The sequence below is a fragment of the Eleutherodactylus coqui genome, chromosome 2 (genome assembly GCF_035609145.1).
Source record: "Eleutherodactylus coqui strain aEleCoq1 chromosome 2, aEleCoq1.hap1, whole genome shotgun sequence".
NCBI lineage: Eukaryota > Metazoa > Chordata > Amphibia > Anura > Eleutherodactylidae > Eleutherodactylus > Eleutherodactylus coqui.
This window is the reverse complement of record NC_089838.1, coordinates 43313378-43457556: the sequence shown is the minus strand read 5'-3', so window position 1 is coordinate 43457556 and position 144179 is coordinate 43313378. Positions and strand designations below refer to the sequence as shown.

Below are 144179 nucleotides of genomic sequence, written 5' to 3'. Positions count from 1 at the left end.
TACTTTCCAACCATCTGTTTAGAAGTCTGATTTCCTTTGTGACGTAACTTGTAAAGAGAACCCTAAGCCAATTACAACATTAGAAAAATATGTTTTGGCAAAAGAGAACGAAAAAGTTCAGACTGAAGGAAAACGGAGAGAATATGAGCAGATGTGGCTGACTGCACACATGATCCCCAGGACAGCCTGACAATGCCCAACACCCCCATCAGCTGAAGGATTTCACCAACTACATGAGTGAGTGACCCTGTGAAAGCAACCAGCTGCTCGTCTTTCCTGCCCAGAGTAAGTATGACAGCCATATACTATATACAGGCAGAGTTTGGAAGGGAAGGTGGGGGGCAGTCAGTACGGTATGATGGAATGAGCAGAATGCAGAGCTGTATGTGTATTAGTGGCACATTTTCTCAAACCAGATTTAGAAGACTATAAATATGCATTGCAAACGAACTCTTCTATGGGACTCTTTTTTCAATCCCTAAATTCAGTTTCCCCAGATCCCCAGGGACGTTAGAATGGGGTCCTCTGTTTGAATGGAGTTGTGGTCAGATGTTTGCACTACTGATCCATTAATTGTCTATGATAGCCTACTACAGAGGAGGAACAGAGAGGACACTATAAGTTTGAGGGGGCACTATAACTTTGTGGGGGGCACAGAGGATGCACTAGAACTATAGGGATACTGAAAGGTATATTAGGGGTACCAGCAGCATAGGAAAAGTGTGCAGAGGTGAGTCCTGGTTGGAACAAATCTTCATGTCAGTCTGGATCTAGATAGAGAAGAAAAACAAAAATGAACGCCACCAATCAGGAAAGATGTCACCTGAGATCGCTGGTGGTGGTAACTGCACTGTAATCACTATCACTGTGTAGAGCTGATATCTGACTATTATTTAGTTGCTGCCTTTATAGAGATATACGGTATTAGTGTATCTTGACGCCACCAGGAACTCCTGGTGGAGTCAAGTTTGACAGGGGGTTGACGCCCTGCACAGCATGGTGGAAAGCTAGGTCGTGGAAGGGCACTAAAAGCAGGGGGAAAGAACATGGAGGTGCCCCTGGTGCAAGCGCAAAACGTTGGCCAGCGACGCACAACACAGAATTTTCCTCATGCTGCTAGCACTGAGGGCAAAAGATCCTGTTGCCTGTTTTACGGCGCTCGACATTAGCCAACACCACTCCCAATAGCCAGGCCGACCCCCAGCTGCTGTAGGATACCGTGGGATGCAGGTAGCGGACAGGGTGAGTGATACTGTAAGGCTTCCCCCCACCCCGCTTGATGCGGCTTTCACTGCGGCGAAGCAGAAGCGCTCAGGTCGGCAGCTGTCAGCGGGGGAGCGGGAGCCACACAGTCCCTGCGGCGGTGAGGGCGGCAAATGTCCGTGCTGGAGCGTCGGGTACGGAGCAGACAGTCCCGGCGGTGGCCGGCAAATGTCAGTGGGGGAGCTGACAGGGGCTGCTGCGGAGACATAGGTATTACTGTATTTCCGTTTGCACCACGGCCCACTCCATGCTTTTCCCCTTGCTTTTAGTGCCGTTCCAGGACCTAGTTTTCTAGGCTGCTGTGCAGTCAATCAGCATCAGGGGGCGTCAATCCCCTGTCAAACTTGACTCTACCAGGAGTTCCTGGTGGCGTCAAGATACACTAATACCGAGATATTCTAGGGCTGAGCCACTGTATATAATCCTGCTATGTGATAGATATGCTGTGTGGTAGCTATGCTGAGGTCTGCAATAGGCTACTGCAGCCTGTGACACAGTGTCAGAGCAGAGATGGACTGCTGCAGGGAGAGGTGAATACATCATCATTTATTATTTCTATACATAGGGAGATGGAATTTTTGCCGGCCCTATTGAAAACAATGAGAGATGAGTTCAGAGGGAACGCCCAAACATAGAACATGCCGCTCATGTTCATATCCGTGTAAGATCTGTGCATCTCGCATCGCACAAACCTCGCTTGATTCTCTCGGCCATGTGAAAGCGGCCTTAGTGAAGGACAACCTCTGAGATCAACAGACTAATCTGTCTTTGTATGCCATCTCTTAGTTTCTTTTATGCATACAACAACCATACAATTATTGGACAGATTTATAAAGGGATTCTTTCCTTATTGCTCCAGAGACTTTCAGCATTTAGACTTGGCATCTAATGATGGAAAACGTCAGATTAAATCCCAGCAGGAAAATCCACAGTTTTTAATAACTGAACTCTTCTGGTGGAATAGAACATTAAAGGGGTATGCTGGTTGTAGGGCATTTTTTCACCCATCTACTGATGATAACTGATAGATAAGTGGGAATCTGAGCGCTGGGACCCCCACAATCATGCCCCCCCCCCTTATTTTACAGTTGTGTGAGCTCCCATTTCCGTAGAGGAGAATGGATTTGTGGGTCGCACATGCACGGCAGTGACTCCATTCCACACAATAGCAATGCGCTCGGCTATCTCTGTCTGCTCAATTCATTTTTATGTGGCAGGCAGAAATGGGCGAGAGCTGGGCTTAACTATTTCTGTCTACACAGCGCCATTTATTTCTATGGGGCAGACAGATATAGCCGAACACAACGCTCAGCTATGTGTTTGCGCCATTGTGAATAATGGAGCTACTACTGTGCATGTGCGACCAGCGTCTCCATTCCGCACCGAACTGTGGAAATGGGAGCATGTATCTTGAACTGTAAAATAGGAGGGACACTGTTCCCTCTTCTCAGGATCAGTGGGGGTCCCAGCAGTCGGACCCCTACCAATTTATCAGTTTTCACTAATTCAGTGGGGGGTTTTTTTTGGGGGGGGGATAATTAATTACTTTTTCTAGGGAAAGACTTTTGCCCTTTGGTTTTGCATATATTAGTTTTTGTGTAATTTTAATAAATGCTATTGGTTGTCTTGATTATGTTACATATCACTGTCTTTCTTTAAATGGTACTTTCCATGTGGATATTTTCATGCAAAATCGCGCTGTAAGCAGAAAGCTCGCCCAATACTTGTCTAGTGAATAAGCGGCTGCCAAAAGGCACTTAGCAAAAGTCAGTTTACATGAGTTGATTGTTGGGTGCCCCATAGCTGCACCATGGGCTCCGGCCTGACTATTACTCCTGTTTGGGGTCCTTTTACACGGGACAACCTATCAGGCGCAGATGGCCGACAGGCCGTTCCAGCAATGACTACTGCTGTGCTTTCACACAGATAGATGAACAATTGCCTGTTTATCTAATGACCTGGATTAGGATCACTACCGCACTTATATGGTCACTTCTGGTGTAAATGTGTTCATTTATTGGAAATGTTAAATTGTATGTTTTGTATTTACTTTCTGATTCTCTATTCACCACTGGGTCTCATTTCACTGACACCTCGCCCCATCCTCATTGGGTTCCCATCACTGTTTCTTCCGCAGGTTGCGTCTCTGCGAGAGGGGGAGACTGGCGGAGCATTCGTTGCTGCCGTAACTGACACCTGAACCCCTCCGCGGATCCACCGACCTGTCAGGGCGCCACACTTACATGTGCCTGATCGTTGTATTGTTTTTCTGCATGTATAAACTGAATGCGGTACGAGTTATCATTCGGTATATAATCTGCGCTGCAGGCATTTAGGATGAACGACAATCAGATTATTGCTGGATCGCAGGAATCCGAACAATTTGTCAACCTGTGTAAAAGGGCCCTGACACAGAAGCCATAATCCTGCAAGCGAATGAAGGCAGTAAGCTGGAGTCGGTGTAACATTGAGCAGCTACTGTTTATACTGGCCGATATTTGCTTATTTTTTAGTTATGCTAAAAAGCACAAAACTACCAGAACTGAGTGATTTCTCACTTATCACCCTGTTGAGCTGATGCTCAAAAATCACGGGAACAAAGACGCGATTTTGTCATGATTTTCTCGTGGAAAAAAATCGCGATTGTCCGTCTGAAGCTAGTCTTAGCATGCCAGTAAATGCAGCGGTTCTCCGGCTTTCAAACAATAGTTCTTTGTAAAGGGACACACATGCTTCTCTACTGTAGTTATACATCATCACTATATGAAGAACCAGATCTACCCGTCGCGCGTTGCTGTGCGTTGGTGGAGACAATGTACAATAGTACCCAGGCAGTCTACTTGTTCCAGGACTATCCATTGCTTATTAGCGTGGTAGTGTCAATCTAAAAGGTGCATTAGGACTACAGCTGAATGATAGAGTTTGAAATTTGGCAAACCTACCCCCCATTAGGCCTCCTTCCCACGAGCGTGACGGGCTCCGCCGCGTAATATTACGCAGTGAAGCCCGTCACGGCGCCCCCCAGAGCCCCTATACTTACCTGCGGGAGATAGCGTGAAAACGCTTCCCCGCCCACCGCCGTCGCGTCGTGTGACACGCCCACAGCGTCACGTGACGCGGCCGGCAGTGTCACGTGACGCGCCGGCCGCGTCAAATGACGCTGCGGCGGTAGGTGGGGAAGCGTTTTTTCACGCTATCTCCCGCTGGTTACAGTGGGAGATAGCGTGAACGGACGGCTTCCATTGACTGCAATGGAAGCCGTCAGTGCGTACAGCCCGTCCTCACCCGTAGCAAATAGAGCATGCTGCGGGTGAGGACGGGAGAAATCGCGGTGCGTAATTCCGCGGTGGAATTACGCATCGTGAGCATTGTGCTATTAGGTTCAATAGAACCTAATAGCAGGGGGCCACGCAGCGGATTTTTGCCGCGAATTTACGCAGCGTAAATCCGTTCGTGGGAAGGAGGCCTTAGTCTTAGGAAATGATAAAACTGATTCCTAGTCGTGGTCTCTGTCGTCCCCATACAAATCTGATCAAGGCTGATCGTAATCTGTCAAAGAATGATATAGGAGGTATAATAGGAACTGCCTGAAACATGTACAAAAACCTAGGTATTACATCCATTGTAAGGGTATTTATCTGTCCAAACCATGACCGGTCGTTCGTGGCATAACAGGAGAGGTCCTTTAATGTGCGCTCCAAGAGGGGCAGATAAATATAATAATAATCTTTATTTATATAGTGCCAACATATTCCGCAGTACTTACAAGACGGAGAATAAAAACAAGGCCACAGTTACATGAAGTAATCAATTGATGGAAACAGTACAGGTGAGGGTCCTGCTTCAACAAGCTTATATGCTTCAGATAATAGGGTGATACAGAAGGTAAAGGGGCTGGAGATGTGCACAGTATGGCGAGGTGGAGAGTGAGGGATGCTATACACATAGACAATGGTCAGACATTAAGCCGCATAGTGGCTGAATCGGTATGACTGTAGGTGCTTGTTGATTACAGCTAGTGGGAACTACAGTTGGTAGGACAGGGGGCATGTTATTATGAGGGGTTTGGTTTAGGGGATATGGTATGCCTCCCTGAAGAGGTGCGTTTTTAGAGCACGCCTGATGTTTAGTGTGTCAGTGATTGCCCGGATAGCTTTTGGTAGCACATTCCAGAGGACCGGTGCTGCTCTGGAGAAGTCTTGGAGGCGGAAATGAGAAGTTCGAATTAACGGGGCACTTAGTCTGACTTCGTTAGCAGAGCAGAGGGCGCGGGCTGGGTGGTATATTGAGATGAGAGAAGCAATGTAGGGTGGCGCGGTAATGTGGAGAGCTTTGTGGATGAGGGTAGTGAGTTTAAATTGTATTCTGTATTTGACAGGCAGCCAGTGTAGTGACTGGCACAGGGCAGAGGCATCCAAGTAGCAGCTGGACAGGAAGATAACATTCAGGATGGATTGGAGAGGGTAGAGTCTGGCGTGGGGGAGGCCAATCAGCAACGAGTTGCAATAATCGAGCTGAAAGTGGATGAGGGCAACAGTGAGCGTTTTTAGCGTATCCACGGTGAGAAAAGGGCGGATTATTGCGATGTTCTAGGAGGTGCAGCTGACAAGAGATTGGATGTAGGGGGTAAAGGAGAGATCTGGGTCGAATATAACCCCAAGGCAGTGGGCATGCTGTCTGGGAGTTATGGTGGTGCCACATAATAAGTTGGAGATGTCAGGATGAGGCCGGTTAGTAGAGGGCGGAAACAGGAGAAGGTCAGTTTTTAAGAGGTTCAGTTTTAGGTAGAGAGAGGACATCGTGTTAGAGACAGCGGACAGTCGGTGGCATTCTGGAGGAATGCTGGGAAAAGGTGTATAGCTGGGTGTCGTCAGCATAGAGATGGTACTGAAAGCCAAATCTCCTGATAGTCTGTCCAATGGGGGCTTTGTAGATGGAGAAGAGGCCAGAAAAAGATTGAATATAGTGGTGAGATGGAAGATGACACCGCGGAGAGGGACCTGGGGAGGTGTGAGGTAAGAGGGTCGCTAGCGCAGGTGGTGGGGTGAGCAGAGGAAAGCAATCTGGAGACTTCTTCCTCTGTCGTCAGTCTGAGTCAGGCATTCTAGTAGTTTGGAGATGAAGAGGAGGTTGGAGATGGATCGGTAGTTGGTAGCATCGGTCGAGTCAAGAGTCAGTTTCTTTAGCAGGGGGGATATAATAGCGTGTTTGAATGAGAAGGGGAAGATGCCAGAGGTCAGAGAAAGATTGACTATAGCGGTGAGATGGGAGATGACACCGGGGAGAGGGAGCGGAGGAGGTGTGAGGGAAGAGGGTCGCTAGCACAGGTGGTGGGGCGAGCAGAGGAAAGCAATCTAAAGACTTCTTCCTCTGTCGTCAGTCTGAGTACAGACAGTGAGCAGGAGCTAGATGCAGTACTGATGAGACTAGGGTCAGGGCTAGTCTGGGATTGGGAGGTTATTTCCTGCTGGATGTCGTCAATTTTCTTTTTGAAGTAAGCAGCCAGCTCTTTAGCACTGAGATCTGTCACTGGGGGCTGCAATTTTGGGCTGAGGAGGGAGTGGAAAGTGTCAAAGAGTTGTTTAGGGTTGTGAGATAGTAAGGCGGCGAAAGAGGTGAAGTAGATTTGTTTGGAATGGTGGAGGGCAAGGTTGTAGGTTCTGAGCATGAATTTGAAGTGGAGAAAGTCTGCAGAATTTGAGACTTCCTCCACAGCCGTTCAGCACACCTAGAGCACCGCCGGATGAAGCGCGTTTGCAGTGTAAGGCCTCCCTCACACAGGGCGTTTGCAGAAACGCAGCGTGTGTGAGGGCAGAGACCAGCAGCCGCGACCCGGACTGCAGTGGCTGGGTGAGTATTACTTTCTTTTTTTCCTCTAGCCTAGCTGGGACTGATTTTCGGGGTAGGGCTTCTATTGCAAGCCCTCACCCCGAAAATCGGCGAGCAGTTAACGCTGCCAAAAACGCGGCACTGAGTGTTGCCGCGTTTTCAGCAGTGCTAAAACCGCTGCCCATTCATTTCAATGGACGACGCAGGGCTGAAAACGCTCAAAAATAGAACATGCATCGCTGTCAAAGCGCAGCGTTGGAAGACGCTGCGTTTTCAGCCCTGTGTGAGCAGCCCCACTGAGATGAATGGGAGTGTTGTATAGCGTTTAGCGCTGGGCTGAAAAGGCAGCGCTAAACGCTGTACAAAACGCCCTGTGTGAGGGAGGCCTAAGTCAGGGCTGCCATGGTCTGCATTGGATGTCTAGGGTCACGGAGGGGGACAGAGAGGACTGTAGGGACTCAGCAAAGTTTTGGGTGTGATAGCCTGAAGGTTCCTGTACGGTAGGTAGTGTGAGAAGGTGACCGGCAAAGTGCTGGAGGGCCGTTATAATTCGCCTAGGATGCTCTCCTATGAGGCGTTGGGGAGCGCCTGGGCAGATACGTGCCACCGAGCAGCCTGGGCTCGGTGGAGGAAGCCGGCAGTATGGTGTCAGTAACATTAGGTTACTGAAACGTGGTAGTGAGTAGGTGGCTCCAAGCCACACAATCCGGGCCGGCTTTTCCTGGAGTGACCAAAGCGAAGGGTGGGATGGTCACTCCCACGTACCAGGCGGGGCTGGTACCAGGCCATATAAAGCCTGGGCCTACAGGGCCAGCAGGAGAGCTGAGACCTTTGCAGGTCTGAGAGTCCTGGCTGGCTGTGTGCAGGAGCTATTTGTTACCAGTGTGTAGACAGGGACGCTACGTGTATAGTAAGTGCTCAGACGAGCAGGATTTACTTTGTGTTTGCCTGATGTTAAGGCCTGTATTTTGTTTTTGTTTGCTTGGAAATAAACCCAGGCAAAGCCTGGACTAAAGACTTTATCCTATGTGTCACTGTCTCTGACTGCTTATGCCCAGGTTGCTACCGATCCTAAATGCTAATCCCTCACATATGGTGTTTGGATGCGGGCAGCGGTCTTAAAGAGACATACACCAATTAATGGACATTTTGCTGCAGCAGCTGGAGAACCGTTGCTAAGGGCAACTGCCCAAGAGAGAGTGACTGGAGAGTGCTGTAACCCCCATGTCCTGGGTGAAAGCTGCAACAGCACAGCCATCAGATACTGCCAAGATGGAGGAACTGATAAAGCAGCTGGTACAAATGAACGTGCAGCAACAGCAAGCATTGGCCCAGCAGCAAAAGATCCATGAGGAGGCCATGCGAGCTCAGGCCGAGACTAATGCTCTCCTGGCGCAAGGTGCGCAGAGGTCTTCTGGTTCGCTCCCCACCACCCGTACCGCGGTACAGACGGCCTTACAAAAGATGACGGCCACCGATGACATTGAGGCCTATCTTGCGGTCTTTGAGAGAGTGGCCGAGAGGGAGAAGTTACCGGCGCCTCAGTGGGCTGAGGTAGTAGCGCCTTTTCTGACGGGAGAACCCCAAAAGGCCTACTTCGACCTCGGTGAGCAGGGTGCCAAGGACTACAATAAGCTGAAAGGTGAGATCCTGGCACGCTTGGGCGTGGACACCCATGTGCGGGCCCGACGCGTACATGCCTGGACTTTTGCTGACCACCTGCCAGCTCGCTCCCAGATGTACGACCTGTTCCACCTGGTGAGAAAGTGGCTGCAGCCGGAGGAGTCGTCCCCGGCAGAGATCGTACACAAAGTGGTTCTGGATAAGTTTATCCGCTCGCTGCCCCCCGCAATCCAGCGCTGGGTGGGACAAGGAGGTCCCCAGGACGTGGACCGACTCGTGAGCCTCGTTGAGAGGTATAAAGCCACGGAGGACTTACTGCAAGCCGTGCCTCCTCGACGTTCCAACCCTGGGAACAGCAAGTCGGCCGGAGCACCGGGTAAGACTGTTCCGTATGTAAGGGGTGTCAAAAATGTCCCAAAGGGAGGCGGCTCAGAGGGGGATCAGGTGGGACAGAAGAGGAGTCCCAACTGGACAGTCCGGTCCCGGGTAGAACCCCAAGGGGACCGGGGCCCCATACTATGTTGGCGCTGTCGTGAGCCCGGGCATCTTGCTGCCAACTGTCCACTTACGGTGGAACCAATGGACTGTGACTCTGCCCGGCGGAGGTCGATGTTCGCACGGCCAGTGTGTTCTGCAGAGACTGCGTCAGAGACTGATCGACTATTATGTCACCTAAAGGTGAATGACTTTGCGGTGACAGCTCTACTGGACTCAGGGAGCTTGGTTACGCTGGTGCACTCCAGCCTGGTCGATCCCACAACCTTCACCAGCCGTCGCATGGGGGTTGTTTGTGTGCATGGGGACACCAAGGAGTATCCCTATCCTATTGCCCTTGTACGACTTGATACTCCGTGTGGACTTGCCACCCATGAGGTGGGCGTCGTAAAATCCTTAATGCACACCGTGATCCTCGGGAGAGACTTTCCCTCATTTTGGGACTTGTGGCGACACCGAGGGTTGTCTGCAAATAAGGTTCATGATAATGCAAATGTGTATGATGTGTGTCCAGAACCGTTTGACCCTGAGGGTACGGTTCCAGCAGTAGGGGTGACCCAAGAGAATGGGGATAACTTTCCCTTAACAGTACTAGCGGGTGAGACAGAGGTACAGGACGAAGTGGTTGCTATGCCTGACTTAGAGGTCTCACGTGCCAATTTCGGAACTGAGCAGCTCCGAGACCCCACCTTAGTAAAGGCCAGGGAAAATGTTAAAGTACTAAATGGGGAGCCTCAATTTCCAGGGGCTGATACTGTGTTTCCACACCTTGCAGTCAACCAAGAATTGTTGTATCAGGTTGACAAGGTCCGTGGGGAGGTTGTGGAACAGCTGGTGGTACCTCAGTCTTATCGCAGGATGGTCTTAGACCTGGCGCACAAGCATGTGCTGGGAGGTCATCTCGGGAGCGAAAAGACTAAGGAACGCATCCTTCAGCGTTTTTTCTGGCCGGGGGTACATGGTGATGTAAAACGTTACTGTGAGTCGTGCCCGGAGTGTCAGATAACAGCTCCTATGCCCCATTACCGGAGCCCCTTAGTGCCCTTGCCCATCATAGAGGTGCCGTTTGAGCGGATCGCTATGGACCTAGTTGGGCCCTTGGTAAAGTCTGCCCGGGGTCACCAACATATATTAGTGGTTGTAGACTATGCCACCCGTTACCCCGAAGCCGTTCCTTTACGCAATACGTCATCCAAGGGTATTGCAAAAGAACTACTTCACATGTTCTCCCGCACGGGCATACCAAAAGAGATCCTGACGGACCAAGGAACCCCCTTTATGTCAAAGGTCATGAAGGAATTGTGTAAGCTGCTGAATATTAAGCACTTACGGACGTCGGTGTACCACCCACAGACGGATGGTCTGGTTGAGAGATTTAATAAGACCCTAAAAAGCATGCTAAAAAAGGTAGTCAATAAGGATGGGAAGGACTGGGACTGTCTGCTGCCATATTTAATGTTCTCAATCCGTGAAGTCCCACAATCCTCCACTGGGTTCTCTCCCTTTGAATTAGTGTATGGTAGACGTCCCCGAGGGCTCCTTGATGTAGCTAAGGAGACCTGGGAGCACGAGTCCACCCCCTACAGGAGTGTGATTGAACACATCTCCCTCATGCAAGATCGAATTGCGGCGGTCATGCCCATTGTTAAAGAACATTTACAGCAGGCTCAAGAAGCCCAAAGCCGGGTATATAACAGGTCCGCCAAGGTGAGAACCTTCAACCCTGGGGATTGGGTACTAGTGTTGGTGCCCACCCTAGAAAGTAAATTCCTAGCAAAATGGCAAGGGCCCTATGAAATAATTGAGAAAGTCGGAGAGGTAAATTATAAGGTATACCAACCAGATAGGCGGAAACCAGAACAATTGTACCATGTAAACCTAATTAAGCCATGGAAGGACAGAGAAGCCCTGACTGCAGTGAGCACCCCCCATGGTGCGGTCCCAGAGGTGTGTGTATCAGGGTCCCTGTCCAAATCCCAACAATAAGAGTCGAGGGAATTTATACAGCGTAATTCAGATGTGTTCTCTGATATACCAGGGCGTACTGGTGTCATAAAACATGACATTATAACTGAACCAGGGGTAAAGGTTCAGTTGAAAGCGTACAGGGTTCCAGAAGCCCGCAGACGAGCCATCTCAGAGGAGGTCAAGAAAATGCTAGACCTCGGAGTAATTGAGGAGTCGAAAAGCGAATGGTCCAGCCCTATCGTGCTGATACCAAAACCTGATGGCTCTCTGCGCTTCTGTAACGACTTCCGGAAGCTAAATGACGTGTCAAAATTTGACGCATACCCAATGCCAAGAGTGGACGAGTTAATGAGAGACTGGGTCATGCCAGGTACTTTTCCACTCTCGACCTTACTAAAGGCTACTGGCAGGTTCCCCTTACAGAGAGCGCGAAAGAAAAGACTGCGTTTGCCACACCAGAAGGGTTGTTTCAGTACATCTGCCTACCCTTCGGTTTGCATGGAGCCCCAGCAACCTTCCAAAGATTGATGGATATCATACTCAAACCCCATCGTCAATATGCGTCAGCATATTTAGATGATATCATCATCTTTAGCGAAGACTGGGACAGCCATCTACCCAAGGTACAGGCAGTACTGAACTCCCTTAGAAAAGCAGGGCTCACAGCAAACCCAAAGAAGTGCGCCATAGGCCTCGAAGAAGCACAATACCTGGGGTCTGTAATAGGCAGGGGTATTATAAAACCCCAGGTCAATAAAGTTGAAGCCGTTCAGGATTGGCCACAACCCACTACTAAAAAGCAGGTGAGAGCTTTTTTAGGTATTGTAGGGTACTATAGGCGGTTCGTGCAAAACTTTGCTAGCATAGCAGCACCCCTAACAGACTTGACCAAGAACAGTAAGTCAGTCATGGTCAAGTGGAACCCTGATGCAGAAAAGGCGTTCCAAGAGTTAAAACTGGCCCTCTGTAGACGCCCAGTGTTAGTCACACCCAACTTCAAAAGAGAATTTATTGTCCAAACAGACGCATCCGATGTGGGACTGGGAGCAGTTCTGTCCCAGGAAGTAGAGGGAGAGGAACATCCCGTGATATATCTGAGCAGGAAGCTCACGCCACCTGAGAAAAATTACAGCATTGTTGAACGGGAGTGCCTAGCCATCAAATGGGCCCTTGAATCCCTAAAATACTACCTTCTAGGTCGGCACTTCAGGCTAGTCACAGACCACTCTCCCTTAACCTGGATGTCACAGGCAAAAGAGAGAAACGCCAGAGTCACCAGGTGGTTCCTGACACTTCAAAACTTCAGCTTCTCTGTTGAACACAGGGCAGGAAAGCTACAGGGCAATGCCGATGCCTTGTCAAGGACGCATTGCATGGCGGCTAAAGGTATCCGACCCCACAGGCGCGAACAGAGGGGGAGGGTATGTGAGAAGGTGACCGGCAAAGTGCTGGAGGGCTGTTATATTTCGCCTAGGATGCTCTCCTATGAGGCGTTGGGGAGCGCCTGGGCAGATACGTGCCACCGAGCAGCCTGGGCTCGGTGGAGGAAGCTGGCAGTATGGTGTCAGTAACATTAGGTTACTGACACGTGGTAGTGAGTAGGTGGCTCCAAGCCACACAATCCCGGCCGGCTTTTCCTGGAGTGACCAAAGCGAAGGGTGGGATGGTCACTCCCACGTACCAGGCGGGGCTGGTACCAGGCCATATAAAGCCTGGGCCTACAGGGCCAGCAGGAGAGCTGAGACCTTTGCAGGTCTGAGAGTCCTGGCTGGCTGTGTGCAGGAGCTATTTGTTACCAGTGTGTAGACAGGGACGCTACGTGTATAGTAAGTGCTCAGACGAGCAGGATTTACTTTGTGCTTGCCTGATGTTAAGGCCTGTATTTTGTTTTTGTTTGCTTGGAAATAAACCCAGGCAAAGCCTGGACTAAAGACTTTATCCTATGTGTCACTGTCTCTGACTGCTTATGCCCAGGTTGCTACCGATCCTAAACGCTAATCCCTCACAGTAGGTAGAAGGGGATGGGGAGATACTAGAAAGCTTGACAGAGAAAGAGAGGAGGTTATGATCTGAGAGCGGGAGCGGGGAGTTAGTCAAGTGGGAAGCAGAGCAGAGACGGAGGAATAAGGAGATGGGTAATTGGTGGGGATGTTAAAGTCTCCTAGGATGAAGGTTAGGATTTCGCAGGAAAGGAAGAAGGGGAGCCAGGCAGCAAGTGGTCCAGAAACAGGTGAGGAACACCTGGGGGGCAGTAGATAACTGCTACTCGCATGGACAGCAGATGGAAAAGTTATAGGGCAGGTACCTCGAATGATGGGAAAGTGAGTGAGGGTATCGGGTGGGAAGACCTGGAAGGTGCATTACGGGGAGAAAAGAGCACCTACTCCTCCCCCTCGCCTATCTTCCGGTCTTGGGGTATAGGAGAACTGCAGGCCATTGTAAGACAGTGCAGTAAGGGAGGCCGTGTCAGACTGCTGTATCCACGTTTCTGTTAGAGCTAGCAGGTTTAGGGATTTAGCAGTGAAAAAGACATAGATGGTGGGGAGTTTGTTGCATGCTGACTGGCAATTCCAGAGCGCACATTGAAAGGAAACAGGGGAGGGTATGAACAGAGTAGTGGCTGGGCTAGATGGGTGTTTTAGTGGGGTTAATAGTAAGGAGCACTAGAAGGTACCCAGGATTTGGGAGAAATGTCCCCTGCTGCTAGTAACAGCAGGATAGCGAGGGTGAGCAGGTGGGTATGGGATTTATGAAGGCGATAGTTATGTTTCATTGTGGCTTCAGGGGTATTGAGACGTTTTAGGCAAGTGAAGAGTGCATGTGAGCTGTGCATGGGTGAAGAAAGGAGAGAGGGGCTGATATGGATAGAATGCACCAGAGGTGGGCGTTGGACGTAGGTTTGATAGAAAACAGTAAAGATAAGTAGAAGTCGTGATTGGTCAGGAAGTGCAGGGTTTTAGGACAATTTATGCACATACCTGTTTCTTGCCGTGTTAAACTGCATAAAGGTTACACTTGATCCCAGTCCCACTTCATCACGGGGAACAGACACATGCGTGTCAGTGAATGGAAACTACTTTTAAAACCAAGCAACAGCCAACAGCTGAGAGGGAATAGTTTAATTAGATTCACTAAGCAACTGGCTAGTGACCCACCCAGAGGTTTTATGTCTCTCTTACATAAATAACACCTCCCCCCTTAAACTGGACATAGAAGTGGGGGATGATACTATATGGGGGGTGCATGACCAGTATTCAATCTAGGCAAGAGACACATACCATAGACATAATAGTGCGAGTATGCAAGAAGGTAGCAAGGGAAACTATTTAGAGTGGTCTGTTGGGATAAGTACTCCCAAGTATTTAAAAGCCTTCTGTTGCCACTTAAAAGGGGAATGTCCTGTGATGTTTTTCCTCTGCTGGTGTCAGTAATATGTTTAGAACTTCTGTTTCTGAATAATTTATTTTAAAGTTGGATAGATGGCCAAAACACTCAAACTCTTGTATCAGGGAAGGCAGGGTGATACGGAGTCGGTGATGTAGAGTAAAAGGTCACCGGTATATAGTGCTGTCTTATAATGGACTCTCCCTATTTGCAGGGCCTGGATATCTGGTTTATTCCTGATTGCAGTTGCAGGGTGTTCCATCAACAATACATAAAGTAATGGGGATAGGGGACAGCCCTGCCTGGTGCCGTTTTTAATAGGAATGAAGGATGACAATCTGCCATTCACTCTGATCCTAGCCGTAGGGCTGGGGTAGAGAGCAAGAATGCTAGCTAAAAATTTAGGACCCAGCCCTATTTGTTTAAGAGTCTCCGCCAGGAACCCCCAGAGGATTCTGTCAAAGGGTTTTTCAGCATCTACAGACAGCAAACACTTGGGTTCAGACTCAGGCCTCTTTCCCACGAGCGTATATCGGCCCGCTGTTTTCACGGTGGGACGATATACGCTGTGATCTGATGCACTGGATTCCAATGCATCAGATCACATGGCCATATTCCTGTGACGTAAAAACACCCAGCCGGCCAATATAGAGCTTTTACGTAAAATATATCTTTTGGGCCGGAATACGTCGGCTGTTACATGGGCTCCTATGGGAGCCAAAGATAGCGGCCGGAAAAGACAGGTGGGAGGGAGTTTAGCAGCGTGACTGCTAAATTTCCTCCCTCTTCTCTCCTCCCCTCTGGCTGATTGCTATTGGAAGGGGTGGGATGGGGGCAGAGCTAAGCATTGCCCCGTTGGGCTACTCCCATTGCTGGCTCTGGACAAAAGGTGGAATGGGGGCGGAGCTTAGTGCCACCCCATCCCTCCCCTTCCCATTGCAATCAGCTGGAGGGGAGGAGAGAGGTGGTGAGCCGGCGAGGGGAAGGGAAGGGGGAGGGGCAACGCCATGGCGGCCTCGGCGTATATGCCCGGGGCCCATGCCGTCTGAACGGGTGTACAAACGTTAGATTTCTGCGCCCATTCACGAGCTTTTACTGCTAAGATCGTAGCGTATATCAGCTGGCCGTGAAAACAGCGTGCAATATACGCACTTGGGAACAAAGCCCCAGTCTGAGCCTTGGATGTCAAAATTAGAATTTTTATAATATTATCCCTAGCCTCTCTGCCTTTGACAAAGCCCACCGGATCTGTGTGTATAATGGCTGGGAGAAACTGAGAAAATCTATTAACTAGCGTTTTAGAAAAAAGTTTTATATCTACATTTATGAAGGATATAGGTCTGTATTTAGTTGAGATTGTGGGAACTTTGCCAGGTATTGGTAATTATGACATATTATTACATCAAATTGAGGAAACAGTATATTATATGTCATATGGGAAAGGAGTAAATGAAGGCTATTTGCAAGGTTTCTTTATTTTCTATTTTAGGCCGCCTGCACACTGGCGTCCGCTTCTGGATTCTGCAGCAATTGCCACCCATAGCATACAATGGCAAAACTTGATTTCCTGCCCACGAGCAGAAATTGATTGCGATTTTTCACTTGTGGAGGAGAAATAGCAGCATGCTGCAATTCTGTGCTGCTTCTGTGCTGCCTTCATCATTACGGAAAGGTCGCAGGATCCGCATCATCGCCTAGTGACAGTGCCGCATTATCTGTACTGCGCATGTGCGCCACCTGGCACATCCGCAGCACAGATATGAAGATAGCGGAGAGGTACGCTGGGGTTACCCGCTAGGCACAGATGTGGAATCCGACCCAGCCGTGTGCAGGCGGCCTTAGGCCTCATGTCCACTGGACAAATAGAATTAGGAAATCCGCGCAGGTGTCCTGCACGCGTTTTCCGCGGCCATAGGGATGCATTGGACACCTGCAGGTAAGTAAATACCTGTGGATGCCTGCGATCCGCACGTCAGGGAAAACACCTGCAGCATGCTCCATTTTCTCCGGGTCTCCCGCAGGCTTCCATAGAAGCCTATGGAAGCCGTCCATATCCGCGGCACACCCGCAGCTGAATTTCTGCTCTCCGGCGTGGGAGCACGGGAGAGCAGGAGTTAAGAAAAAAAAAAAAGAGTGCACAGCGCATGCGCGCGGCACGCTTCCGGGGTGCTGAGCACATCTGCCAGGCCAAAGAAAGAAGATCCGCTGCGTCCGGACAGGTAAGAAAAATCAATTTTCAGGCCTCATATCCGCGGGAAAGGAGGGACCCGCTGCGGGATTCTGCATGGAGAATCCATGCGGGCCCGAATTTCCTAGTGGACATGAGGCCTTAATGTATCAGAATGAAGTGCTTCTGCATCTGTGTTGGTCATTAGGACTTGGGTAAGTCACTGTTTTGCAAAAAAACAGTTTCCTGATAGAATCCCTACCCAGAGTGCTGCAGAATAACACATATGAACATGTTGTGAATAGGATCTCCTGGAGTACACCCACACATAGTAGGACACAAGGACACGTGGTACCTCTGCTTTCAATTTACTGTCTTGAGCTCGGAGAGCGCATGTTTCCAGTTATGACCAGTCTACAAAGCTTAGGCAAGAATCTATGCAAACTACAACTCAGCCAAAGAATGTGGATGTTCAGGGAGTGCTGCTGTCTGTGAAATACATATTGTATGCCTAGTTTCCAGGACTGTATGTCATACCACCCATCTTAGTCTATGCTACTACACCAATGATGCCATATACCGGACTCGCTGGTGGCTAATGATTCTGCTCTGACTAAAGCAGTAGAACAATATATGTGAACTAACCCATCCATATGTAGTGGAACAGATCACAGGGAACTGATGGCAAGCTGCAAATGTTCTAATCTGCAGCGTGTCAATTCTGTCCTAGATTGTTACTGCATATTTCACTCTTTTGGCTTGAGGCTTTCCTGCCGGCACCTTTACCTGGTTAGCATTAGGGCACTATTAGAATATGTTCACTCTGAACTTTTTACCAGCTGACTTGACAAAGACAAGCAGAGATCGTGAAAACTGTGAGGAATTGATATGTTGGAAAACCGTATAAGTTTTCATCATACAACAAATAAGCCTATTTACTGGAACTAAAACATACCGTACCTGTGATTGATAGACAAGCTTTCTCCTACTAGGTTCACTTTAGGGCTAATGCCTACAGACAGATTTCTGCCTGCAAAAAGCAGTGGAAATCTGCAGCATTATCCCGCAGCTATTAGGTTCTATTGAACCCAATAGCTCAATGTTCACGCTGCGGGATTCTACCGCGGAATTCCGCAGCAGGGATGAAACCGCGAAATGTTCTAATTGCCGCGGAAAAACGTGCGGCCGGCTTCCATTGTAGTCAATGGATCCCGGCCGTCAGACGATACTTCCGCTGTGAGCACATCATGCACTGCACTGCGAATGCGCACCGTCTCGCCAGATGGGACTCGAGCGGTGATCCTGAGAGGTGAGTATGAGGTCTTTGGGGGGCGCCGTGATGGACTTCGCTGCGATATTTCGCTGGCGGAGTGCGTCACAGCCATGGGCATAAGGCCTTAAAGGGGTTATCCAGTTGTAAACTATTGATGGCCTACCCTTAGAATAGATGATCAATAATAGATCAGTGAGTGTTTGTCACCTGGGACCCCCACAGATCAGCTGTTCGCTGGGCAAGTAGGCTTGTAAACTAAGTTGATTTCTGCAAGAAGCAGACAGCTCCGTTCCCACAGCAGTGGTCAGGCTTGGTGCTACAGACAAAGTTCCTATTGAAGTAAATGAGAACTTTGACTGTAATACCAAACCTGGCCACTGCAGTGAGAACAGAGCAGTCTGCTTCCTGCAGAAATAAGCTCAGTGCTTGAGAACAAAGGACTGGCGAACAGCTGATCTTTGGGGATCCCAGATGGTGGACCTCCACTGATCTACTATTGATGACCTATCCCAAGGATAGGCCATTAATAGTTTACAACATCACAACACCTTAACCTTATTGTATTAAATTATGCATATAGAAGCATCCACATAATGTATTACCGTACTTGAAACATTTTCAGCCTTTTTCTCTACTGGACATATGATTAATATCTATTTTGGTGTCATCATTACACAGGGTTCAACATGATATCTCTTATGCTCCTGGTTTGGGCTGTTCAATGCTCAGCAGATAATCTTGTCAGCAGCACTGTTCATGGAGAGTCGCACTACCGGAAAGGCACCTCTCAGCTTTTCTGCAGTTTACCAGGACCAGCAGGACCACCAGGAGTACCAGGACATCCAGGATCAACTGGCACCATTGGAAGAATGGGGTTTATGGGAAAAGATGGGAGAGATGGAAAAGATGGGGAAAAGGGAGAAACTGGCGATGAAGGTAATCAATGTTTTGCTAAGCGGTGCATAAATATACAGTCAGTTCAGGGATTCTTTTCTCAAAGTTGTTTGCTATCTACCATCAAGCGGTACATTAGTGTATAACTTACCAGGCTAGCCAGATAGCCACATGCCACATACATTTATTCCCTTTGCTAGTTGCCAGCCATACATGGTGTCCACAGAAATAGCCATCTAGGGGCACAAGAGATCTTCATTAGGGTATATAAAAGTTGATTTATTTTAATACTGCCTATGTTTTTAGGATTTTTTCTACTAAATTGTGTTAGTTAAATGCTACATATCTCTCTAATTGCATCCACCACTAAGGTGAGCATTACAAATCAGTCATCAGTAGGCCTCCCCTAGTGGTAGCTGCAAGCAAGCAAATTTTTATTGTACAATTTACAAAAGCATTAAAGGGGTTTGCCGAGATGGCGTTCCCTGTTCATATGCGCTATAAGGACATGTGACCATCATGGAGTGGGGTGCCCCCACTTGGGACCCCCTCTATGCCCCAAAACAGAGAGCTGATCAATTAGAGTGGTTCCCCTTCTGGTGGAACTTTTGCACCATTCATGTGAAAGGCCATTTCAGGAGACGTTAGGCTGGCCGTAGCTTCCCCTGACAACATCAGCTGCTTGCCACGATGCCGAGAGCAGGACTTGGGATGATTAGTTGATTGCCCTGAACCCTGCATTCTTAGGGCGTTGAGCATCTTGCAAGGTACTGCAGAATATGTTGGCGCTATATAAATAATGGTGATTATTGAAGATTATTATTAGAAATAATGGTATTTACTAACGATAGTAATGAATGCATACACTATATGTCATCTTCCTTCCATAGGTACACCTGGTAGAGTTGGAAATCCAGGAAAACAAGGTGGCAAGGGCAAACAGGGTGCCATAGGAAGAGTTGGCCCAAGAGGACTCAAGGGTATCAGTGGAAATGTTGGAAAGCCAGGGGAAGGAGGGGTAAAGGGGCCAAAAGGAAAAAAAGGTGATACAGGGATGCCTGGACCATGCAGTTGTGGGCACAAAAAAGCAAAGTCAGCATTTTCTGTAGCCGTTACAAAGAGTTACCCAAAAGAACGTTTGCCCATTAAATTTGATAAAATCCTCATGAATGAAGGAGAACATTATAACACAACAAGTGGGAAATTCATATGCAGCATACCTGGGATTTATTTCTTTACGTATGACATCACTTTGGCCAACAAACACTTGGCCATCGGTCTGGTCCACAACGGTCAATACAAAATAAAGACTTTTGATGCAAACACTGGGAACCATGACATAGCCTCAGGCTCCACTATACTTCTACTAAAAGCCGGAGATGAAGTGTGGCTACAGATTTTTTACTCTGAACAGAATGGGCTTTTCTACGACCCATACTGGACGGACAGTTTATTCACAGGATTCCTTATTTACCCTGACCAAGAGTATGTAAATGAGATGAAGGAAAGTATCAAAGTCATGGGAGCAAAGGATGTGAGTTGAGATCGGTGCGCCTAAAAAATTATGATCAATTACTTTTTGTACAGAAGACTGGATCATTTTATAGCACCACTGATGGTCTATCTGCTGGGACCCCAAACCAAAGAACACTCTTTATTACTGTGGCTAAAAGTTAGAAAATTACCCTATCACTATGGCGGGGATTTACCTCTCAAGCATTGTGAACTTTCCTCTGGGGATGGGGACCAAGCACTCTAGTTTGCAGGATCAGTGGGTTCCCAGCTATTGGAAGTCTGTTAATCAACTTATCAGATATGCTCTTTGTTAACCTTCATTAGTGAACGTGTGTTAATACATTTACGGCGCAGTAATAAACAAAATCTACCAATTTTGCTTTCTACCATGATTTCTTACAACTATTTTCCATTAAAGGAGTTGTGCCAAGATTAAAAGTTATCTCCTATCCACAGGATAGGGGACGACTTGACTATCTGATTGGTAGGGTTTCAACCGCTGAGATTCCTGATGATCATGAGAACGGGGGTAATGCATCTCCATGTGTGAATGGAGCAGCGGCAGAGCATGCGTTCTTTCCATTGGGACTACTGGAGATATAAGTAGTAAGCACTTGCACTCCAGCAGTCCCATTAATTTGGGAAGCTTTGAAGTCTCCATTCTTGTGATCAGTGGGAATCTCAGTGGCCTGACCTGGATAGTTATTCCCTATTGTGTGAATAGGAGATAACTTTTCATAGAATGGTAGAGTTGGAAGGGTCCTCCAGGGTCATCGGGTCCAACCCCCTGTGGAGGGAAGTTTAATTCTATCCCTTCTATATTACATACAGTATTACTTTCTCTAATGTTTAGAATTGTGTTACGCTCTGTTAACCTCTTTATTAGTGGTGAGCGAGTATACTCGCTAAGGGCAATTGCTCGAGTGAGCATTGCCCTTAGCGAGTGCATGCCTGCTCGAGACAAAAGGTTCGGGTGCCGGCGGCAGGCAGGGAGCTGCGGGGAAGATTGGGGAGGAACGGAGGGGAGATCTCTCTCTTCCTCTCTCCCCCCCCCCCCCCGCTCCCCCCTGCTGACTGCCGCTATTCACCGCTCCTTCACGCCGGCACCCGAACCTTTTGTCTCAAGCGGGCTGGTACTCTCTAAGGGCAATGCTCGCTCGAGCAATTGTCCTTAGCGAGTATACTCGCTCATCTCTACTCTTTATGTTAATTCTCCTCCATCATTTTTAAAGAAAAAAGTAGGGAAATGTTTTTCCATTGAGCTCAACGGGATCTTCCTGTTGGCAATGCCATCAGTTGGCTCCTATCAGCCCCTGTTCCATTAGATTTGTAGTGGGCAGAATAGTATTTTCTGACACATACCCAGTAAAAAAAAAATGAAACCTCACAGTGAAGTTGAAGGGATCAGTTGTGCTGCATTTCCAAGGGATCTGTCCCATGCTGAACTGTGGTGCCTTGGATTTTCTTTAAGCTTTTCCTTGCCAAAGAGATATTCCATGCATTCTGGTAGAAATGAACTTCAGTAGCGAAGGATGAATAGGATACGCACTTGCTACTAAAAGCTCTATCGTACGCTAGATGACAGCTAGAGTTGTGATCCTGGTCTGGTATTAAAGCTGCAATGTAGCCTGAGATAGAGAAAGTTGAAGTACCCCTTTCTTCATGGAGGAGGAGAGACGGGACAACAGGGGACATGCTAACAGGCTGCAGGGAGCAAAGGAAGATCTGTGATCTTCCTCATGTCTCTATAATGGCCCTTTTACATGGGACGACAGTTAGCTAAATGACTGCATGGGCACTGACATCCCTAAGGTCATTAGCGTTTGTGCAAAGAATTTAGACAAATAGACTTCACCAGTGGATTGCTGGGTTCTTGCAGGCTTCTCGCTTAGCGCTTCACCTTGTATGCGAAGCGCTGAGCAGGGAGCATTTACACGGAACGAGAAGCCAGCGATCCAGCAATAGTTTTTATACTGATTGAAAGACAAGGATCATGACTTGTGAACGAATCGTGAGTGATTTTTTTTTTAGCATTTACACTGCATGATTATTGCTAAAAGTTTGTTTGTTTGAACGAATTTTGAGCGACAGTCATTACATGTAAACGGGCCATAAGGTTTTATATCACAGTGGATGGTTATAGGGTAACTCAGACTGCTGTTCATGTTATTACCCCCAGTAATCAGTGAATATATTTACTCCCTGATTGTCACATATGGGGGGTGGGTGGGCCCTTTTTTTTTATTTTAGAAAAGGTGTGAGAAGATAATCACATGCTCATCTAATTACCCCTTTGTGCCTTATTAGGAAATCTATTGATTGTGACCCAGATAAGTACCAACATCGACATTGTGGTGTCAAATATTTACCAGCAGTCACACCACATACACAAACATCAATAAAGGTTATACATTTTACACATATCTAATAAAAACTATGCTGACTGCTTCTCTAAGGATGTCTGTTATGTGCTACAGTCACGATAATGGCCATCAATAAAGAGGAATGTCCAATACATTTCTGACAGATAAAAAAGGTTTCGGACAGTCAAGAAAGACATTTCCCCCCATAAACTATCGCCCTAATCTGTAATTTGAAATGTAGTCCCACCCGGTGAATACGTCATTTGAAATGAGTTCCACGAAAGAAAATAATGTGCTTGGCCATTTTTTAGATGAGCGTAATATGGGTGCTATTACAGACGCAACACCCTGACGACCATCAGTTCAAACTTTGGGGAGTTTGGGTGTTGCATTCATAATAGAGGAGCAATAAAGGACACATTATGCTCCCCTGAAAACTACTTTAGTTAACACATTATATTAGTTTTAGGGTTTTGCAATTATTATTGAGAGTTAAGCCACTCTCACACAGGCTTAGTAAAAAATGCCGTGTTTTTTAACGCCACGTTTTACAGCGCTTTAGAATGGCATTTTTGACTGTGTTTGACAGCATTTTAACACACCCCATCATTGCAATGGGTGATGTGCTGCATCAAAAATGCGCTAAACGCACAAAAATAGAACATACAGCGATTGTTTTAGCGCACGTTAGAAATGCTTTGCTACAGCGCTCATCTGAGAAGCCCCATTGAAATGAATGGAGGCTCAATACAGCTAAGCGCTGTAAAAAAAACACCCGTGTGAGAGCGGCCTTAGGCCCCCTGCACATGTGCGGAAATTCCGCGGTGGGATTTCCCGTGGAATTTCTGCTGCTGGAAACCTGCATAGGATTGCGTTAACAAACGCAATCCTATGCAGACAGCCGCGATTTGGCCGCGCAAAATATCGCGCGGCAAACAAATCGTGACATGCTCTATTTCTGTGCGGGGCTCAGATCCCCGCACAGAAATGTCACTCGCCTGCCGCCGGCTCCGGTATGCGCATGCGCCAGCTGCGCGGCAAGCCGGCACATCAAAGAGCCAGAGCCGGCGGGCGTGGGTGAGTACGCGCTGATCCCTGCAGGCGCTTGGGTCAGGTCCCGCGGCAAGAATCCTCCCGCCGGATCGGACCCGCCCATCTGCAGGCGGCATTAGGCTAACTTAAACCCCGCCCCTTAGCGCACTCCCCACCATGAGAATTCCCCAGGGATGAGATGCATATTCATGCACCCTCCACTGTGGTGGCTGTCAGCCGCAGCAGGAGGATCACAGGGTTTCTCCCATTGAAAACAATTGGCGCTGCGATGCAAGATCACGCAGCAAGACAGAACATGCTGCGGTTTGCTTCTCGCATTGCATCACATTGCGGTACCATACAGGAAAACATCGCTCATGTGTATGACCCCATTCAAAAGTATGGAAGTCATATATGTGTGAGATTTGTGTGTCTCAAAACGCACAAATCGCGCGCAACTTTAGCGCCTGTGTAAAGGCATCCTTAGGGATGGAAATGATTTATCTGCAGTACATACTTCTCAATTTAAATTGCTTGCAAAAATTGTTTGGCGCAGACCTGTGGTTTTGCTGTTTCTTTTGATATTTGCTGCGTAACGCCAATCTCCATACACTATCTTGGCGTATATCCACGTGTAATATATGCCAAGATAGGATATGCCACAATTTTTTTTTGCTTGAGTGCTACGCACGTGAAAAATACGCAGGTGTGAGTGCCACAATAAAAATCAATGGGCTATTGGCAGCGTGCATTGCGAGCGTGAAAATTGCATGCATGACGTGCAATGACAATACACCCATGTTAGACTAGGCTTAATCAGTGGGGCTTGAGAAGTCAAAAAGATCCAACTGTACCATATGAGGAGTCCAGTTTTACAAATCATGCAGCATGCACAACCTAGCGGTGGCTACCAGCAGCCATAGCAGGATATTTTCTTGCTTCCATTTCAGGAGACTCCCAGGCCAATTTGAAAGCTCGGGTTTTAGGTTCCTTAAAACTGGAGGTCTATAGTCTAGTAAAATACTGGAGAGCAGCGATATACTGGTCAGTGACCGCTATGAAGTAGACAGCTGATATAGCATCCACTACTGATTACAGAAATTCCACTTCTCAGAATACAATAATGAAAAATATTGAACGTTCTCTAGTGTCTCAGCTTGTTTCACAGCAGACAAGTCACAAGTCAGACTGCATAGCCTCTTTTTTCCATTTAAACGGGAATTGTTCTTCTATATATTTTTCTTCTGCTAGTGGTAGTGAAATATTTAGGGCCTCTGACTTGGAGTAGTTGATTTTCAAATTGGATAAGTGGCCAAACTCCACCAAGTGGCCAAGTTGTTATCTTGGTGCTTCAGTGTGTGGGGTGTGCGGCCTTCATTCCCCATCTCCTGCTCTGTCTCCAGCAGCGCTGATGAGCGTTGCGGTCCCTCCTTGCTGTGCGCCTTCCTTGAGGCTTTCCAGCAGTGTCAGTCCTGTCGTGCTCTGGCTGTGAGCGGTGACAGCCCCATCATTTTCTGCTGGGGGTTCTTTTTCCTGCACGTCGTTACTCACAGCAGCCGCCGCCATGCTGTCTGTGGCCTGCTGCGTTCCCTCTTACTGTGAGCCCGCAAGGTACCTCCATATGCTCTGAGATGGCGGGGAAGCGGTCTGGGACGTAGTCCTTCTCCTCCTATTGTCCGTGTACACAGGATAAGGTTGCCTTTGACATGTATTTGACCTTCTCACTCTCTTGCTAGCAGGAGCAGCAGAGCTTAGCGACCGCTCTTCTCCATTGCCAAACTGCACCCCCACATTCTCATTTTATATACCAACCTTTCATGCAGTGCAGCCTCCTCTCTGATGCTTATCAGGCATCATCCTGTGAGGACAGTTTAGAGGAGTTATCTGGAGAGAGTATTGTGTAAACCGTAGCTCAGCCTGCAGTAAAAAAAAAAAAAAAAAAAAGACAGAATACATACTAGTCCTTCCTAGTTCCCCTGCATTCATGCCCAATGGAGAGGACATCAGAAGACGCCAGTATTATGCATTGAACTGTCACTTTATTAGAGACACCTGCACTTTTCATGCTTGGAGCTTCTCTGCATGGAAGTAAGACATGTGACCCCGGAGCGCAGCATAAAATCATGTGACAAGTTTCCCGTGAATCAGTTTCAGTGTGAATCCAAATTAGAACGGAAAAAAAAAACCTAGTGATCCGAGGAGCTTCAAATAAGGCCTGTATTTCAAAAACTGCCCACTTTTCATGTGTAATGGTGTCAAGAGTATACAGAGAATGATGTGATCAAGGTCCCGGAATTGGTGTTAGGGGGTCACCAGGCCAGAGTGTTATCTCTGCTATAGATTTCTCATACTTCCCATTCACGCATGAATCATCTTGAAGATTTTAGTCCTATGTTGAAAATCCAAATTAAGGACATCCAAGTCTATGCCTTGTCATGTGTGTGTGTGTGTGTATATATATATATATATATATATATATATATATATACATACATACATACATACACACACACACACATACACATATATATATATACACACACACATATATATACACACACACACACTTTGCTCTACTGGCTAATATGGTACCAAATCTTTTCCATTAAGAATAATTCTGACAATAAGACAAACAGGTGATGCAAAGTGCCGTTGAATACACCGCTGGTGCGCACATTTATGTGTCCAAATGCACAACTCGTTGTTCCTTTGCTCGGATAGGCTGTAACAGTCAATAGACAACAATCACACTGCAATGCGGTAACAGAAAGGCAAGAGTCCAAGGGGCAAAAACCGCACAAAAGTTGGATCACTGAACAATAGAAAAGCATCGCCTGGTCAGAAGAATCCAGGCTTCTGTTGCACCATGCTGATGGGAGAGTCAGAAATTGGCGCAAGCAGCATGAAAACGATGAATCCTTGTTGTCAGCTGTCCAGAGCATGTCAATACTTCCATGTAATTTGTGGTAACTACAAGAAGCTTCCTGTCCACATGGGCCGATATTCCTGCCAAACAGATTCAACGCCTAGTGGAATCTATGCTGCAACATATTGCAGTTCAGAAAGCCAAGAGGTTCAATGTTCTACTAGATGGGGGTCTCTAATAAATTGGTCATTAAGCGTCAATAGCAAATGATAGATCAGGAACCTGTTACAAATTATGCATTAGACCCAATGTCCACGTGCAAATTTGATTTGCGAAATTCACGCGGGAGATCCGGAAATCAAGCCACTCATAGAGATGCAAGGGCTCCACAAATGGACTAAAGCATGCGGATTTGATTTGCAGACCTTTTGGTTCGGAAAACAAATTGCAGCAGGCTCCATTTTTGTGGGGTTCCCGCATGGACGGCTTCCATTGCAGTCAGTGGAAGCCATCTGATCTGCGGCCCACCCGCAGATGACACTGCGGACGTTCTGTGGATCCGCGGGAAAGCAAGGGATTAAAAAAAAAATAAAATCTGTACTGCGCATGTCCGACGGCGAGCTGTGAGGACCATGCGTGGTACAGCAAACCTGGAAGCGGAGGGATCCGCGCGGACGCCGCTGCCGCGGAAATGCAGGTAAGCAGGGCTCACTGGCTGTGAGCAGGGCTGGATTCCCTGCACGTTCTCCATGCATGCCGTGGACATGAGGCCTCAGGGTTCAGGATCTACAAATACATATTTTGTCCTCTTATTTTTTCGTACCTTGTTTCATACCTAATTTAACAAATACATGAGTGAAGAAAATATAAAACTGTAAACAAGTTTATTGAAATGTAAGCACAAATCCCCAGAAAACAATGATACGCCAGACGAAACGAATCCCAACTTACATTACAATATCTATGATTACTTTGGAGAGAACAACAGGGGTGATAATCTGCAGGGAATGTTTTCTGCAGGGTCTCCACCGGTTCTGCAAAATAACACTGTGACCCTTTGTTTCCGCGCTGTAAGTGGATCTGTTGTCCTAAAACATTACTGTGTGTGATAAACTCCTAATACTTCTCCCTTTCTTCATTGCCATTAAAAGCTCAGAAAGTAAAGTCTGCTTGTCCTGGAGTCTGCAGCAGCAAAGAAGCAATATATTAAAGTGTGCAAAGGAAGCAACCAATGTGTATAATGAATCATGAGGCGCCGCCGCCATGCTGCTATATTCAATAGGAGTCACAAACATTCTCTGTTTTGGCAACACAACAAAATTCCATGTAATGTCAATGCTGCAGAAATGTGGTGCTCAAGAAGTCATTATACAGAACATCTGCGTTTCCCCCATCAGCAACGCTATCTTTTCTCCTTAGAGAGAGCACCTAGACGGTGAGTGAGGAGACTCAAAAGGCCATTCATGCTGCTTTGGGTAATATGTAAATAAGGGAGATAGAATAATACCTCCACAGTGCCATTTCTGACCCACGTCACAGTCCTCTCACTAGCAAAGCCAGACTCCTACTGTACACTGATGAGGGGCAAACACCCTGAAACAGCTGTCTGTGTATGGAGTCTGGCTTGGCTTTCAATTCACGGTCATTGTTACAAGGCTTGTATAAAGAGTCTAACTTTGACTTGAAGGAATGCTGCCTTCCAACAGGTGGCACTGCGGAGGTATTGTTCCATCTCCCTTATTCCCAATCAGCAATTGACCCCTAAAATCAGTCGCCAGGGACCAAATGGTGATGGCATGTACAAGTCAAAGACTTATTGCCCAACGGGGAATTCCCTTTTAAAGGTCTTTATTCTTAACAACTGCAATTTGTTCAGAAAGCAGTTAAAATTTGACAAAGTTAGTGTTCCTGAATCTATGTCAAAAATAGAAATTCAACAGAAATCTTCAAAATGCCAGACTGGTAATAGATAACCAATGGAATACTATATACAGACTGCATAGCGATGTCCAACAGCACCCATGAGGAATCCTCCTAACTCTCCTGCTTAGTAGTGTCCGTAGTGCCATCTGCTGGAGGTTCATCTTCTGTAGGCGAAGCTTCCTGAGGGAGGTTTCTAGCTTCAGCGATTAAACGTTTTACTCCCACCATCCACTGGCTGACTTCATTGACGTGATCAACCATAAGAGATCGATGAATTTCATCGGCCGAATCCCAATTCTTGTTCTGCAGTTCTAAAGTGTGAAGAAAACATTAACGGAACCAAATGTACTAAGATGTAGAATGTGAGAAGTTGTCGTGGTAACGGGTATTTCTGCACCTTATCAGAATCTGACAAATGATCGCTGCACGATCTCCCTTCATACATACTCAGATGGTGCAGGATGTAACTGCACCTCCTATAGCGTTAAAGGGTTACACATCTCAAACTCAAAAAATGCATAAGAGTAGTGATTATTTCTTTCCGATACTAATATTATAATTTGTATGCTTTTATGAACTTTAGTAAAGATGATTTACATTTACAACTATCGGTCATTGCATTTATGCCCTGGACTTACTCATATAACTATAGAAGGTTGTCTGCGTGTCTTTTCATGTTATTTAGTGGCTTATGTCAAACACAACTAAAGGAACAGAAAGTAAGTCGTTTAATCACTCATTTTTGTCATGATCAACTGGTCTGCTTTCCTTCCTCATGGCATGTCACAGAGAAGAACCTACGTAGAATAAAGGGAAACTGCAAGAAGCAGCAGAAGCAGTTACATGTAAGGCCTCATGTCCACGGGCGGATCGGATTTCACATGGTGGAGCCCGCAGCAGAATCCATCCCAGTCCATGGCTGAGGACACTGCGGGACTTCTACTTACCCATCCGGGTCCTCTCTTTTCTTCACTGTGGTTGTGTGGGGAAGCGCCGGCCGCCACCCCGCCATGCATGCGCAGTGGAATGCTTTTTCTTTTAAACTCATGGAATGGACTTCAATGGAAGCAGTTTGTGCAGGGTCCGCAGTGAAATGGAGCAAAAAGTCCACAAATCAAATCTGCATGCTTTATTTCACTTGCGAACGCCCATGTATACCTATGGGAGGCTTGATTCTGCAAATCAGATCTGCCTGTGGACATTTGGCCTAAATCAGATGACCACTTTGTCCTTCTGCTCAGCTTTATTCTAGAAGGACACTTGAGTCTGTGTCTTGAATATGAGTTCTAGTAAAGCGTCAGTGCAAAATAAAGCTGAGCTGAAGCAGGAAGAGGTTTTCGCATTATACAATTATGGATGCCCTCCTACTCCAGCGTTACTCTGTGCAGGCGCCTCTCAGACATGCCATGGATGAGGAAACCTTCAGTCTACATTATTTACTGGACGTGGGATGCTTGCCAGTAAAATAAGTGCTTAGCATATGCTCTTCTATCTCTTTCTACTATATTGTAGCCAAGCCTTTAAAGGGGAAGTCTAATCGAGGCAGAAGGCGGCTTCGGTTGGCGCCATGGAGACGGGGACGCCAACACCGGAGGGGGTAAGTATATAACTTCTGTATGGCCAATATTTAATGCACGATGTATATTACAAAGTGCATTTATATGGCCATACAGAAGTGTTTAACTTCAATTGCTTTTGCGGGACAACCCCTTTAAACTATTGATGGCCTATGCTCAGAACAGTCGTCAATAGAAGCTCAACTAAGAGTCCACCGCCAAGGACCCGTTCGCTCGGCTGGAGCACAGGGCTGATTTCTGCCAGAAGTAGACGGCACAGATCCCACTGTAGTGGCCGGCCTTGGCATTACAATTACAGTCCCTATTCACTTCAATGGAGCTTTGCCTGTAATGCCAAGCAGGGCCACTAGGGAACAGAGTATGGCAATCTAAACAGAGCTGTCTGCTTCTGACAGAAATCAGCTTCATGCACCTCCACTGGCCTGACCAATAGTTGATTGGCAGGGGTCCCAGGTTGCGAACCCATTGATCTACTATTGATGACCTATCCCTGAGATAACCCATCAGTAGTTTAAAGCTGTACAACCTCTTTAATATACAGCATACATAGCTGCAAGACGGGAATAAGAAAACAAAGAACTGACTGACATGACTTATAGATTTATCAGTGACAGGTGCAAAGTTGCAGATCCAGAGTCAGTGGATAAAATAAGTGATAAAACGACAAAAATCAGATTGCTATAAACCATGCTTACCTTTTACCAACAAGCTCATTCTTTTCTGTACAGATGTGGACAGTTTTCCACCGCTCCACATTTCCTTGAAGACAGCCAACCTCCGCCCAATCTCTGTAAAAACTTGTGTCTGGAAAAACCAAAAAAGCACATTTACCATTTTGGGCTCATGTCCACGAAGGGGTTTTAACCACAAATTATGTGCGCATTGCACGGCCGCGCGTGATGCGGTGAATGGAGGCAATGAAAGTCGATAGACTTTCATTGATCCATTTACACGTGCGTGTTGACACTGCATGTAGATACACAAGAGAAGTAAATAGCAGCATGTTCTATTTGAGTGTACCACGCGGCGTGAGCCCTATACCTTTTTATAGGGTGCGTATGATACGCTGTCCATACACAATACATTACGTATGGGCAGCGTTTTCATACGCATCTCCACTCTGAAACAGAGCGAGGAATACACATGCGCAGGGCACACGGTCTCTGCTGGCAGAGCACATGGTTGCAAAGTGGGTAAAGCACTTTGGGGAGACCCGCAGTGTCTTATGCATACGCCCTGTAGGCATGAGCATTTTTTTTACCGTTCTGGGTTTTCTGTGTGACAAAGCTTAAACTAACTTTTTTAATAACACAAAGAGGCCTTAAAATAAAATGTATATTTATCTCCAGGGTCATCTAATGTTCACTTTACTTTGACAACATGATCCAGTTAGAAGAATTGCATTGGGTCTAAGACTTTTGGACAAGTTGGTGGGGCATTAGTAGGTTTTTTAAAATATATTTTTATTGTTTATTTTAGAATTATTTAGGGTTTTTTGTTTTTCCGTTGATGCTTAGTTTCTCCCGAGGAAAGTCAGTGCGAACTTCACTGCCCTGATAAATGTAACTGTTGTCACAGTCAGGGCTGTGATACGCCGAGCAGCTCTGCAGATAACCATTGTCAAGGTAATTATGGGATCATTGGGGCGAAGAGAGACGGCAACACTATCCCGGCCAATCCATGTCTCCACCCATTCTTGAGGTGGAGACATATTGCACTAATACCCGGCAACACTGCCGTTGTATGAACAGCGCTCACTGACAGCTCTGCATACAGAAATAATCCAGTGGAAATGGTTAAAGAAAAACGATTGCCATAGGGTTTTGTTGGACTTTAACTTGTGCAGCCATCATAGGCTGCAGCGCAAGAATGTGGCCAATATATAGACCTATTCAAAAGGGGTAAAAAATTATCTTACTTGTTACAAACGTAGAAAAACGTATGTATATGAACTGTGTGATAACTGCTTTATTCACCTTAATTGAGTCTTTGCAGGCCTCCAGAGTTTGATTTAACGGAGCCAAAATGTCCTCTACGTCAACAGGAACCTCGTCTTGTGCTTCTCTGGAACACTGCTTGGAGTTATCTATTGTAAGCGGCGACCTCGCTTGTCCTAAGGGGGGAGGACCAGTGTTACTGATGGGAAGCGGGGGCGGCATCATTGGAGGGGTGGAAGATGGAAGGGATTGTGCAGGAGGAACTGAAATGAAAACAATGAAGACTTGTGAATTTCATATTCCATAATTAAATACATGTCAATTTCCAGAAATATGTCCCTAAATAAATCAAAAACATTAGTCCAAGATAGAATAATAAGCAAGGAGTACACAAAGTAGGGTTACCCGTCCCCCTTCCACCAGTATAAAAGTCACATTTGATGCCCAACCCAAACTCAACTTACATATAGCGGTAAGGCAACAGGACAAAAAGCGTAAAAGCTATGAGCCGACTGTACACGGGAGTGAGATCCCAGAAGCCATAGACCCACCCATCAGATAATGATGACATGCCTTAGTTATATGCCATCACTTTCTATGATGAAAAAACTTTGTTAAAGTGACCCTCCAGTGAAAGGCCGGCGGCACCAGATGAGTTGTATTCTGCATGCAGGAGCCACAGCAGAATCCGGATCCCACTGCTGCCGGCGACCGCACATACCTGCCTTTCTTCTGTATTGGAGATGGCCACGGTGGCTCGCCGTCGGTCATGCGCAGTACAGTATAGTTTATTTTTTAAAATTTTTTAAATCTGTGGTTTCCTCGCGCCGTCGCTAGGTGAGGACACGGGCACCCGTGACCTATCTGCAATGTCAATTGCGGATGGGCCGCAGGTCGGACAGCTTTCATTGACTTCAATGAAGCTGTCCGTGCGGAGCCTGCAAAAAGTAGAACATGCTGTGATTTTCCTTCGCTCAAAGAAATCGCAATTCACTTCCGCAAAAGTGTAGGCAAAAACGATTTGGCTTAGGATGTTCTGAATGGTATTTGTTGCGGATCCTCTGTGTGGATGACGACCATGGATTCCACAATGCAAAACCGCTTGTGTGCCACCAGCCAAAAGCAAATGTATAGTTACCATACCTTGTGCCATCCTTATCAACGATCCTGCCACTGTTCGTACGTACTGGTCTCCTGAAACCATCTGCATTAAATGGCTGCTGTAGTCTTAGAATTTTCTAGAAGTGGAGTTTGAGACCCCCCTCGATAGTCCTATGTGACGAAGCTGCAGTGGAAAACCCTTGAGGGGAAGACACAGGTGATGTCATCGGCGCTGGTCCATCAGAAGGGAGAACACGTCTCAGACTTCCTAAGAACATAATCTGAGACTATGGTAGTCATATTGTGAAGACGCAAACGGCGGACCAGAATGCATGAATGGCGTTCGGATCGTTTCATGAGGGGGCACCAAGTATGTATGCGATGTACAGTAAAATGTTGTCTTTAACGGACGGATCACTTTAAAGGGGAAATAAAGCTCTTTAGGACCCGGTTCACACATCGCTCAGTTATCACTTGGATACAGATAGATAAAACAAGACTTTGGCCCTTTTATGTACGGTTATGGAGTGCGCTAAAGCACAACCCGGCTGCCTGTACAGGCTATTAGCATGAGGGTGCATTCAGACGGGCGAGTATGATGTGTGTCTGAGAAACTCAGCTCAATATCGCACTTGCAAAAGAGTGACTTTTCATGCGAGTCTAATGGGTTTGCAGGAAGAGCTCATAGCATTGCTGCATGTGTTCTTCTCATGCGTGAAAATCATGTTTCAGTAGTAAAAATAGAAAAATTCAACAGCGATTTTTTTTTTTGCTGCCATAGGGAATAATAGGTAACTCTTAAACAGAATCACACAAAAGTCGGACATGCTGCGATATTTCTATCGCCTGTGTAATTTAATATATTTTTTCCAAGTGCAATTTCTGTGTATCTCGCAAGGCACAGAAATCCTGAGTGAAAACTGCCCATGTGAATACACCCTACAAAGGGCTTTCCTAGAAAGAACATTTATCACTTAGGCCAAGTGTTAAAAAGAAAAGAAAAACATTTATGTTGTGTCCGAATCTTTTCGTACATGTGCAGCTCCATGTAGCCTTTGTATTTGGTCCATATTCAGGCTGTGAGTTCATTTTTTTTTCTCTGTATGCCATGTATTTTTAATGTCCGCAAGAAAAGAAACTTTTGGCATCCGTGTGCGCTATTGTGTTTTATCTCCCCACGCTGAATTGGCAAGTCTCCTCCGTAAAATCAGAATAATGCGTGCAATGAGCTTTGTCACGCAGTTCGTGTCTGTCTGAGTAAACTCGGTAGCGTGTGTTGCACCGTAGAATAATACGGGTCTGTATGCGGTCTGTGTGTACTCCATTTTTTTTTTAAACGAACTACGCACGGAGGAGAAGAATGCTAGTGTGCTGCAGGCCTTATACTTAGGACTTAATAAACATTGTTTTTGCAAGGAACGATCCTCAGGACCCCAGTGAGCTGGGAGGAGAGGGAAAGAGCAAAACGCATCAGAGGAAGTCAAGACCCAGATGTTATGGATATAGGAGAACAGTAAAAACTACTTGAAGATTCATCTCTGACTGCAAAATCATTAATGCAGGGAGACGATTTACTTACTACTGCATGTGCGGAGCCCAGTAACATGATTGGGAACAAGGATGGGGCCGCATATACAGTTATATCAAGAAAGTGGAGACTCGTTCAGCAAACCACTCGCAGTGTGACGTCCTCTCTAACCAATAGAGGCTAAGAAGAATTCTGGCAATACTAAATTATTACAAAATTCTATAAGAAACAGTTCAAGAAAAGACCAGGAACCTGTATCAGGGCAGAGAAGGACTTGCCATTCCTCTTTAGCCCATCATAAAGGCCCTTTTAGACACAACGATTTTCGCTCAAAAATCGCTCAAAGCCATCTTTTGAGCGATAATCGTTGTGTCTACCTGTACTTACATCGTGCAGTTTTCGTTATCCCGTCGCTTATCGTTGTCTTTCAGCATTCAGTTATCAGGGATTCACAGCGGGATACAGCTGATACTATAATTTCAGCTGTATCCCACTCTCTGAAGACAGGGTGGCTATGAAGAACACAGCGGTCCAGCTCTGTTCTCCATAACCCGCTCGGCTGTATAACAGCCGAGTGCTCCAAGCAGAGAACAGCTGAATGCAGAAGACAAGCTGGGACACTCCGCTTGTCTTCTGCATCCTCCGCTTGGAGCGCCCGGCTGTATAACAGCTGAGTGCTCCGAGCAGAGAACAGCTGAATGCAGAAGACAAGCGGGGGACACCCCGCTTGTCTTCTGCATACTCCGCTCAGAGCGCAAGGTGATCCGCTCAACGTTTGAGCAATTACCTTGCGCTGTAAAAAGAACACAACGATTATTGCTCAAAAGATTTTTTGAGTGATAATCGTGTGTCTAAACTAGCCTTTAGTCAGGGTGTGTTCACAACTAGCTAAAATGCTGTGGATCGTGTTGCAGATTTTGGTGCAGATCTGCAGCAGATTTCACTTTAAAATCAATTGAAAGAGTGAAATCCTGTCCTATTAACATGTCTGGTCTGTTGCTGCACTAATAACTTTACTACAGGTTGAAGTTTTCAGCGTCAGTAAGCGGCGGCTCTGCTGTCCCCTACCTGTCGGACTGCCTTGTAGAGGAGCGGGAACTCTCTTGTTCAGAGGTGTGCGCTTCCCACCTCCTGCAGTCTGCAGTCCATAGGAGAGCTGCGGAGGGTCATTCCAGCCCCGCTCCTGGTTGCCTGGTAAAGAAATGGAAGAAGAGTAAAGTCAATCCATTTTTGGCAAGTAAAGACCGCTAAAACCCCTGTATTTGTCTAAATCTGCTATAAGCCAATTAAGCAGTGGAGGGCTGCCGCACTCACTGGGGGGGGAAGTGATGGGAGGCGAAGTCTACTGCGCCCACTGGGGGAAGTGGCAGGGGCAGCTGCAGTGGCTGTGGGGTCACAATAGAACCCCCATCATTTTGGTATTGTGTATTTTTTTTCTAAAGCCGTTTACCGTGTGGCAGAAATGTGATGTTTTAATAGTTTGGTCTTTTTCACACAATTTTTAAAAATTATTTAGACTTTATGTAAAAAATAAGAAACACGTGTTTTTAATCCGTATAGCAAACAATGTTGTAAGATACACGTCATCAATATATATACGGTGTGTGTGTGTATATATATATATATATATATATATATATATATACACACATACATACACACACAAACACAGTTTTATAATCGTGAGCGCAATTTAAATATTCAGAGCGCTTCACAGCGCATGAGCCGCTTCTGCTTATCTCCTCCCCTCGTAGGGTTAAGGACCCTTTCTATGCCATAATAGCTAAACGAGGTCAAATCCTGATCATGCACATTTAAACTAGGAAATTAAGGGGAAGAATCTCCGAACAAGCTGTGGATGAGAATAGTGCGGCAGATAGACACGTCTGGAGCAGCTAAATATTTTTTAAATGCCCATAATCAGGATTTGACCTCGTTTAGATATTATGGCATAGAAAGGGTCCTTAACCCTACGAGGGGAGGAGGTAAGCAGAAGCGGCTCATGCGCTGCAAAGCAATCTGAATATTTGAATTACGGCTTACAATATCCATTTGAATTAAATTATAAAACTGACTTAGTGTATGTATGTATATGTATATATATATATACACACACACTCTCTGGTAACGTTGTTTAGTCTCTGCTGGGCATTAACGCAGTTAGTACATCACATGACTGTTTTCGTGCTTCCTGATTGGTGGGGATTGCTTTTAATGTTTAAAATTCCATTGTTAGAATGCCATGAGAGAGCGGTTTCACATCCGCGTTGGAACCTGCAGTCAGATCCGGTTCAAAATAACGGAAGAAAAAGCTGTCTAAAAGCCGGGCAGCTGAGCAGAAACCAAACGGATCCCGTTATAGTCAAGGGAGTCCGTTCGGCGCTGTTCAGGTCCGGCCGTTCGGCCATGGAGATTCCTCTTTCCTGCTCCCTTAACGGAGAAGGAACATGGAGCCTGGGCGCAGATGTGAAACCACCCTAAGGCTGGGTTCACACGGGGCGTATTCCCGCCAGAAATCCTGCGGTTTGGTTGCAGCAAAAACCGCAAGATTTGCGCCGGGAGAACTGTCGCGGAAAAAACACGGCGGCTTTGAAGCGGCCCGGCCACTCGCTTTTCCGTTGCGGCCGGCGCTCCTATAGAGGAGAGCGCAGTCGCGACGGAAAGAAAAGATAAATAGACATGCTTCATACTCTGAAACCGCGCCTGCGGCGGCCGCAGCCGCGGTTCCAGCCTGACTTACCGCAACAGATTGGCCATCCCGTGTGGACGAGATTTCTGAGAAATCTCGTCCACATGGCTGGCTAATCCCGAGATTAGCGGCCATGGGCGGATTTGCCGCGGCGAAATTCCACGCGGCAAATCCGCCCTGTGTGAACCCAGCCTAAGGCCGGATACACACGGGCGAGTTCGACTGCCAACGAGCGTTTATTATGCAGATGCGAGGGGTTTCCCATGCAAAAATACCTCACACTGTAAAATTGCGATCCTCAGGCGCGTTTCACGCACGTTAGAGGATCACAAGCGTTTCCCATCGTGAGCGCCATGCGATGTCTTTTAAGGTTCCATTGCAAACAATAGGGGAGGAGTTCCGTGGGAGCGCCAAAGATAGAACATGCTGCGATTTCTTTTTCTCTTGCAGCATCGCTGTGAGGCTACCTACATATGTTATTATACATTAGAGCTTCTCGGCCCGATATCGCGCTCACCAGCAGTTTTCACACCGATGCAAGTTTTTCCGGCAAAAAAACCTCCCATCACTTCTGTGAAGTAGCGATTAGAGATGAGCGAGCGTACTTGCTAAGGCAAACTACTCGAGCGAGTAGTGCCTTATTCGAGTACCTGCCCGCTCGTCTCTAAAGATTCGGGTGCCGGTGGGGGAGAGCAGGAAAGAACGAGGGGGGGGGATCTCTCTCTCTCTCCATCTCTCGCCTGCTCACTCCCGCAACTCACCTCTCACCCGTGCCGGCAGCCGAATCTTTAGAGATGAGCGGGCAGGTACTCGAATAAGGCACTTCATGCTCGAGTAGTTTGCCTTAGTGAGTACGCTCGCTCATCTCTAGTACCGATCCTCCGCTGGCGGCTTTCATGTGCATTAGAGGATCACAAATGTTCCCCACTGTTCTCAGCGGGAAGCCTCGCATGCACAAGCCACGCCACAAGATGTGCTTTACTGTCCCGTTGTGAACAACGGGCGATGCATTCCAAGGGCCGCGAAAAGATAGGTCGGATGAGACTTGCGAGTTCCCCAATGCACAAATCTCATGCGAGTTTCTCAGCCTGTGATATCGGCCAGCAGGAGGGTGGGATTCTGCTGTGGGCGCCCGCATGTGGTGTCCGATCCACCTGTGGACATCGGGCCTTAGTCCTCATGTCCATGGGCACACGCGATTCCACCTGTGCCCGCAGCCATGGACATTTTCCCACCTGTCGGGCTGCGGTGCGGCTCTTCTCCATCCCGGTCGGATCTCACACTCATAAACCCGCAATTTTTCTGTGACTGAGAAAACTTTTGCTAGAAAAAACACATGGAGTAAATATACGGGCGATTTTCACGCCCTCGAGAGAAAAAAAGAAAAAAAAAGAAAAATAGACACGTTCTGATACTTCTATTGGAAAGAATGCATCACATTCTCTTGCTGATCGTATGGCGTGCAAGCGTGATGCGACTTTTTTTCACACACAACGATAGGAGATTCTCCAACAGAATCACCCAATAATAGGACAGCTGCGACCTCTCTATCTCGCACTACCGCTACGAGAGAAAAAAAAAAAAAAAAAAAAAAAAAAAAAAAAAATCGCTCGTGTGTATTACCTCGCTGAAAATAATGGGGTCTTTTCACGCGCAATTTTTTGGGGATGTCTAACACGCAGAAATTCACTGTGTAAATACGGCCTGAGGGCGCGTTTACAGAAAATGGCGCACGTTATTTGCAAGTGGAAACGATGCAGATTTTGGTCTGCGGTTTTTCGCTGCGACCGCAGTGCTCTAGCGAAAGGGAAGCTGTACGGAGACTGGTTGCTACGGGCAACAGTGGTTTACTTTCACACACACACTCCGTAAAGCGGTCCTGTAAGGCGCTGCGAGACGGTCAGCAACTTTACCAGGGTTGTATGTAAAGGTCAACGCAAACTAGAAAAAGGCTGGTGCTTGTAGTACTTCTCCTAAGTATAGGGGTCCACAGGGCACACTGGTGGGTGCGGACAGGGACAACAAGGAGGAGAGCCTACCCCCTGAGCCCCCCACAGTGCAGATAGTGCCCCCCGCAGCAGTCCTCTTACCCGGCTTCACATACAGATCAGCCATCTCTCCCTCCCTCTCAGGAAGTGCCCTGCTGTCACTGCTCTTTTTTTTTCTTTTTTTTTCCCATCAAAGCTTTATTTGTTCATTTCATTACAACACTCCGCTGGTTCCTGGCTGGTGTATGCCTTACAGCTGCAAATAGCAGAGCGATACGTCTCTGAGTAACCGTACAACAGGCCCTTCCCGACTGCAATGGGGAAATGGAGGAAAACGTACACAGTCCCTGGAGATCCGCTGCTTCCTGCACACGAGCGGAAATCAATTGCGATTTCCGTTCACGGAGGAAAAATCGCAGCATGCTCCATTTTCATGCGGGCTCTGCACTGACAATTTCCATTAAAGTCAATAGAAGCTGTCCGACCCGTAGCCTGCCCGCAAAGAACATTGCAAATAGGTAGCGGATTCCGTATCGTCGCTTAGCGACGGCACAAGAAAAGAAAAAAATCTGTACTGCACGTGTGCGACAGCTAACCTCTGCGTCCATTCGCAGTACAGAAAATACGGCGACAGAGCATGTATGTGTGGACGCCGCTGCTGCCAGACCCAAAATCTGCATGCGGAATCCGGCTTTTCCGTGTGCAGGAGGCCTAAGCGTGTTTCGCATGTGCAATTCGTAGAGAATAGAAACCATTGATTTCAGTGGATTCCTTCTCATTACTGTTTTTTGCTTGCGCAAATGGGAGGTGCCCTCAGTACACGCGCAAATAAAGAATATGTTGAGAAAGAACACGTTGAACCTCATTAGGCTAAGTAGCCTTTCAAACCAATGAAGAGGCGTGCTGCGCGCGTGTGAACTGGCCCTGAGTGCGCTAAAAGTACAGTATTATGCGCCAATACGCGTGCAATTCCACCTCGTCCAACCTCATTCACTGTGCAAATACGCTGCGCTGAGGCATGCACAATTGCGCATACACTCTTGAGGAGGAGCCCTTAGGCCTTCACAAGACCATATACGTTTTTACATTCGCCCGTACGCACCATACAGTCGCATGAATAAATTTTTGACCCGATCGAATCCTGAGTTTAATTGGCGTATTTTAAGCCATCCGCATGGGACGCCGCTGCGTGAATGTTCAAAAAGACACTGAACCCAACGATCGGCAGAAATGCTCGGAATGTCAATCAATGCTTAATTAGGGCGAGCTGTGCTCTTTCCCCAGCGGTGTACGCAGTGTACCCCCCCTCCCTTTTTTCCAGCTGCCATAGAAGTCTATAGGAGCTTCCAGCGTATGACGGTGAAAGATAGGGCGAGCCCTGTCATTTCACGCGGCGTATAACATATATGACCAAAAAAGGTCGAGTAGGTGCTACTTTTTCGTGTGAGAAAAAAACTCGTTCGTCTGAATGAAGCCATTGAAATCCAAAGCTTCGCATGGTCGCGTTTTATGTATGACTTTTTTAACGCGCTGAAATGCCCGCGCAAATGCAGACATCTGAATAAGCCCTTAGGGCTATAAATGAAGGCAGCCCTCTACTAACAGCTCTAGGGTGCATCCACACAGATACGCAGTCCCCTTGCACTGTCTACCTATCAGCTACCTAAATACGCCGTGTATTTACGAACGTCAAAAATGCACAAATTTGCATTGACTCCATACGTAAATGCGCAGCCAGTACACAGCTTCCCTGCGTATTTCATGCATATTTACGCACATTCATTGAGTTCAACGGGCTTCTACAGTGTGTATTGCGCACAAGATAGGACATGCCACGAATTTCTTCATGCGAGAAAAAATACGCTGCAATGAAAAAAACCTAATTGAAATAAATGGGTTCTATTCACTGCATATTGTGCGCGTACTATGCGGCGTATTTACCCTCGCAAGCCTGCATGCACATGCAGTGGTTGCAGTGCGGTTAAGACGACATCCAGGTTTTCATGCTGTTGTGCTTGTGGTTGTTCTGCCACCAGATTGAAAACAGCTGCAAGTCCACGCATTGTTTTTCAGGTGTGCTTTTTTTTGTCAACAAGGTTGACAAAACTGCCGAGCGCGGCTGAACTACACTATTTCTATCATTTACATGGAAATTACACAAATAGCGCAGCACACGTCAACGCTCCCTGTGAATACAATCTTAAAGTGGTTGTACCTGAATATCAAATAATCTCCCACCCACAGCATAAGGGATAACTTGTTGATCGTTGAGGGTCCGACCCCTACCGATCTTCAGAAGAGGGGTCCCGTGTCGCCTGTCCTCACTGCAGGGTTACTGCACCTCGCAGTGAGGAGGAGACTGAATGGAACATAAGTGTACTGGCACTGGATTCACTTTCAACGGGACTGCCGGGTATGTGAGCGGCGCACCCATTCAGGTATTTCCGTCACTCCCATTGAAATGAATGGAGCGCTGACTTCGCGCTCTATTCAGAGGGGGAGAAGTGGTTCCCACAGTGACAAGAGAGTGGAACACGAGTCCCACTATTCTTCAGATGGGAAGGGGGCTCAGCAGTGAGACCCCCCACTGATCAGCAAGTTATCCCCTATCCTGTGGATAGGAGATAAAGTGATATTCTGGTATAACCCCTTTAAAGGTGTAGTGGCCCAGAGTTAATGGGGCCCCTCCATAATGTTATGTGTTTGTCCTGTGCAATCATATTGTCAGTGTCTTCTATGTAGTGTGTATTTGATGTGTATTGCACTTCTGCAGCACTGAATGGGTTAACATCTGGGTTATGTCTGAGAAGTGTATCATGTTGTGTGTCATGTGATATATATGTGTGTGTGCAAGGTGGATGCAAAAGGGGAGTTGATAGAGTCAGCAAGAGGAGTTAGCAAAAGTCAGTCTGCTTCTAGTCAGTGAGTGAGCCGTACAGACACCCATCAGTGCGTGGGAAGAATGGGAGAAGTTGAGCGATTCCCTACTGCTTGGCCTGGAATTATTACACCCAGGTTGTGCCAGTGCTACCACTAAGCACTGAGTGAGGAAGGAATTGTTGCTTGGGGAAGGAAGGCTCAGGAAGTGTGAGTGTGTACGGGTAGAGAGTTGGAGAGAGAAAAGGAGAGTTGCCGGGAGTAGGATCTCACAGATAACTGTGACTGTGGATTGTCCGGATTGCCCCGAGTATCCTCCCTGTTACACCACCTTCTCTTGTTGCATCTGTGCCAAAATCTACTGTTGAACCGTTATCAAGTTACAGTAAATGGACATTACCGATCGTTGTCCAGAAAGTATCCCTGTGTATGGACAACAACGTGTTTCACCGCAGAGGGTGGAACAGTGGCATCATGAGTGGCAAGAAGATTCAAGGTAGTGCAGAGAAAAGGTGAGCCTTGTCCATCAACTATTGTGAATGTTGGATCCTGTGTTATCCACATATAAATGATATATTTCATTGTATTCCTGCCTGTGCTGATAATGAGATGACTGCTGAAAAGTTTTCTCTACAGGTGAAGAAGTGTCAGACTGTTATCAGACTTAGTGGTTGGCGTGATAACTATAGGATTTTAGGATTTTTAAAAAAAATATTTGTGATTCTGACATTAATAATTTCAAAAAATCAAATAATTCTTAAAAAAAAATATGTTACAGAGCTCTATACATCTAAAAACCTTTTAATGCCATGGTCACTATTAACTGCGGCATCTAAGGGGTGAAACTGCGCAGATCAGAAGTTTCTCTATTCCAGGCCAATGAAGTAGAAGCTTGACTGTTCTCGTGATTTCAGAAAGCTGAACTTCCTTTCCACCCAGCATAGGACTCCTTTGCTTGCCTAAATTTGCTGCACTATACAAAGGCATATGAGCAGGATTAGAGCCCGTTAGTGACGGCCATTAAATAACGTATTGCCAGTCATTAACAGGGTAATACATTTATGCCTTCAATGTATGCATTGTCTTCCTATAATAATACGTGGAGTATAGCCAAGCCGTATCCAGCAGTGGAGTAGAAGATCTTGGCTTCTGCTCGCCTATTGTGATAATAGGAATCTTGTTTTTGATGTAAGTCATTATCAGCATTTTTATTATGTGGACGGTCACATTCTCGTAATGTGTAAAGTAATGCGAACATTTCACAATATTCTACTCCACAGTAATTAAATTAAGTGCCCTTTGTGCTCTCCATTAAGCCGAACATTAATTTATCTGGTAAGCAGCCAGATTAAATAAACCGAGGGTTTTGCTAACATAGGCTGAATAAAGTGTCTTCACCTAATGGCTTTCACTAACCAGACAGCTTCAAGATCTGATGCTCCTCATCTGGAGAGAGACTTAGATGTAGAATGGAAATCTGTTCTCCCTCAGAGCTCAGCTGCTGCCCCGACGCTTACGCTTTTTCTGCTAATTGCTGGGCTGAACGCGGACTTGCTGTTGTTTCCTATTGCTAGTCAAGACCCAGCAATTAGCACAGGTAACTAAAACACGAGAGTTACCTGTGCAGCAGTAATATCTCTTTTAGGGCTCCTTCACACGGGCGAGCATGATATCGCCGCGAGAAAATCGCAGCAATATCGAATTTTTGTTCTTGAGCATCAGAAATGCTTTTTCCGGAAAATAATCTCGCATTGCATTGCTGCCGCTTGCGCTTCACTTGCGCGATAGGCGACAATATGAGTTGCTAATGGTAAAAAACGCATTGCACGAACATCGCAAGTTCATGCATTGCGATGCAATAAAGCCGAAGCTGCATAGGGAAACATGGGCGGGAAAAAAAATGGGAATACACAGACAGATAGGACATGCAGCGATTTCCAAATCTCGCAACATCACAAATCGGAATGAAGCCATTGAAAATCATGGGTTTTATATTTTGAGTTTTCTCGCACTCTCAAAAATCACACGATTTTCTCACTAGCGTGAAAGCATCCTTAGGCTCGTTACACATGGGCTATCCTGCTTTTGCTGTGAGAAAATTGCATCAAGAACGCATCTTTGTTCCCGCGATTATTGAGTGTCATCTGTGCTTTTTTTTTTTTAGAATGACCTCACACAGCATCGTTGCCGCCCGCAATAAAATCACGCAATTTTTTTATCGCAAAAGTCAATAGAATTTTCTAATGTTAAAATCGCAATGTGCTGCTGTTGCATTGCGATGCGATAAAAAGAAGCCTCCATAGGGAAACATGGGAGATTTAAAAAAAAAAAAAAAAATCGCAGAAAGATAGAGCATGTTGCGATTTTTTTTGTTCTCTCAACATCGCATCAGTGAAAACATGGCAGAAGGGAAGGAAACCACTGAAAATCATCGGTTTCATAATCTGCTTTTTTACTGAAGTATAGCATCAGACGAAAATTGCACGATTTTCTCGCCTGTGTGAAACCGCCCTAAGGGCTTATTCAGACGTGCATATATCGGCCAGGTTTTCACGCCCAGCTGATATATGCTGTCCCTCTCTGCAGGGGGAGAGGGCGGGCTGGGCCGGAAGCAGTGCACTTCGCTCCTGCCCCTCTCCACCCCTCTCCACTATTCGCAATGGGAGGAGCCGGGACGGGGAAGGGGGGGACATAGCTCTGCCCATCCCACCCTCTCATTGCAAACTGTGGCGAAGGATGGAGAGGGGGGAGGGAGCTCAGCGCATTGCTCCCGTCTTGTCCTGGCTCCTCCCCCTGCAGAGAGGGACAACGTATATTGGCTGGGCGTGAAAACCCGGCCAATATACGCACGTCTGAATAAGCCAAAAGGGTGGTTTCACATAGACAAGTGTGATATAGTGCTTGTAGAAATGTGATTCTGGATGCAAGTCAGATGCGTTTTTGCTCAAAAAACGCCTTGCGTATATGGACTTGTGGTTTATACACCTGTGAAAAAAACGTAAGTACTTCCGATAGTTTTCAATGGTAAAAATCCCACTGCACTCACATGCACATTACATTAGGGAACTAAGGGAACACAGTTTTACATGATAAATCTAAAATTCAATGATGTCCCTTACAGCAGCACAACTTATGGGGATGCAGGGAGTACAATGATCAGGTGTCAGGTTGGACACCTAGAAAGGAGATCAGCTTATTAATTTTGACAAAGGGAGAACACATTTGGGCTGAGCAGGGCTGCTTTAATCATAGGGTAAGCTGTGCATCTACATTGGGCCTCCTGGCAGCGGCATCACTTTCACCTGTGTGAGCGTCCTCAGCTTCAGTACCCATTGAAGCCAGTGATTGGCTGTAATGGAGAGGCGCTCAGACGGGCACATGACTGCTGGACTTGGAAGTGAACACAAAGACCTTGGGGAAGATGCACAGAAGAGTGCAGCCTACTGGATTAGGCCCAATGTCCACGGGCAGATTTTTGCTGCAGGGTCTAGAGCGAGCATTAAACTCCGGATTCCGCAGCAATAAGCCTCCATAGCATGGTATGGTAAAACAATCCTTCATGTCCACGAGCGGAAACCAATTGCGGTTTACGCTTGCAGATATAAAATCGCAGCATGCTCCATTTTGCTGCGGTTCCTGCACGGACGTCTTCCATTGACAGGCCGCGGATTCTGCAGGAAAGCAGGAGTTTGAAAAATAAAAAAGTACTGCACATGTGCACCAGCCGGCACTGCGGCACACATCCTTAGTACAGAAAAAAGAAGATCCGGACAGGTAAGCAGGGTCCTCGGTCGCGGGCAGTGTTGGATTCTGCTGCGGCCTTCCGCATGTGGATTCCGACCCGCCTGTGGACATGAAGTATTAATAGAATTTTATTTATTGTCTTTGCCAAAAAGGTTGGTGGTAGAAAGGGGCAGAAACAGAAGGGGGTTGAATGACCTGGGTGGAGGAGAGGACCCATGGTAATATCCGTGCACTGACCTCACTTGGTTATAAAAATGGGGCAGGGGCTGAATAATGATAGAAGCCTCAGCACATTTTACATGAGTAGCTTAGGTTAGTGACACTATTATAATGTCCATGGGAGGTCTAAAGACGTATAGCGCTAAATACTTATCGCCTCTGATGTTCTATGGCAGTGATTCTCAAGATATGTGGTGGGCCTCACATTGTTGGTGAGTTGTATCTGGGTAGCCTGTTTTGTCTCCCATACACTACACACACGAAGAAAAGAAGGTCCTGTTCTCCTATGACTGCATAGCACACACTCATGACCCACATCCTCGTGAATCCAGCGCTGAAGTGAGATAGAAAACCAGCCAGAAGCCAATGTCACCCATCTGTGTCTCTCTGCTACTTAAAATGACTCAGCTGTCATTCAATAGCTGAGAGCTGCCTCTGATTGGTCACAGTGCTCAGCCAATAAGAGGCAGCCCTTTCAGCAGGCGGGGATTTTAAATCCCCACCTGCTGAAAGCACTTCAGAGCAATGCTGAATGTGCCTGAGCCACAGCAGCTGAGGAGAGGTGAGTATATATATTTTTTTATTTTTTACACATTTTAGGCATGATTTTCAGGAATGGGCTTATATTTAAAGCCTTTCTCCGAAAATCACTGCAGGGCTTGCCGGCAGGCCGGCTCCATTGAATTCAATGGGAGAACATCGCGATCCTCTGCTACAGCTGTGGCAGAGAATTTCTTCATCTCCGCGGGGAGTCCCATTGTCACTGGACACTGTGAAAATGCTGTCACAGTGTTCAGTGATGAGGGGACTCCCAGCGGAGATGAAGAAATCCTCTGCCACAGCTGTAGCAGAGGATCGCGATGTTCTCTGTATGTCAATGTGACAGCATCCAGAGGTTTCACATCCAAGGAATCCCCTGCTGCAGCTATCACAGCCGCTGCAGGGGATAGCGGGCAGCGCACTTTATGTGTGCTAAAACGCGGCAGTTTTTTTGTGCGTGCCGCCCGCTTCGGTAATGCGAATCTTTGTGAATTTGCATTCTGTGCACAAAAAAATCACGCATTAAAACGCCCATGTGACTGAGCCCTTATGTAGTTTTTTTTTTGCTGTACTACTTTTATTTTTAAAGATATTAAATTTTTTAAAATTATTTTCCGCGCCATCTTCTGAGCGCAATTTTTATGTTTCTGTCAATATAGTTGTGAGAGGGCTTATTTTTTGCAAGATGACCTTTAGAGCTTATTTACACGTTTTCATGGCCGGCCAATATACGCTTCCATTTGAGCAGTCCCCGCTTCCCTCCCCTCACCGACTCTCGGTCCCTCTCCTCCCCTTTCGAGCAGTTTGCAATGGGAGTGGGAGGGAGGGGGCGGAGCTAAGCTCCCGCCCCTTGTCCACAGCCAACAATGGGAGTGGGCAGGGCAGAACGCCCTCTCCCATTGCAAACACTGGAGTGGAGGAGAGAGGCAGAGAGCCGGTGAGGGGGAGGGAAGAGTTGGAACTGCTCAGATGGAAGCGTATGTCGGCCGGCCGTGAAAACACCGGCCAATATACACTCGTGTACATAAGTCCTCAGTTTGTGTTGGTATTGTTTTGGAAAACATGTCTTTTTGATCCCTTTTTATTGCATTTTTTTCTTGAAGACAGGGTGACCAAAAAAGTGCATTTCTGATGTTCTTTTTTTTTCTGATGACGTTCACCGTGGGGGGTAAATAATGCATTACTTTGATTGGTCAGAGTTTTACGGACGCAGCGATACCAAATATGTATTTTTCTTTTATTATTTGGATTTTTTTATTATAAGTATGACAAAAGGGTTTTATTTAAAACTTTTATTACTTTTCTTATTTAATAATAATTAGTAAAACTTTATTGATCATATTTTTACATTTTTTTTAGTCCCCAGACAACAAGTTGTGATGCTTTGATTGCTCCTGCTGTATGATGTAATGCTATAGCATTACATTATACTGCGACTGGGCAGGCAGTCTGTCAAGCCACCCGGCTGCCATGACACTCGCACGGCTTCCTGCAATCTCATCGCGGGAGGCCGTACGGGAACCCCTAAAATCGGCTTATCAAAGCTGTTGCCTGTGGGTGGTAGCTGTAAGAAACAGCCGACGCCCACGTTGTATGGAGGGAGACCACCCCGCGATCTCCTTTCATACATACCCCCGATACTGCAGGACATAACTGTATGCCCTATAGCTGGAAGGGGTTATTGAATAGGAAAATGGTTGTGTCATTTTTTTCCTGCAAAAAGTACAGTAAAACACGTGCAAATTCGAGATAGACATTTTGCAAGAAAACGCAAAGATGTGCTGACGCTCTAGAGCTTTTTCACAGGAGTGTATATCGGCCGCCATTTTAACAGCCGACTGAAATACGCTACCATTTGAGCTGTCTTCCCCTTTCCCTCCCCCTCGCTGGCTCTCTTTCTCTTTCCTCCCTTCTGGCTGTTTGCAATGTAAGGGGGCAGAGCAGAGCTAAGATCCGCCCCCTCACCCTCTCCCATTGGTAGCTGGGGACGAGCGACGGGAGCTTAGCTCTGCCCCCACCCATTTCAAACAGCCAGAGGGGAGGAGAGAGGAAGAGAGTCCGCTAGGGGTGGGAAGGGGGAAGAAAGCTCAGATGGTAGCGTATATTGGACGGCCGTGAAAACGGCGGCCGATATACGCTCCTGTGAATAAGCCCTTAGCTAGATTTATTGACAAGACAGGCAGAGAACTGAGCAATGTTCGGCACAAAGAAAGTTATTTTCGGTCTTTTAGGCTATATGTATTCACACAGGCAAGTGTGATAACTGGCTGAGGAACTCGTCCCAATATTGCTCTTGGCACTGGATGCATGATATGCAGTGAATAGAGTCAATGAATGTCAATGTACTGTCATTGATCCATGCACATGTGCGTGTAGATACACATGAGAAATAGATTGCAGCATGCTCTATATGTCTGCTTACCACAGATTGTGAGCCCTATACATTTGTATGGGCAGGGCGCTATAACTTTTTTATTTTTTCAACATAGCTATGCTAGGGCTCATTTTGTGCGGAACGTCCTGTAGTTTCTGTTGGTACATAAGACTTTTTGATCCCTTTTTATTACATTTTTTCTTGGAGACAGTGGTGACCCAAAAACCATAATTCTGGCATTCTTTATTATTTTTTGGGTGCAATGTTCACCATGTGTGGTAAATAATGCGTTACTTTGGTAGATCTGACTTTTACAGGAAGAAACAGGAACTTGCGATGCTTTGATCGCTTTAGGATTCATAAATCCCACCTCCAGGAAACGATGGTTTTGACGGTTTCATCAAGTGCTGCATTGATTGGCTGAGCAGCGGTCGAAGAACCAATCATAGCCATCGCATTGTCTTAATTGGCTGAGCTGCGGCATTGATTGGCCAATTCATAAATCCCGCCTTCATAACGCGATGGCTGTGATTGGTTCTTCAACCGCTGCTCAGTCAATCAATGCAATCCTCGATAAAACAATTCCAGCCATCGCATTGGTTCATCGAGTGCTGCATTGATTGCCCCAGAACCAATCAGAGCTATCGCTTCCTGGAGCTGGGATTTATGAATCACGTAACCAGTAAGTGATCTTTTGAGGGCGGCTCAGGACTGCAAGAAGCACAATGGAGCTCCAGAGAGCAGCGGTAGGGACCATAACCGAGCCTGCTAGGTAATGTATTCCTTTTTTTTAAATGTAATGTAGGTAGGGCTTATTTCCGAAGTAGGGCTTATACAAAGGGGTGCTGATAAGTCTTTCACTCTGTGTTCTTTTTTTGTTTCTATGGTAACGAATGTTACATCACATGAAAGCCTTATGTGTCTTTGTGTTTGAAGCTTATGGCAACAGTGATCTAGGCACCCAGCAAAACAAAATGGTGGAGTCTAAGGCGATATTCACCGCAAATGAGAGCAGAAGAGTGATAAAATTTTTGTTTCTGCATGGTAATATGTCGCAGACATTGGGGGATCAATGCCCTTCATATTCTACAGTTAAGAACTGGGTTGCCAAATTTAAAGTGGTCCACTTCAGCACCAATGATGAGGAACGTCCTGGACGACCGAGAGAGGTTGTTGTTCCGGAGATTGTCGATGCTGTGCAAAACCTCATACTGGGGAATCGGCCAATTTCAGCTAATCGAATAGCAGACATCATGGGGATTTCTGGTGAACGTGTTTGTGTCATTATCCATGAACATTTGAACATGAAGAAACTATCTGCAAAGTGGGTCTCCAAATGTTTGACAACAGATCAGAAAAGCATGCGAGTAAAAACTTCCCAGTCCATTTGTCAGCGTTTCCGGACTGATAAGAACTTCCTGGATTGACGGGTCACTATGGATGAGACCTGGATTTATTTGTATGACCCTGAAACCAAGGAGCAGTCAAAAGAGTGGAGGCACAGTGGTTCTCCTCGCCCAAAGAAGTTCAGCCACTAAGGTGATGGCGTCTGAGTTCTGGGATCAATGCAAGGTATTGCATTGAACTTTTGGACCAATTGAAGGCAGCTCTGAAGGCCAAAAGGCGCAGCAAGCTGTCCAAAGGAATCTTGTTCCTGCAAGACAACGTCTTCGCTCACACTGCACAAGTGACCACGGCAAAACTGGTGGAGCTAGACTTCCAGCTGGTTGACCACCCACCTTATTCACCAGATCTAGCTCCCTCCGACTATCATCTGTTTTCAAACCTAAAGAAGCACCTCAAGGGTACCAAATTTCATACCATTTCTGATGCCATGGCTGCTATGGATGACTGGTTTGAGGCACAACCAAAATCCTTTTTGTAAGGCTTACAGAACTTGGAATACCGATGTAAGAAGTGTGTTGACATCAGTGGAGAGTATGTGGAATAAATGTAAAGTTTCATCTTCCTATCTCATTTCTTTCTGGGTAAAGCCAAAGACTTATCAGCAGCCCCTCGTATTTCAAGCTTCCCTGAAAATCCTGAAAAATCAGGGTAGGGACTATTTTTAGGGTAGGTCTATTTTTGGGGAAACAGCATATCTCTTGGTCATCTTACCTTACACCAAATACTACTCCAAAATGTTGGCGCAATTTGTCCCGTTAAAGCCCTTTTATGTTTTTCCTTTAAGCCACACTACATATTGAGGCAAGAAAAGTGTCTAAAACACATAAATCTAGCACACGGCATATACGCCAATTTTTAGGCACAAATTGAGTCCTAATTCTGATGGATTTAGCTTACTATGCCTCCCCAATTTTTAACTGCTCAGCAGGGTGTGTAAAAGGAACCCCCATTCAAGCTTTAAAGACGTCTTTAACAGGCAACCCTTGTTGTGGCCCCAAAGGTGATGCGGAATAAATAAATGCCACTTTGAAGTGTAAAAAGAAGAATCAACACAAACTTTTTTAATGCCCCAAAATTTATTAAGAACAAATCCACTGTGAATCTAGTGGTGCATTTATTTACAGTTAAAGCATATTTTACAGTGCACTTCTGTATTTTAGAGGGGTTGACGCACAAAAAATATCAATTGCCTATCCAGGGAACCAACTACTGGGATCCCCACTGATCACAAAAACAGGGTCCCGTACCTCCCATTTGACACAGCACTTGACGATCTCCATCAGTCCCATAGACTTTGAATGGAGCAGTAGTGGGGGAAAGGGTTCTCTTAATTGGTCTTGTGATCTTTTTGTGTGCCAACCCCTTAAACATTGTCAGTATAAACATTTTAGGGTCTATTTCACTATGTAGTTCCATTAACACAAGCTTACCTGACATCTGCTTTTTACACCAGGTATGGTTAACTTGCAGCTTGGCGGATGAGTGATGTCATTAGCCTCCGGTACAGCCAGCTTAGGACTTGTGACCAGAACTGAAGGTAACCATTTAGCATGCTTAACTCATATATTTATTAAATACCTTCCATCTGTTGATTACTGTAATCGAGGCACATTGGGGCACATTTACTAAGACTGTCTAAAAGACAGTGCAAACTAAGACAGTCTTAAAATTGGACAGATTTACCATACAGCATCAGTTGCTGTGATAAACGGTAGAAGTAAATACAAGCTTATTTTTATTATTATACAACTTATTATATAAGTTGGGCTTAGTTCATGCCAAAAATTGCACCAAAATTTTGGCCCAATTTAGGCCATGCCCCTTTTCACGAAACCACGCTCTTTTCAGACAAAAAAGTATCTGGAAGTGTCTAAAAAAATACATAATAATTGTGACACAAAGAAGGTAAAGACAGCTTTGTGTCATATTTGGATAAATCTGCCCCATTATGGTTACTACTTGCTTCACAAGATATTATAAGCCGACAACATGGCTGGTCTATCTATGTAGTGGTAACATGGTATCATCAAGTGACTGAGGAAAACATTACATAAACTTGACTAGGTGGTATTTTTACTATGATGGGGCACTTTTACTGTGTGGGGTGTACTAAAGGGGCAACTTTTACTGTTTTGGACCTGACTTAAGGGCCACTATTAATATGTATAGGGCGCCATGGGGTACTTTTACCCACTAATGGGGCATATTTATTACATGGCAACAGTAATGGCACTATTAGGGTACAGAGGCAGTAAAGGAGCATTACTACTATGAAGAGGCACTAAGGGGGCATTATTTCCTAGTTGCAGTCACTGTTACTGTGCAGGAGCACAAAGAAGGGCATTATTATTGTGTTTTGACACTAAGCGGAGCTATTACTCTGTGTGTGGGCACAAAGATGGGCACATTACTGTATGGGGGGGCTATTGTTGAGTGGTAACGGGGACGAGGGGCGTTGCCAGTTTCTCCTCCATCTGTCCTCGTGAATCTTCTCTCCAATATCAATTTGCAGATTCTCCTCCATACTCTTTCCATCACCAGATCTTTCCTCCCCCAACATGCTATTCTGTTTGTTTCTTTACATATATTAATCCTCAATGCTCTTGTGCTCTCCCGTGCCTGTCTCCTGAGTCCTTTCCACTCAGATGGTACAATGGCTGTCCTGGTATTCCTTGGAACCATGACACCATATGTAATAACTCATTTAAACCTGCATGCAACCAGTATATCAGTTTCACTAGCTGTTGGGTGCATATACATGCAGCATAGAAATCATGCAATACCTTACCACTGTCCCTATTTGCATAATCACACCCTTTATTTCCACTAATTTCACTTCCATAAATATGGCGTTACCCAGATAGCTCTGCCTCCGCTGCTTCAGACACTATAACGCTGGCAGTTTTATTTAGGATAACACCCCTGGTCATAGGTACAGTTAAATACAGTTGTTTATTGAGCAAGGTGGACAATCTGCCATAGACAATCAAACCTTCCAGAACACACTATTCTATGCTCTATATTAAAGGGTTACCAAAGTCATATGTATGTCAGTAATTTCCTCTAAAGTTGTATTAAGCAATATAAAACATTTGGGTTGCTAATATTGTGCAAAGGGCAGTGCGGAGCAGTCATTCTCAGCAACAGTTGGGAGACCTAAAGGTTTGTCCTCAAAGGCTGGTGACTTGTGTTGCTCATCGTCATCGGCCGGACAATAAAATCAGGCTGATTTTTAGCAAAAATTGACTGAAGATTGCTTAACCAATAAAAGCAGAATGAGCATGTGTCACAGTAGCTAGCATTCTTGCCTTTCACGGCTGGTTCAAATCCCATTAAGGATAACATCTGCAGGGACTTTAAAACAACTCATCCAGATGTTACCCATGGTCAAATTTGAGCCAACAACTCCAGCAGTGGAAACCAGTAGTGCTAACAACTGAGCCACCACACTTGGCTGTTCTGCTCCCGAAAATAATAGCAACAAGACGAATAAACACAAACAACTGACCCAGGCGTTGCCCTTCGTCATATTTGAACATATGACTCTAGCACTGTAAAGCAGCCGTCCTAACAATTGAGTCACCGCAATCATTCATTCTACTCTGCCCGAGAAGAACAACAACAATAAAACACAAAGAGAACATAAAAAACTCATCCAGATGTTGCCATTGGTCAGAGTTGATCCTAGAACTCCAACACTGCAAAGCAGCAGTGCTAACAACTGAGCCACCACACTTGGCTATTCTTCTCTGGATGAGGAGGACAACAGGAACAAAAACAAAGAGAACTTAAAACCCCCCTTTAGATGTTGCTCCTGGTCAGATTTAAACCTACAACTCCGGCTCTGAAGGGCAGCAGTCGCTACACCTATAGTTTTGCTCCAGATGAGAAGAACAGGAAGAATAAACACAAAGAGTAAATAAAACACCATCCAAATGTTTCCATTGGGCAGATTTGAATTCAGAACTCCAGCTAGACAAAAGTGCAAATAACTGAGCCACTATGTTTCTTCTCTATTCTACTTGTCCTCTCTTCTCCTTCCTCTTTCTTCTTCCTCCTCCATTGGAGAAGGAGAAAGAGAAGAAAGTGACAGAAAAAAAGAATAAGGAGTAGTAGGAGAAAAAGAAACATAAGAAGGAGCAGAAGGAAAAGTAAAAGGAGAAAAGAAGAAGGGTGAAAAGATCAACCTATGCTTCTCATTCTCCTTCTCCTCCGGAGGTGGAAAAAGGAAGAGTCTTGGTGGCTCAATGACTGTTGCTATTGCCTTGTAGTGCTGGGGTCTCAGGTTCCCTGCTGATTATTGACAATATCTGCAGGGAGTTTGTCTGTTCTCTTTGTCTATTATTCTTCTCCATCTTCTCCTCTGGAGAAGAAAGAACAAGTGTGGTGGCTCAATCATTTGCATTGTTGCTTTGCAGAGCTGGAGCTGTGGGTTCAAATCTGGCTATGGGCAATACCTGCATGAGTTTTTTTATGTTCTCTTTGTGTTTATTCTTGCTCTTCTTGTCTAGAGCAGAATGGACAGTTGTTGTGGCTACGTTGTTAGCACTGGAGTTGTAGGTTCAAATCTGACCAATGCAACATCTGGATGTATAATTTCTGTTTATTATTGTTGCTCTTTACACCCATAGTGGAATGGATAATTTCAATAGCTCAGTTGTTAGCTAGTGTTGGAGTTGTAGGTTCAAATCTGTCCAAGGGCAACATCTGGATGAGTTTTATGTTCTCTTTGTGTTTTTTCTTGTTATTGCTTTTTGCATACAAAACAGAATGGTGATTGTTTGCACTGCTCTGCTTAGCAGTGCTGGAATTTTAGGCTCAATCCTGACCAAGGGCAACATTTGGATGAGTTTTTCAAAGTCCATTCAGATGTTATCCTTGATGGAATCTAAACCTAGGATCCCAGCAGTGAAAGGCAGGAGTGCTAGCAACATACACACTATTGAAGCCATTTTTTTTTTATTCTCATTGATTTCAGTGGTGGTCAGAATTGGCCATCCCGATTCATGATAACTTTTTAGAAAGTGAAGTCGACTGTTCCAGGCCCAAATAATTCATTAATTACTCAACACTACTGATAACAGTACTGTGCCTAATTAATCTTTGCATTTTGAAGTGAATGTCCACCTTTTAACACCATATTTTTAGGGGGTGTAACATTTTATGCTGATTCATTTCTTAATACATCTTTGCATCTACTGGTACTCCATTTTCCTAATATAGTTTAACATCCTCTGCATAAGCAAATTGTTAAAGGGCTTGTCCCACCAAATGAAGTTATCTCCTGTCCCAGGATAGTGGATTACTAGCTGATCAATAGGGGTCTGACCTCTTGAACCCCACTGCTCTTAAGAACAGGGGTCCCAAATGCTCCCACATGAATGGAGCAGCGGCTGAGAATGCATACCACTCCTCCATTTTTCTTAACAGGACTGCTGGAGATACTGCTTGAACCTGATTTTGGTAGTCCCGCTAAAATGAACGGAACGATAGTGCAATTGTTCAACAACTGCACCATTCATGCGGGTACCTTTGGGATCAGTGGGGATCCCATGGGTCAGACCGCACCGATCAATTAGTCACCCTCTATCCTATGGATAGAGTATAACTTCAGTTGTTGGAATAACCCCTTTAAAATGATAAATTCTTTCTGCTGGGAGGCAACACTAGAGGGAGTTTAAAGCGGTTCTGTCTTTAGAAAAAAAAAATCAATACTTACATATTCCTCCCCAGGCAGTCTTCTTACTGCATCTTCTCCTCCCCGATCTTCTCCTGGCTCCTCCAGTCCCCTAGGTCACCTCACCTCCAGCTGGCCGGATCCTCTTCTTCCTGTTATGTAGCTTCCATTCTCGGCATTCTCCTTCTGGAAGGTCAGTGTACCCAGACACAAGTGATGTAGCGTTCACTGCCTAGCACGCATGTGCAGTCTTGGCAATGGCTCAGCATTCCCTGCTAGGCAGTGAACGCTACATCACTAGTGACTGGGTACACTGACCTGCAGGAAGGAGAATGCCGGCAATATACATAACGTCACAGGAAGAAGAGGATCCGGACGGCTGGAGGTGACGTGACCCGGGAAATTGCAGGAGTCAGGAGAAGATCCGGGAGGAAAAGATGCAGTAAGAAGACTGCCTGGGGAGGAATAGGTAAGTATTGATTTTTTTTTTTATAATGACAGAACCCCTTTAAGAGTCTATTGAAATAAATGATATATAGTACACTCATAAGCTTTCTCTAGTGGTGGCTTCAGGCAGCCAGAATTTTTTGTTTTAAAGGGGTTGTACCAGGATCACATGTTATCCGCTATTCACAGGATAGGGAATTACTTGCTGATCTGTAGCAGCCTCACTACTGAGACGCTCGCCATTATAGAAAACCGGGGTCCCATGTTGTCCCCCTCTGCCTTACACTGCAAAGTCGCTTCTCCCCCCACAGTGATGTCAGAATGAATGGAGCGCTGGCAGAGCATGCAAGGTCGAGACTACATTCATTTCAATAGGGCTAACAGAAATACCTGAGCGCTTGCAGCTGAGCTATCTCTGCAGACTTGTTGAAAGAGAATGCATGGTCACCGTGCTTGTGTGACCAGCGCTCCATTCAGTCTCATATTCACTGCGCGGGGGTTCAATAAGTCCGCAATGAGGACAGTGGACACGGGACCCCATTCCTGGGATCGGTTGGTGTCTCAGCACTGAAACTCCCCCATTGATGATCAAAAGGTCATTCCTTATCCTGTGAATAGGGGATAACTTGCAATCCTGGTACAATCCCTTTAAACTCTGTACCGGAGATGTAAATCTCTGTTTCAGAAAAACAGCGCCACGCCCATTATAAAGATATATTATACAATTATACCAATAATTTGTCAGATTATAGTAACGATGTGTGGGTGTCAAGTTGAGGACGGAAGCAGACTGGGAGATCCTCAGAGATCTGAGTGCTTCATTGCAGGACACCTGGTTATTTATTTTCATATTGATCCCAAATGACTTTTCACTTTTTGTCCTTTGTTACTCTACACAAGACCCTCAGTCTTGTTTATTTATGCTCATCAATCACTTATGTATAGAGATCAGCGAGCACGCTCGGATAAGTCAGTTACTCGAGTGTGCCTCGCTTTTCTCGAGTAACTGCATTCTTGTCCAATCGTTCTTTCACTCTCTCCCCCCGCTATCCCCCGCTAACCCCCGCACCCCCCCCCCCCGAGCATGCTCGGACAAGAATGCAGTTACTCGAGAAGAGCGAGACTTATCCGAGCGTGCTCGCTCATCTCTACTTATGTACTATAACATTAGTATTGTAGCAAAGAATTTCAGCACCTGAATTTGCCTGTAGTTCAGTAAATATAATAAACATATGTATTCAATCTGAAATTACAGAAAACAGCAAAACATTCTAAAATATCTAGAAAACAGGCAAGTAGCTAAAAAAGTGACCCTTCTTGCATAACCAACCTACTCTAAGAAGTATGCCTGACATGCCTTTGCTTAAATGATTCAAAGAAAGCAAAGACTCCTCTTCTTTTACTTGTTCCTCCATTCTTCTGAAGACTATGATCCGATGAGTTGAATGGTGACATTGGGGAGTCAACAGATGTAGTCCTCTTTATTTTCAAGAGAGATTTTGCGGGTCCAACTTTTGACTTCAACCTTGATGACGAGGCTACCACACATTTCTGATACTGAACCTATTTAACACAAACACGTCATTAAGAACACGACTCACTTACATTTCACTATACAACAATGGATACACCATGACGTAATGCATCACATTAATTGTAGTATCATCTACTGGTCCTGAGGTGTAGACTATTGTAGCCAACAGTTGCATTCACAATTCTGCTATTGAAAAAAGTTACATTGTTGACAGACATTTTCCCAAACCTAGGGCTTCTTCAAATGAGCGTGTCTGTGCATGCAATACGCAGAGAATAGGACCCATTGTTATCAATGGGTTCACTTTTGTGGATGCATTTTGCACATGCAAACCCCCACAGCATGCTGTTTTTTGGTACGCATTTGCACAATTGGAAATTAAGGTGAAAATAGGTGGCAGAAACATCAACAATCTCCGTTATACGGATGACACAACTCTGCTTGCAGAAACAGAAGCTGCTCTGAAGCAGCAGATATGGAAGATAAAAACTGAATGTGAAAAAATGGGCCTCTACCGGAATAAAGTTATGACAACTGCAAAAAAATGGCCAAATTCAAATCAAAATCAACAATGAGGCCATACAATGCGTGCGAGACTTCATTGTCCTTGGTTCAAAAATTGACTAGGCTGGGGAATCGACGCCAGAGATAATAATCTTTATTTATATAGTTCCATCATATTCCGCAGCGCTTACAAAGCAGGGGGGAAAAAAACAAGACCTTGGTTACAACGAGCTTACATACTACAGCTAATGGGGTGATACAGAAGGTAAAGGGGCTGGAGATGTGCATGGTATGGCGAGGTGGAGAGTGAGGGATGCCTGCAGGGGGCAGTTGATTACGGCTAGCAGGGACTTTAGTCAGTAGGACAGGGAGCATGTTATCAGGGGGGTACAGAGGGGTTTGGTTTAGGGGATGTGGTATGCCTCCCTGAAGAGGTACGTTTTAGAGCACGCCTGAAGTTTGTGTGTCAGGGATTGCCACACGTAGGATAGCATTGAGGCGAAGCGCAATGCTAAATGTGGACAAAATCTGGAAAAGTAGCGATATTGGCATAGCAACTAAATGCAGGACAGTGCAAACCAATGTTTTCCCCACAGCCATGTATGGGTGTGAAAGCAGGACTGCGAAAAAAGCCAATAGAAGGATTGATGCGTTTGAGCTGTGGTGCTGGCGAAAGCTGCTGCGTATGCCCTGGACTGCGAGAGTAACAAACAGAGAAGTCCTGAATCGTATAAGACCTGATAAATCACTGGAAGACCAAGATGACCGGACTCAGGCTCACAGATTTTGCCATGTAATGCGTGCAGACTCGCTAGAAAAATCTATAATGCTTGGACAGATCAGCGGCAAAAGAAGAACTGAAGACAAAGCGCACGATGGCTGATACTGTCAAAGCTGATACTGGCATGGATATCACACAACTGAAAGAAGCCGTGCAAAACCGAAAAACATGGAGGGAGCTTGCCTTTAAGGTCACCGATGTTCGTGAACGCATAAGCTGCTAACAACAACACGCGCATAAAGAACGCAGCATGGTCTATGCTACCGCATATTACACGCGATAGAGCCCTATTGTTCTGTATAAGTGCGTATGAAAAAGCTGTAATATGCGATTACATTGCGTATGTGCAGCGTTTTATACACATGTTTCTAAGAAACAAAACAAGTAAATAAAGAAGAAGAAACCAGGAAGCCCTGCATGATCATGCATGAGATACGCTGTCATGCACAGGCATACGCAATCACAATCGTGGGGATTGCAGTTCCACATTCCGGTAAAACGCTGCCTTTTACAATACATTCATGTGAGCCTGCTCTTAGGCCTCATGTCCACAGGGAAAATCAGGTCCGCTACGGATTCAAATGGCGTAAACATATAATTAGTCATATAATTTCGATGGCTAATCTGTATAGAGAAAACATCAGCAGAACATTAATTCCATGCAGGGGCGTAACTATAGAGGGTGCAGGGGATGCGGTTGCACCCGAGCCCAGGAGCCTTAGGGGGGCCATAAGGCCTCTCTTCTCCATATAGGGGGTCCAGTACTATGAATAAAGCATTATAGTTGGGGGCCCTGTTACAGGTTTTGCATTGGGGCCCAGGAGCTTCAACTTATGTCTCTGTGCAGCATGGTTTAGGTATGGGTATGGGTACAGATACAGATTGAGGGGGCCCCAGCTCACGTTTTGCATCCGGGCCCCTGAGCCTTTAATTACGCCCCTGATCCCATGCCTCTATATTCATAAAGAGACAGATATTAGCCTCTCTGAATATTAATCTTCAGCAGGATATCGTGAGATCTAAATTGATGCCAGTATGGTCCGACGTCCTGTTGATGGTCAGTCCATATAGAGAGGAGAACAGCAGGTTATCTGGTATTGCTGTCTGTGGCATCTATACTGACATTACCATTGTAGTCTTCATGCATGTAGTAATCTACATAAGGAGGTATGGAGATGAATTTATGCTGATGAGTAATAAAGGCACATGAATCATTAAATACATCAGAATAGTTCCCTCTTGATCACCACTATAATTTTGGTGAATTGTATTGACTCATATTTCAGGATTGTTAAGGATGAGCCGTTAAATGTGAAAAGATATCTGACTAATTATATGTATTGTGTGTATACGCCATTTTACATGTTGTTAGTGAATAAATAAAAAGTTACGTTTTAGTTCTTTTCAGTGACCTCTCATATAATATTTGAAGAACTTATTTTGCCACTGTGATCGAGAGTTTGGATTTCTCACTCAGCACGATCGCCATTACTAACCTGCCTATATCAACAACATGTAGCTGCAGCATTAACCCTTTGCAATCCAATTTTAGATTCAGAGTTTCCTAGGGGGCTTTCTCTTCCTGCCATTATACAATGGTGCCATCTGCTGGCTAGAGCCAGTACTGCTGCATGGGACATGCCGGAGAGGCCCCTGACAACAGAACGGCCAGTAATATACAGTAAGAATACCCTGCCGGACATCTTCCGACATTGGAGCTGTACAGCCTTCAAGCAGAATGTCTTCAGACGCCAGACAGTGGATTGGAAAGGGTTAACATTCTGCATTCTAGTGATAAAGTCTCAAGTTATGTGACATCAAAGTTATATCCAACTACAGGGAACATATCCATGGGAATAAACTAGAGAACCTTCTAAAGACTTCATCTTGTTTAAAGGTTTAGTACAGGGTATAATGTCGCCACCCTTATTTTGTATTAAATAGTCAAATTTATGAAATGGTGACAAATGGCAAATTTATCATTCCTACAGAAACATGTACAATACTCACCATACATGCAGCCTGCACAGCCTCAGATACGTTCCCAGCATCTGGGTCACACCAAAATACTGTGCACTGGAAACACTGTTTGCCTGTATCCACAATTAATGCAAAGGTGTGGCGGTCCTTTCCAATTCCCATAAATGTTACATATCGAACTTGACACTGCCAGACAGGCTCTTCTTCTGTTACCTATAAAACGGAGAATGTAAAATTGTAACTATTTTGTGTTTATTTATATGTCATTGCATGAAAAGGGAAGAATGGCTGTCATAGTGATTGAAATCAATCTGTCATGATAAAAATGCATCCCAAAGAAAAACTGCAATACGCAAAAGGCCTTTAGTAACATAGTATGTATGTTAGGCTGAAAGGAGACAATGTCCACCCAGTTCAGCCTGTTTCCACCCCCCCATTGTGGATACATCAGGACTCTAACTACTGATGACCTCAGATAGGTCCCCATTGATCAGCTGATTGTTCATCTGCTGTCAGAGCCCCTTTAAAGTCTATTTGTATCATTGTACACAAACACCATAATAAATTGACCTAACAAGAAGGTAGCAAAGAAGCTAAAACCTACAAGGAAAAAAATGAAATGATATAAAAATCAGATAAACGTATTACCAAAAAGAGTAAAACTAACCCTAGACTGTTCTTTAACTATATAAATTGTCAAAAGATTAATACTGAAAGTGTTGACCCTTTAATAAATAATGTAGGAAAAATTGTAGAAGTTGATGTCGAGAAAGCAAATCTATTAAATTGTTTTTTCTCCAGTGTTGACTAGGCCTAGGTGGGTACTACTCCTTTTTCAGTTCTGTGGAATTCCTAAATAGGATCCACGCCATCCATGTGGTAAAATATTTTTGGGTGTTACCTCTATCTGTTGCACCAATTTTCTCCATTCGATTTATCTTTAGGGATGTATATACATGCGCTGTGCAATATCAGTTGGAGAAACTCGTTGCGTTTTGCAAGAAAATCGCATTCACATCGCTGCACTTGCGACTTTCACATGTGAAAAACCTGCGTGAAAATCACCCATCATTCCCTATGAGAGCAAAAACACATTGCATCGCACTTGCATGTACATGAGAGCACTAAGTGATCTTTTTCTGATGCCATAATGAAGAACAGGCAATTCTTCAACAGAATTACCCAAAAATAAGACATGCTGCAATTTTTTCTCTTGCATCGCTTCTTCTCACAGCGCTAAGTAGTTCTCCCATTCTAGGCACACGACTAAGCAGTCCGCACAATGCATTCAGCAGCAGGTTTTAGCGCTGACAATGGAGGAGTGGCGGAAAAGGTAAATATACAACCTACATCCCTGGACACCGCATGTTAGCTATTTCAGCCTAAAAGCATCCCTTTAAGAAAATCTTCTGTGCCATAGTTTATCTGTCCATGTGATGGCTCTTCTATGACATTTTTTAGTGTAACAATTGCTTTTCAATGGCTTAAGGTGAGATACCTTGATATATTGTCACGGAAAGTTATGTTATCATAAGTCATTAAAAAGCTATTTCTCTCTAATCTTAACACAACAAAAGCCTTTGGAAAGTAATTGAAAGTTACGATAATACGGTAAAAGTCATGTTAAACTTTGCTGCGTCTGTAGTAAGATGGACATAAGCCACTGCGGACCACACAGCATTGCAAGTTCTAAAAAATGGGAAGCAATTATTTTACATTGTGAATCTCCTTTTTCCTGTATCGGTAACTGCCCTACACCGGACCTAATGTTGATTAGTAATCGTACGATTCCGCACATTGCTGCATCGCCACCAAGCATCCTCCACAATTTTGAAAGGCTTCCCAATTAATTTTTTATTACACTTCTCTAGACTGCTGACTCATTTCCATTAATCTAATACGGCAACACTTCCCAAACTGCTGCCCAAAAAGTGTAAGCTAAGGATCTGCCTAATGTACCGTTATGCAGCAAGAACGCTTCTCTCAAGGAAAGTCCATGACTTGTACTTTTCTATGGAGTTTTTAAGAATTTTATTCAATTGGTATTTAGCTACATGGTCACGCAGAAAGCAAGGACCCCGCCATGTAAGTCTTATGTATTTTTATCATACACGAATATATCAATACTTGACCTTCATTCTAATATTATATAGAGGCAAACGAGTTGTAATTAAGCGGAAAACAAGAATAAAAATACTCAGATGCAATTTCCTACTATGCAAAAAGTACTGAAATGCTAGTCGTATGGAGCCGTAGTCGTGTTGGGGGGGGGGGGCAACATTTACCTCTGTCTTTATTTCACGTGAAAGCAAGTTCCTAAGCCTCTTTAAGAGATATGTTAGTGGCTCCAAAGGTTATATGGCTGGGCTCCATGCCCTACTGCATACACTTCAGAGAACATATGTTGTCATGATGTTGTGGCAAATATTCCAGTACATACAGACGTTCACATTGGCCCTTGGTTGAGTATTTGGAATTAGAACATAAATGAGTGTGTGTTACCTCCCTGTGGTGCACAGCCAGCACCATATCAGTCACTTCAATGACGGCTTCTGCCCACTGCTTCCTGGGTGTGGTGATGATCATGTTCTCTATTGTATCATTCAAGACATCCATCCCTGAAGGAATAAGACAGACAGCAAATCTACTCAAAGTTGTAGCAGCACCTTTTGAGTTAATATTTTATTATGGCTTTTTTCTATGTGATTCTCTACCCGTAGGCCCAATGTCCGCGGGCGGACTTGAATTGTGGAATCCGCGCGGACGATCCACAGTTCAAGTCGCCCATAGAGAAGCTGAATTAAAGCATGCGGACTTGACGTTGCGGACAGGCCGTGGAATCCACGGGAAAGCAGTGAAGACCCGGACAGCTACGCACGGTCCTCAGCCATAGGCAGGGTTGAATTCCGCTGTGGGCTCTCGTATGCGGAATCCGACCTGCCCGTGGTCATGAGGCCTTACGTTTCCTGCACATGGATCTATGTAAGACATAGACAAGACATGCTCAGTTGGAATCCACATATACAGAAGTATTCTACCTTAGAAGCTTTGCTCAGAGCACAGATTGGCCACTCTATTAGAGACACCCGCCATTTCACAATTGGAGTAAGTTTTCCGTGAGAATCTACATTAGAATTGGAAATTCCAGCAACCTGAACGACTTGGAACAAGGCATGTTCATCAGTGTAAAGTCCCCTTTTACACGTAAAATTTGTTCAAACTATGACATATGAGCGATAATTGTTGCGTGTAAATGCTGCCATCATTCACTCTTTGGCTGAACAATGATTTTAAGGTGCGCTTACAATCCATTGTTTACCTGGAGAGAGATAACAGGGACCGCATGCTGTATTCTGCACGGGAGTCGGAGATTGGAGATTACAATGTATTCTGCCGACAGCCCGAGCGAGAACAGTGCAGCTCTGTGCAGAGCGCAAACCATATGCTGTGCTCTGCAAACAGCTCCCAGAGGCCCTTCTAAACGCAAATGAAGCGGATAAAGTGTTAATGGACATAAGCGTCCATTAACACTTTATGCAAAATGATCGCTAAAACTGTCAGTCTTTCAATCATTTGAAAGATTGTGTTTGAGTGTAAATGGGCCTTTAGACTGGCCAGGGCCAGGTTTTCAAAAACGGCTAATTTTGTTGGCAATGGTGTTGAGAGAATACAGAGAATGGTGTAATTAAGGAAAAACATCTAACAAAAGGTGATCTAGTGGACGTAAATAACTTGTTGATGTAAGGGGTCAGAGGAGGATGTTAAGAATCATTCTAATTAATAGGCGGTGCCAAATACAACACTAATCAGACAGCTAATCTGTCTGAACACGCAACTCATCATTCTTCAGCACAGATGCTGTCTGAGGGCTCCTGTACACTGGCAAGAGCAATATCAGGCCGTGATTTCTGGCCCCGGCCCCATTGAAAGCAATGGGAGAAGATCTCTATCCCCTGCTGCAGCTGTGACAGCAGCAGCAGGGGATTCCTTCATCCTGGCAGGGAGTCCCCTCATCACTGAACACCCTGCCACTGCAGTCACAGTGTTCAGTGATGAGATGACTCCCCACGGAGATTAAGGAATCCCCTCCCGCTGCTGTCACAGTGTTCAGTGATGAGATGACTCCCCACAGAGATGAAGGAATTCCCTCCCGCTGCTGTCACAGTGTTCACAGTGTTCAGTGATGAGGGAACTCCCTAATGGGATGAAGGAATCCCCTGCCGCTGCTGTCACAGCAGCTGCAGGGGATCGCGATGTTTTCACTATGTTTTCAATGGGGCTGGTGTTGCTGAAAACAAGGTGAAACCCCTGGATGAAGGAATCCCATGCTGTGGCTGTCACAGCTGCAGCAGGGGATTGCGATCTTCTCCCATTGAAAACAACGGGCGATTTTGCAGAAAGTTAGGGCATGCTGCATTTTTTTTTTCTTGCGGCATCGCAGGAGTTAAAACATTGCAAAGAAGAATTACACCATTGAAATTCATAATCATGCGTTTTCACTCATTCTTGCAGGCCATTGTGAAGGCACCCTAAGAGAAACAGGGACTTCAGTGAGCAAGAACGCACAAAAAATTGGAGAAGTTGAAAAACTTTACCTCCTACACAAGATAGGGATGAGGGACAACCCTCTATGTAATTAATGTAAAATCCATACTGCAGGTCTAATACATATGATGTGGTGATGTCCAAAACTACATAGATATTGGACTGGGGTGCATTCTCTGATCAATGCTGTGTATGCTGTCAACTTGGAACTCACACCGCTGGTATATATCCTTGGATATGTGAACGATCTACCAGTGGAAGCTGAAAACACAGCATTGGTAAGATGGGTCCCCTCCCACGATAGAATTTAGAGATAAGGTTACGGACTATCGCCATGGGAAAAGGGGATATACCTTAAACGGACATAAATATACTAAGTTATGGTTAAAATGACTGAATACCTCAGGATTGGCGCCACTCAATCTACTTAGTAGTATCCCATTGGGATGATTGTCACAAAAGATAAGGAAAATGGGAAGTTGGATATAGGCTGCAGGTTTTTAATAAAGTTCAGAGCCCTGGTAACTGATCCCATAATGGTGGCATCTTCACATGTAACTCACACAGTCGCTCACTTACAAACGGGTGGTCATTAGTATTCCATAGCAACTGCGGCTGCGGGGGTTTGTTGGAGATGCAGTCCACCTGTAATCTGCACAGGGATGAAGGACCTGTGATGATGTCACCGTCACGTGATCACGAGCGGAGCATGTAACTCACTCATGGACGAACAGGTGGTTATTAGTATTTTGACTAGTAATTATTAGGAAATTATAGTACCAGTATTTGTGGTGGTGCAATGTGCCACACAGCTCTGCTACATACACCTCACACACACAGAGCTCTGCTACATGCACGTCACACACAAACAGCTCTGCTACATGTACATCACCTGCGCACAGTGATCACCCCCTGGTCATGTGACCTCGGACTCCTCCCACACAGGTGACTGATCACATGACGGTAATATCATCACAGGTCCTGTAAGCACACGGCTGCTGTTCGGTTAGGTGGTCATTAGTATTCCACAGCAACTGAGGCTGCAACAGGGTTTGTAGGGGATGTAGTTCATCTGTAATCTGTAATGATGTCACCATCATATGATCAGAGGTGAAGCATGTAACTCACTCATGGACAGGTGGTCGTTAGCATCTGCACAAGGATGAAGGACCTGTGATGACGTCACCGTTATATGATCAGGGGCGGAGCATGTAACTCACAGACGGACAGATGATCGTTAGTATTTTGATGGTGCACTATAATATGAAATCATTATTTATGGGGGGGAAGAAGTGGTTGGAGTAGAGAGTTACCACATGTCCAACAAAACATCTACCGTGTTTCCCTGAAAATAGGTCCTACCCCGATAGTAAGACCTACTGGGCTTTCAGTGAAGGCTTGAAATATAAGGCCTCCCCCCTAAAATAGGACCTAGATAATATGCCCCCCCCCAAAAAAAAACTCTCTACTCACCTGGTCCGCGGTGTCCTGATGGTCTCCGGCGGTGCTGCATCAAACTGCCGAGTCCTCCTCGTCTGCTATCCCAGCTTCTGCTGGTGACGGGGCTTTAATTATCCCGCCTCCATCAAAGTGAGTGCTGTGATTGGCTAATCGAGCACCAGCAGCCAATCACAGCCGGCGCTTGATGAGCCTATCACAATCATTCAGTGAAGTATTCAAAGCCCCGTCACCAGGAAGAACCTCAGCTGTGAGACGAGGAGGACGCAGTTTACCGCAGCGCCGAAGACCATTGGGAGGCATCAGGACGCTGCAGACCAGGTGAGTATAAGCCTCACCCCCCCCCCTGGAAATAAGACACTGTGCCCTTTTTGTGGCCAAAAATAATACAAGACAATGTCTTATTTTCGGGGAGACACGTTATGCAATCTAAAGAATCTACTTTTCAAAAAGGGACCAGAAGGCACAGAAGCAGCTGCCAACATGGAAATTATGCAATATTTTTTTGTTAATATCATAAATGGGCTACGAGTAATATCTCTGAGAGAGAATGGGGGGGGGGGGGGGGGGATTAAAGTGTGTTTGGGGTAATATGATGTTTGTTATACAAAAAAGTGACTTCAATAAAATTTGTTTAATCACAAAAAAAAAAGAAAAACATTACCCGATCAGTTTAATCCAGGTTTCTGTTTTACCATGCTAATGGGAGGCTCAGAATTTGGCACAAGCAGCATGAATTGATGAACCCTGGGCCAATATTCTTGTAGAACAATTTCAACAGCAAGAAGAACCTATGTCACAATCGCTTGTTGCATTTCTGAAGCTTAAAGGAGGTCCAACTGCTGGTAGATGGGCATCTCTAATAAAGTGGCCATTTGGTGTTTTTTGCAATAGCCAGTTAGTAATCCCAATATTTGATCATCTGGTCCTAGTTTATAGTTTATTAATCAGGTCCTAGTTTATAAATAAGCAAATGATACATCTGATCCTTATGTGAGATCGCGTTCTTATTAAGCACATACAAGTAATTAAAATATAATTACCCTCTATCATATTTACACCTTTTCATTTGAAATATACTAATGCTAAACACTGTGTGTGTGTGTGTGTGTGTGGGGGGGGGGGGGGGGGGGGACAAATGTTAAAGATCTATCTGTTATTTGTTGGCTACTTTGCTATAGAACGCCCTGCAGTAGTTGTGTCAGCACAATTTGTAAAATAACTCACCCATTGGCTTTGAGACGGGCGTGCTGCCAAGGTAAAGCACTTCATATTTCTGAATGGACTCTCGCACAGTATGCAGAATATCAACTAGAACAACAGGGCACTTGAAATTGTCATCCATTATATGAACAACCATACAGAATAAGAATACAAAACATGACAGCTCTAGTCATTCAACAGATAACCGCACTTATTTCACATTTCAGACTTGATTATTATTTGTAGATATGTTAGAGGACAGTATATGGTTGAGAATGGATCTGAATGAGTTGGGGGTTTGGGCAGAAAAGTGGTAAATGAGGTTTAATACTAATAAATGTAAGGTTCTGCACATGGGCAGGAAATACATATCACCATTACACTCTAAATGGGAAACCACAGCAAAACTGACATGGAAAAAGACTTGGGGATTCTAGTTACTGTAAGCTTAACTGGAGCTACCAGTGTCAGGCATCTGCTGCCAAGACAAGTAGGATCATGGGTGCATCAAAAGAGGTCTAGGGGCACATGGCCAGAACATTGCTCTTCCTCTTTACAAGTCACTGGTCAGACTTTACATGGAATATTGTGGACAGTTTTGGGCACTGGTACTCAATAAGGACAGGCAGGGACGGTGTAATCTCCTTGGAACACTCAGAAACAAATACACTCCAACCCAACCCTCTTTTTTCTGAGCATAGACCCCTGATGACACTTGGTACAGTTGAACTGTGTTGGGTCTATTCTCAGGGTATACAGTGTGATCTCCATCTACGGGGCTTCTTGTTCCCAAAGTTGCGCTCCTGCACCCGTTTTCTCCACCTGCATAGAGTACCCTCTCTCGCCTTATATTTTTGCTGATGCGATACGGGTTGGAAATATCCAGGGGATCGTACTATTATCCCTTGTATGTCCATATGTGTATAGTGCATAGGGCTCCGGTTCTTGTACAGGATTTAAATAAGTTAGATTTTATATATTTCTGAGTGAATCTAGAAAACCTTTACTCAGTGATTTTTATGTTATTCTGTCCACCAAAATCTGAAGTATCTGAGACTCCTACTACATAATGATTGCTTATAGTATTCCGGTGCTACCGCCGGTAGCGGCGCTCAGTGCCCGCAGCATCATCAGACCTGCATTTTTAAAGCAGTCTGCTAGATTTTGTCTTGTTTTGCTTCTGACACAGTAACATGCATAGACACATCAGACGAAATGTCCAACTGTTCTGTGCTACCAAATGTAGAGCTGAAGCAAATGTGCGCTAATTATTTATTGGCTACCTTCCAGTTCTCTTAAGAACAGAACAATATATCTCTTCTTCTAATGTTAGATTTAAATATGTGGTAGGATAGCACTAGAATTTCCTCTTAAAGGTGTTTTCTGATATTTTGAAATATCGGTTACAGTGGTGGGAGGTAGGTGACAAATAAAACTCCTCACCTCTCCGCTGCCGCACTGTTCCGCCAGTGCCACTCCTGTCCTCTGGTCACTTGTTTAATTGTTCTGCAGTCCCCATGTAATCCTACCTGGGGGATTCTAAATTAGAAGCCCACGTGACAGGTTTACGGAATGTCAGCAGGTCTTGCAGTCCGGTGACGTCAACTGTCAGATGCTGGAGCGCCAATACCATGATCCAGCGCCAAGGTGAGTATATTTATTTTATACAGTTGGGAGGCCCAAAACTATATAAAAAATTAGGTCAGAAAAGTGGTTGTAGCTATTTTTGAACTTATCACCTAATCACAAGATATTGGATAAGTGTGTCTGATCGATGGGTGGGAACTCCTCCAATCACAAAAAGCATATGAATGGAGTGGTGGTTGAGCATACGATCTGCTGTCCTATACATCCCTATGACCACTGTCCTTGTCAGCAGTCCCATAAAGAAGAGTGGAGCAACAAAACTGGAGGATGTTACCCTCCATTTTTGTTATAGGTAGGGTCCTAGCATTCTAACCTCCACTAATCAGATACTTTCCCTCTATTCTGTGGAGACGCACAAACTCGCATGAATATGGACTCCATTCTTTTGAATGGACTTCTTCACATCACAGCATGTTCTATCCTTTGGTGTTCCCACGGAATGCCTTGCCTGTTGTTTTCAATAGGGCCTTAAAAGACATTGCATGTCGCTCGCATGGCGGGAGATGTGATGTTTCCCATTGAAATCAATTGCAAACACTTGCGATCCTCTAACGCACGTGAAACACGCTTCAATTGGCGTGAAAAAGTGCATGTTGACAGGCGTGATATCGGGCCGAGTGAATGAAGACTAAACAAGAAAAAAATATCTTGTGCCATTTTCAGCATCTTGTAGAATAATGTATCTCAGACTTGTAAGGTGTTCCGCATGACAATATTTTCTCTGGCAATGTTGAACACCTTTGTACCAACCGTTACACACCTTTTACAGGTAAGTCTTCCGGAGAGATGGTCTCTAAGGTAACAGAGCGGGTGATGGTATTATTGGCCACTGCTTTCTCTGCCATGATCTGAAAGGATATACAAAGTTCATATATTAAACTAAGACGAAAGTCTCTGATATGCAGCAGCGCCGAGCAGTGTGACTGACACTACCATCAGCTTGGTCATGATATAGATGGAGATAGACATCGATGAGTCTACTGATTAAAGGGTTTTCCCACTATAATATTTTCTGATGTATTCCTTAACTCAGGCTCATAGAGGGGGTCCCAAGGGGAGTACACGCCTGTATGAAATCTATACTACTTAGTAAGAGCTCACTCACACGGGTGTAGCATATTTTTTGCATGTGCAATACATAGTGCTGAAGGCCAATTGATTTACATTGGGCCACTTATACCTGCATAATATGCACATTAAAAAAAAACCGCAGCATGTCCTAATTTGGTGCGTGTTATGCACATATTACACCCATTATGGGTTATAGCAGAGGCGTAACTTGAAGCTCCTGAGCCCCAATGCAAAATCTGTAACAGGGGCCCCAACTATAATGCTTAATTCATAGTACTGGGCTCCCTATATGTAGAGGAGAGGCCTTATGGACCCCTTAAGGCTCCTGGGCCCGGCTGCAACCGCATCCCCTGCATCCTCTATAGTTACACCAGTGGGTTATAGCAGGGGTCCCCAACCACCGGTCCGCGGACCGGGGCCGGGCCGTTAGGTGTTTACTGCCGGTCCGCGGCACCGCCGGGAACTTTTGTTCTAAAAGGAACAATCCCGTGGCCCCTTCAGCAGCGTTCTGCGCTCTCACACTAACCTGCTATAGTGTGAGTGCAGAGCGCTGCTGAAGGGGCCGCTTCCACACATAGCAGGTTAGTGTGAGCGCAGAGCGCTGCTGAAGGGGCCGCATATATTGTATTTCAGCCGCACTTCAGTAGCGGTGAGCGATTCCAGCAACCTCATTGGTTGTTGGGTACACATCTGGGGTGTGTGTACCCAACAACTAATGAGGTTGCTGGAATCACTCTCTGCTACTGAAGTGCGGCTGAAATACAATGGTCCTTGCTGGTGTGGAAGCAGCGCGCCGCAACCAATCACAAGGCGCCTTCTTGAAGCGCTGAGGACTGCAGCACCAAACAACAGAGCGTCCCACGAGTAGGAGGAAGAGCCGCCTCTGTGCAAGCAGCAGCAGCCTCCGCGCCTCTACACCTCTTAGGACCTAGGTCAGTTTTCAAGGTAATCCTGCCGGAGAGGAGGGGGAGGTTGGGGGAGTAAATTATATGCTGCCCTATGTGTGTGCTGGGGGGGGGGGGGGGAAGTAAATTATATGCTGCCCTATGTGTGTGCTGGGGGGGTAGTAAATTATATGCTGCCCTATGTGTGTGCTGGGGGGGGGGAGATAAATTATATGCTGCCCTATGTGTGTACTGGGGGGGGGGAGTAAATTATATGCTGCCCTATGTGTGTGCTGGGGGGGGGGGTAGTAAATTATATGCTGCCCTATGTGTGTGCTGGGGGGGGGGTAGTAAATTATATGCTGCCCTATGTGTGTGCTGGGGGGGGAGTAAATTATTAATTGCTGCCCTATATGTGTGCTGGGGGGTGGGGGTTGGAGGGGTTGGGTTAGTAAATTATATGCTGCCCTATATGTGTGCGCTGGGGAGGGAGTAAATTATATGCTGCCCTATATGTGTGCTGGGGGGTGGGGGGTGTTGGGTTAGTAAATTATATGCTGCCCAGTGTGTGTGCTGGGGGTGGGGGAGTAAATTATATGCTGCATATGTGTGTGCTGGGGGGGGGGAGTAAATTATATGCTGCATATGTGTGTGCTGGGGGGGAGTAAATTATATGCTGCATATGTGTGTGCTGGGGGGGAGTAAATTATATGCTGCATATGTGTGTGCTGGGGGGGAGTAAATTATATGCTGCCCTATATGTGTGCTGGGGGGTGGGGGGAGTAAATTATATGCTGCCCTATATGTGTGCTGGGGGGTGGGAGGGTGTGGGGTTAGTAAATTATATGCTGCCCTATGTGTGTGCTGGGGGGGAGTAAATTATATGCTGCCCTATGTGTGTGCTGGGGGGAGTAAATTATATACTGCCCTATGTGTGTGCTGGCGTGGGGGGGGAGTAAATTATATGCTGCGCTATGCGTGTGCTGGGGGGGAAGTAAATTATATGCTGCCCTATGCGTGTGCTGGGGGGGCGGGGGTTTGGGAGATAGATTATATACTGCCCACTGCCCTATGTGTGTGCTGGGGGAGGGATATATTATACTGCCCTATGTGTGTACTGCCAGGACATTCTAAATGTCATTAATTAAATAAGTATGCACTAAACTCCAACCCCCTTTATAACCCCGCCCCATATAACCAAAGCCCCGCCCATGTCCCGCCCCACCCTGCCGGGCCTTGTAATAATGGTCTTGCTTGAAGCCGGTCCCTGGTGCCAAAAAGGTTGGGGACCACTGGGTTATAGGATCATAAGATATGCTAAAAGATACACGTTACAGGAGTTTTTGCTGCATACTGCGTATTACACAGTAACGATACGCCCGTGTGCATGAGCCCTAAGACGTGCAATGGGCAGACTGCAAGACTGTATCGGCAGAAGTAAAGGTGCCAATGCACTGTAGATAGGTATTCTTCCTGACACTTGTACACTCAATTAGCCTCTGGAATCAGACTGTTACCCTCACAAATAAAGGATCGGGTTTGTTGAAGTCCAACATGGCTGAACTCTCTTTACCCTTGCTGTCAGGGTTGAGTCGAGACAATCCTATACACATTAGATAATTGAACAGACCTGTCAAAATAAAAAGGTTCGACCTACTTTCATCTAATGTATGTAGGCGCCTTAAACCTTGCCATAGTGAATATGGAAAACAGGGTCAGCAGACAATCTAATATCTATGGGAGACCAATGAATTTGTTCTCCAGAGTCTCCCATTGGGGTATCTCATCTCCATCTACAGAAATGACCTAATAATAAGCTAAAGACTGAACCCAATGGCCTCCACTGTACCTCCATGTGCCTCTAGTATCATACAGAAGTTATTTTTTCTGTAAGACATGTTTAATTGCAATCCATATGTATGGACCGCACTAAAGAAGCCTTGACATAGTCCATGTACTTCAGTAGTACAGGTTCCATGTACCAGGTTGTACGGTGTGAGTGAGCCTTAACATGCACATTAAAGGGGTTTTGCAGCTCTTAAAAATTGATGATTTATGCACATGATATATTCACAATAGCTAATTAGCGGGGGTCATGGCTGATCAGCTGTTCACCGGGCGGCCATCACCCTGTTGGGAGCAGGAAGCAGATAGCTTCGTACATAGTGCAGTGGTCTGTCATGGTATTACAGCAAAGCTCCTACTCACTTGAAGGGGACAATGCTGCAATACTCAGATGACTGCTACAAATAGTATGGTGTTCAGAGTGCCAACAGAATTGTACTCCCATGTAAACATTGAAGAGGCAGCAAAGCTTGCACGAACGCTATGACCCCTTCAATCAGCTGATCGCAGGGGGTATAGGGCAGTGAACTCCCATTAATTGGATATTGATGGCCTACAGGCCATGAATTCTTTGAAGCAAGAAAACCCCTCTAATACTGTTATACATACATTGCATTTTTCATAGTTTGGGTAAAGGAAGTGTAATTTATGTACCTCGCATTACCAATATCACTATATATCAATGCTTCCCAAAAAGGTGACAAGGTGAATAATAAGAATTACCATGTACCTTGGAGCACATGTCATGGAGGGCACTGGCAATGGCCTTGGCTGGGACATCACAACGAAACACGTGACATTTCAGCATGCAGGTGTCTTTGTCATTTGCCACAAATGCAAAGTCCCTAAAACAACAGACATTTTATCATATAATAATAATAAAATGTAGCAGGCGTACATAATGGTGATGTGCTGGAGGGGCTTCACATGTTAAACAGGGTCTCCAGGACTAAGTCAATTAAATTTGTAAATACTAAGATCTTATGAAATATACTGTATATATCACAACCATAGATGAAGAATGCAAACATACGTATGATGATACTGCTGATGAAGGCATCATTATATAAGGACCTGCAGTGCAGTTTCTGTGTTTTTCGGACTATAAGATGCACCCAAGATTAGACAAAAGAAAACAGACAAAAAAATTTCTTTTTAATGTAAACATCTCTGGGGGTCTAACAAAGTGGAGGGGCTACTGCGACTTCTTTGGTGTTCTAGTGTAGACAAGAGGGTTAAAAGTTAACAGGCAGCTCCTATTTAACCTAGTTCACATTAAACACATACACAGCAGTGAGACATGATCATTGTACATGCGCACAACACACAGCTCTGCAGCATACACATACATACATACAGCTCTGCTACATGCACGCACACACACTCCCACAGCTGGCATGTTAAACTGATTTTATTACCACTAACTCCCCATATACAAGTGTAGTAATACGTGACCCCCTCTAGCTGCTTCCTGGTCATATGTCATGACAGCTAGGGTCATGCTGCTACTGCAAGACCTTTAATCTTTGCGATAGTCTGCCCTTGTGTGTACAGAGGAGGACCTACCCCCCACCCCCCGGAGGAAGATATGTGAGCGATCTCTAGTATTATCTGATGATCAATCAGTGTACTGCCGAATCAGTAAGGCAGCGGTCAGGGGATTCTGCATCTATCAGACCCCCCTGCCTCTGGACAATAAGGCACAGACACTTTGCAGACAACACTGCATCTTATAGTCAGAAAAATCTGGTGTATATAGCATGTAGGTTCTTAGAATGATTGGCTATAGAGTTATAGTATTGTTGTCTTCCCCCAAATCACATTATCTAGCCATACTTTCTGTGTGTGCAGAATCTCCAGTGCATTTCTATGAGGTGCAGCTTCACACTGATCCTTGCTTTCTGCTTGGAAGAGCTGATAGGAAGAATCCTACTGTATTTCCCCCAAAATAAGACCCTGTCTTATATTAATTTTTGCCTCAAAAGAGGCACAGAGTCTTATGTTCTGGGAATGTCTTATGATACTTAACTAACAGGCGCCGTCCGAGTCCCTCTCGCTGTTCTCCGCAGTTCTGGCAGACGTCCATGCAGTTCTCAGCATTGAAAGAACATCGCTTGCTGATAACGGGGTTTGAAAACCCCGCCTCCAGCAAGCGATTGCTCTGATTGGTTCTCGAGTGCTGCGGCTCAGTTAATTACTGCGGCGCTCAATTAACCAATTACAGCCAATTTGTTGGCGCCTTGGAACTGCACGGAAGCCTGTCGGAACTGCGGAGACCAGCGGAATGAACCTGGACGGTGCCTGCTAGGTAAGTTTTTTTTCACGTAGTGTAGCTAGGGCTTATTTTTGGGGTAGGTTTTATTTTTAGGGAAACATGGTATCACAAGCTGAAAGCAGAGGAGATTCTTCTGTGTGAGTGCAGAATTTCAAAACTAAAATACATTAGTTCTATGTTAGACTCTGTTCACATCATGTTTATGGTATCCGTTTAATGTATATGCCGGAACATCTACAGTACATTAATTAGATGCTATACAGTGACATCCGTCACCTGTACAGTCCCATTGGGAAAAAAAATGTATACATTTTCTTACTACATAACATTGTATGGAATAGCCTACTCTACTATCCTATATACCAGCTTCTTTTAGTGATATACTGGCAGAGGCCAGAATTACACGCTTTTGGATTCCAATGAGATAATGTAACCCTATAGACATGTTTAGCTCTCCTCGTGTACGAAGTAAACAGTCATCCCGCACATAATGATAACTAGCCTTACTAATCTATCACTTGCTGGACTTGACTACAACTCAGAGCCCCGCAAGTGACTCCGCCCTATGTGTGGTGAGACTCCGCCCCCAGCGCACCACAAGAGCAAGAGGGCTCCAGAGCTGCACATGATAGGGGAACTACATCTGAAAGGAAAATGAGCCAAGGCGGTCACCGACTCATATACAGCATATCAACTAAGACAGGTATAGAGAAAGCAACTCCTAATAATAGAGCTCATGCCGCACTACATACTGGGCTGCTTCATTTACTTTCTACTAGGAAATCAATGAATTATTTATAAAGACAACAGACATGAATGAAGAATACATATTCCCCACAAATCCAAGGACACCAGCTATATACAAGTGCCGTATACTCGCACAGACTATTTCTACAAGATGCTTTTTACTGTAATCTAAGAGTTTGTGAATACAGCAGGAGAACTGAATGCAAGTTCTACATGTAGAAAGCCGATGGAGCCTTGCTGGGGGAGGGCAGGCTTGTCTCCAGTGTCTGTGTCATGAATGAGCTCATAGCAACTGCCTTTGGGTATAACTTGTTTGTTGTTTATGTGGCTCCCACTGATGAGTCAGAAGATGAAAGAGAATGAACTTTCCATCTTTGCAGAAACCTTGGCATGAGTGCGGGCCATGGGTTTATCAGTATGCACTGGCATCAATGATAAATGCCTCGCTGCAGCCTGTGTGACAAGCTAAATTATGTTGTTGTTGCTTCAAATGACAAAACTCATTTTGCAATTCCCTAATTAATTCCTTGAGGACATGGTGCAGCTCTGGACTTCGGGACGCAGGCCCATTTGTCTAACCTGACATGTCACTTTATGCTATAATCACTTTGGAATGTTCTTACTTATCTAAGTGATCCCTGGGAAAGTTTTTTTTCCGCTTTACTTTATCTTGGCTCAAAGTTTGGTCAATATGTTTTCTGGTTATTTATAAATAAAAATCTGAAATTTACATAAAATTTGAAAACAATTATAAATGTATAATTCAATTATACATTTCTGTTGTCGTCTCTGATAATCCTAATTTCATTTGATTCTATTTTTAATTTGACCCCCTCTGTTTGGTCCATAACTGTTGTTTTATCGTTATTCACCCTCACTTTGATTTAGTTGTTTTAATATAAACAATATAGTCCAGCTGTTTGACAAAGAGGCTGCTTTACCTTCGTAACGCGCCATGTGGTGGCATTTGATAAAGTTCTTCACTATCCACAATTTCCAAGTTGATTATAATCGACTTTTGTCGATATCCTCTTTTGTGTTTCGCACCAAAAGCCTATTTTTTCCTGAACCTCCTCTTCATGCACCCAACACCAGTATAACGTGCCACCTCTGTAGTGTTACTAGGGGAGCAGCACCCTTTGATTCAAATTGCCATGTCTTTTCCACTCCTGAAGCTCTGCCCACCTTTCTAAATTTGTGTTTTTAAAATGTGGGCACCCATTTTTATTGATTATTTTACGATGTTCTAAGGATTATATGTTTGATTAAAAATGTAGAAGTTTTTAAGAAAATGTCCAATACATGTATTTTTTAGAGACCAATTAATGTGACCCTCTGTTTTTTTGACAAAATCTTGCCCGGGATCTTAGGAGGCAGTTATATTACGCCGATGCCCTTTGAACTGCTAGTTCTGGGCCCCCTTTATAGCCATCCAAGATGGCCAATACAATCTTCACACTACTTATTCCTCACAGTTAGAGATGAGCGAGTATACTCGCTAAGGCTAACTACTCAAGCGAGTAGTGCCTTAGTCGAGTATCTGCCCGCTTGTCTCTAAAGATTCGACTGCCGGCGGCGGACGGGGAGCGGCGGGGGAGAGCGGGGAGGAACGGAGGGGAGTTTCATCTCTCCCTCTCTCCCCCCCGCTCACCCCTGCTCACTCCTGCAACTCACCTGTCACCTGCGCCGGCAGCCGAATCTTTAGAGACGAGCGGGCAGGTACTCGAATAAGGCACTACTCGCTCGAGTAGTTAGCCTTAGCGAGTATGCTCACTCATCTCTACTCACAGTACATTTTTAGTGTTACACTACCAATACACTATACCTGCCCCCTGATTGGCCAGAACTGCTAATGTGATTAGTGCTGGCCAATCAGAGCAGTGAACATTAACTAAATAAAACATTGCAGCTGCCATTATAGAGAGCTGAAGGAAGGACCCCAAACCAATAGGTAAGAGGGATATCGGCAGAGAAAAACCACAGCAAGTAACACACCCCATTCTCTGGTCTTGGTGGGTCATTCTAAGTTCCTATTCCAGAGCACCACTGTATATTATTTGATGTCCCCATTGGGGCTCACTGGGACATCAAGTGATATACACAGGTAAAATATTCAAGGAAGCTAAACTGACCAATAACCGTTCAGTTTAAACACAGCCAATGACAAATGAGAACCGTGAGGTTCTCACTCGGCATTGTTTCAGCCCGGCATAAAAATCTTGTTCACCTGTTGGGCAATTTAAACACTGCTCATTTAGTGTTTCACATAGGAATGAAACACTGAATGAGCAGTGTTTGACTTGCTTGACATGCTGCGCAAGTGCGAATGAGCTGGTGATAACGTGAACAGCTCATTCGCTTGCGCAAACGAGAATCGTCTCGTGTAAAAAAGGCATAAGTTCAACTATGTATGTTTTTGGAGTGTGCAGGAAACGGAGAACCTGGAGGAAACCCATGGGAGAACATACAAACTTCATGCAGATGTTGACTTAGGACCCCAACGCTGCATGGCAACAGTGATAACTACTGAGCCACCATGCTGCTCTGTGGGAGTCTATATATTTTAATCATTCCAGAATCACCCCATTTTAAAAACTGGAACTTTGCAAAGTATTCAAATGGCATTTAGTGGTTTGTTAACCTCTCAGGAGTTTCATGGGAGTTATAACAAAGTGGAGGTGAAATGGAAAACTCTTTTTTTTTCAGATATGCAATTTTTAAAACTTTTTAGTAACAGCAGGTATTTCCCCACAAACACAACTCAATATTCATTACCCTGGTTCTGTAGATATCCCACATGTGGTTCTAACGTGCTACTTGGCTCATAACAGGCCTCAGACACGAGGGAGCAACTTGTGGAGTTTGGGGCTACTTGTGTCTCAGGCACTAGTTTAGGTTTTTAGAAGCCTTTATGAAACACACCCAAAGACACCATATTTTAGAAACTACACCCCTCAAGGCATTCAGCAACTGGTGTAATGAGCATTTGGATTCTACGGGTGTTTCATAGAATTTTTTAGCATTAGTTAGGGAAAATGAAAACATACATGTTTATAATATGTTGTTTTAGCTAAAACTTTTTATTTTACAAGGGGTGATAGGAGAAAAAGGCACTCCACAATCTACTGCAATACCCCACATGTGGTTGTACACTGCTGTTTGGGCACATGGCAGGGCTCAGAAGAGGAAGAGTGCCGTTTGACTATTGGAGGGCAGATTTTGCTAGAATGGTTTTGCATCTGCATTTACTAGCAACCTGAAGGTGTTAATATAGTTGAAACCCATGAGAAATTACATTATTTTGCAACCCAATCCCCTCAAAGAATTCACCTATAGGGTTTTTTTCACAAAAAAAACCACTTTAAAATAAATGTTTTTTTTTGTGTTACATTCAAAGAGTCCTAACATTTTATTTCTCCATCAATAGAGTTGTGTGAGAGATTGTTTTTGTTGCAAGAGTTATAGTTTTCATTTGTACCATTTTGGTAAACACTTGACTTTTTGGTCACTTTTTATTCTGTTGTTTTGGCAGGCAAGGTGACTAAAAACAGTAATTCTAGCGTTTTTGTTTAGTTCAGCATGCAACATAAACAGCATGATAATCCTATAGGTCGGCTCTTACGGAAGCAGTGATACCAATGATGTATTTATTTTCTATTTTTCTTTTAGCAATAAAGGACTTGAGAAGAGAAAAAGCCGATTTGACACCTGAGAAATGATCTTATACTGTAGTTTCCTCTTATGGCATCACCGCACAGTACATTCACTACGCTGCACACAAACATCTCAAACCTAAGATATCTTAATGTATAATTCTTCAGTTTATGCTATTAGCCTCCAAGGTTAATAGCATACAGCAAGGAAGAGTTATTAGTTGATCCTCTGGACTGTAATTCACAATATATCTCTTCACAGTGGCCACATGATAGGCCCATTCTCTATTCCTTTCTCATTCACCTCAGGCCATACACATTCGATATGTGTTGGATGAATGCTCATTTGGTAAACAGTAATAGCTCACAGAAAAAGAAGCCAAAAATGCATCACCTGATTCTGCAGGGCAGCTCAATCACCATATTCCCTAGTAGCATGCAGAAAGCCAGATTGCAATATGAGGGAGCTAAATGTTCACTGCAGACAAATGTGCAGCCACTCAACTCAACCCAAGATTAGGGGAGGGGTGACTGCTGACAACATAGTCTGCACATATGAACTGATAACAAGGATGCCAGCCACAGATAAGTGTGCCACACAATACAGGAATACAACCCCTACTGGCAAAGCAGTGGATTGCCCTGTATCACCACAGTGCGCCACACTGGCAAGGCATCCTGAGCTCCCCAGCATCTGTAGAACATTGCAAGTAAAAAAACATTGATAAATGCGGGTGTCAGTTTGCATTTTGGCCAAAACACATAAGCTGACAGGCCACGGCAAGGCCACCATGTGTACGTCAGAAAAAAACTGTTCTCTTTCCGAACTTTCCCCCGTACACATGCACACTAGACTTGGCCAAGCTTGCATGTGTTCTGAATGGGATAAAGGAGAGTAAGCCACTACCAGATACCTGTGGCAGGGGTTTATCTCCCCAAGATCAAAAAGAGCAGGCAAGTTGAAATCTAACTTTCTGATCCTTATCCCCTCCGACATCTGCAACCAGAAGAAAGTTGGGAATCCGTAATACACTTTAGATGGGCGGCTGGTTCCCCTGAAATCAGTGGGTTTGGCCTATATACAACTAATGTGTAGGAACAGCTTCACTCTATTGTAGTCATAGTGTTCTGCCCATTGGCCATGGCCAGCAACACCTTTTAAAGGGAACCTGTCACCTCCCAACAGCACCATAAACTAAGTTATGGTGCTGTTAGGGTAAGTAATGGGGAACCGGGTGATGTATTTTTTTTATAATCCCCTACTCTCCCAATCTCACACTGTCACCCTCTGAAGTCCGCACGCCGCGGAAAAATCTGACTTTTTTCAGATTATTGTGTACTTACTCTCCCATAGACTTCTAACGCCTGCAGTGTTACACATGGTACACAGATGGAGTCTATACAATTTTACCACTTTACATTTTTTGGATTTTTTTGTGTGTAGATTAATCTTACTGCTGTATCCATCTTCTATATACAGACAGTTATTTCTATACATTCGGCGCCCTCGCTGCTTCTGTAAGTTTTTTTTTTCAACTTTATATAATAAAGACATTAAATAACAAAATGTCTGCAGTAAATTCAGAATTAAATACATTAAAGCTTTTTATCTTACACAACTTTTGTTATTGTTGGATCATATGGGGAAAGGATCACAATTCATCTACTGATGATGCACAATGTAAGTCGACAGTGTCTGATAAGTGGTTCCTTACCTGTCCCTTCATGATTCAAGGGTGAAGACATGGCAAGATAAAAAAAAAAATAAAAGATTTTTATAAACTTTTAATGACATTCAGCTCAAACAACTTAAAGGGGTATTACACTTACAGATAGTCTGGTTAAAGTTGCTTTAAAATGAATGATAATTAAATGTTATTAAGATTTGCAATGTAGATCTGCTCTGGATTTTATGTCTGTACCTCTAAAAACCATTGCCTTCTCCTGCACTTCACAAGTGTTTACTCACAGGTTGCCTCTGGATACAAGCTGTAGACATTCTAACACTACAGGTTGGGCTTGCTCATTAGGAACAATCAGCTCTCAGGAACAGATTGTTGACCAGTAGCAGGGTAGCGCATAGCAGGGACATGTAAAGGAAGGAGGTACAGAATGGGGGAATTGTGGGAAATGTTGTTTCTAGCTGCATATAGAGAGATGGTACAATGTCTCTATGGCAGTGGTTCCCAAACTTTTTCAGCCATGGAGCCCTTTTAGAAGCAAAAGTTTCTTGTGGAGGGTGTGGTCAGGGGAGGGGTTAGGGGCATGGCTTATCACAACACATGATTTTTACCTCAGTCGTTATAAAAAGGACAGGGCCATTTAAAAGAAAAGGGAGGAATGCTGGAGTGCTGGATGGGCTATTGATATACATTATATTTAAAATTAACATGCTGTGGAATTGAATCCCGCACCTCATGTCAATATCCACACGGGTTTGGTGCAGATTTTTTCTACAGTGTGTGGATGATTTTCAAAATCTCATCCACTTTGCTGCTACAGCTACTGTAAATTCCGCAGCAAATCCACCCCATGTAGTATTAGTAACCCCCTATATTCGTGGCCCCAATAGTAGTAGCTTCCCCTATATTGGCCCCAATAATCATAGGGTCTACCATTGCTGCCCCAGTAGTAATAGGGTCCCTCATTGCTGCCCCAGTTGTATTGGGGTCCCCCACTGCCACCTCAGTAGTGATGGGGTCCCTCATTGCCGCTATGCTCTTCAGATGCAGGTAGAGGAAGGGGATAAATTACTTATTACACACAGCCTTCTCTGTCTTTGCTGCACTGCTAACCCCTTCCTTTCCCTGAGGCTTGAGGTTTAGCAGTGCGGATTACAACAGGAGCGATTGGTACAGCCGTGGGCCCCCTTGGAATCTCGGGCCCGGGGTGGTCGCCCCAATCACCCCTATTATAATCTGCATTGGTTCCCGCTCTACTCATCTCTGTAGCAGTGTTGGAATAGCCTGAACTGAGGAAATGAACGTCCCGGACCGGCGGTTGAGATAGCAACATGGATCACATGACTGGAGCCAGCTTGTGGTCCACGTTTCTATGCTGAGTGCAGGTCCTGCATGTTCATTTCCTCAGTACAGGCTATTCCGACACCGCTACAGTGGTAGAGCGAGGACCTAGATCCTCCGTCGGAGCTGCTGATAATCACTCAGAGCCCCAAGGGCTCCTTGCAGCACATTTTGAGAAACCCTGCTCTATGGGATCACCTATTAGAAGGTAGCTTTTCTACAAGTCAATCTCTGACCTTCTAAGAGGCCCTATAACAGGACTGGTAGTATAAGCAAATGCCAAACGTTTAACATTGCCTTGTAGGAAAGCTACCTTCTAATAGATGGCGCTGCTGAGGCATTATATCATCTCTTGTGTGCATACCAAATTTCTCAGAGGAGCATTGCATGGCCTTTGAGGTTTCCTCACACCTTCTATGTGCTCTTCACAAGGAGAAACTGTACCCCTCCCAACCTACACAGTCTGACATGCTGAATACTGATTGCAGACTGGTGAGATCCAGTTTTCATTTTATTCTTAGGAGGAATAACAGTGTAAACATGTATGTTCCACATTAGTTCATTGGATAATACAAGTATTTACTAAAACAAACGTCTGAGATGCTGAAAGGGGCCCTCGAAGCTCACCAGAAAGGATGACAACCATAGAGGGTTCAGAGGTTGCACTTGAGTACTTCTGCCTGAATCGGCTCACTGGGCCATATTGTACATAAGAGGAAACATAGCTTCTAAACTAGGTTTGCTTCACAGTGATTGCATCAGTTGTCCTTGACCCAGTTTAATGTGAAGATGCAGCACATAGACATACTATTATTAACACTGTCTGCACTAGTAATTTAAGACTAAAGAAAATATTTCAAACTTTTGGCATTAATCTGTGTTACAATTTACTACTACCCAAACAATGCAAGATGGGGCCTTATGTATTTATTAAATGACGGTCAGTAGCTCTGAACGCTCTCCAGGGAATCAGGAATTGAATAAGAAATGTACCACTTGATAACTTAAAGGGGTGTAAAGGATTAGAACAAAAGGATCTGAATATTCTCTTTTTAGAAGCAGCACCAGGTTTGTACATATGCAGTGTAAGTTCTATAAAAGTGAATGCCTGGCTAAAATCACCCAGAAGAACTTGCCAGATAAAGGGGTTTTCCAACATTTAAAAAAGTGCACCAAGGTAAAAAGAATAAAATAGCTATTAATCAAACTCTCACGTTGCCTCTGATACAAAAACCGATGACATAGTAGTATCGTAACATAGTGTGTAAGGCTGAAAAAAGACAATGTCCATCTAGTTCAGCCTTTTACCTTCCAATGTTGATTCAGAGGAAGGCAAAAAACCTCAATGAGGTAGAAGCCAATTTTCCCCATTTTAGAAGGGAAAAAAATTCCTTCCGAACTCCAATCTGGAATCAGAAGGAATCCTTGGATCAACAACCCTTCTTAAGTTATTACTATTATTAGTGACTATAACTTATAATATTGTTATTCTCAAGAAAAGCATCCAGGCCCCTCTGGAACTCTTTTACCGAGTTCGCCATCACCACGTCCTCAGGCAGAGAGTTCCACTTTCTCACTGCTCTTACATAAAAAAAAAAACATTCTATGTCGGTGTAGAAACCTTCTATCCTCTAGACCATTGTTTCTCAACTCCAGTCCTCAGGGACCACCCACAGGTCATGTTTTCAGGATTTCCTCAGTATTGCACAGATGATGTAATTATTGTCAGTGCCTCAGACATTGCCAGAGGTGTTCTTACTATAGGATATCCTGAAAACATGACCTGTTTGGGGTCAATGAGGACTGGAGTTGAGAAATACTGCTCTACATGTAGGGCACACCCTTGTTACAGTCTTGGGTGTAAATAGATGATGGGAGAGATCTCTGTATTGTCCTCTGATACATTTATACATAGTAATTATGTGTCACCCCTAAGATCTCTTTTTTCTAAACTAATAACCCCAGTTTTGATGACCTCTCTGGGTATTGTAGTCCGCCATTCCATTTATTAATTTAGTTGCCCAGCTTTGAACCCACCCAAGGTCTGATATGTACTTCTTGAGTACCAATGCCTAAAACTGTACACAATACTTCATGTGTGGTCTCACCAGTAATTTGTAAGGAGGCAGAAATGTTCTCATCATGTGCCCCTAGAGCTCTTTTGATGCACCCCATCATCCTATTTGCCTTGGCAGCAGCTGCCTGACACTGGCTGCCCCGGTTAAGCTTGCAGTTAACAAAACTCCCCAAATCCTTTACCATGTTGGTTTTACCCAGTGATTTCCCATTTAGTGTGTAATGCTGACTTGTATATCCCTGCCCATGTGCAGAACCTTACATTTATCATTTTTCTGCCTCCAACATATCCAGATCCATTTGCAAACATATTCTGTCCTGTCTTGTGTTGATTACTTTGCATAGTTTATATCATCTGCAAATATTGATAATTCACTGTACAATCTTTCTACAAACATTATCATTTTATCTACCAATATTTCATGCGGCACAGTATCAAACGCTTTGGAAAACTCAAGATTTACAAGATCCAATGACTCTCCTCAATCCAGTCTAGAACATATCTCCTCAGATAGGTTTGACGGAGCAATCCCTCAAACCCATGTTGATATTTCATTAAACAACTAATTTCCTTCAGGTACTTCAGGATAGCATCTCTTAGAAACCCCTCAAACATTTTACCCACAATAGAAGTTAGACTTACCGGCCTATAGTTTCCAGATTCACTTTTTCAACATTGGCACCTCATTTGCATTGCACCAATCCAGTGGAACATATCCCGTCACTGTAGAGTCCTTAATTATATGAAACATTGGTCCGTCTATCACATTACTTAATTTTCTTAGAACCCGGGGGTGTATGCCATCATACCTGGTGATTTGTCTATTTTACTCCTTTTAAGGCAGCTCCGCACTTCTCCCTGGGATAGACTGGTGATATTTAGTGGAGAGTTTACTTTCTCACTCTGCATTTCCCCTTTTTACTAAAATTTTCACATTTTATTTTCCTGAGTGAATACACTGGAGAAAAAACTATTTAACAGATTTACTTTCTCTTCATCATCCTCTATACATTTTAACAGCCAACATTTTTCTCTTTTAATCTTTTTACTATTTATATAGCTAAAGAACAGTTTGGAGTTAGTTTTTCTCTCTTTGGCAATGAGACTCTTTTTCTCTAAATTTACTTTTATTTGCTTTTTACATAATTTATTTTTTCCTTATAGCTTTTTAATAATTCTTCACTGCCTACTTGTTTTAGTTGTTTAGGTGCTTTCTTTTTGTTGTTTATTGCCCTCTTTACATCTTTATTAATCCATATTGTGTTTTCCTATTGCTAACCCTCTTTTCCTGTAAGATATGAACTGCTCACAGTGAGTAAGATAGTTAAAAAATTTCCCATTTATTGTCTTTACTCTTATTTCTGATGACATTGTCCCAGGAATAGGGTTAAAGGCATTCTAAGCTGATTGAACTTTGCCTTCCTAAAGTTTAATATTTTTGTAGCTCCCGATAAAACTCCCTATTGAAAGACAAGTGGAAATTTATTATATAATAGTCTCTATTTCCCAGGTGCCTCCTGACCTACATCAAATTCATGACTGCTGCAGCCAATTGCTGGCCTTAGTGGTCATGTGTGCATGAACAGCACTTGACCACTGAAGGCAACGTTTGGCTGTAGTGGTCATGTAAGTGATGAACATAATGTCCTAACTTCCTGTATCAGTTGGGAACGAAGGGGACTGAGTTGGCGGTATTGAACTGGAGGCATAGTGAGAGGGTGAGTAATGGCCATTTTGTTTTTAACACCACACTGGGGCACTTTAAAAAAAAAAAAGTCAGAAAACCCCTTTAAGGGTTCCTACAATATTTATGTGGATTACACTGTGGGAAGTACAGTTTACACCAGATATCTTACAACAGGCAGATTTAAAAAATGTTACAGCATCTCTAAAATATATTGCAGCAGAACCCAGTGTATGGTTGGAGCGCAACATGAATGCATGTGTAAATTTGAATATACAATAATGGATGTTACTAAAGAGTACTAAAGCAAACTGCAGTAAAATTCCTTTAATCTGGCATCAATAGGACCCAATAGATGCTGGATTATTTACATATTCTGGAAAAGTATATGACATTTATTTGAGCTACTAGATATACTCTGCTGAGCTTTCTGGTTTTGGACCTTATGCAAACAAATGACCAATTATCACAGCTTCCGCATTACCAGAAACCAGAATAAAGGAATTTTACTGTATTTGCATACTTACTCTTTAAATATACAGTAATTTATATATTGATGAAAACCATAAGGAAGCGTGTCAAGTAAGTAATTATTTTAACAATTAGGATTAATTTAGGCCATATGGATCATTTTTATGTATATCAAACTAGAGTGTTTCTGATAGTAAACGATAATAAATGATACCTTCCATTATTGCAGCCAACACCCCATACTCGAATGTTGATGATGGGTTGAGAATGAATTAAACTGTGATCTAATGGATCCACCAAGGTCATTGCATCTTTCTTCAAAATCATAACCATGTTTTGTCCCTAAAATGTAAAGTTATGAAGACTAATGCAGAAAAGAAACACGGGAAAACAGTTTAGGTCTAACATTCAAGAATGGTTTGTCATCGCCAACCAATACTATCAATAGTAATATGCTATGCGGTAGATATTTTGAACAAAGTAACCATCCATTCAGCCTTCGTATGTTCCTCTGTCTTCATTGGCCAAGACCTGATAGTCTATATATATTTGTCTACATTTACAGTCTCCAAACGATGCCAGATCTCTACTGCAGGCAAATATGTATACAGACACAACACAGACAGAATATAATGGGTATTGCCTGAAGACTACACAGTCCATAATATGAGTTGTAGTTTAAGGCTTGAATAAACTCATTTAAAAGAACACAATTTTTCTAAAACTAACAGCGCTGAGCCAATCAGGGGGCAGGTCTGACTCACACCCCCTTCACACCCACTGAATGGGTGTGAGTGAGACCTGCCTCTGATTGGCTCAGCGCTGAGCCAATCAGGGGGCAGGTCTGACTCACACCCCCTTCACACCCACTGCAGGACGGCCGCGCGGAACTCCGGCTGCCAGGAGCAGGTCAGTATATATATTTTTTAGTTTAACACTTTTCTGGATGAATTGCAGGGAAGGGCTTATATATTTAAGCCCTTCCCGACAATTCATCCCGCGATTGTCGGCAGCCCATTGATTTCAATGGAGTCGGCTGTATTGCCGGCTCCATTGAATTCAATGGGCAAACATCGTTCTTCTCTGCCACAGCTGTTACAGCTGTGGCAGAGAAGAATGATTTGTCTTCTATATGTTCTCAATGGGGTCGGCGCTGCTGCCGCCGGCCCCATTGAGCGCATATAGAGAAGAAGGACCGTTGGGGTTCTTGAAGCCTAAAATCACTCCTAACACTCTCCCTATAGCAGCCCCGGCATCAACAGCACTTTCCCTCAGCTAAGTGAGAACGCATCTGTGGCGAGCCGCGGGCCGGCAGATTTTAATACTCGGGTGACACCTAATCTCGCCAGCCACTCACTGCAGGGGGGTGGTATAGGGCTTGAACGTCGCAGGGGGAAGTTGTAGTGCCTTCCCTGTCTTTCTATTGGCCAGAAAAGCGCGCAAATTTCTCAGGGAAGAAAATGAAAGTAACTCGAACATCGCGTGGTACTCGTTACGAGTAACGAGCATCTCGAACACCCTAATACTCGAACGAGTATCAAGCTCGGACGAGTATGCTCGCTCATCTCTAGTAAGGTTCCTACCAAAGTGTGCTAGTTTCTGGACTATGGGGGGCAGTTAAGTGGAAAAAAAGAGGCTGTATGAAGCCTGGGGTCAGATAGGAGGGAAGGTGAAATTGAAAAGTGGAGTTAGATAGGTAACAGGCATGTAAAAATATGGTATAGTGCGTTTTTGTGAGTGGCTGTGGAGGACTATTTTGAGAAGCCAAAGAAAAACGTCAATGATAGGAGTTTGAAGGTAGCTGAAAGACGTGTCGATGAGGATGCTGAAGTCACCCATGATGATGGTGGGCATATCACTTGAAAGAAAGAGTAAGTGAATTGAAGGCTACCATTGACAGGGGAGGCCATTTCAGCCATGTTTCTGTTAAGCCCAGGAAGCACAGGTTGTGAGAGATTAAAAGGATGTGGATGTGGGAAAGTTTGTTGCAGACAAAACATGCATTCTATAATGCTTCAGAGAGAAGGACTGGGGAAGCAGGTCAAGGAAATGGGGTTAGAGATCTCAAGGGTTAGCAGAATTTGTGATAGTTTGTTGGTGATAGCAGGGAGTTATGATAGAAGGAATTTGCTGAGGTGGCCCAGGATTAGGAGATATATCACCGGCAGTAAGTAGAAGCAGAAAGAGGAATAGTAGGGGTGAGTGGGATAGGGCATGAGGGGGTTGTACGTGTTCGCAGAGGAAGGCTTGAATGTTTAGACATATGTCTGCAGAGGAATCAGATGAGTGGATAAGAGAGAACAAAATGATTAACGGCCACATCCACTGACTCCCTACATTTCACAGGGAAGGGATAGCTGTTGCTCCCAAGTACTAAACTGTACTGTACTAAAGTGGATTGTTTATAATACAAGAAAAAAAACTAATGTCTAAGACATGAGCAAACCCTAAAGTGACACTCCTACCCCCATGACAGTCAGTCACATCTTGTAAAACACCGCTAATCAGAAGTCTATAATATGTATAAATGCCAATCAAAAGGATATATAGAAATAACGAGAATGGAGGAATGGTGACATCGCCCAAATCAAATCAACTGCTACATTCATGTGTCTTGTCATTAAAAATATTTATTTTCCACCCCATGGGTATTGTTTTTTCCCCTCTGCCAGGTACCGAACTAAAGTCGAGAAGGTTCACCCTTCTTGGCCCTTTTTTTTCATCGTTTTCCATCTTTCCTATTCTGTCCTTCCCCCCGACCCCTTATCTTCCCTCCCAACCTACTATATTTGTTGCTGACTTTATTACTATTTGCAACAACTCTGAATAAAAACTGAATTGGAAAAAAAAATTTTTGACTGAAAAAACTGTCTCCTTAATCTGATTACTCATGAACCAATCCCCCCACTGTGTTAAGGGTTATTTCTCAATATAGAGTGTGGATTTTCAGGTATTTATTTCCTTTTTAAAGTACTTTTGTATATTGAGAAACAAATTTAGTTAGAAAGCGTTCCCACATAGTTTTTTTTACTACGATGTGGGATTATATAAGGGAGACTCCTTCCCAGCTGCCGAAAACAGTACTGACACAACCTCCGAATGGAACTACTCGCCGTCATTACTTAAAAGGACACCCCTGTGGTGTCCATTTTACAAGGGTTCCATTTATTGGCAATATATTTGGAGTATAGAACAGGGTAGTCAACTATGTTATAATGGAAATGAACGGAACCCTTGTAAAACGGACAACGAGATCATGTCCATTTCACTAATGCAAGTGAATGGTTCCAATCCATTTCTTTCCATTTGGGAGTTCTGCCATAATGCTGATTTTGGCAGCTGTGATGGAATCCCTGATGTAATCCCACAACATAGTAAAAAACGCTGTGGGAACGCTCCATCGATACATTTATTGAACCCTATAACCCTACAGCATACCACAATTATGATGAGTGAGCATCAATTGGACACAAAGCATATAGGCCCATAATAATCAGTTACCTCATTAGCTGACATGTCACTGCCATCACATTTAGTGTGGGCAAGCTGCTGAATACAGTTATTAACAGTAATGCTGCTCTTCCCAGGAGCCAGATCTTCTTCTGGAATTTCCACCCATCCGAGACAATGAACTGCAAAACTCTGAAAAAAAGGGACAAAATATATTTTTTCTATTGGCCAAACTGATACGGTATATTTTAAACCAAAATAGCACATTTCTAATTACAAATATTCAGGTAGGTTGATGTTTTCTCATCTGGAGTAGCCAGAACAATACAAAATATTGGACAGAATAGCCATAGATATGGTAATCAGGTAAACGGATCCGACACTTCTTGTTCACTGCCATATTTGTCTGAGAACACACATTTTGTGTTGTTTTTGTGGATTTTAACCTAAACACAGATATTGGAGTAGGATTCAAAATATGGCTCTCTACACTTTCTGTATCTGTCTGCTACATGCATCCAGTACAGTAGTGCTTTTCTTTTATGTAAATCTAGTAAGTGTAGATGGGTCAGCAATACAAAAAAACTATTCCCATTAGCATCACTACAGAGAAAAATTGTCAAATGAAGCCCTCTTGAAGTTTTCTAAAGTTTCTTATCATGATTGAAAAAAACAGGCGTCCATCAAGGTTAACCAAAGGATGAAAAAAAATGTAGATAAAGGGAGCTGTGCTTGCAATACCAAACTGGGCTGCTGCACTACAGACAGATCTGTCTGCTTCTGGATCTGTTCACAATGACAGTGGGCCCAGTGAACAGCTGATTGGCGGGGATCCCAAGTGGCAGACCCCCTGAAAATAGGTCATCAATAGTAAAGTCCCACACAATCCCTTGTAAAATGTCCTATTTTGTAAGTGGATGATGCTGATTAGGGATGAGCGAGCATACTCGTCCGAGCTTGATGCTCGTTCGAGTATTAGGGTGTTCAAGATGCTCGTTACTCGAGACGAGTATCACGCGATGTTCGAGTTACTTTCACTTTCTTCTCTGAGACATTTGCGCGCTTTTCTGGCCAATAGAAAGACATGGAAGGCATTACAACTTTCTCCTGTGACGTTCCAGCTCTATACCACCCCCCTGCAGTGAGTGGCTGGGGAGTTCAGGTGACACCCGAGTATTAAAATCTGCCCCGTCCGCGGCTCGCCACAGATGCATTCTGACAGAGATCAGGGAAAGTGCTGCTGATGCTGCTGCTATAGGGAGAGCGTTAGGTGTTATTTTAGGCTTCAAGAACCCCAACGGTCCTTCTTAGGGCCACATCTGACCGTGTGCAGTACTGTTAAGGCTGCTTTTAGCAGTGTTGCACAATTTTTTTTTTTTGTATATCGGACATGCAGACCATAGCGTCCTCAGTCTGCAGTCATTTTACAGAGTATAGGGGCAGTACTGGTGAGGCAGGGAAAGAGGTATACTGGCAATATAGGCAGTGGGCTTTTTCCCAAAAAGTTCAAAAAAATACTGTATTTGGCCTGCCTGTCACTGCCTTCAGTTTACTGCGTCTCTGCTGGGGGTAGTAGTTGTTGAATTAATACCCAGCCTTGCGCATAATTGTTTCCTGCCTCTGCAGTGCGTTACGTACGCGAAGTCAGCCTCCAACAGGGAAATCGAAATACAGTGTATATCACAGGCAGTGTGGTTGTTCCTAAAAACCTCCAAAAAATACTGTATTTGGCCTGCCTGTCACTGCCTTCAGTTTACTGCGTCTCTGCTGGGGGTAGTAGTTGTTGAATTAATACCCAGCCTTGCGCATAATTGTTGCCTGCCTTTGCTGTGCGTTACGTACGCGAAGTCAGCCTCCAACCACAGACCAATAAGTGGCACATTTAATTACAGCATTCTGTTTCTGCTAATCTCGTAATACACCATGCTGAGGGGTAGGCCTAGAGGATGTGGACGGGGGCGAGGACGCAGAGGCCCAAGTCAGGGTGTCGGCACAGGCCGAGCTCGTGGTCCAGGTGTATCGCAGCCGACTGCTGCGGGATTAGGATAGAGGCAAGTTTCTGGGGTCCCCAGATTCATCTCACAATTAATGGGTCCACGCGGTAGACCTTTATTAGAAAATGAGCAGTGTGAGGAGGTCCTGTCGTGGATGGCAGAAAGTGCATCCAGCAATCTATCGCCCAAACAGTCTTCTAGGCCGTCCACAGCTGCAACTCCGAATCCTCTGGCTGCTGCTCCTCCTTCCTCCCAGCCTCCTCACTCCATGAAAATGACACATTCTGAGGAGCAGGCAGACTCCCAGGAACTGTTCTCGGGCCCCTGCTTAGATTGGGCAGCAATGGTTCCTCTCCCTCCAGAGGAGTTTATCGTGACCGATGCCCAACCTTTGGAAAGTTCCCGGGGTCCGGCGAATGAGGCTGGGAACTTCCGGCAACTGTCTCAAGAGCTTTCAGTGGGTGAGGAGGACGATGACGATGAGACACAGTTGTCTATCAGTGAGGTAGTAGTAAGGGCAGTAAGTCCGAGGGAGGAGCGCACAGAGGATTCGGAGGAAGAGCAGCTGGACGATGAGGTGACTGACCCCACCTGGTTTGCTAAGCCTACTGAGGACAGGTCTTCAGAGGGGGAGGCAAGGGCAGCAGCAGGGCAGGTTGGAAGAGGCAGTGCGGTGACCAGGGGTAGAGGCAGGGCCAGACCGAATAATCCACCAACTGTTTCCCAAAGCGCCCCCTAGCGCCATGCCACCCTGCAGAGGCCGAAGTGCTCAAACGTGTGGCAGTTTTTCACTGAGAGTGCAGACGACCGACGAACTGTGGTGTGCAAGGTTTGTCGCGCCAAGATCAGCCGGGGAGCCACCACCACCAGCCTCACCACCACCAGCATGCGCAGGCATATGATGGCCAAGCACCCCACAAGGTGGGACGAAGGCCGTTCACTGCCTCCGGTTTGCACCACTACCTCTCCCCCTGTGCCCCAACCTGCTACTGAGATCCAACCCCCCTCTCTGGACACAGGCACGACCGTCTCCCGGCCTGCACCCACACGCTCACCTCCGCTGTCCTCGGCCCCATCCAGCAATGTCTCTCAGCGCAGCGTCCAGCCGTCGCTAGCGCAGCTGTTTAAGCGCAAGCGCAAGTACGCCGCCACGCACCCGCACCCTCAAGCGTTAAACGTGCACATAGCCAAATTGATCAGCCTGGAGATGCTGCCGTATAGGCTTGTGGAAACGGAGGCTTTCAAAAACACGATGGCGGCGGCGGCCCCGCGCTATTCGGTTCCCAGTCGCCACTACTTTTCCCGAAGTGCCGTCCCAGCCCTGCACGACCACGTCTTCCTCAAAATTGTACGCGCCCTCACCAACGCGGTTACTGCCAAGGTCCACTTAACAACGGACACGTGGACAAGCACAGCTGGGCAGGGCCACTATATCTCCCTGACGGCACATTGGGTGAATTTAGTGGAGGCTGGGACCGAGTCAGAGCCTGGGACCGCTCACGTCCTACCCACCCCCAGAATTGCGGGCCCCAGCTCGGTGGTGGTATCTGCGGCGGTGTATGCTTCCTCCACTAAACCACCCTCCTCCTGTCAGAACCGGCAACTCTCGGGGCCGCCGTGCCCGCACCACCGGTCCGGCCACCCGGGGTACAGGAGCACGGCGCAGAGGTACCCCGGTTCTTGTGATCTCCCCGGGCCGCTGTAAGACTGGTCGCCGCCGGGTTGCTAGGGAGGCAGCTGGTGCTTCTAGTCGCTTGACTACCAGGCTGGCTTCCCTGGTAACTGTCTGTGCAGTGAGACTGGGGGCGTGCCCCCAGCACCGCCCTGATTGGCCCTGCTGCTGTCAGGCTCCCCGCCCCAATCAGCTTCTGGGGCGGGAGCGCTGACAGCATTTAAATAGGTGTGTTTTCCTCTCAGGCCTTGCCAGTGTTAGTTTGGTTCTCCAGCTGCACCCGCGTTTATCCTGACTGCTCTTGTGACCTCGGCTTTTCTGACACCTGCTTTTGGACTTGACTACGTTTTTGCCTGACCCCTCCGTACTGCGTACCCTCTTGTTGCCTACCCGGATTGTCTGACCATTCTACCGTTGCTTGTCTCAGTGTCTGTTTGTCTCCCGTGTCCCGCTTCCCTAGTGAGGGTAGGGACCGTCGCCCAGTTGTCGCCCTGGGGGTTAGCCCAGGGGGGCAAGTAGGCAGGGACAGGGGTTGCGGGATATCTCAGGGACCCCCATATCCCGGACACTGTCCTGACAGTAACACTGGCCGAACTAAGGTCAGACCCTTGCATCCGCCCGGCAACTTTGAGCCCCTCGATGGAGGCCGTGGCGGCTGTAGCGAACCAGGTCCAGGTCCTTACGACCCTTGCCCAGGACCTAACAGCCCGCTTGCAGCCACGGGAACAAGTGGCAGCTGCAGGTCCCATGCAGCCCTCGTCCGCTCCAGGAACGATGTCAGAACCTCGAGCCACGCTTCCGGATTGCTTCTCCGGAGAGAGAGATCAGTTTTTTGCATTTAGAGAGAGCTGCAAGCTCTACTTTGATCTCCGCCCCCACTCCTCTGGTACTGAATACCAGAAAGTGGGAATCGTAATTACCCGCCTGAGGGGAGAGCCCCAAAATTGGGCTTTCTCGCTACCAGCTGGCTCTCCAGCCCGACTATCCCTTGACGCCTTTTTTTTCGCCCTGGGTCAAATTTATGACGAACCCGACCGGGCGGGCTACGCAGTCTCCAAACTTCTGGCCCTGCGCCAGGGTTGTAAGATGGCGGAGGACTACTGTTCCCAATTCCGTCAACATTGTACGGAATCCCGGTGGAACGATGCCGCCCTAAAAGACTTATTTTTGACCGGCCTGTCTGAGGGTCTCAAGGACCTACTTGTGGCCCACCCAGAGCCTAAAACCCTGGAGCAAGCCATGTCGCTGGCTATTCGAGCCGACCGACGTTTGAGGGCCAGACACGCCGCTCGGACCACCCCACTCCCCACGTCTACTTCTTCGACTGACCCGACCTTTTACCCTCCCACCACCGAGGCCATGGAGCTGGGAGCCGTGAACCCCGAGCAACGACGGGAACACCGCCTGAAGAAGAACCTCTGCTTCTACTGTGGGGAGCCGGGTCACCGCATTGCTACCTGCGCTAAGAAGCCACGGCAGGAAGAGCTCCCGCTCCTAGGCAGTTATCGGGGGGACTGTCTAGGAGCCAAGGTACTCCCTGTGTTGTCCAAAATGTTAGTGCCTTGCACCCTAGAATTTCATGCTTTCCACCGTACTGGGCAAGCCTTTGTTGATTCGGGGGCTGCGGCTAATTTCGTTAACTTTAATTTCGTTGCTCAACTGTCCGGGGTTTTGTTACGTTTAGAAACTCCGATTCTGGTTTCAGGAGTGGACTCCACTCCTTTGCAAGCAGGGGTGGTTAATCTGGTGACCCCTGAAGTAAGGTTTACTATAGGAGCCTTACACGTGGAAACCTGCACCTTTCTAGTGATGAGAGATTTGTCTGTGGACGTCGTCCTAGGCCTCCCCTGGCTCCGGGAGCACAACCCGGTAGTAAATTGGGACACGTTGGAACTGGTAAAGTGGGGTCCCCGCTGTGCCAACCACCTTTGTGCGGTGAAGGTGGGAATCTCCACCTGCGAGGGGAGCCCCCTACCAGAATACCTCTCCGAGTTTTCTGACGTGTTCTCCAAACAATTATCTGAAGCTCTGCCCCCTCATAGGGAATGGGACTGTAAAATAGACTTGATTCCTGGGGCCAAACTTCCTAAGGGCCGCATTTATAACGTTACGGTTCCAGAGAGAGAATCCATGAGGGACTACATCCAGGACAGCCTGGCCAAGGGGCACATCCGGCCCTCAGAATCCCCGGTGGGTGCCGGGTTTTTCTTCGTTGAGAAGAAGGATGGGGGTCTCCGGCCCTGTATTGACTATAGAGAGCTAAATAAAATCACAGTCCGAAACCAGTATGCTCTTCCACTCATTCCTGACCTCCTCAACCAGGTCGCTGGTGCCCGATGGTTTTCTAAACTTGATCTCAGGGGAGCATACAACCTCATCCGCATTCGGGAGGGGGATGAGTGGAAAACCGCCTTCAATACGCCCCTCGGGCATTTTGAATACCTAGTTATGCCTTTTGGATTGTGTAACGCCCCCGCCATTTTTCAGGGGTACATGAACTCAGTGTTTCAGGATATCATGGGGGTGTTCGTGGTTGTATATCTAGACGACATTTTGATTTTTTCCTCCGACTTGCCGAGTCACCATACTCACGTTCAGACTGTGCTAGCTCGACTCAGACATAACAAGCTGTTTGCTAAACTCGAGAAATGTGTTTTCGGGGTACAAAAGATATCATTCTTGGGGTATATCATCACGCCATGCGACTTCCAGATGGATCCTGAAAAGGTGAAGGCCATCACGGAGTGGGCCCAGCCAGGGTCGTTGAAAGCCCTTCAACGCTTCCTCGGCTTCGCCAACTACTATCGCAAATTCATTAAAGACTTCTCCGTGGTGGCTAAACCTCTAACGGACCTCACCAGAAAGGGGGCAGATGTGAGGACCTGGTCTTCTGAGGCTCTGAGGGCCTTCAATACCCTAAAGGCGGCGTTCTCGTCTGCACCTGTCCTAGTACAACCGGATCTGTCCAGTCCTTTTGTGGTGGAGGTAGATGCCTCTGAGTTTGGTGTGGGAGCGGTACTGTCCCAAGGTCCCTCCACTCTCACCAACCTTAGACCGTGTGCCTATTTTTCTAGGAAGTTTTCGTCCACCGAACGGAACTATGATATAGGCAACCGGGAATTGCTGGCGATTAAGTGGGCTTTCGAAGAGTGGAGGCATTTTTTGGAAGGAGCCCATCACCAGATTACGGTACTCACTGACCATAAAAACCTCACTTATCTAGATTCCGCTAAGAGGTTAAATGCTCGGCAAGCCCGCTGGGCCTTGTTTTTCTCTCGGTTCAATTTTGTTGTTACCTATAGACCCGGTTCTAAGAATGTCAAGGCTGATGCCCTGTCTAGGAGTTTTGGTTCTCCGGAACCTTCCGAGCCGGAGCCTGAGAGCATTCTCTCCCCTGGGGTGGTCCTCGCTGCTGTCTCCTCCGACCTTTCACCTCTCATTCACGCCGCTCAACAATCTGCTCCTGAAGCCCTTCCGGAAGGCAAATTATTTGTCCCGTTGTCACTGAGATTGAAAGTGTTAGAGGAGACACATGCTTCAGTCCTAGCTGGACACCCCGGTATCAGGGGTACTCTGGAGTTAGCGGCCAGACTCTATTGGTGGCCGCACATGGCCAAGGATGTACGGGTATTTGTGTCCGCGTGCCCGGTTTGCGCAAGGGGGAAGAACCTCAGGAGACGTCCTGAGGGGCCTCTTCTGCCCTTGCCCATTCCGTCCAGGCCATGGTCCCATTTGTCCATGGATTTTATTACTGATCTGCCATCCTCGCTGGGGAATACGGTCATTTGGGTAATAGTTGACCGTTTCTCCAAAATGTCTCATTTTGTTCCACTTGGCAAGTTGCCTAACGCCAAACTTTTGTCTGAGATGTTCATCAAGGAGATTGTTCGGTTACATGGGATCCCCGAGGATATTGTGTCTGATAGAGGGGTTCAGTTCGTCGCACGCTTCTGGCGAGCCTTCTGTAAAAATCTAAACGTTAATTTGTCCTTTTCCTCCGCTTTCCATCCCGAGAGTAACGGACAAACGGAACGGATGAACCAAGAACTTATCCAGTATCTGCGACTGTTTGTCTCTGATAACCAGCATCAGTGGGCCAACTACTTACCTCTCGCCGAATTTGCTATTAACAACCATGGTAACTCGTCGACCCAACTGTCACCTTTTTTTTGTAACTATGGGTTCCATCCCCGGTTCTCGCTTTCTACTCCTTTGGTCTCGAACAATCCGGCCGCCGACATATCCGCCGAAGAACTGTGCACAGTTTGGGCCCAGGTTCGTAAGAACCTTCAGGGTTCCCAAGAGAAACTGCGTAAATACGCAAATAAAAGACGTACTATCTCTGCACCTTTTGTGGTCGGGGAGCAGGTTTTATTATCATCTAAGAATCTGAGACTTAAGGTTCCCTCCCTGAAACTTGCTCCTCGGTTCATTGGCCCATTTACGGTTTCTCAGGTTATCAACCCGGTGTCATATAAGTTGGCACTTCCTGACCCCTGGAAGGTCCACAAGGTTTTTCACAAGAACTTGCTTAAGAAGTATGTGACTCCAGTTCTCCCCACCCAGAACCCGCCTCCTCCCTCTCTGGTACAGGGGGAACTGGAGTATGAAGTAGAAAGGCTGGTGGATGCCCGACGGGTTAGAGGTGTACTGCAGTACCTGGTCCACTGGAGAGGATTTGGCCCTGAGGATAGGACGTGGGTCCCTGCCAGGGACGTTCATGCGCCACGCCTAGTCCAGGCATTCCACAGGGCTTTCCCGCTTAAGCCCGCACCTGGCCATGGGGGTCCGGTGTCCCCCCGTAGAAGGGGGGGTACTGTCAGAACCGGCAACTCTCGGGGCCGCCGTGCCCGCACCACCGGTCCGGCCACCCGGGGTACAGGAGCACGGCGCAGAGGTACCCCGGTTCTTGTGATCTCCCCGGGCCGCTGTAAGACTGGTCGCCGCCGGGTTGCTAGGGAGGCAGCTGGTGCTTCTAGTCGCTTGACTACCAGGCTGGCTTCCCTGGTAACTGTCTGTGCAGTGAGACTGGGGGCGTGCCCCCAGCACCGCCCTGATTAGCCCTGCTGCTGTCAGGCTCCCCGCCCCAATCAGCTTCTGGGGCGGGAGCGCTGACAGCATTTAAATAGGTGTGTTTTCCTCTCAGGCCTTGCCAGTGTTAGTTTGGTTCTCCAGCTGCACCCGCGTTTATCCTGACTGCTCTTGTGACCTCGGCTTTTCTGACACCTGCTTTTGGACTTGACTACGTTTTTGCCTGACCCCTCCGTACTGCGTACCCTCTTGTTGCCTACCCGGATTGTCTGACCATTCTACCGTTGCTTGTCTCAGTGTCTGTTTGTCTCCCGTGTCCCGCTTCCCTAGTGAGGGTAGGGACCGTCGCCCAGTTGTCGCCCTGGGGGTTAGCCCAGGGGGGCAAGTAGGCAGGGACAGGGGTTGCGGGATATCTCAGGGACCCCCATATCCCGGACACTGTCCTGACACCTCCTCCTCCTCCTACGCAACCTCTGTCTCGCAATCAAGATGTGTCAGCAGCAGCACATCGCCACCAGTCGGTGTCGCGCGGCGTGGCAGCACAGCAGTGGCCAAGCGTCAGCAGGCCGTGCTGAAACTACTCAGCTTAGGAGAGAAGAGGCACACGGCCCACGAACTGCTGCAGGGTCTGACAGAGCAGACCGACTGCTGGCTTTCGCCGCTGAGCCTCCAACCGGGCATGGTCATGTGTGACAATGGCCGTAACCTGGTGGCGGCTCTGCAGCTCGGCAGCCTCATGCACGTGCCATGCCTGGCCCACGTCTTTAATTTGGTGGTTCAGTGCTTTCTGAAAAGCTACCCACGCTTGTCAGACCTGCTCGGAAAGGTGTGCCGGCTCAGCGCACATTTCCGCAAGTCCAACACGGACGCTGCCACCCTGTGGACCCTGCAACATCGGTTTAATCTGCCAGTGCACCGACTGCTGTGCAACGTGCCCACACGGTGGAACTCTACGCTCCACATGTTGGCCAGGCTCTATGAGCAGCATAGAGCTATAGTGGAATACCAATTCCAACATGGGTGGCGTAGTTGGAGTCAGCCTCCTCAACTCTTTACAGAAGAGTGGGCCTGGTTGGCAGACATCTGCCAGGTCCTTGGAAACTTTGAGGAGTCTACCCAGATGGTGAGCGGCGATGCTGCAATCATTAGCGTCACCATTCCTCTGCTATGCCTCTTGAGAAGTTCCCTGCAAAGCATAAAGGCAGATGCTTTGCGCTCGGAAACAGAGGCGGGGGAAGACAGTATGTCGCTGGATAGTCAGAGCACCCTCCTGTCTATATCTCAGCGCGTACAGGAGGAGGAGGGGGAGGAGGATGAGGAGGAGGGGGAAGAGACAGCTTGGCCCACTGCTGAGGGTACCCATGCTGCTTGCCTGTCATCCTTTTAGCGTGTATGGCCTGAGGAGGAGGAGGATCCTGAAAGTGATCTTCCTAGTGAGGACAGCCATGTGTTGCATACAGGTACCCTGGCACACATGGCTGACTTCATGTTAGGATGCCTTTCTCGTGACCCTCGCGTTACACGCATTCTGGCCACTACGGATTACTGGGTGTACACACTGCTCGATCCACGGTATAAGGAGAACCTTTCCACTCTCATACCCGAAGAGGAAAGGGGTTCGAGAGTGATGCTATACCACAGGACCCTGGCGGACAAACTGATGGTAAAATTCCCATCTGACAGCGCTAGTGGCAGAAGGCGCAGTTCCGAGGGCCAGGTAGCAGGGGAGGCGCGGAGATCAGTCAGCATGTACAGCGCAAGCAGGGGAACACTCTCCAAGGCCTTTGCCAGCTTTATGGCTCCCCAGCAAGACTGTGTCACCGCTCCCCAGTCAAGGCTGAGTCGGCGGGAGCACTGTAAAAGGATGGTGAGGGAGTACGTAGCTGATCGCATGACCGTCCTCCGTGACGCCTCTGCTCCCTACAACTACTGGGTGTCGAAGCTGGACACGTGGCCTGAACTCGCGCTGTATGCCCTGGAGGTGCTTGCTTGTCCTGCTGCTAGCGTCTTGTCAGAGAGGGTGTTTAGTGCGGCTGGGGGAATCATCACGGATAAGCGTACCCGCCTGTCAACTGACAGTGCCGACAGGCTTACCCTCATCAAGATGAACAAAGCCTGGATTTCCCCAGACTTCTCTTCTCCACCAGCAGACAGCAGCGGTACCTAAACAATACGTAGGCAGCACCCGCGGATGGAAGCATCGTTCTCTATCACCATAAAAAACGGGGACCTTTTAGCTTCATCAATCTGTGTATTATATTCATCCTCCTCCTCCTGCTCCTCACGTAATCACGCCGAACGGGCAATTTTTCTTAGGCCCACAAGGCTCAGTCATATGACTTTTGTAAACAATGTTTACACGTTTCAATTCTCATTAAAGCGTTGAAACTTGCACCTGAACCAATTTTTATTTTAACTGGGCTGCCTCCAGGCCTAGTTACAAATTAAGCCACATTAATCAAAGCGATTAATGGGTTTCACCTGCCCTCTTGGTTGGGCATGGGCAATTTTTCTGAGGTACATTAGTACTGTTGGAACACCAATTTTTTTGGGCCCTCGCCAACAGTGTAATCCTAGTCATTTTTATGGGCTTCGCCTGCACTCTTGGTACAGCAAGGTGTGTGGGGTTGGCCTACACTTTTGCTACATAAATGTAACTGGGGCCTTGTCTATACTGCAACTACTGAAATGTGAAAAAGACTGTTATCTCCCTAAACTACTGCAACGGGAATGTTACTGTGGCCTGTCTTGACTGCTACTACTACTGAAATGGAACTAAGACTGTGCTCCCGCTATACTGCTGCTTCGGAATTCTTACTGTGGCCTGTCTTGACTGCTACTACTACTGAAATGGAATTAATACTGTGCTCCCCCTATACTGCTGCTTCGGAATTGTTACTGTGGCCTGTCTTGACTGCTACTACTACTGAAATGGAACTAATACTGTGCTCCCCCTATACTGCTGCTTCGGAATTGTTACTGGGGCCTGTCTTGACTGCTACTATTACTGAAATGGAACTAAGACTGTGCTCCCCCTATACTGCTGCTTCGGAATTGTTACTGGGGCCTGTCTGGACTGCTACTACTACTGAAATGGAACTAATACTGTGCTCCCCTATAATGCTGCTAGTGATATGTTACTGGGGCCTGTCCCTAATGTTACCGCTGAAATGTTACTAATTCTGGGCTCTGCCTATACTGCTGCTAATGCTATGTCACTGGGGTATGGAAACGGAGGCTTCCCAAAGACATGATGGTGGCGAGGCCATTTCCCACCAACGCGGTTACTGTTAAGGTGCATATAACCACGGACACGTAGTGCCTCAAAAACATCCCCCTCCTCCTCAAACAATGAAAACATTCTTGGCAAATACCTTTGCATTGGTCCGTCTGGTGGCAGTCCAAGAATTTCACCTTTACCGACACAACAAGAGAGCCCCCCCACCATCCCCCCGCCACGGCCCACTTAATCCTGGCCACATTCCGAAAACCAACTAAATAAAACCGCGCTACTAGGTCCGCAGTCGCCACCACATTCCCACCAACGTGGTTACTGTTAAGGTACATATTACCAGTCTGACTGGGGCATGCACTGTGGGCCGAAGCCCACCTGTATTGTATCTGACATTAGCTCTGCTGAGCAGGGCACTGCAATGGGATTTATTTATGTACCGCCGGTGGGTTCCTGGGAGCCACCCATGCTGTGGGTCCACAGGGACTTCGCATTAGGGATTTGTACCTGCCAGTGTCTATGTATTAAAAACCCCAGTCAGACTGGGGCATGCAGTGTGGGCCGAAGCCCACTTGCATTTAATAGGACGTAACCTCAGCTGTGCTGGGCAATGCAATGGGATATATTTATGTACCGCCGGTGGCTTCCTGGGACCCTCCTATGCTGTCGGTCCACACGGAGTTGTAACTGCATGTGTCTACTTATAAAGAACCCCAGTCTGACTGGGGCATGCAGTGTGGCCCGAAGCCCACCTGCATTAAACCTGACGTTACCTCAGCTGTGCTGGGCACTGCAATGGGATTTATTTATGTACCGCCGGTGGGTTCCAGGGAGCCACCCATGCTGTCGGTCCACACGGACTTCACATTAGTGAGTTGTACCTGCCTGTGTCTATGTATTAAAAACCCCGGTCTAACTGGGGAATGCAGTGTGGGCCGATGCCCACCTGTATTTAATCTGACGTTAACTATACTATCCGGGGCACTGCATTGGGACAAACTACAGAAGCAATACAGCGCTAATGAGAAGCGCACAGCTATGCTAGCATAGGAATCCGCTGTAGGCCCGCGATTGCTGAGGGTTTGTGCAGAGGCCTATGTCCTGGGTGCAGTGAAAGTCCGCTTCCTGCCTAGGATTGCTGAAGCTGTGGGCCGAGGCCTATGTTGTGGGCGCGGTGCAAGTCTGCATGTTTGGCCGCTCAGATCAATTTTTGGTTCATGTCTTGGGCTTCCTAGGACCCCCCTATGCTGTTGGTGCAAACTTAGTTCCCATCGTGGTGTTTGACCTGTCTGGCACAAAGGCACTGACTGACTTGGGTAGAGGGCAGAGCGCTGACGGCTTTCCCCTTGCAGTGTGGATTGAGCTATGCGACACCTTGACAGAATGAATAGTGTGTGGCACATGGATTCCCCATTGCTATGCCCACGTGTGCAGCTCCTGATGGAGGTGGCACAGGATTGGAGTTCTCATTGTTTCTGTACAGCATTGTGGGCTATCGCCCCGCCCCTTTTAAAGAGGGTCGCTGCCTGGCCCTGCCAACCCTCTGCAGTGTGTGGCTGCGGTTCCTCCTCATGGCAGACACACTTATAAATAGACATGAGGGTGGTGTGGCTGTGAGGCCTGCGTGTGGCATGAGGGCAGCTGAAGGCTGCGCAGGGACACTTTGGTGTGCGCTGTGGACACTGGGTCATGCAGGGGGGGGGGGGTTGGGCAGCATGTAACCCAAGAGAAGAGGCAGGGGTGTGTCCCGCAGGCAGTCCTTGTGCTTTGTTGGAGGTAGTGTGGTGCTTAGCTAAGGTGTGCCTTGCTAATGAGGGTTTGTCCGAAGTAAAAATTGGTAGGGGGGGGCCCACTCTTGCCGCTATTGTGGCTGAATAGTGCGACCTGGGAACCTGAAATGCAGCCCAGCATGTTGGCCCTCGCCTGCCCTATCAGTTTCTGTGTCGTTTCCAGCACTTTCTTGGGTTTTGCAGATTTTCACAAATGAAAACCTTAGCGAGCATCGGCGATATACAAAAATGCTCGGGTCGCCCATTGACTTCAATGGAGTTCGTTATTCGAAACGAACCCTCGAGCATCGCGAAAAGTTCGACTCGAGTAACGAGCACCCGAGCATTTTGGTGCTCGCTCATCTCTAATGCTGATCCCTTTTAGTCTTAAGGTTCTGAGAGCAGTTTTTAGTTCTTTGACCTATGCCTCATAGCTTTTAATTATACAGGTACCATTAGATGACCTACAAGTCCAAAATTTGGCATCTAGACTAAATTCACAGTTGCATTTAACATCTGTCTGCCTGTGAAGAAGTCTTGTACATCAGAGTTTTTGTAGCTAGTGAGCACTTACCAAAAGTTAATGCTTAACTACATGAAATGGCTGTATTCATCGCCTTTTTAGAACTAGGATCTCTAGGACAACTTTGACTATCTATTTTCAGAAGACGTTAATGTGTATGAGGAGTAGAGAAGGGGGAACACACACTGACTTGAATATATAGTCAATTATTTTTCCCAATTACCTTACTACCCGGTTCATTGATATTGCGAAATAAATCTTCATCATGCCATTGAAGAGAAGGCCTGGAAAAAAAGATTTATTCAAAACAGATCATTATGAATTTAGTGCACACAACTCTGAGTAACAATTTGCTCATTTTAAAAGGATTTTTAGAAATTTTGGCATTTTTCTGCCATTTCACTTGGCCATTTATATTGCTGAAAGAAAATAAGACATAACTAGCTTGACGCGATGTTCACTACGTGAACATAAAATGGGTTCATTCACATTGGCGATGTTTCCCTACATGGCTCTGCGTTGCGATGCAGGGGAAAAAAACGCAGCATGTCCTTTCTTTTTGCGATATTGCCCATTGTTTTCAATGGGGCCGAAGAATGGGAGACTATCGCGATCCTCTGCCATCCCTGTGACAGCTGTCAATGTACCAAACTCAAATTTTATGATTTTACAGCGGTGGTGAGGATGTCGCAAATCTAATGACACCAAAATCATCCACCAAAGGTCACATAAAGGGGTCAAAGTGCGGTGCACGAAAAAGCCTGTAGGTTTTTTTTTTTAAATTAGTAAATTAAAGTCAGAATGAAGGTCAAAGTTAACTAATCTAATATAAGAAAAATGTTACGTTTTGGATGGAAATCCTCTGTAAAAAATACAGTACATATTAAAAGTAATATCCAACCTGATGTTTTATAAGAACCTGAAAAAGATTAATTCTAGCAAACCAAAACATAATAAATGATAAGGACAGCTCACCTCTTGTCTGAAGCAGATGCTGTGGCAGGAAAAGGCTGAGCGGTAGAACCATCAGCGATTGGCATCCTATGAACCTTCTGGCCATGAAAAAGTGTAAATATTAATCAATATTCAATGCATTGAGTCTTTAAGTATAACTTCGTTTAGTCAAAACAGAATATTTACTGTGAACATAGTGGATATTAGCTGTCATGAAGGCGTCTTTCACACGGGCAACAGCAATTTTGCTGCGAGAAACTCGTGTCCTTGTTCCCCTGATTTTTTTTTAGCGATATCGCTGCTTTTTTGAGAATAATCTCATATTGCGGCTGCTTGCGATAAAATCATATGTTTTTTTTATTGAGAAAGTCAATAGGACTTTCTAATGATAAAAACACATCGCATGGCATGAAAAGCGCAAGTTTGTGCGATGCGATAAACAAGGAGGCTCCATAGGAAAATGTGGGCTACAAAAAAAAATTAAAAATCACAAATAGTGGCAAGATAGAGCATACCACAATTTATATTCTTACAAGATAGCAGCAGAGAAAACATCACTAATGTGAAGGAACCCATTGGAAAGTATGGGCTTCACATACATGCTATTTCGTGCTATTGCATCGTGGCAAAATCGTGCGATTTTTATCGCGCATGTGAAAGCAGCCTAAAGGGATTTTGTCAGCAGTCTTACCCATGCAAAACTGCTGACAGAATCCCTTTAAGAGCAGACCAGTAATGAACTTAGCAGTGTGCGCCACATCATTAAGGAAGCCTCCCCAACTCTATTTGTTCCATTAAAAAACATGAATCTAATGGATCAGAAGCAAACGCAAAGCTTTCCATTTTATAAAAACCCCACTGAAATTACTGGTGGAAAAACGAAGCAGTTTCTTTCCATTTTAATTCCATTTCTCTGCTCCAAAAACGTAGCAGAAGAACGGAATTATGACTAAAACCCTAACGCAGATGTAAATTGAGCCTAACATCCAAACTAGTCTATTCAAGAAGATAAAGAACCCGACAATAATTAAGAAAAAAAGAGAGTGATAAATAAAGTGGGGAAAGGTGGGGGCTGTACAAAGTACCTTACTCATGCCGGAACAGGAAGAGTATGAGGTTATAGGTAGAAAGGGGCAGGGGAAGTGCTTAGAACTTTCTTCTTCTTCCGACGAGCCAGGACAGGCCGCCCCCTTCCGGGATTGCGCGTAGGCGCAGAAGACAGATGGCCTCTGACAGGAGTCAGGACGGGCCGCCTCTCCACTGCGCATGTGCAGAACTCCGACAAAGACCCCGAGAGGGTCGAAACGTAGCAGACGAATGGAGGAATAAATTATTGATAAAATGCATAACGCCTGTAATGCTGCCATCTTTCTGCTGATGAATTTGGGGTTCTGGAGGCTCTTTTGGCGTGCATTGTATAGACTTTTTAGTCTTCTCGAACAGATTTAAATATCCTGAAGTGTGCTGTGAGTGATTACAAGTGTATTGCAGAACTCCGAGTTCAGCCAGGACGGACGGGGCGCCCACAGCAAGCACTGCTTGTGACATGGCACCTGTCCGCTCACCTCGGAAGTGGCTGACGGACGGAGCAGAGCAGGAAGTGGTCATTTTGACCGCTCCAGCTCTGCTTCAAGAAGCTGCGAAAGAAGATGCCCGATGGAGGGGACATGCCTGACGATCGGTCCTGGCCAGGCAAGGTAAGTAAAAGTTTTTTTTTGTCATGTCAGAACCCCCTTAACCACACAACTTTATCAAAAAGTTGACCGACTTTATTTTGATTTTTAAAATCTACCTAAGGGTGACTACCCACTGGAGTTTTTTTTTCCCTGCGAAATTCACAGCATTTTTTTTCTGCAGGGGTCTATGGGACTTGTAATGTTAAAATCGCGATCGCGCAAAATCGCACTTTACCGTAAATTGCGATTTTGCGTGATCGCGATTTTAACATTACAAGTCCCATAGACCCCTGCAGAAAAAAAATGCTGCGAATTTCGCAGGGAAAAAAAAACTCCAGTGGGTAGTCACCCTAAAGCGTGTTTTTATTGTATAAGGGCTGTCACTGGAAATTATCTAAACTAACTAAATAGTTAATACTTTATATACTGTTAAAAGATATATATTTGTATGCATTACAACATACCTTTTCCTGAATAGTACCCAAACTATTAGATATTCCTGAATTGTACATTGGGTGCTGCCACTGAGTGGTCCCTGTTGGCACATGCCAATAATAAGTCCCAGAGGTGTCACGGATGGTTCTCCATCCTGGAGGAAGCTTCGGATCAGCTTCAAGGTTTTGGTCACTCCAGAGGTTATCTTAAAAAGCAAATACAAGAGAACTTTGGTTGATAATGATAGACAAGTACAGTTATGGCATGAAATAGCATTGCGTACATCATCTGCACTGAAGTCCTTATTAAGGGCGTCTTCACACGACTGTATTTGCGCATGTTTCTGCACAATGCACAGAGAATAGAACCCATTGATGTAAAAAAAATAGGTGCTGCTCTAATTTCCAGAATACTTGTGCACGAAGGGTCCCATAGAAGTCAATGGGAGGTGTGCAAACACACACTCAATATGAATGCAAATGCTTAATACGCCATGCTATTCTGTAAAGGGGAAAACACATCTGGACCTCATTAGGCTAAATAGCCTTTTAAACCATGGGAGGGGTGTTTTGCGCACGCGTGCGAACTTGCCCTGCATGCACAGAAAGTACAGTACTATGTGCAGACACGAGTGTAAACCAACCTCATTCAGTTCTCTGAAGGCGACCTAAAATCAACACAAGTGAGCTTAGAGTTAGGGATTTCTGAGTAATAGATGAGGATCTCCCTCGTTAGGATGATCGTCTGTTAGCCAGAGTAAAGAGTGGCTAAGATACTAAGGAAAGATTATAGTAAAATATACCATATTTTTGCAATGGCAGTGAGTGTATCTACTATTTTCAAGTGTTAGACGCAAGGTCATCCTTAAATTGGATGGTGACACGTGCAAGATGTTCTGCTGGCCGCAGTCATCAGTTCCTTCTACATGTTCTGTGAGGCAGATGCCGTGCCTTGTAATGGGCCAGCACATTCACCTGGCATGTGCTGTCCGATTTACACAGACAGAGTGCATACACATGCATTAGCCTGTTAAAATACAGTATAATGCAATACTGCAGTATTGCATTATACCGTAGAAGCAATCAAATAGTCGCAAGTTCCTGTCCCCTGTGGTGACTAATAAAAAATGTAAGAATAAGTAAAATACAGATAAAATAAAGATTTTTTTAAATTATTATAAAAGTTTAAAAAACTACATGTTTAAAAAAACTCTCTTCCCAGTTGTTGCATCTAAAAAATAAAAAGAATTTTAAAAAATCTGAAAAATCGGTATAGCTACATCTGAAAAGATCCAGTTTATTAAAATTATTAATCTTTCATGATTAACTCAGAATAAAAGGAAAAGAATGCAAGAAAATAATTGAATAAAAAGCTATTCAAAAGTCGTATGTTACTCAAATTGGTACCAAAACAAACTACAGGTTCTCCCACAAGACATGAGTCCTCACATAGCTCTGTTGAAGGAAAAATTAAGTAATGGGGTCAAAAGATGGCGACAGAAAGCAATTTTTAAAATTTTTTTAAAAAGTTTTATTTTTCTAAGGATTGCTATAGAAAAAAACATACATTTGATATCACTGTATCTGTGCCGACCCACAGAAAAGGGACAACATGTTATTTTTACTGCACCATGAACGGCGTCAAAATAAAATCCCCCACAAAATGGTGCAACTGTGGTTTTTTGCCAACTTTGCTTCACTTAGAAATTTTCTAAAGTCTTCCAATATATTATACGGTACGCTAAATGATACCATTGAAACATAGTACTCATCCTGCAAAAAAACAGCCCGAAAGATATGTCGATATGTCAACCCGAAAAATGTATGATTTTTTTTAAAAGTGGGAATAATTAATAAAACTGCAGAATCTGAGCTGGACACAAAAGCATCAATGACCCTCGGTCATGAAAGTGTTAAGGAACAATACAGAAGATTCTGGATCCTGAGAAAAATAGGGACAGCTCACTCCAAGATATTGATAAGTCAAGTACACCACCTTGTATGCTCCTCGGAGAATTGTCATTTTATCTGTTCATCTTTTGAGGGAAGTTATAAATACACATAGGTTAGCCTGCCTTCCCTTCTAGACTCAGTCATGTTGACACACTGCGGCTTAAACCTTATTGGAGAAGTAGGAGCCGTCTCCTAGCTACCAGGCACTCATGTCACGATCACACTGTGCCAGGCTTGCCATGTTATATTACATACAAAGAACAGTGATTATGAACACAAGTGTGCCTGTGGAGTAACTCAGATGTCAGATGTTAACTAGACGGGTGACAAGAAGATTTCTAGCACGGCCGCCTAACAAAATTGTGACAGAGCTAATTACTAACATCTCCGCTTATCCTACATGAATTATACGTCTTGCATAACTTCAATGGGAAATAAAATGGAATAGAGGATTGAAAAAAACTGCCTGGCATTTCAATCTGTTGTTTCCATTTTCCCATTGGCCACAAGGGTTAACAAGTCAGACAATGAACATCATGTCGCATTTATGACCTATGTTATAAGGCATCTGTTTGAATGTCTATTTCCTGTATGTTTTCTGCTCACAAGAACCAAGCATCCCGGTATTGACAGCATGTTTCCCAATGATTACACTTCCAACATTGTTTCTTCGCTGTCATGGCTGACGGTAATTTTCACCTGCTCCCACCATCAGGTATTGGGTAAGTGATCAATCCGCCGATCACTTAATAAGAAGCCACTACAAAACTGTTAAAACACCGTCTGTAGTGCAGTGGCCAGGTTTGGTATTGCAACTCTTTCCCATTGAGTGGGAGAGAGCTGCAGTATAAGGGGCTACTGCACTACGGATGGTGTTCCAGTTGTTTGTGGCAGCTTCTCATCAACTGATCGGTGGGGGTCTCAAGCGGCAGACCACTGGGGATCTATTCTGAAGATAGGTCACCAATAGTTTTTCTACTGGAAAACCCCCTTACTTCGGTGACAAACAAGCATATTAGGGCTTATAAACATGGACATGCTTCTGTCTCGTTATGCGGCCATGATAATCACAGCCACATAATGGGTCAAAACAAAGCCATTGATTGATTTGCATTTCAGTGGTTTAATTTTCACTATGGGGATTCTCACCAGTTAATTGTACGGATGAGAAAAGATAGGACATGCCTTATCTTTCCCGCATGTAGTACTGACTACGTGCAGGAAAGACAGGGTAGGTACTATATTCCTGCTGTCCTTTTTAAACTCCAGTGCTATGGGGTGGAGTTTGATCGGCCTGAGGACAAAAAAAGCCCTGTTCATGTGCAACTATGCTCCATAGTGGTGAGCGTCTACTGCTCTTATGGTGTCCATAATATGGATGTAATACAGAAGAGTGTCCTGGACTGACGGCAGGTATCCTCACCTGAACTCCTTACACTCTGATCATTGGGAGGACCATTATATATGCTGGGATAATGTCTATGGACTGGTGAGCAATACTGCAGAGCTATCACTAATTCAGCAGGTCATGTTTAGTAAAACTGATGTAATGTGATATCTATACTTTTAACACGTCGATGCAAGTAATGTCACTTGACATAGTCTAGAGGACATAAATACATTGATATCTCAAGGCAGGAATCTTATAATGATGTGCCCTATGATAACTGTTCAATCAACAGTCATTCACATGACGTCTATAAACCCCGAATCACCCATTAACATGCATGTTAATTTGCATGTTTGGCACTGCTGAGCATGTGTGTTATATCTGTGCAATGTGTTTATGTATGCATTGTCCATATATACGTGTGTGTACAGCATTATTAGCTACACAGGGAAGAATTTACTAAAGACTGGCGATTATCAAAAAACGTAAAAAGCGTTGTGCAGGATGATGAGACGCATGCCTCCTTATAAATTTGGCACATCTTTCAGGTTGTCTGAGTGCCATAAATCAAATGACACCCCCTATCAGCTGGCATAGATTTGTGTTAGAATTTATACCAGTTCCAGATATCACTGTAAACTGGTCAGGCAGCAGAGGCTCCACCTCTTTAGTTAAGCCCAGCCTACTTTTTAGAAACGTCAAAAGCAGAAAAGTGCAAAATGTCTCAAATTTTTGCACAAATGCCACATGTGCCAAAATCTGTGATTTTTTTACGCCATGATAGTGGCATAAAGTGATTAATAAATTCTTCCATGGTTGGTGGAAGAAATTTAAAGCCAGATTGCTTTTCATTTCCCTTAATCCAAATTGCGATCGCAAGTAACATTAACAGCCCCTTGTTTTACTGACCTTTCTCACTACGCTTGGGTAATGGCCAAGTGTGAATTACATGTTACGCTTCTAATATAAAAAGACAATCTTTCAAATGATTGAAAGATTGACAGTTTTAGTGATTATCCATTAACACTTTATTAGCTTCATTTGCGTGTAAAAGGGCCTCAAGGAGCTCTTTGCAGAGCAGAGCATGTGGGCTGGGCTCTTCACACAGCTCCATTGTTCTCACAGGAGCTGTCTGCAGAATACAAAGTAATCTCTGATTCCTGTGGAGAACAGTGTGTGGTCCTTGTTATCTACTCTCTGGCTGAACTATGGATTTTAAGCTCACCTTAAAATCGTCATTCAGCTGAGGAGTAAATGATGGCAGCGTTTACACGTAAATATCACTCATATGCCATTGTTTGAACGAATTTTGAGCGATAATCGTGTAAATGGGCCTTATTTCAGTTCTTTCAGCAGTTCAGAAGCAGAAAAGGGGCTGATAGGATAGCATCACTTGTTCAACACATTTCCAGAATAGAAACTCCCTTGGTGCTGGTCAGTGTCATTTATATAAGGTACAGATATTGTATATTCCTACTTTGAGGAGGCATCTAGTATTTATGCAGACTCATCTACCAAATCACTGTTCTTCGAGCGTATTGTAAATGTCCAGTTTACTAGGGGGAGTCCTTTCATTATTCCGGTTTGCACAGAGATCACATTGCTGACACCTAGAACACAACTGGTTACATCTCCATATCTGCATATTCCACGTGACATGACTTTATGTCAAGCAATATGATACCTATAGATTGGTGAATCAGCAGTGTCTCTATGCCTGTGGGGATTTCAAAGCATATTTGTCTCATTATATATTGATCTATCAATGATCTTTTTCTCTGTGTTCAGCATAATAATGCACAGCATTTATGTATCACTGACTTTTATCAAGTAAAAGTCATAGGGTTCGTTCAAAGGGGCAGATGCAGAATTGTAGTCTACGTGACCAAAAATCGTATATTCCCTGTGTATTTCATGTCTTCTGTGTGTTTTTGCATGTATATCTTCCTTATTTGCATAAATAACCCAGAAGAACTTGCATGGGATTATAAGTCTCCTCGCTCACCGTCTAGGTGTCTCCACACCCATTTTGGGTGCTCTCCTTGGAGAGAGACTATGCCCCACCCAACTCACTCACCTCCTAGGTGTCTCCACACACCTTGTGGGTACTCTCCTTAAGGAGACAAAACACTCCTCCTGACCCACATCACAGGCCTCTCACCATCTAAGCCAGAAACCTACTGTGCACTGATTAGGGGTAAACACCCAGAAACAGCTGTCTGCATATGGTTTGCTGGCTTGGTTTCCTATTCCCAATCAGTATTAAGACTTGTTAAAGAGTCTAATTGATTTGAAGGAATGCTGCCGTCCAATAGGTAGTGCTGCAGAAGTATTGTTCCATCTTTCTTATTAGCATAAATTACCCAGAGGAGCTTGCTTGGCATTATAGGTCTCCTCACTCACCTTCTAGGTGTCTCCACATCCCTTTTGGGTGGGTACTGGTGTATTTTGTCTCCACCACAAAAAATGGGTGGAGACCTGGGATTGTGCTGTGGGAGGTATAGGGTACGTTTACAGCTGCTGATTGGCTGGGCTGTGCGATACCCTCCTGTCTCAGCTTCAAGCGTCTTCCCTGCTGGCCTCCCTGCAATGGGCCTTGGTGTAATTGTGTGGGCACCAGCCTCCCTGCAATATGGCATGCTGTCACTGCGCCGCAGAAGGCGGCCCTGCTTTCTGTCTTAGCGCAGTTGCCAGAGAGGAGACTGACAGCGGGTGGCAGCCGGGAGCACAGAGCGCTGGGCGAGAGTGAGGGGGGAGCGTGGGTGCCTCAAAAGGAGACTGATAGCGGCGGCCAGAAAGGACACTAACAGCTCAGCTGGAAGCACGGAGGGTAGGACAGCATCGGGTAGAGTCAGGGAGTGCAGCTCCATCACATGGCATGGCGCTGGGGACACAGTGACAGCAGGGCAGTGAGCGGAGCATGGCAGAGGGTGGAGGTGGAGGACCACAGTGACAGTGGAGATGCAAGCAGAGACACCAGGGCAGAGGGAGCCGATAGACAGCCCATGGCAGCTAACAGTCACAGCGGCCCAGGGAGCACAGGCAGCGGGTTCAGCATGGGAGACTCACAGGAGCAGCGGGGCGATGCTGGGTCAGCATGGCAAATGGGAGGCATGACACTGACAGCAGCATTTTCAGCAGGGGAGATGGGAGTGCTGTTGTGGGCGTCAACAAGCCCTCTCCTACAACTCAACCAGGCCAACCCATGTATCCACCCATTCTTCCCGTGGAGACAAGATACACCAGTACCTTTTGGGTGCTCTCCTTGGGGAGAGACTATGCCCTTCCCAACCCACTCACCTCCTAGGTGTCTCCACACACCTTTTGGCTGCTCTCCTTAAGAAGAAACGTCACCTCTCCGGCCCCCTAAATTGCGTGTATAAATACACAGAGTATTTATGCACACAACAAAAACACAGAAGGACCCATTATTTAAATGTGCAAATGCACAGTGAATGAGAAGGTTTCCTGCATAATTACACAGGTACATTGACTTCAGGGGCCTATTTCAGAAAGTAATACACGCCAAAATAGGTCATGCCATGTATTTTTTTACGCGACGGAAAGTCTCATGTAAAATACACTCATATGAATTCCAATATAAATCAATTAGATTTCAACCCAGCGTATTACACCGCACAAATATGCCTGCGTGAACGAGGCTTTAAAATCATTTTTTTTTTTCTTAGACTTCATATGTACTTTCTATGCTACTTTATATAAGGAATATATAATGACAATTCATAGGAAAAAAAGCACAAATAAAAATATAATTGTAGCCCAACACTCAGGAAGGCAGAAATCTGTTCCCTGGATTTAATCGAGAAAATGAAGGCTCTTATCTGGAGGATTACCGTGTAAAAACACACTGGCTCATAGATTGGCAGCGGGCTTGTGTGTTTGCCCACACATTCGCTGGAGTAAGCTGATTGGTGAGTCAAAGAGCTTTTCAGCTGTTCCGGGGAAAACCATATATTACTGTAAAAATAAGTTAACCCCTGCATGCCCTGGTTGCTATCACAGAAACATACAACAAGGTCCATTAGGGCATGCCATAGTTTGACTACTGTTACCATAAAAAACCCTTCCTACAGTATATTAATGTCTAAATCTTCTTTCTTCCATATGTAATTAATATCCTCTTTGTCCTTTATATATGCATACGAGACTACTGCTAGGGGATTCCATACATCAATGTTTCCCAACTCCAGTCCTCAGAGACCCCCAACAGGTCATGTTTTTAGGATATCCTATAGTATGAACACCTATGGCAATGTCTGAGGTGCCGACAATAATTAGATACACATACACATTAGATAGCTGAGCATTCAGCTGTTCATTGTCTTACCTGACATCTCATAAACATGATTGCTTGGAAGAGTTTGCATATGTTCTGAATGGAGAGTGGGGAGAAACATATAAAAGAATCAAGGTAATAAGGATCAGGCAGTCGAAATCCAACTGTCTGATTCTTATCTCCCCTTAGATATTAAGTCACACATTCTTATCTTCATATACATTAAACCACACATGTCAAGCAAGATGACCTAGCAGGGCAGCAACCCTGAAACTGCTATAAGGGCCCTATTACTACTGGGGCCACTGTGGGGGACACTCTTATCACTGGGGCCACTGACGGGGACACTCTTACCACTGGGGCCACTGTGGGGGCCACTGGGGCCACTGTGGGGGACACTCATCCTTGGGGCCACTGTGGGGGACACTCATCACTGGGGCCACTGTGGGGGACACTCTTACCACTGGGGCCACTGTGGGGGACACTCATCCTTGGGGCCACTGTGGGGGACACTCATCACTGGGGCCATTGTGGGGGACACTCATCACTGGGGCCACTGTGGAGGACACTCTTACCACTGGGGCCACTGTGGAGGACACTCATCACTGGGGCCACTGTGGGGAACACTGATCACTGGGGCCACTGTGGGGGACACTCATCACTGGGGCCACTGTGGGGGACACTCATCACTGGGGCCACTGTGGGGGACACTCATCCTTGGGGCCACTGTGGGGGACACTCATCCTTGGGGCCACTGTGGGGGACACTCATCCTTGGGGCCACTGTGGGGGACACTCATCACTGGGGCCACTGTGGGGGACACTCATCACTGGGGCCACTGTGGAGGACACTCTTACCACTGGGGCCACTGTGGAGGACACTCATCACTGGGGCCACTGTGGGGAACACTGATCACTGGGGCCACTGTGGGGGACACTCATCACTGGGGCCACTGTGGGGGACACTCTTACCACTGGGGCCACTGTGGAGGACACTCTTACCACTGGGGCCACTGTGGAGGACACTCTTACCACTGGGGCCACTGTGGAGGACACTCTTACCACTGGGGCCACTGTGGAGGACTCTCTTACCACTGGGGCCACTATTACTCTAAAAATGGATTTGCAGGTGAAAGGAAACTAATATATTACAGAGGAAGTTTGAGAAGTTGAAATGTTAAGTGAAAAAGTAGCAAATGAATCTTAATGTTTATGTCATAAGCTTATACAATTAGGATGAGAAACAAATTTCACTGTTATTTAATAATAACATTTGATAAAACTGACATGGAAAAAAGATCAGAAATATTAATTGATCGTAACCTTCAAGAAAGGTTAACCTTCAGCTGAGCATCATGGCCCGATCAAACATTGGCCGGGTTCTCACTCCAAGCACCCCTGATGATCCATCTGATATTGGTGACCTATTCTAAGGATAATTCATCAATAATTGAATCTCAGCTAACCTCTTTAATGATAGCTCTATGGTGCTGCAGGGGCTTCAATAGTGCAGGGAAAGGGCAGCACAAGGGCCAATCCTCTGCTTGTTATAACAAGCACAGATCGATAGATAGCGGGTCAATCGGTTCTTGTTACAGACATCCACATGCAGCAGAGAATTGGCAGTCCCCATACAGGTAGCATTCATCGGTAGCATATCGTTCTGTTTATATGGGGAGATGTCAGTCAATGTGCAATCATTGTTATGACTGAATAAAAGACTCAATCAGCCGACATATTCAGACAGGTCGGTGTTTGGGCAAATGAAAGCTCATACCTGATCATAGACCTGTGTAAAAGGGCTTTGAGGTTCACAAGATAGGGCAATTCACTCACATTCATTTTAGCTACCAGAAAGTGTTCCATTCACTATCAATGCGACTACAAAAGTAGCTAAGCAGCACCTGCTCAGCCAGGGCTCCCTTCATGCTGATGTCACTGCAGGGGAAGAAGGGACCCCCACAGTGACAGGCAGAACGGGACATGGGAGTGCCATTCTAGAGATTGGTGGGGGTTTCAGCAGTGAGCCCCCCACTGATCAGCAAGTTATCCCTTATCCATAAGATAGGTACAACCCTTTTAAAGAAATACCGAGGAATGCTCATTCCTCCTCTATTTCAAATAAAACACAGAATATGAACTACAAAGTAGTTGCTTGCTGGTACAGAACACCAGAACTCCACAGATAGCTGGACATACAGCACATCGCCTGCCAAGATAAGATAAAATGCTTCTGGGAATAGATATGTGAAATCATCGTCAATTGCTATAGGCGACTACAATACCCAGAGAGGTTATCAAAATTGGGCTTATTAACAGATGAGGGGCAACCTAATGACTATGTATAGATATATCAGGGGACAATACAGAGATCTCTCCCATCATCTGTTTATACCCAGGACTGTAACAAGGGGGCATCCTCTATGTCTAGAGGAGAGAAGGTTTCAACACAGACATAGAAGGGGGTTCTTCACTGTAAGTGCAGCGAGACCATGGAACTCTCTGCCTGAGGACGTGGTGATGGAGCACTCACTAGAAGAGTTCAAGAGGGGCCTGGATGCCTTTCTTGAGCGCTACAATATTACAAGTTATAGTCATTAATTACTTCAGAAGGGGGGTTCATCAAGGAATTATTCTGATTGCCAAACATGAAATTGGGAAGGAATTTTATTCTCTTAAATGAAGAAAATTTGCTTTTACCTCATTGGGGTTTTTGCCTTTCTCTGGATCAACATTGTGGGCCGGGGCGTAACTAAAGGCTCAGGTGCAAAAGTCCAGTTGGGCCCCTTCCCTCCTCCATCTGCATCCATGGGGGTAATAGGCTGAACTGTATGGACATATGTCTTTTTTCAGCCTAACATATTATGTTATATATCTACCTCTAGAGCTGATCCTTCTCGACATTGACATAGCATACAAAATACTAAAAAAGAAATCAGCATTACTTTATCTACTAAAAACTGTAAAACCGTTAATCCTGAAATATTGGCAGAATTCAGGCATAGCTGCTACCAAAGAGTGTTACAGGGCTTGTCTAGTTATGAACTATTGATGGCCAATTCGCAAAGCAAAATAAAATAAGAGAAAAAATGTTCCTTTAACCTTTAAAGATTTTCTCTAAGATTACCACGAAGTTCTCCCTACAATGTCTTGACATTTTAAATAATAAGTGACTATGTGGATAACACACTGAAGGAAGGTTGGCCCGCTAAGCTGTAATAAAGGTAAACTATGTTTTCTATTACTGAAATCATTACAATTTGGCTAGAACATGCCCACATGACATGACACATTTTTAATTAAGTACTTGGAAAATACTAAAATCTCATTACAGAATAAGAACCGTGCCAGAGAGATCCTACTTATGTCATCAGAATGGATAGCTTGTTTAGTATTTCCAATTTATATGCATAAACGTGAAGCAAAAGAGCCATAAAAAGTAACATTTCATAGCAAAATATATTATTATTCATAATCGTAATAACTACTAATGTTCATGCAAACATTAACGGGTTTGCAGAAGGGTTTTGCCTAAAAGAGGCAGAGCTCCTTTCCAACGTTTAACACGGCCCATAGGCTTGACTCCTCGTTTAGGGGCTTTGGTACAGTATCAAACATCTTATTGCCAGTCAATAATTAGAGCCCCCATAGACAATGGCAGTCAGTCGTCCGAACCCGCAGATAATGGCTAGTTTGGATGAAACTCATGAGTATAGAGCCGCTCAACTTCCCCTGATACATAATGTTGGGGAAAAGAAGGATTGGATAGAATTTCAATGTCTGATCCTTTTGTTCCCCAGAAGATAAGCCGGCACCAGAGGTGCCCGGCTGCAGCTTACCTCCCTAAATACACGAATGCTCAGCAAGCTGAAAAATCATGTGTATAGGGGAGCCAGGAAAACAGCTGAATAGCGGACAGTTCTGAAGGTGTATGGGCAGCTTTCGTCAGTTCACTAGTTGTCTGCAGGATCTAATGTAGATTTCCAACCAGTGAAAAGACTAAAACTTCTTCAGTTTTGAAATGTCTATAGTTTTCATTATTACCGTAATATACTCCATTATTACCGTATTTTGTGGACTATAGGACGCACCCCAGGTTTAGACAACACGAAACAGGAAAAAATATTTCATACTCATTTAAACATCTCTGGGGGTCTAACAAAGTGGAGGGGCTACTGTCATTCATTTTGGTGTTCCAGTATAGAAAAGGGGGTTAGCAGTGAACAGTCACCTCCTATTAAATCTTGCGTATCTATTCAAACAATGGCACAAGCACAAACGCTCACATTATACACATACACAGTAGTCCTGCATGCATATTGTACATGTGCACAACACACACAGCTCTGCAACATACACACATAGCTCTGCAGCATTCACTTATGCACACAGTTCTGCTACATATACACAGCTTATACAGCTCTGCTACATGCATGCACACAGCTCACACAGCTCTGCTACATGCATACACACATCTGCAGCTGATATGTTAAACACTAATTTTATTAACACTACAAGTGTAGTAATACATGACCCCCTCTAGCTGCTTCCTGGTCACTTGTTATGACATCATCTACAGTCCTGCTGCTACTGCAAGATCTTTGATCTTTACTATTGTCTGCTCCCTTGTACAGAGGAGGATTGGCACTGCACCCAGGGGGGTGATATGTGAGTGGATCCCCTCCAGCAGGGAAAGGGAGGATGCTGCAGCCATGATATGTATGCCTCCAGAGTTCTTTGGATGATCGATCAGTGCACTGTTGGATCATTAAGGCAGCGGTCAGGGCTCTCTGGATCTATCAGACCCCCCTGCCTCTGGATGATAAGGCGCAGGTGCTTTTCAGCAAGATTTTTTAGGCCAGCTTCACATGACTGTGTCAGATTCCATGTGCAGGATCCCAAGGCGGATTCTGGCTACAAAGCTGACCACTGACCCAGCGTACCCTATGGTTTCTGCATTGCATACGACTGTAGCGGCTCACCATCGGTCATGCACACTGCAGTTTTTTTTTCAATATTTGTATTTCCCATGCCATCACTTGGCTATGACACGGGTACTGACGGCCCATACGCAGTGTTAATTGCATATGGACTGCGGGTCGGACAGCTTCCATTAACTTGAATGGAGGCCATCTGCGTGGAGTCCACAGCAAAATATAGAATGCCGCGATTTTTCCTCTGCTCGCGGAATACACAATTTGTAAAACCAAAGTACATGCCTTTCAATGTGTGCGAATCCTCTTTGCGGACGCCGATCACAGATTCAGCAATAGGAATCTGGTAATGTGAAGCCGGTCTAATAGTCAGAAAACTACGGCAAGTTATACTTGTGTAAGAATTTCATAAAGAAGATTCTGTTTTACACTGCCGCAATTTTTCCTCCGCGAATGGAAATCGCAATTGGTTTCTGCTTGTGTGTAGAAAGCAGCCGGTCTCTACAGGAAGTAATGGGCAGTATTTGCTGCGGACTCACGTTGCAGACACCAAATGTGGATTTCTCAGCAAATATCCGCCCGTCTCAGGGTGCCTTACGCAGGACGATTATCCACTAGTGAGTGGCTTCTCGCTCAGTATAAACAGGCAGCCATTCATCTTGGAATGACTGCCTGTTCTCAATGAATGGCATTGGGCAGCCGGAAGAGATCTCCAGCCACTCTGCCTCCAGTACCTGAACGACTGTTATTCTGAGCCGCATGGACTGTTAATATGCAATGGATCCAATCTGAATGCATAGTTCTAAAAAAAATTATAATCCGAAAAGGCCACACTACTGTAGCCCATATAGAAGGGATGGATTATTATATACATACAATTCCCAAGCACGGGTTTGTGTAAACATGCTATACAGTCCTATGGTTCAGGAACTTGTAGTGCTCATCAATGTGTTCTTCTGCTTTGTCATAAATCTACTGGAGTGCTGGAAGAGGTTTTACATAATTAATGATAGAATGGAAGGACTAGAAGGTATATTTAGTAACTATTTACATATGTGAATATTTATCACACTGCGGTCACCATATTCCATTATATACACGAACGGAGAAAGAAGGCTTCTGATTACACAAGCGTTACGCCTCCGTTTTTTGCGATCTGATTCGCCATCGTGTTGTCGGGTAACCTCCTTTCAGTTGATAAATAAGCTATGGACAATCAATATAATTCTTACTTTTATTATGGGAAGTAACTTCTGTCGGTTATATAAGTACGAACAAACTTTGTATCAGCAATGACACCACATAATAAACAATCCAGCCTCCATGCAGCCATTTCTTATCATATCTTGCGCTTGGAAAGATGGGTGACAACCTTAAGGCCCCTTTCACACGGGCAACAAGATCGCGCAATGGAACAGCGCTACAAATCGCATGTATGTGATTCCCATGCTTTCCTGTGGGTTCCTTCACATTAGGGACGTTTGTAGGCTGCTACATTGTGAGAAAAAAAATTGCTGCATGTTCTATACAGCTGGCGTTTGCAGCCCATGTTTCCCTATGGAGCCTTCCTTTGTGTTGCATCACATGAAAAGTGGTTTTGATATGGTGCGGTGCAACTTTTGCAGTAGGAAGTCCTACCGCTTGAGCCCTAAAATAAACCCTAGCTACATTTAAAAAAAAACAAAAAAAAACCTAACAGGTGCTGTCTGCTCCCCCGCACTTCTCCTCTACAGCTCAGGCACTTGTTTGGAGTCTTCAGCCAGCGCTTCCTGGTCAGGGGTTTCAAAAACCTTGAATGAACCAATCACAGCCATCGCATTTTTGAAACCCCTATACAGGAAGCGCTGGCTGAAAACTACCAACACATGCTGGAGCTGCGGAGGAGAAGAGCTGTGGAGCAGACAACGCCTGTTAGGTAATATATTGTTTTTTTTAAGCAGATAGGGTTTATTTTTAGGGTAGGGCTTATATTTCAAGCTCCCCCCCCAAAAAAAAACCTGGCAAAAGAGCGCTACAAAGTCACACGACTTGGTAGCACCACAAAACTGCGATATTGCCGCAGGAAAATGTACAGAACACAGCTGCGATATCACTACAATTTTCTCATGGCGATATCGCTGTTTCCGGTGTGAGAAAGGCCTTAAGGCTGCTATATATGTCACAGAAGTTGTCACCAAGTTTTCTAGATAATTGAAATCATACTTAAGATAATGATTCATGACTAAGCAGATTAAATAGGCCAACCAGGAAGAAAAACACTTCTTTCAAAAGATGCTCGCCATACTGGAAAAAAATAAAAGAAGCCATATTATCCTCCCCAGCAACCCTGCTGATCTTCACTTTGCTGCAGAGAGCCAGTGATGACGTCATCAACACCAGGAACATTTGACTGCTGTAATCAATCACTGACTCACTTTGGTTAGTGATTAAAATCATGGAAAAAAGGAATAAATAGCAAAAAACAATCACAGAGAGTGGCCTTGGACCTCATGTCCACGGGCACGCACGATACCCCTGCCCGCAGCCTTGGACATTTTCTCACCTGCCCGGATGCGATGCAGGTCTTCTCCATCCTGGCCGTATCTTCTTTTCTTCTGTATTGCGGAGTGTGCAGGCGTGACGGTGGCGTGCCACACGCATTGCATTTTTTTTCTTCGAATCTCCTGCTTTCCAGCTGATCCACAGCATGTCCGCAGTGTCAGCTGCAGGTGTGCCACGGATCGGACGGCTTCCATTAACTTTAATGAAAGCAGTCTGTGTGGGAATCCGCAGAAAATGGAGCATGCTGCGGTTTTTATCCTGTGCGTGCGATCCACAAGGCAGGATAAAAGGACATCCTGCTGATGCCTAATGATTGTCTATGGGCATAGTGAACTGCGGATCATCCCTTGAATCATTGACTAGAGAGATAGCTGATGAGAAAGCAACTACATTAGGAGCTGTATTTATTGATATTACTGGTTGCAAATATGTATAAATGTAACAGAAAATGAAGTCTCAAAACAGGAAGCAGCAACCTTGAACTCAAGTATGCAGGCAGCGTATGCATACAAATAAGCAATCATGCAATTAAATAAGTGCACACAATAGATGGATGTTGGCCAAACCTGCCGATTTATGCAAGTGAAACCAACCATCCACCATGTTTCCCCCAAGATAAGACCTACCCCAAAAAAAAGCTCTACCCTGATTTTTTGGGATTTTCCGTGAGGCTTGAAATATAAGCCCTACCCCAAAAATAAGCCCTAGCTGCATTACATACAAAAAAAAACCAGTAACCAGGAAGTGATCCTCCCTGGGCGGCCAAGTACAGCAGGACGGGCATCAAAACTCTGGAGAGCAGCGGGAAGAGCCGGACTGAGCCGGCTGGGTAAGTAAAATAAGACCTCCACTGAAAATAAGACCTAGTGCCTCTTTGAGGGCAAAAATTGATATAAGACAGGTCAATTAATATAAGACAGATGTCAGGGAAAGAAGTATCGGTATTATTAAACCTTGACGCCACCGGAAGCTAGGGGTTTGACAGGAGGAACGCCCCTCTCACACCCCCCAGCTCCCGATAGGGTGAAGGCACAAAGGTCCTAGCAGCACAGTGTGGACAGATTTGTGCCAGTGCTGCAGCCTTATCCTATGGGGTAATATACTTCTTAGCCTTACATTATTACCTGTAAATGCTGCCATGGTACCGCTGTAACATGCCAGCATTTACATGTCATAATGTATGGCTAAGAACTATAGTAACCCTCAGCATAAGGCTGCAGCACTGGAAGAAATTTATGCAGACGCTGCAGCATCTCTGGTCTGTCCCGCCCGGCATTTCAGCCAAGCTTGTTATGTGGCAAGCCGCTCACCTTTCCATCATTGCCACCGCCTCACTGCTCAGTCTTGGGGGACGGCTGTCAGTTCCGTTGCACCGGGCGCATCAGTGGTCCCTGACGGACGGTCGCAGGAAAGCACAGTAACTTCGGTTTTGCCTCCCTGCTGCCGACAGTGCACACCGCTTCTACACTGAGGGGGCTTCCACCTGCTGGCTGCACGCCACCACTGGCGGGGAAGGTACTTGGTGTTGGGGGTGTGTGTCTGCAGCGGCGCCAGCTGCATGGCTTATCTATAAATGTTTTGTGGCCTTGCAGGACCTGCCGGTGAAGACCCTGTTCAATCAATCTTGACTCCACCAGGAATTCCTGGTGGTGTCAAGATACAATAATACCAGAAGTATCAGACAGTTTGATTTCAACATGCCAAATTCTTTTGTTCGCAAGGGAGATAAACCATCACCTAGTTTACTCTTCTCTTCTTGTTTACTCCCCTCTCCTCATTCAGAACATGTGCTCAGCTGAGCATGCATGTGGAGGGGGGTCAGGAGGAATAGCTGTCGGCCAAATGAGTTGATTGACAGGTCTCCCTATATATTCTTTTGCAGAGAATGCTGTCAATCAGCTCCCATGAGCAGGGGAAGTCGGCTTTCTTCATATGTCTTGCCCACACTTGTAGAGCTTTTTAAAGAAATCAGCCAACACTATGAAATGTAACTGTGTTACCCCTCCTACACTGCCCTCAGATATGGGTGCCCTATGTAAGTTCAACAACCACATAACCTAAGAAATACTAGAAAAGTGATAGTCAAACTGACATATACTGCAGTCCTTAAAGGGGTTGACAGGGACTTGTGATGATCCACTGATCAGCTGATTCCCGACACCGCTGTCAGTATGGACAACATAAGAAGCAAATCGCATCATCTATACTGCAGCATCCTAGTTTGGTAGTATAGTTGCAGCTCAAACTGAATTCAATGGGAGATGCGCCTGTAGTAGCAAATCGAGTCGCTGCAATATGGACTGCACAATCTGCTTCTATCCATACTGACTGTTATCAGCGGATCTGGGGGATGCTCGTCGATCAACTATTGATGACCTATCATAAGGAAAGGTCATCAATAGAAAAAAATCCCTTAAGTCCCAGACAATCTCTTTAACTTTAGCAAAGGGCTGCACATCACATTCAGCAAGGCCTGAGTGAAGAGGACGCACACATGTATAGCTTTCTTACATGGTTGCATTTGTGGCAGAGTTTCTTCATGTACAGGGCAGCCCAAAAATTGTATGCACCAACATGAGAAATATCCGCCTAAAGGGAGGGAGGGATTTGTATAGCACCAACTTATTCTGCAGCACTTTCAGGTAATTTATTTATTACCCCCCACCAAGCTGGGGGCTCATTTTACCGACCTTACAAGGACGGAAGGCTAAGTCAACCTTGAGCCGGCTACCATGCTATCATGCAGGGATTGAACTCACAACCTTCAGGTCGTGAGCAAGAGTTTAGGACTGCATATAGCTTCCTTAACACTCTGCACCACACGTACTTTATTACTAGATTTATATTGACATCAAAGGATAGTTGTAAGTTATGTTTGACTTCTGCAATCACATTAGGTGCTCCTGGTGGTCACCCTTAGCATCCAGGTACAAACAACATTGGTTACAGTGTCTACAGAGATTGTCAAGCAGGCCTCATCCATTTTATTTGACTCTCCTGATGGCTGCATGGTGGCTTTAGTAATCGTGAGACTACTGACCTCTTTAGGGCGCCTCCACACTAGCAATAAAATAGAGCGATTTCCACGCAATTTGAGAATCAGTGACAACGCAGAATTATAAAACCCATGCTTTTCAATGGTTTCCTTCACATTTGCGATGTTTTCACTGATCCAATGTTGCAAGAAAAAAAATCCCGGCATGCCCCATCTTTCTGGTTTTGCATTTTTTTTCCTCCCATGTTTCCCTATGCAGCCTCCTTTTTATCGCATCGCAAAGCACGAACTTGTGATTTTCATGCGATGTGATGAGATTTTAACATTAGAAAGTCCTATTGATTTTCACTTTAAAAAATCGCTGCAAAATCTCATTGAATGGCTGTGATTGGTGCATCGAGTGCTGGCTCTGATTGGTTCTCCAGTGCTGCAGCTCAGCCAATCAGAGCTAGTGTTTCCTGGAGGCGGGGATTTTGAAGCCCTGATCAGAAAGAGCTGGGTGAAAGCTACAAGCAAGTCTGCCGGAGCCGCAGAGAAGACATGCGGCGGAGCTGGACAGCGCCTCTTAGGTGATGTATTGTGGTTTTTTTTTTGCAGTTGGGGATATTTTAGGGGACACCGAAGGACTTCCTACTGTAAAAGTTGCATTGCACCGCACAAAAAACGCGTTTTCGTGCAATGCAACACATAGGAAGGCTCCAAAGGGAAACATGGGTTACTGAACAGCGCAAATTACGGCAATATTCAGTATGCTGTGTTTTTTTTTCTCACAATGTAGCAGCCGACAAAACAACACTAATGTGCAGGAACCCATTGGAAAGCATTGGCTTCACATACATGCGATTTGTAGCGCTGTCGCATCGCAAAATAAAATCATACGATTTTGGTGCCCGTGTGAAACCGGCCTTAGAGATAAAAAAAAATGCTACATATTGCCACCATAATTTGGGTTTAAACAAGGACATAGATAACCGTTGCTGAAGTCTGTATACATTTTGGGCCACTATGTAGATTTGTATGGAGGGACTGCAGCATGTTCGTTTAACAGGAAGTTCTTCCATATTTTATAGTTGGGCAGATCATTTGCCTGTAGAACGCAGATGCAGCATTTGAGCTTGTTATCCCCTGGGCCCAGTATATATATATACCCAAATTAAATAAAAACTGAAAGCTTCTTAATCTGACAGTCCAAACGTTAATAACCAAGTAACTCGCACACCATCTGTAGATGAGAACAACCTGCTAGTCCCTGTGATGAGCATCTGGGGATCTGGAGTGGATCAGCGCACAAGTAGGTCTGTGAAGATGCCCGCAGAATATGACACGTAGTGCACCGTATGACAGTCATGCCCGACTAACGGGAGTCCCAGCACCCTTTACAGCAGCTCCACGAGTGCATCTTTCTTTAAAATGACAACGCAGTCACCTACATTTTATTTGACAGAAGGGAAGGTAATTGTAAGGGGATACAGATATGTATAGCGCTAATGATCGCTTCATATTACTACAGTCTAGTGGGGACATCCTGAAAGCTCAGTCAGGAGAGGCAATGTGCTAAAAAACTACTTAGTTAATAAGATGGTTTCTCCAGAAATAAGAGCTTGTCAGGTTTTAGTAGATAAAGTTTAAAGTATTTTTTAAAGTAAAAAAAAAATTCTGGGCAGGAAATAGAGTAAAATAAAAACTAAGCAATGCCCCCTCCGGTTCAGTGCGCCCCCAGATTCCCATCACTTCCCACTCCCGGAACCTGCAGCAATCGTGTTATTCATTGCCGCAGTCAATCACTGGCTTCAGGGGTAATACCGCCATCTACAGCACATACCCACTGAAGCAGTCATGTGAACAGTGGGCAGCACAGGACCACTACAGCAGCGGCCGTGGCGGCTTTGCGGGCTGGAGTAGAGAGTATTACTTAGTTTTGATTCTAGCCCATTCCCAGCACAGTTTTTTGTTTTTTACACTCAGAAAACACCTTTAAGCTGGATTCAGACAAACGTCTTTACACGGCTATTTAGCCGCAGTTTTACGTTGGCCGGAAATTGCGACCATCTGAAGCATTGGCATCTAATGTATTCCCTCAGATGAGCGATTTTTAGCCGCGTAAACACATTGCACTGGAAAAGATAGCACATACGTGACCAAAATTATATGCTGCCGGAAAAGATAGGCCTTGCTCTATCTTTCAACCGATATACGCTGGCGACTCCCATAGACTCCTATGGAAGCTGGAAAAATAGGGAGGAAGAGGCAGTCTAGCAGCGTCCAATGCAGGAAAAAGCTTACAGGTGCCTCCATTTAGGCATTAGAAGTCATTTCGAGGATTTATGCCGAGCGAGGGATTTCGTGGGTTGCGGCGTATTTTTTCACTTATACGTCGCACCCGGCCATGTGAATGCATGAGAAAATGATAATTAAGTTCAGGACTTGATCGCGTCTTTTCTGCATTCATGTGTCGGCGGGCGACTGTAAAAACGCATATGCTTGTGTGAAGGAGCCCTTAGCACAATCACTACCAAAGGCGAGGTTACTGATGTACAATGGGGCACATCCATCACTGTAAGCACTACCACGTTCTGGCATAATTGCTCTTAAGAAATGCAGCTCCTGCAGGACTGCACATTTATCAAGCTTGCTGCCATTTTTTTCTAATACCTTGATTATTTTTAGTGGTTGTTGGGAAACGGGAACGGCTTGCAAGTCAACATTCTTTCCAAAAGTCCCTGTGCGCAGAAGGCTGCTGCTTGCTTTTCAAGCATTACTGGTTCATTATTCCATTTTTGCTGTAAGGGAAGTAGACAGTACAAGCTTCCTGGTAAGGGCTTAAACACATGTGTGTTCTACCGCAACTTTTTTTGTCTACAAAATGCAGACAACAGAACCCATCTTGTGTGTGTTTGCGCACTTTGGAGCCCCATAGAGGTCTATGGGAGGTGCACAAACACGCGCAAATGCGATCACCGCACCATGTTAGGCTATTTAGCCATTTAAATCAGAGCAGGCTGATTTCCCTGCCCGTGTGAACAAGCCATGCCTGCGCAAATATGCTCAGTCTTATATTCATTTTTGCCCCAAAAGAGGCACAGAGTCTTATGTTCGTGGGATGTCTTATGATACTTATCTAGCAGGTGCCGTCCGGGTCCCTCTCGCTGTTCTCCACAGTTCTGGCAGATGTCCAGGCAGTTCTCAGCATCAAAAGAACATCGCTTGCTGATAATGGGATTGAAAACCCCGCCTCCAACAAGCGATTGGTCTGATTGGTTCTCGAGTGCTGCGGCTCAGCTAATTACTGTGGCGCTCAATGAACCAATCACAGCCATTCAATGCGATTATCAGCGTTCGTCTGCTTAAATCCTATGCCTGTGGTGGGCTTGTGCTTAATACACAGCAGCCAATGGGAACAAATAGAACTGTAATTTACAAGTTAGGGCTGACTTACACGGACGTATGTGCAAAAAAACACATGGTAGCACAATATATTTGTGCTGTGATTGAGTCGTTTTTGCACAAATTACTGTACTTTTTACACGGGCAGGGCGATTTCACATGGGCGCGGTACATAGCCACACCCGATTTAGAAGCCTATTTAGCCTAATTAGTTCCAGATACATTCTTTTGTTTGTGAAATCGCGCAGGTATTGGGTGCGCATTTGAGCAACCCCCATAGACCTCTATGAAGGAACCCTTTGAAATCACTAGGTTCTATTCTCTGTGTAGTAACGTCCGTGTGAGTCCGTCCTCAGGGAGAGGCCAGCAACCCAACCCTCTAGTACAGGAGAAAGTATTTCACAATACTGCAGACTGCAAAAAAAAGAAATCAAGCTAAAGTATTCCCTACTAAACATCTAACACTGAAAGATACAATTGTAGGTAATCACTACGCTCGGTGCTGACGAGGTCGTTCCAAAGACCAGACACACATCCGCTTCATGAACCTGAAGATTCTCATATGATATCTTTATTATCTAACTCATTCCCTCTAATTTCATGCTGCAGTTCTCCCTCCGAATAGCAGCAGAGTCTCAGGCATCCGTATCCCATCCACAGATAGAGGACCGGGGCTTCAACAATATACTGATGGTAGTTTTAAAAGCCCCCTGCTGTCCGTACTACTTGTAAAGAGAGTGATTTCCATAAAGGTGCTTTTAGACGGAATGATCATAGTTAAAAAAAAATCATTCCAATGAGCGAAAGTAAACGATAATTGCTCAGTCTAATACCCACTGATATCCGATAATCGCTCACTTTTTGTTCTTCATTCATTTCATTCAGCCATAACAATCATCGTTGGCTCATTCCCTTATCGTTCTGGTTAAACAGCGCTCATTCAGTCCCTCTCATTCACTTATACAGCGAATGTGAAAGAGTGAACAGTTGTGAACACCTTCTTGTTTGAACGAGCAACAATGTATCTATGTATAAACAGAGTGAACGACCGACCGATGACGTCACTGTCTCGTTCAAACGATAAAGGAGCTCGTTTAAAAGGACCCTAAGAGAAGCACAAATGGACCTTGCAGTTTTTGGACCCATTACCATGAGATAACCTCTGTACACCACCACAATGGATTTGAAACAAGCGTAGCCTTGGCTTTAATTCAATCTGCATCTAATATGTCTGCACCCAACTGTATATTAGACAATTGGCAATTACATTTTTCCATATTTGCTCGTAAATCTCATTTACAAACTGCATTTATAAAATGTTTTTTTTTTTTCTGGGTTCTATGTCTTTCCCAACCTGCAGCAATCTTTATAATACGTCACGTCTTTCTAGCAGTTTGTTTCTTATGGACTTCAAAAGTCATTTCTTTTAGAACTGCATCTTTTAAAGAAATGCTGTTTTTCGTAGCAAAGGCCGCTGGATGTAGTCACTAGTACTGTATAACCATGAAGCTTCACATAAGTGCTGCTTTCGCTCTTCCACAAGTCAGTGTGAAAATAAATTGTAAACTTCATCCTAACTTTGGGTAAACACTTCCGCAGACTAATAATGCCGTATAAACAAAACAAACCCAAAAAATAACAATCAGTGTTCAAAATACCCTATACTGCATTAAGCCAATGTGTCCAAATAGGCATGAAATACTGAAACCGAGAAAGTATAATAATAGTAATAAACAATCCACTTATATAATATGCAGATTACAGGCATTGGGGCAGCCTGAAGTGCTCTGCATGCATGCATTACTTGCAGCGCACCTGATAGTCCAGGAAGCCATTATTAAAGTCTGCATAGATACAGCAAACCTTTAACTAATAATGCTTCCCATGCCCTATGTAGGTGACGTGTAATGTGCCTTGGCCTGGGAATGCCTGCCTGTAAAATGCAATCAACTTACCGTTATAATTTACAATAATGATAGCGAGCATGTAATCCTTCCCCAACATCGTTTCTGTTCCAGGGATTCAATCACAACAGGCTGAGGATGTCTGACCTCCACAATAGCCCAAATGTAATGTTCAAGATCAAGCAGGAAAGTGAGATGTCATGTGTGTGCTCCTTCCCCGATCAGCCAGCCAGCAGCGCAGAAGGATCAGCACCCATCTGTGTGTTTGTGACATGCAGAGTGTACTGGACGGAGGAGAAGCTGGCATGTAAGGAAGGCTGGGAGGAGGCAGCGCTGAGTGGTTGTTGCATTGTAGGAGGAGCTGTCCGGTGCTGATGAATGATGCTCCTGTACAGTAGGACACATTCTACTTCTTCTACATGTACACTCAAGCACTGCACTCCCCTGTAGGGTGGAAAGGAGAAGCTATGTACAGTGGCTTCGTCATGCAGTCCACAGTAGACGGATTATCTCACATATAAGAAGTTATAAGGGATTTAGTCTTATAGAATTCTAGAATTCGTGCAGGGAATGATGCTCCCCTACGTAATGGAATGGGGACGTCCTTTAATGGGAAATGTGCTATATTTAGCAGCCTCAAGTCTCACCTGCATGAACCCCAGGGCTAGCAACACTAGGGAGCTGACTGCCGGAATGAATGTGGAATAGCACTAAGGTTTCTACGCTGGAGGATATGTGACAAATTCATTTATAGAAAGGCAGATGGTGAAGGTAGCAAAATATTTCGCCAGTCTCTTTGCACCATGTACAAACCATCTAGAATCTGAAATTTGGTTGGACTGGGGAGGGAGGGGGGCATACTACCTTTCAGGAGTTCTGCTCCAGATTCACAGGTTTCTGGGCTGTTCTCAGATGTCTATATCAATTCCCTGCCAACTCGGTGCACCATCTGCACTTGTGACGCAGTCTAAGACGCTACATGTTGCTGTGATGGTCCAGCGCTACTCGAGTAGGCAGCACAGGCTGATCAGAAAGCAGTATGTAGTGTCTCATAGTTACATAGTATGTTAGGCTGAATGAAGACAATGTTCATGTAGTTCAGGCCTGTTTACACCCTCCCCCCTATCCTTGTTGGTCCAGAGGAAGGCAAAAAAAACAATGAGGGACAAGCCAATTTAGCCCATTTGGGGGAAAAAAAATCCTTCCGACTCCATAATGGCAGTCAGAATAATCCCTGGATCAATGTTTGAAAGTTCCTACCTGACTTCAAGACCCGCTGGTTATTTAATGTCTATATCCTATATTATCCTAGCGCTCTAGAAAGGCATCGAGTCCTCTCTTAAACTCCTCTATTGAGTTTGCAATCACCACGTCCTCAGGCAGAGAGTTTCACAGTCTCACTGCTCTTACGGTAAAGAACCACCTTCTGTATTGGTGATGAAACCTGCTTTCCTCTAGACGTAGCGGATGCCCTCTTGTTACCGACGTAGTCCTGGGTATAAGCAGATCATGGGAGAGATCCTTGTATCATGCCCTAATCTATTTATACATGGTTATTTGGTCGTCCCTTAACCGTCTTTTTTCCAGGGTAAATAATCCCAATTTTGATGCCTCTCTGGGTATTCCAGTCCTCCCATTCTGTTCATTAATTTAGTTGCCCCTCTTTGAACCCCCTCAAGCACTGCAACATCCTTTCTGAGCACCAGTGACCAGAACTGTACGCAGTATTCCATGTGGGGCCTGACTAGTGCCTTATATAGCGGGAGGATAATGTTCTTGTCCCTCGCCCCTATACCTCGTTTAATGCACCCCAAGACTTTATTAGCTTTTGCAGCAGCTGACTGGCATTAGTTACTCCAGTTCAGTCTACAATCCACTAGTACCCCCAGGTCTTTTTCCATATCGCTTTTCCCTAGCAGTACCCAGTTTAGTGTATATTGGTGACATCTGTTTCTCCTGCCCATGTGCATAACCTTACATTTATCAATATTGGACTTTATTTGCCATTTTTCTACCCAAGCACCCAGCTTATCTAAGTCCTTTTGTAGCCGTACATTGTCCTCCGTTGTATTAATTATCTTTACTGTGCAGTCCGTCTATCAGATCATTCATAAATATATTAAACAGAATGGGACCTAATACTGAACCCTGTGGCACCCCACTAGTAACGGTGGTCCAATCAGAGTACGAACCAAGTCTCAGACTACCAATGCACCACCAATACACAGTTGGCATCAAGTAGTCTGCGACTGGGGTGCCTACCAGGTTACTGATGCACCCCCAGGATAGTGACAGGAGGGAGAGGTAATATTACTCCTCCCTCCAATCTTGGGACTAGTTTTGTCTCTGGAAGGTCATTCTAAGCTTAATATCCCACAAATGTAGACAACACAGAGGAGCTCCAAACACCCAAGATATGCATACAGTGGAATGGTCTACTTGTCCCTGTGCTTGAGACAATACTTTGCTTGGAAATCAACCCTGTTCTCCTCTGCAGTCGTGAGGACTAGTGTGAGGACCCTACGCACCGAATGACTCTTTATAAACTAGTTTCCTGGACCCAGTGTGTATGACATTAAAAACCTTTTCATATTACTCTCAGCGAGACCTATTTGTTATACAGCCGTGCGCTCCGTGCAGGGTATGCAGAACACAGCTGGACCGCTGTGTTCTTCATACCCTGGCTGTGTACAGCTGAAACAATAGTATTAGCTTTTAGGGTTTTTTTGAGCGAGAATCATTGTGTTTAAATCACACTTCACCCTGGGGCACTCTTAAAGGGCCACTGCACCCAAATAAAACATTCCCCTGCCAATTACAGTATACACCTGTCTATATCAGGCAACCTCCCCTGTGAAAGTTACTTGGGAATTTTGGTTTATTTGGCCTTCTCAAGGATCACTTACAAGTTTATTATTTTTGGGGTGAAGTAAGAGGAGGAAACATGGCTGAAGTAGAAGGAGAACAGCAGCAGCAGCACCACCAACAGCAGTACCTTGAGGGCACAGGGTGGTCTTTGATATAAATCTATACTCAATGTGAGTAAACATTGCCAGTGTGCCAACTAATCAGTGGAATCTGCCATGGGGGTGCAGAAGTCAGGGGAAATCCACGCCTGGCTCATTTTTATAAATGTCAGATGATCCACATTGTCTGTGGGCAGGCAGATGCGTCTGTCAGTTATCACAGCCCAGCTGGGCTGAACACCCTTTCTGATAGCACACTGGCAGTGGCGCATGCAAGCACCTCTAAAGCATGCTGTGCAAGCTCTGGCCACTAGTCCAGCTTAGACACCCAGAAGTCAAAGGGGCAAACGCCATGTCTGAGTGCACCCATGCGGGAGCTGACATAGTCTTGGACCATCATGGATAACTACTGTCTGTGCCTGTCAGTCCTACCCTTTGCTGTTGCTGCAAGTTGTGACACTTTGAGAAAAACTATGCCACACTTCTGTTGGACTTTTCCTGCCACTGGTGGTGGTGCTACGGCGGAGACTTCCTGTTTGTCTGCCATGAGCTGCAGAGCTGTGATCCATTGCAGATGCATCCCCACAGCCATTGGAAATGCTCTGCTCAAGCCACTTAACAGTCTGTCTTGATAGTGCCGCATTTTGAGGTCCCTCCTTACTGTCGGAACGAGATGTGTCATTTTGGCCTTGTAGTGGGGATCAGGGACGGTGGCCACCCAGTAATGATCTGAGGTTTTAATGTGCATAAAAGCACTCACATACCTTAAAGAGCCTGAGAGTGATGGCCCACATTCCTTGGGGTCAGGCAGTAGAGTGTCTTCCGGCTGGTCCAGCCATCCATGTAGAATAGCTGGGGTAAGTGATGGATGGAAGGAACGTTGCGTAGCCCCCCTCCTCTGCCTCTGGACTTATATTATCTCCCTTCTGTTCCTCCTCTATACTTCTCCCATGGATGGAGAAGCATGTTGGAGAAGACATTCACATACATGCGATTTGTAGCACTGTCGCATTGCCGGAAAATCACACGATTTTCTATCCCGCGTGAAAGCAGCCTAATGCAGACGAGTGTCCTGGCCCAAACCCACTTCTACAGACCAGACCTTAGAGCGTCATAAATTCCTATGATGTTCTGAATTCGAGGCTGTAGACCTGCAGTTGGGTTGAGACACTTCCCAAATCACGAGTACATAAATGCCCCCGTGTGAAACTGGCTTGAACGGTTGTTTCACACACAGGTTTTTGTGGCGTTTTTTTACGCAGTTTCTTAAGCCAAATCTAGAAGTGGATCCAGCAGGAATGAGAAGTCTGATCTTTATGTTTCTCCTATCCTTTGAATCCACTTCTGGCTTTGGTTCAAAATATGAAAAATTGCTACCAGAAAAAACTAACTTGTGTGACCCCGCCATAAGGCCGCATTCGCACACTGTGCGGTAATTGCAGTTTATTCCGCATAAAAATTCCACCACTGCAAATGTTTAACAAACCCGTCCACTAACTGGGGAGTAATGATGCCGCGGCCCCAGTTACGGTCAGCGTGCCTTGTTTGTTGCGGAAATGTCATTGCGGATTTCAATTCATTTGAGTGCAATGACCAAGGCTAAATCCGCAGCGCATCTGCGCCAAAATCATGTGCGGATTTTGGTGGAAAAATCTTCCGCTGTGCGTGAAACTAGCCTAAAACTTGGAAACTCCATCCACTTCTCTGCAGTGTTCAAATATGGTGAGTGACGAGAGAAGTCACAAATATGACGTGCGCCCAGAATTGCGATTACTTCAAAAACTGGTATAAACTGATTAATTGTGGGCCATTATCTACACCGGGGTCTGTGTGAAGCCGATGTTTTCTTGTTGAGGGCGGCTTCACGGGGGCGTATTTGTGTGTCTGCACGCTCAATGCACAGAGAATAGAACCCATTGTTTTCAATGGGATCAATTTCAGCATCACTTTTGCGCGCCCATAACGCACATGCAAAAAAAAAAGCGACATGCTCTGTTTTAGTCCGCATTTACACACCTAAGGCCCTATAGAAGTCTATGAGCATCCAAGATCCCCCGCGATTGTGCAATACGCTGAGCAATTTCACAGGGAAAAGAACACACCAAGGACTAAATAGGCTAAATAGCCTTTTAACTCGTGTCGCGGCTGTTTTTCCATGCCCATATGAACGGTCCCAGTGAGCGCAAAAAGCAAAATGCGCAGATACGTGCACAAATGTGCAATGTTCACAGCGCAATGTTCACAGTGTGTTTTGCGCATTCGCTTGTGGGAAGTCACCCAGAGGCTGGTTTCACACACAGGGGCAGATTTATGAAGCTGTTTAAAATAAAAACTGACCATAACAACCAATCACAGTGCAGCTTTCATTTTTTAAGGTAATTCTGAAAAAGCTGCAGTGTGACTGATTGCTACGGGCAACACAGACAACTTGTCTTTTAGATAGTTCCATAAATGTCCACCATAGTCTTTTTTGCAAAAGCACCACATTTTTTGCCTTTGAGGCAAAAAAAAGAGAAACGTTGAGTCCAGAGGTTTGCTGTATGTCAACAATAGGTGGCGCTGCAGAGTTTTTGTTCCATCCTACTTATTAACAGGACAATATGAAAACTAGCGTACAACTGAAGGAAGCCTTGCAACTTTTTTATTAACTCATATTTCCTAAATGTCTCCAGCCAAGCAGCAGCCACAACCTCTGTTCCATCCACTTCCGATATGCGTGGCCAGAGGCGTAACTAGAAGCCCTTGGGCCCCGATGCGAAAGCTGTAACAGTGCCCCCTATCTACCATGTGCCATTTATAATACTGGTATGTAACAGGGGGGAGGGTATTTGGGCCCCCCAAGGCTCCTAGGCCCGGTAGCGAGTGCTACCTCTGCACCCACTATAGTTACACCCCTGTGCATGGCACATCATCAGTGTGCAGGTAAGACACAGGTTTGGAGTAAAGTGTGCAAAAGAAAAAAGGGTGCAACTGCAAAGATAAATATGCACCTTTCCTCGGTGATTTCTTTTGTTTTAGGGTGGCTTCACACGATCGTATTTGCGCATGTTTTTGTGCGCAAAACATAGAGAATAGAACCCATTGATTTTAATGGGTTCGCTCTCATGAGTGTGTTTTGCTGTATGGTTTTGCACCCATGTCGTAGAGCAGGGTTACACCACTAAAGATGGCCATACACACACCATATATGTGTAGCTGTTCCCTATAGGCACCAGTTCTAGGGGACAATAGGTTTGCACATAGGCTCATACAGAGCATTATATGGCAGCAAATGGAGTCCTAATGTGTTAATGTATGGAAATCACGTTGCCACCACATAGCCTCTGTGTGTACAGGAGGCCTAAAAGGAAACTAATACTTCTACACTTTTTTTTGGATCAAATTCTGGTTGTAGCTTCGGGCTGTATTCACACACAGGGCAGCTTGGGCATGGTAAAACTTGCACCATAAACTGAATTGGAAGATGTTTTTGCCATGGGTTTGATGTGGTTGCAATTTTTACAGCAACAAGACAGTAGGAAGACACGTGGTTTTGTCACTGTAGTCTTTGCTGCATTTTTTTATACCACACCCCATAATTGCATGTGAATACAGCCTAAAATCATACCAGAAAGGCACTAAATCAGCACTGAATATGAGAGGGCAAAGGCTGAAAACTGGCCCTGATCATGTTCTGCTTAAAAATTCTGGATAATTAGAACAAAATTATATTGTTGCATGAAGTTGATACATTTGTTGCATCTTTAAATCTAGGTGATGACTTGTTCCAACCGGAATAGCCTTTTAATGTTTTGATTTTTTTTATATGCGAACAAGGGAAAAAAGGATTTTTTTTCTAACTTTTAAACACAAATACGTGGTCGTGTCTTCCAGCTTCCAGCTATTGAAATACTGTATTATTTAATACATACCGTGAACACTGGAAAAAAAAACGTAAAAAAGTAAATACACAACGCCGGAATTCAGGATTTTTTGGTCACAATATTATGCCACTGTGATTAGTTGCCATAGGCAGCAAAGCTATTTTTATTGTTGATGAGTTTTGACCTACTTCTTACCTACCGGGAGGGAATGGTTAAGGAAGTAAGGATGGCTTGGACCTTAGGAGGCAGTGATCATGCTATCCTTGAATTTTGGATAAAAAGGAGAGAAAGACTTGAGAAGACTCGGACCTCAAGGTTGATTTTCATAAAGGCAGATTTTAATGAACTCAGAAAGAGTGTGAAAAGGATCCAATGGCTGGATGTTCTTAAGGACAGAAATGTCCAAGAAGGTTGGGAAATATAATTAAATTAAATTCTCAAAGCACAATTGTTAACAATTCCTAAAAGAAGGAAGAATGGAAAGCATTTAAAGAGACCAGGATGGAAGAACACAGAACTTAAATGCTAAAAAGGGAGAAAAATGGGCTTGCAAGAGAGGCCAAAAGCAATGAAAAAGAATTTTGTGGCTGTGTCAAAAAAAAGTCAGAGATGCTATAGGATATTTACAGGATGAAAATAGTGAATTTGTTAAAAATGATGTTGAGAAGGTGAACTTTCCAATTCCTATTTTGTATCGTTTTTTTTCTCAGAAAGTAGATGTAACATCATCTGATATTCCCTGTGCTATTGAAGGAATAAAAAAATTCAAGTCCCAGATTAATTACTTCCTAGGATACTAAAGGAAGCAGCAGAGTTAATTGCTGAACCCCTTGCCATAAACTTTGAAAATTCCTGGAGAACAGGAGAAATCCCAGAAGATTGGAAAAGGGCAAATGTTGTCCCTTTCTTCAAAAAAAGGGAAGAAAGTGAATCCAGGAAACTACAGGCCTGTGAGCCTGACTTCCATACCGGAAAAGATCTTAGAACAAATTATTAAACAGCATGTATGCAAGCGTTTAGATGAGAATGGAATAATTAACCAGAGCGAGCATGGGTTTGTAACAAACATGTCATTCCAGACGAATCTAATCCCCATCTATGACAGTACCACCAACTGGGTTGATCTGGTGAAATGCGGTGAATATAGTATATCTTGACTTTAGTAAAGCATGTGACAAAGTATCTCATACTATCCTTAATGAAAAAATGACCAAATATGGGATTGACAAGGCAACTGTTAGGTGGATTCACAACTGGCTGATTGATCGTACTCAAAGAGTGGTCATATAAGTAAACGTGGAGTATTAACTCCAGCCAATTCATGGCTTATAAAGTCGTTTGATGCCTCCCCTTTCCAAGTACATTTCCTGCAAACAATTTTATTTCCAACCAGAGAGTGCTTAATCTTATCATTCAAACCCCTCACATTCCAGATCATCCTCTACAAAGAATAATTAGTTAATAAAGGGGTTGTCCCGCGGCAGCAAGTGGGTCTATACACTTCTGTATGGCCATATTAATGCACTTTGTAATGTACATTGTGCATTAATTATGAGCCATACAGAAGTTATAAGAAGTTTTTCACTTACCTGCTCCGTTGCTAGCGTCCTCGTTTCCATGGAGCCGCCTAATTTTCGGCGTCTAATGGCCAAATTAGACGCGCTTGCGCAGTCCGGGTCTTCTTCTTTTCTCAATGGGGCCGCTCGTGCAGGATGCCGGCTCCGTGTAGCTCCGCCCCGTCACGTGCCGATTCCAGCCAATCAGGAGGCTGGAATCGGCAATGGACCGCACAGAAGCCCTGCGGTCCACCGAGGGAGAAGATCCCGGCGGCCATCTTCAGCAGGTAAGTAAGAAGTCACCGGAGCGCGGGGATTCAGGTAAGCGCTATGCGGTGTTCTTTTTTAACCCCTGCATCGGGGTTGTCTAGCGCTGAACGGGGGGGGGGGGGGGGGGGGGGTGTTTGAAAAAAAACAAAAACATTTCGGCGCGGGACAACCCCTTTAATATCATATCACATTGATAATATGCTATGATGATTAGTACTTGTCAGTATTAGTGTATCTTGACGCCACCAGAAGCTAGGGGTTTGATAGGAGGAACGCCCCTCTCACACCCTTAGCTCCCGATTGGGTCAGGACGTAAAGGTCCTGGAAGCAGCTAAACTGCAGTACAGTTGGAAGCAGCATTGTAAGTGAGCAGCCGTCCGTGTATGTTAGCCGGCGCTCTGCTGCAGCGCTGTTACTGCAGGTCACCGTCTTTTCTACCGTCCCCCCAGCTGTCCTCCTCGTGATGCTGTCTGCGGCCGGTACCCCCGCCGATGCCGCTCTGCTCCAGCGCTGTAACAGCAGGTCACTGCCTGTCCCCTGGCCTCCCAGCCCTGTGCGTCCGGTGGCTGTAATTTCCCCGGCGATGGTGCCTCCCTGCTGTACAAACTCTGTGTGCGGGGGACCCTTGCGTCAAGCACTAGCGCAGCGCTCTTCTGCTGCAGTGGAAGGTCAGTGTCTGCCACGTAGTGAATTGCTGTTGCTGTGTCCTCCCTGCAGCCAACCACAATCTTATACACACCTGGGGGATGGGGCAGTAACTACACTGTGCGCTCTATCATGGCCACCCCGCTGTGCGCTTCTGCACACAGCGTAGTGCCACCTTCTGGCCCGGCGGATGGAAAAGGGGCTTTCAGATGCAGCTGGGTCCGGGAACCAACTTAGGGGCAGGCCGGCCTGCATTGCAGCTACAAGATTTGGTTAGTGGCCTGCCAGGACCTGCAGCCAAAACAGATCAGCAGCCAATCAATCAATCAATCTTGACTCCACCAGGACTTCCTGGTGACGTCAAGATACACTAATACAGTACTTGTCCATGTCTGGGAATTAGTGCTATGCAAAGTCAAGAAAAAGAACAAAAGACACCCCACTCCACAACCCCAACCTCATAACTCAAACTAGAAAACTATTACACAAACTCACCTGCTGAAGGACTATGTGTTCCTAAAAGATGCCTAATCTGGACAATAACTACTAGAGAAGGCCTGTCTTTTAAGCAGGAGTCTATGAAGGATAGTGAGATGTCCCACAACCATATAAGACAAAAGTCTCATTCAGTTATTGTAACCCGGAGGTATAAGAGTTTTGTCACTCTGTATGGGGATGGAGAACAAGCTCTTCTTCTAGTTTCCAGCCAGGCGGATTCCTCCTCAGGACTATTGAAGAAGCGTGTCTGCCTGCCATCCACACCACAACGTGTAATTTGGATGGATAGAACATGGAGTACTTGAGGTTCGCTTATCTCAGCTGATGCCTCACTTGGGAGAACGGTGTTCTCTTTTGCTGACCAGTCAAGGAGAAATCTGGGAAAAGAAGGACCTTTACTTTTCCAATTGTGGGGGAGGCATGCTTTCATGCAAGTATAGTGACTTTATCTTAGTAATTGATGAACCTGGCTATAAAGGTCTTCAGCAGGGTGCCAGGATGTGGTGGATATAGCAAAATACAATGCGCCCACTCTATGGCAAACATAGAAGAGAGCTTGTCTCTGCCATAAGTAGTGATTAGGAGATTCTCAAGGAAGGTAGGCTAAGTTGGCAAATTGCCTTCCATTCATTTAGGCAGACTAACAAATCTTAGATTACAGCATCTTGGGTGATATTCTTGATCATCTAGTCTTTGCTATAGTTTTTTCCACAAAAAAATTGCTTGAATCACTGACCAGTAGATATGAAGAGAAGCAGAGGGAGGGGAGAGTCCTAGGTGCAGGACCTTTCACCCAGACAACCTGGGAGGATAAGGGCCACACAGGGCATTTTGCAGTCCATGGCTCCTGTCAGGCATACGTTGTGGGAAGAGATGAAAGGATCTGCACTCAGACCACCTATAAAACCCCAGACTGTGATCCACACATCATCCTGCAAGTGTAATAAAATAAGTCTGCAATTAAGGTAGTCATAAATGGAAAATGTACCGATGGAGTAGGGCTATAGCTCCAAGATATTCTGTAAGTCCAAAGAGTGGTGAGCCACAGTACAGTTGTATAAGGGAGTAGCGCTAACTACACTCCCCAGTACAGACAGAAGTGGCTTACAGCCACTGTGACAGCGGCCAAGCTGCTGCCATTAGGCTCCACCCACATGCAAGGACTCCTGCTGGGGAAAGAGTCCAACCCACCATTAAAACAGGTGCATGGCAGGGTTGAGGAGACCATGCGCCGCAGTGCTGTCCCCCTCCACCGACCAGTGCCATGGCCAGGGAGGGGGGAAGGTACGGAGGAACAGTGAAGCGCCTGGCAGAGGTCCCACTAACCAGTAGCAGGGTGCAGAGAAATGTAGGGAGCACATGAGAGGGCTGCTGACTGGGCAGGAGGAGGTATGGCCCAAAGGGTCCAGGTGTAAACAGGTGCCTATTAAAAGCATTTAGAGTTGCATTACAGCTCTTGCTGACCCAGTAGCTGCAGAGGGAGAGAGCAGCATGCAACACCATGGCATAGTGTGAGGCCCAACTACTACTGCAGCATATGTACGATGTCATGTAATTGGTTGTGATGAGGGGTGTACTTTTAAGATTTACTTTTTATAAAAGAGTGACATGAGTATGTTATTTCAGCTTGATCTGTCTTCTAAGTTTATTCTGCTTTTCTCATCAAGTCAAAAGCACCCTGAACTCAACATCTGACATCCGTGCAAACTAGAAACTCATTCATAATTTAGGGTAATTGTAAGCAGGATCACTGGCGTCTCTCTCACAGCAAGATGGACATCGGACAGGTAGGAGCCTTCTCCAATGCATATTACTAGGACATGAATATAAGGATGTGGTAGCATATGTAGATTGGGGTAAACTAGAAATTATGGTGTAATGGGGTGAGCCAGACCGAACAAGGACAGGAGGTAAACAGCTGACAGATGCCCCCGGTGCCGTCACTGAAAGCAATCATTCAGAGTCTTGAGCCCGATACTGACCTCTATAACTAGGCAGAGGTAAATTGCTTGTGAAGAACACTTATCAAAAGTGTGTTTTTTGCAAGGCTTTCATTTAAACTTTGAGGGTCCGTTCACACATAGCAGACTTTAGGCCCCCTGTCCACGGGCGTTGCGGTATCCCACGGCGGATCTCCGCCACGGGAGCCGCCGCCCGGGAGCAGGAG

The 144179-nt window shown here is 45.4% G+C and overlaps 3 protein-coding genes across 6 annotated transcripts; 1 reads left to right on the top strand and 2 right to left on the bottom strand.

Moving 5' to 3' along the window:
* Positions 1 to 114: 114 nt before the first annotated feature.
* Positions 115 to 20785, top strand: C1QTNF2 (C1q and TNF related 2). The gene is made up of 3 exons (XM_066590694.1): positions 115 to 285; positions 18681 to 18938; positions 19787 to 20785. Exons 2-3 carry the CDS (start codon positions 18689 to 18691, stop codon positions 20437 to 20439), a joined length of 903 nt encoding a protein of 300 aa, XP_066446791.1. The 5' UTR covers positions 115 to 285; positions 18681 to 18688; the 3' UTR covers positions 20440 to 20785.
* A 6754-nt stretch (positions 20786 to 27539) lies between these two features.
* Positions 27540 to 39595, bottom strand: SRA1 (steroid receptor RNA activator 1). 4 transcript variants are annotated; one of them, XM_066590692.1, is made up of 6 exons: positions 39518 to 39534; positions 38663 to 38750; positions 35807 to 35929; positions 32149 to 32285; positions 30868 to 30976; positions 27540 to 28906 (listed from the first exon to the last, which is right to left on the bottom strand). In XM_066590692.1, the coding sequence occupies exons 2-6, from the start codon at positions 38712 to 38714 to the stop codon at positions 28707 to 28709; spliced, it is 621 nt and encodes a 206-aa protein (XP_066446789.1). In that variant the 5' UTR covers positions 38715 to 38750; positions 39518 to 39534; the 3' UTR covers positions 27540 to 28706. The 4 variants fall into 4 exon arrangements, with proteins under 4 accessions (XP_066446789.1, XP_066446788.1, XP_066446790.1 ...); XM_066590691.1 differs by lacking the exon at positions 38663 to 38750 and having other exon boundaries at positions 32149 to 32372; positions 39518 to 39595; XM_066590693.1 differs by lacking the exon at positions 38663 to 38750 and having other exon boundaries at positions 39518 to 39595.
* An 18183-nt stretch (positions 39596 to 57778) lies between these two features.
* APBB3 (amyloid beta precursor protein binding family B member 3) lies at positions 57779 to 132478 on the bottom strand. Its single transcript, XM_066590689.1, has 13 exons — positions 132266 to 132478; positions 108848 to 109023; positions 106729 to 106805; positions 105977 to 106037; positions 91584 to 91724; positions 88297 to 88424; positions 82543 to 82548; positions 74883 to 74997; positions 71113 to 71200; positions 68730 to 68813; positions 64002 to 64117; positions 61530 to 61712; positions 57779 to 58263 (listed from the first exon to the last, which is right to left on the bottom strand). The coding sequence occupies exons 1-13, from the start codon at positions 132312 to 132314 to the stop codon at positions 58036 to 58038; spliced, it is 1452 nt and encodes a 483-aa protein (XP_066446786.1). The 5' UTR covers positions 132315 to 132478; the 3' UTR covers positions 57779 to 58035.
* Between the last annotated feature and the right edge of the window lie 11701 nt (positions 132479 to 144179).

Bases quoted from the DNA above. Each gene is read 5' to 3' on its own strand.
- C1QTNF2 (XM_066590694.1), top strand. From the start codon at position 18,689: ATGATATCTCTTATGCTCCTGGTTTGGGCTGTTCAATGCTCAGCAGAT. The intron at 18,939-19,786 runs GTAATCAATGTT...TTCCTTCCATAG, and splicing joins GGGAGAAACTGGCGATGAAG to GTACACCTGGTAGAGTTGGA.
- SRA1 (XM_066590690.1), bottom strand. From the start codon at position 38,714: ATGAGTGTGAGATCCGACCGGGATGGAGAAGAGCCGCACCGCAGCCCG. The intron at 35,930-38,662 runs GTGGGAAAATGT...TTTCTTTACCAG, and splicing joins GCCGCACCGCAGCCCGACAG to GCAACCAGGAGCGGGGCTGG. The intron at 30,977-32,148 runs GTGAATAAAGCA...TGGTTTTTCCAG, and splicing joins CCTGCAAAGACTCAATTAAG to ACACAAGTTTTTACAGAGAT.
- APBB3 (XM_066590689.1), bottom strand. From the start codon at position 132,314: ATGTTGGGGAAGGATTACATGCTCGCTATCATTATTGTAAATTATAAC. The intron at 88,425-91,583 runs GTAACTGATTAT...TTTACATTTTAG, and splicing joins GTGACATGTCAGCTAATGAG to GGACAAAACATGGTTATGAT. The intron at 64,118-68,729 runs GTGAGTTATTTT...TTATTCCTTCAG, and splicing joins GCCCGTCTCAAAGCCAATGG to GGATGGATGTCTTGAATGAT.